Here is a 110,739-nt window from a genome sequence, read left to right as displayed (position 1 = left end):
CCCCTCACCCCCACATACTGCAGTTGTACCGACGAGTTTCCACTCGCCCAAAAGAGGTCCGAGTCGGGAAGAAACTCGGACATCGATGCTGAATACAGAGGTGAATTCATCTCCATTCACCTTGCTATGCACTTGCAATGTCGGCTGTAAAACGAATCGTGAGCGATTAAACGACGAAAGTTTGAAACTACGCGGAAAGTAGTCTCTCCCGACGGCTAAATCGAAAAGATGCGGGGGCGAGCTATTGTTTGAACGGTTCTCCCGTAAATTATTCACATTTCAAATGACACGAAATAATCTGTAATATCGTGTTTGATATGAATATTTCATACCTCGCGGGGTGTACAGTGGGTCGATTTTAATCCGATTTGCTCGTATAATTCCGAGTTCGTTGAATTCGTAAGTAATGAATAGGCGGTTCAGTTCTAACCAAAGTCAGCCGGCTTTCTCTTAATTAAACTATACGGTTTGGTTTTTTTCTAAGCCGATCCTGAATTTTCTTAAAGGTCACTTTTAACTAATGATTACAGCTGAAGCGCCGACTTCAGATAAACTTACTTAAACTTAAAGAATCGTGTTGGCTGATGACAGACTTTTCAGAATATAAAACATGAATGATTTTTTATTTCGATCGAGCAATATTCAAAAAACCCACAGTTGCCTGATAGGTTGCTCTGACATATCGAGTTTAGATAAACCATATACTCTAAAAAACGAAAAGTCCATGGATAAACTCCGAACCTGCATGTTATTATAAGTAACTCAAAAACCTCAGTACGTCGGTAAGATAATACAAGTATTTAGAATCGTGTTAGATTAAGCGCGTTATAATCACTATGGTTTCGGGCTTTGCTTTTAAATTACTTTAATCTCGCATTACTTTATACCCTAGTTAGTCTTGTGCCTACTTTGTTTTCTGGTTTTTGTTGTTTGATAACTTTAATCGTAATCTTTTTCCGATTCTTGTATAAATATTCTGTTATGTCAATTTGTTCTAAGTACGCCTGATGATGGCTAATAGCATTTAGCCGAAACGTTGCTCGAAATATAATCATTTTAATATGGAACTTTCCATTTTTGGCTGAATGTATTGTGGGATTGCTCTCGTTATCTTCATACACGGTTATAGTGTATCTTCTCGTCTCACTAAGCGTGGAAGCACGTCATGTAATGTGTAAAAAAGTATGTTAGACGACGAATTGATAGAATTGACAGTATCACAATGTATGTATATCCAATATTCCTGGCGTAGAGTTTAACACGCTGTGGCACCTGTTGCCGTGGTTGGTCTGATTTTTAAAAAATTACCTTTTTACAAAAAAAGACACGTTAAGCGTGATAAGTCGGCCGTGCGAATACAAGCCCCGGTTGTGCTCGTCATTTTTTTGTTCCTATCTATGTATTCCAAAAACCGCTCTCACGCGCACTAGCAATTCATTCACACAAAGCTGTCGAATACGCGTAAGCGATCCGATTGGTATCTGTTGACAAACGCGGGTCACCGCAGTATTTCGTTTCAGCCAATAAGCGACGACCCGCGTACGATTCATTTGCGTTTATATACGAGCGCCGGCGGGATGCCCGTTTGACAGCACGGCGTCTGAGAACAGAGAGAGAGCGCAGGATACGCGTCTTTCAGCGTTCAGAGATGAATCCCGATCCGTACGTGTATTCGTGTTACAACCACGGGCCGCAGAAGTGGGCGACGGAGACGTTGAACATGTTCGAGCCGCTTCATCCGAACCCGATGTCTGTACTAGATATAGGCTGCGGTACCGGCGAGGTCACACACTTCTTACTGGACAAATTCCGCGATGCCGAAGTGCTAGCGTTGGACAAGGTAAAATTTGATATTCCATGATTTCAAATTCGTGACATTCTTTGTGCGACGCGACTATAAAGATCGTGCACATGACGTCACAGTTGATTTGACTCGCCGTAAACGTGATTAAGATAATGATATGGTCATTTATTCATTTCTTGGATCTCATAAAAATCTCACATTTTATTGACTATCAATATGGCGTCAGTCATGTGAAAAGCACATGGTTGCACGATCTCTATAGACGGGTTCTTTTATTGCGGTATATGTATAGATAAGCATCACCGCGAAACTTCGGACCAATGACGCAATATTTAAAATCATCGGCAAGTTATTTTTCATCACTGTTTTCGTTGCGCGTGGCAGGTCGAAAGAAAATTGCTAAAACGTTTCTCACATTTCTTATTTTCTACTATTTCCTCCAAAATTTCCGAAATTGAAAATCAATATTTTCTTAATCCCATAGAATGCGGCATCGAATGAAATAGTCTGTTGTTTTTTTTTTCTCATAGTACTGTGCATCGCTCTGTACAAGGTGAATACACACATATGTGTATATTCCCCGTATGTGAGCCTAAATATATATTTAGATTAAAATCGGAAGCCTTCACACTGTTGTGACACTCGTACAAATTTGTAGCACTTTTGATATACACGATCATTTTCACGCTTTCAGATTGCTCTTGTCGAAAACGATTTTTTGTTTACTTTCAACTTTAGATTTTTTCATCCTTTCTATTTTGCGCGCATCGACGACACCGTCAAATTATACGAATCGCTCTCGACAATCGTAGTATACACGCGGATATAGATTTGCCGTGGACGGAATGACCCAAAATAGGGTTAAATTTCAATCACACCCAATTGACACAAGCAGATTTTTCGAATTTGCGATATCGGCCTCTAATGTACATACATATATAGTGAGTCGCCTATCCCGGCGGCAGTTCTGCACCTATTTACTAAGAATACTTAAAATTCGCTTTTCTAATTCCGCTGCTATTGTAACATTTCGCTGAAAGACCTCGAATATCCTTGTCTATTCGATTTTCTTCTGAAATTCATGTATATATTTGCACACCCCTGTTGGTATAAAGATTAGTTGAAAAATATAGCTAGCTTTTTTCGGAATTCACGGATTTTCGAATGCAATATGTATAATTTTTGATATAAAATAATTGAAATATGATAAACTTGTATTGTTCCATGAATAATCAGGATGGGTTGTTTTCCTTTGTCAAAAAAAACTGGACGATATTTTTAGATTTTGAGACATCTCATCGAAATCAAAGCGCAAATGATTTAAACCAACGGTGTAATTGGAGAGGCCTTATTAATGTCTAATCGATTTCGAAGTTTTAGCACTAATCAATTCTGTATGTATATGCGGTTTGACGATATTGTATAGCTTGGCCAAACGGGAACGAGATATTCTAGTTTTTTCGATCAAAGGAAAAAACCATTCATCGGTCCATAAGTATTTCTGCACTTAATTCAGCCACTCAGCCGCGGAAGTCATTAACGGCAATATTAAAGATTAAATCTCTGATTCCAAAGCTGGAAACTCGATAGTCCTGAATTATTCAAGTTTGAGGGGGAGGATTGCAAATCACCAAAAAAAACGACGCACACGACGTCGCATCGGTAATTCGCTCTTCTGATGTGAAATGTCATCGGTTTTTGTAATTGCGTACGACTTTATTAGAATCCGTAAATATTTCATGAACGTTACCGACGAAGACGGCGTCGCATGTATGACCTTCGCGTTGTTGAAGAGGGATTTTCGACGAACGAACACGCGGGAAATCTGATTAAGCCGTTGATATTTTCATCGTAAAAATCATCACATCAATATATCATAATTTCTAGTATATGAGAATATCTTAGATATAAGAATATTAATACATAAGAATATTAATAAATTTCCATTGATACGACGTAAATATGTAAACACTGATTGAACATTATATCCGTGCTGCGACGATAATATATAGAGAATTTATCATTATGATTATTATTATTATTCTTTATTTACGAATTAAATTACATTCGATAATTACAGATAATAATATAGTAATGTAATATAAGTCGATGGATACCAGGAGAAGTTAGAAACTTGTAACCATAAAACATGGCCCTGCACCCATGGAAATCGCACCGAAAATGTCTCCTGGAACTAGTGAAGTCTATTCGACGTTTCGACTACATCCTAATTAATAATCATCTTCATAGTAATATTGAGTTATAACGGAAATTACGAAATATTAACAACCCGGAACAAAGAGACTAATCATGTAAACAGAAGTGATACGAACTGAGGGAAAAATTAACTTAGAAACAGTGGAAAGCTAAACTAATTGAAAAGGAGCTTATATTAATCGCCAAGACCCGAAAACGGTCGACAATTTAATGCAAAAATTACTCTTTGATGTGACATGATTCATATGATTTATATATTTCCAAGTAAAATTTTTACAAAATTAATGAATAAGGAAATGTATTAAAGATTTAATAATATTAAATGAGGGATTGCTTTCTCTTCGATTTACAGCGACACTATTGCCATTCATTTTTATATATCATATTTTTGATAATCTCGATTAAGATAATGTTTCTGGCCTTTTTCGTATATACTTCCTTAAAAATGCCAGTCAATTTTTGTCAATTTTTTCATTTTTCATTTTTTTCAAACGATAGCTATATATATATATATATTATACTAGAAAATTGATACTCGTTTCTCATTAACAAGTAAACACCCACAGCTCATTTTCTGAAAGCTTCGGGGTTTATTTAAACCCCATCATCAGTGAAACTAATGATATGAAACTTTTTTTTATGAACTGAGGGTTTTTAATTGTTTACGTATTTTAGGCTAAACAGAAATGATACTTTGTTTCTCCTAATCGGCCGGGTTATTTCGTAAATTGCAATAAAATCTGTATTCAGTATATTTCATGCCGGGAGTGTTATAGTAATATTGATCATGATTTAGAAATGTTTAGTTTATTTGACGAACTTATCGATTGCATGTACAGGGTAGATACGCTACCGATCGGGTCAACTATTAAGCTAAGCAGAAAGGAGAAACAAGGCATCAATTGTTTTTAGCCTTATTACTAATCATCGCCGTCTTTTTGAGATGACGTGTAGACTTATATTCCAAACACGGTGGATGACAGCAGCGGGCATCTTATACAGCGATACCACATGATCTTAGCCAGTTAAAATCCCAACGACTAAAAAGCATAATTCGAACTCTGAATTTTGAAAACCAGCTAAGCTCGTTCTAGTCATGTTGGTCTGCAACACCATCTCGTGCCATGCTTCAATTCTTAAATACACAGAGGTCACGCAGGGCAGTGGATTCATATGCAAATGTTCGTGTATACTCCGGGCTATCGATCTTCACACATTCGAAAAAGAAGTGTTGGTATCTACTGTGACATATCGTTCAGACATAAGTGCCAGAAAGCGCTCTTTAAGTCAGCGAAAGTAGTTATCATGGACCGTTAGGACAAATAATGTTTGCCAAACAAACAACAGTGCAATGCACTTCTCTATACGGGCTGCGTATTATTAAAATACAGAACACGTTTATTACCTGTTACAAATATCTAATGCCTGATTGTTGTACGTTTTCTAGATTGATTTTGTTTTCTTCATCAATTTCGGCGGAAGGTCGTACTATAAAATCTTGAATACCGCGGAAATAAGGTGCCGTGTGCGAACGAACACCAGCGCGATCATTTCCACGATTCTGCGACCGTAACACAGTGGGGCATTATGGGCGCGCTATGGGAACGTATGTGGCCTAGAAAAAATTTCATTCTTTTTCGAGTTTCATAACTTAAATGTACATAAGAGCTCTTTTCAAACACGGAATTATATCAAATTTCCCACTAGTACTAAGGTTGTCCTAATCTAGATGCTCGAATTGATAGTCGATAGAACAATGAATTTTCACGGCGGCGATGCACGACTAGGTGGCCATCCATTATACAAAATGCGTAAATAATTCCTTTTTTTCTGAATGTCGAGAATCTAACATACGTATTTAGCGCACACGAGGAACTATTCGTACCATGGCTGAAGTGAATTTTTATTCTTTTTTTCTTTTTAAAAGCCTATCATAGCGTGAACAACTCGTTTCCCCGGTGGTTAGACATCTCGTCCATATACGTTACGATCTTAGTCGCAGCGAGTGCAAGGCGTCGAAGAGACATTCGGTCATCTTAGAGCAATCTACTCCAAAGTCAACGCTACAATATTTTTGCATAAGTTCCCAATCGACGTTGTTGTACCTACTTACACCCGATAAACTTCCCGCATCACCCGCCGCGTCTTATCTATCCATCTATCGAACTGCGTGAGTTTGATGATCGAGGCGTCGATCGAAAGAGAAAGAGGGAGAGAGGGAGAGAGGGAGCTTTCTATTTCAAATCTATTTCAATGCGTCACTTTCGGAGCAAATTAATTTCGAATTCGACTGTTCGCCGTCGAAGACTATGCCCTGGAAAACTGCACGGAAAAACAACGACAAAAGATCACTTATCAATCGGCAGCTTTTGAATGAAAACGTATATATATATATATATATATAAATGTATATTGCTACCACCCACGCGATTCGTGAGTCTTCATATTATCATCATTAGTGTGTAACATCAAGAAGTACATTTTTATGATGCAACGCTGCGAAAATACATATTATAATGCTGTATGTAAGGAAAGGCGAAGTTATTTAAATTATCATTTTTGAGAAGATAGTGAAATGATACGGAGTTGAGCTATGATTATATATCATCACTAGTAGTCCTACATTTCACACGGAATTCCTCTTTAGTTTGAGATAGACGACGAGAGTTGTCAGTAATCCCATAACTGACAATAATCAGTTACAAAGTACAGCATCAGTACTGAATCATTATTTAACCTCTTCAGTTCCTAGCCGCCAGGCTCCGTGAGAGACCCATCATCACACGTCTTTCCTCGTAATTTCTTACCCAAATAAAATCATTAAGCAACCAAATGGAATATGACGCGCTGTTTCTCTCAGATATCGTCAAACGATCAATATACACGTTGGGCATCGTAAGTCAACTATATATCAGAATGCATTCATTTAGGTTTGCCAAATTAGTTTTCTTCGTTTAGGTTTTCCCGGTTAGTTTTCTTTATTTAGGTTTGTCCAGTTATTCTTCCTCATTTAGGTTTGCCCAGTTATTTTTCTTTATATAGGTTTGCCCAGTTATTCTTCTTCATTAAGGTTTGCCCAGCTTTTTTTCTTCAATAAGGTCTGCCCAGTCATTTTTCTTCATTTAGGTTTGCCCAGTTATTTTTCTTCATTTAGGTTTGCCCAGCTATTTTTCTTAAATTAGGTCTGCCCAATTATTCTTCTTAATTTAGGTTTGCCCAGTTATTCTTCTTCATTAAGGTTTGCCCAGATATTTTTCTCCGTTTTTGTTTGCCAACTTAGTTTTCTTCATTTAGGTTTGAGGTTTTAGGTTTAGGTTAAGTTATTTTTCGCAATATAACTTAACCCCCAGCGGAGTGATACTGTTTACGTCATTCGAATAATCTCAAGCTCGCGTATCGTTACGGTGCAATATGAGACAAAGATTGTATTATTCTATTAGCGACGATTCGATTTCAAAATTTAGGCTAAACGGCGTGTCCTATATCGTTAATGGATGCTAAATGCTTTAACTATGGTGGAGCCTGGTCCGCGAATCGCCCAAGTGCCATCGAAGTGATATCGTTTTTTGTCCAAGTACGTCGCAAGTCACTCGGCGTTAAACGAGCTAATGGTGCTAACTCAGCGCGAACTACTCGTCACTTCGTACGAGCACGACGACGCTTTTGTCGAGTTGTGAATTCGATAAATGTTTTCCTTAGTAAAATAACACTCGATCATCGGTTTGAGTAGCGGTTTGACAAGTCTATAGTAAACACCTACCGCAGTATGGACACGGCGAACCCGGGATCAGGCGTTTATCTTCGTTATTCTAACAATCGATGTTGTGACATAACAAAACTGGAAGCGATGATATTTGATTTCGGAGGTGCGCACACCGAACAGACACGCCACCGGCCGCGACGCGTTTTACATCACAGCGCGTAAGAGCTAGACAAACACTAAAGTGTTGTGTAATGCTGCTAGATTTTGAATTAACCTAAGAAAACGACTCCGCTACTCTCGATAAATGCAATCTACCGCATCGGGGTATCTCGAGTTTTATGTTGACAAAAAACCTCCGTTTCCGCGACAAGTTACGATATGCACGTGTGCATTTGAATTCGATTTCGAATTCATTTGCGATCACATATTTCGACAAAAGCTATTGATAGGTATTTTGCGCAGTGAATCTACCGCATCGGGGGTCCCAAAAAGCTGACCGTAACGGATTCTCAACGATGCTGGTGAAGCTTTCTTGCCGAATAACCACGGAGTATCATCGGCAATAGTGCATCGGTACGAATTCTAATTGGATTCAAAAGCAGCATGAGCCAATCTCTGCTTCTATAGCCAATCTAACGACCTCATACTTATCGGTTTGATTTGATAAATGGAAATAAACCAAGAATGTTGAACTGGGTCATGATACTTGATAGGCTTTAACGAAATCCCATTTTGTTGAAAATGTTTTCTTTTAACATCTAATTTTCCGTTATAACGAAATACAAGTACAACAGTGGTATTACAGATAGTTGAAGACTTATTCACACTTTAAAAATGCAAAATTAACCGACATATTAAATTTTATCATATAAACTTCTTTTTTTCTCGTTCTAGAATAAGGCTATGGTCGATTTTGCAAAAGAGAACAACTCGCATCCACGTATCGAATACATAACAGCTGACATACAACGCAAAACGGACTTCTCCCCCGAAATGAAAAACGGCTACGATTTGGCATTTTCGTTCCTGTGTTTGCAATGGGTCGACGACCAGAGATCGACGTTGGAAAATATCTTCAACTTATTGAAAGATCAGGGAGAATGCCTGTTCGCTCTGGGCACGAAACCGTCGCAGGCATTTTTATCGCTACTCAAAGAAATTCAGGACCATCCCCGATGGAGGCCATACTTGCAGGTAAAATACACTTTCAGAAGAGGAAGGGAACGTTTGAATTTATCCATAAAATGATGATATGATATGATATGATTTTATTTTCATGTAAAATTCTTACAGAATTAATGGATAAACAAATACATTAAAATTGTAATAATATTAGATGAGGGACTGCTTTGAAGCAACAGTTAGCTTATACAAGAAAGCAGCCCTAGAAAAGAAAATATATATAATGAAATGAAATAGAGTAGAAAAACGAGTACATAATACCGATCATAATACAACGCTACAATACAAATCTCTACTGATAGAATCTATAATGGTTGGTTTTTTTTTCGTACAGAAATTTTGCCCGAATCTGTGGAATACGTCAAGTAACGGTTTGATACGATGGCGAGTGCCGGACCCGATTAGCGGCTACAGCGCTCTGCTGCGAGGAGCCGGGTTCACTATCGTTTCGGCGACGTCCCGGGAATTCCAATACGTGCCCGAAACCGACGATAAATGTAAAGGTGAAATTCGAGTTTATTACTGTATGATAGCATATCACGAATCCCCTAGAAAATTAGTAGGCTCCAACATTTCGTGCCAGATGGGACAGGATCGGCCACTCCCCGCTAAATGCGGGTGATTAATGACATCTGAATAAATCTTACTTGATCCAATTCAGAATTCAAATTCAGAACTCGTAAAAATTGGAGCAAATGATATAGTCGATTCCACACTCAGAAACGAAAACAAAGTTTGAAAATGTTTCCTTTCGTAGTTAATGATTCATTTTCGACGTTTCGACTCGCATCCCAGATAGTCACCTTTCTATACGTCTAACAGACTGTTTTTCTTTCTCTCTGAAAAATTAAACGAAATGAGATTCTAGGCGTGTTTTAAAATCTATACGTTTCGATGCATTTTGCAGGAATGTTAGAGATCCTGATGCCGCACGTCAGAGCTATACCCGAAAATATCAGACCAGAATTCATGGACGACGCTCTCGATATCTTCATCACGCATTGCCCGAAAACTTCGAGCGGTCAGACACTGTGGCAACCAAAACTGTTATTGTTCCATTGCGCGAAGGACCGGATCGGGCCAGAAGTTTGTGGCAATTAGCGAGCCCCGATCGGAGCTTTCGGATTGCACGGTTCGACTTTTTCGCTCGACCCTTCTTCAACGATACTTTGATGTTAAAAGCGTGTACATAAATTACAAAAAAACGGTGAAATGTTATATATTAAGATGGATCCAGTTCCCCAGTCCTCACGGGTGACAATTTGACTGGATTGAGTAATCGATAATGAACTGATATGAATTTGAACGCGGAGTCGACTGAACGCGGATATATTATATTATGAAATTACGATGCGGGTAATAACTACTATCAAAACGACACGTGCATTTAATATTGCTGGTCCACAGCGCAGGTAAACTAGAGAAAAGACGTATGTGATATAGATTCTGTAATATAGTTAACTATAACTGATCAATACTGTATAAAAAGTGATACTATTTATTCAGATTCTGTATATATATTTAGATATTAGATTTTAATCGAAATGTACGTAACCAATTATTGATTATACAATAAATAATAACCGACCATAACAACTAACGTAATTGTTTATGAAGGTGCTCTGAAGTAAATTCCCGATTCGACGATTTTGAATATGATTTTCGTATAAACCCATGTTTTGGAAAGATAGGGAAAATAAGTGATTTTCTATGTGCTCATTTCTTCTCTACTACGTTTGTTGCTTTATTCTTACGTTTTGCTCCTCTGACGATGAGTCCATATTTCTAGTGTATTGTATTTTGTTTCATCATTTCGTATATTATTCTCTTCGTTAAGACCGTGGTTTATTGGAACATAAGCAAAATTGTTTCGCGCTGTCAAAATATTCTGAATCATGATACGGATTCAGAGTTAAACAGGTTCTATCCCGATCGCTGATGCCACCGTCTAAATTCCGACCATCCCACACAGTTACTTCCATTCGTTATTGATGACGTCAAATACGCGGACGACATCAATGACGTAATCTGACAACGGCTAGGTTAGGCTTGTTAGGTAAACGAAGTACTGGTGGACTATACTACTAGCGGGAGGGTTCGGGATTGTCTTACGTCTTCATAATAGCGTAATATTACAACAACTAAGTGTTTACTGCGAACTGCAATTAGACCTTGACCCCGATGCAAAGTATGGGAACAAACTAGCGAGTAAGGCACTCGTTATTTTCTTGCGTTTGACGTCATCGGTTATCGCGTATGTACGTCCTGCGAGTCGGGTAGCAAGATATGGGACGGTTGTCCTATAACGGAGTGTTATAATGATGTTAGAAACATAATATCGTACTCGAAAGAAATTATAAACGAAACAGAATATGTATCGAGTATGTACTTCTGTACTTCAATAAATATATTTACATATTGAAAAAACACTTGAAAACACATGATATTATTTATGAGGCCCGCGGCACGTTTTGTACGGCCAAAAATACCGATATGATACTGAACTCTAAATCATCCGCCCGGATTTATCGATTTCTATGAGGACTCCGCAGTCGACTGTGGAGAATCCACCAGACGTTAAAGGTTTCCTCCGATTCAATGCAAATCCATGATATTCAAAGGCGAAGAGAAAAAGAATAAATCATGCCATACATGAACCCTGATCAATCTTATGTTATCTAGAGACGTGATTTTCCCAATTTTTGATATAGGACATAAAAATCTAGCTAGATGAAAGTTCACTGAAAATCTGAACTGAAGTTTGATCGGAGCTGTACTACTGTTGTGCACGACATCTGGTGGGTTAACTGGCCACCTCGATAAACAGCGTCGAAAATGACTCAAGCTACTGCGGTAAAGGGGTTCACTTTCGGGTGCGAATTGTCCCTACTCTTTACGATCACAACTGTGCCGATGATTATAATTACGATGACGGCTGTAACTGACAGGGCTATCGACAGTATCAACACCCAGTCCGATATAGGTTTCACCGGTTCAGACGATGATGCCGGCGGCGGTGGTGGTTGCGTGTTCGGCCCGCTCGTCGTCGCCGTTCGTTCGAGCATCAACCGCGCTATTTCGTACGGCGATAGGAGTTTGATTTTCAGGTCCGGTACGTAGCCCAGACCGGCGGCGACCACGTTCGAATATTCGGCCCGGTTGCCGCTAGCGTCCGCGGTCCGAACGATGAACGCGTGAGTCGTGTTAGTCCCCGGCGCGTGGGCGACTTTGATAACGAAGATCTCTAATTCTCCGGCTGTTTTCGGCGAGGTTAGGTTACCGGTGAGCACTTGACTTTGAGTGACGACATTCGCAGACGATGGGTTGGTGAGTAATTCGACGGATGTCGGCGCTTCACGAATCTCGTATTTCTGAGCTACAATCGAAAAAAGTCTTTTTGTAGAAAATATACGTAGCAAAGTAGAAGCAAACAGCCGATGATCATAATATCAAGAAAAAAGAGATATTATCTTAAAGTTCTTCGTAGAACACATTTATCCACAATAAGAGCATCATTTGAATTACATAACCATCATAGGATAACACACAGTGGAACCTCGTTATATCGACATCGGATATATCGATGTATCAGCTATTACAAACCTATAATTTCATCCCAATGGACAATTTTGACAATTTTGTACTTTGTACAACGAACTATGGGCTAAGACGAATAGATTGTTTGGTTCCGCCGTATTTAGAACTGTCGGTTATAACGAACAGATTTTTTTTCTGATCCCATGAAGTTCGTTGTAACTAGGTTCCACTGTATATACAACTATCGGTTATAACGAACAGATTTTCTGGTGCCTTGAAGTTCGTTGTAGCGACGTTCAGTTTATATCACCATCCGTACGATTACTAAATATCTTGTTTTGTACCTGTTCCAGTGTCGGCGTCTTCGCCGGGCGCCGTCCACGCAAGCGTCACCGTTCCACTTGTCTCTGACGTTTGAATGACGAGCAGATCTTTGATACGCGACGGCGCTGTATCGATCGAGTATCCGACAATATCGGACAATTTCCGCGGAGCATCTTGCCCTGGTATTCTGATCTCGAATGCACCAGGCGTCGCTGTACGGCTTATCAGTCCGTTAATTAGCGTGTACGTGTCCTTAGCGATTAACATTTGTCCTTCAAAAATAATGCGGAAAAGAAAAGATGCTTACTTGCGTATAACATGCACTTCATTCAGAATTGAACCCCAGTCAAGTTGCCCAGCTTCGGTCTAAACCTAGTCGAATAACTTAAGACTTAGGACCTAAACTCCATTTTTGACTGATGTCACAAACCTTCTCACGTCGTAAGTTAGATAAGTCTCAAGTTAAAGCAAGCGATATCAATAAATAGGCTAAGACGATCCCTTAGATCTCAAGAATCGGTAGAACAAGATACTAAGACCAAAGTTAGCTTCGACTGGTCTTGAATCCGAGCTTAACTGTCTTACCATTTTCTTGAAGAATACCAGTTATAGGTGCACCGACGTTCGTCACTTTGGTCTTTTTAAGAACGGCTTTTCCGTTAGCTGGAGGATTTACGACGATTTTCAACGCGTAACGACCTGTACCAGAGGCTTGACCGAACGCCCGGCTGTATATACCATCATTAGCCAACAGGTCGGACCCTGAAACGTGCAGATTCAACAGGTAAGAACAAATTTTCTTAAATTTTTCATTCTAATAGTCACTAAAACACTCGGATATTACAGTCCAACTTTCTGAAGTCATCACGATATGTCTTCATATTAAATGGTTCATGATGTGAGTTTCCAATTAAATTTTCTAAGTGTAAATCGTCATTAGAATGAGTTGTCAACATTGTGATCGCCCACGCTATGACGACTTGATTGAGTTCGATAGTATGTATAGTATGATAGACTTACCGGAGCCATCGTCAAGTAACTGTACGTAGGTGGTTTCACCGAATGGTCGATAAACCACGGCTTTAACATCCATACCCAGTACCGGATAGTCAGCCTTGGTAAGTTCGGCGTATATAGCAGTTTCGGGAGGCAGAGACGACGTCGTCGCTGAGATCTCCGATCGCACGACGATAGGACGATCGGATTTATTAATCCTCTCCGAGGAAATCGTCACGGTAAACTTCTGCGTCGTGTTGTACCCAGTTATTTCCACGATCCATTTACCGACCTGGAATATATGCATAGGTTGATATCAATATCAAGTCTCAAAACGCATTTTCACAGCGTTGCTCGCCCGTTCAGGCGCTGGACGGACCGAAATGTTTGTATCGACACCGTTAAACTAATCATTTAGTACTTCGATTTCCGATTTGAATATCACTTGTTCAGTTCCCGGCAGGTGTAACTGGTGAGTTTGCAGTGCACATAATACGTATCAAACCAATCGAACATACGAGGAATAATCGTCCCTATACCTGGGCAAAAACTAATTCATAGCCTTGTTTTCTGATAGTTTGCGTATAAATGTCATGGATAGATGGCGCTTGTGCGCACATAGACGTCTGGTCTCGCGCCGTAATCATCAGCGGAATAGACTGGTAATAGATTGCCTGCAAAATTGAGCTATATGTCTTCAATGATTATGAAACGGCAGATACGTCATTTTCAAACCGTGTGTAACATCTTGGTACCTAACAATAGAAATCATATTGAGTATATCCTATTGCATAGCAATACAGTTGAAACGAACCTTCGCTGTACCACTGATGGTGCATACTATCATTTTCATTTGCGAAGTCGCCTGACAGCTAGCTGTCGAGCTGTCGGGACCTGAGATTACAACAGCGGATGATTCTACAGGCGTTTCTTTACTGCAACCGATTCGTATTTTCGAATTGACGCCGATCGATTCGTCGATGTAAAACTCGACAGTGCGTTCCATTTCGGGATCCAGCTCGAACGATTCTGTGAAAAGCTGAAAGATCAAGATTTCGTGAGAAAATTTTTGCACCTTATTTATTTGTTATTTTCTGTAAAGTTAGTAAAGTTATCCTAAGATGACCAACTATTAAAATAATGCACACAACGGATTGTGATAACACCGCAGTCAAATACGAATTGTGGCATATTGCTGACCACTTCTTTTGAGGAAGTAACCATGAGTGAATTTCAAGTTTAAGAAATGTTCCATTCTTTGAGACACCTGTATTAGTTAAGCCCAGTCAAGAAGCCTTTTTTACTCCAAGACTCCAGATTGGCATTAGGCTGTTCTTTAAGATGTTATATTAGCTACAGAACCGAAGATGGTCGTGTACTGGTTTTATATCCAATGTTTGTGTTACTGGCCGCGGCAGTTACGACACGAAAACAGATCAGAGCGTTTATGATTCTTACGTAAATCAAACGTTCCGGGTCGGGATCCACTTTTTTCGCCAGTTCTTGAAAAGCTTCCGTCAAACCGGACGACGTGGCATCGTTGTTATCGTAATAAAAACTACCGTCTGCAAATCAAACATAAGACTTCAATTGTCACTTATAGGGAAATTAACATAGATCATGTATAAACCGATACAATCTTAGACATTAGCTGGTATACCTGTTTGTGCAGATAATTCAACCAGACTCGGGTCGGCCAGTTTGCTAAACGCCAGAGTCGTCACCACGACCTTTTCAGTCGTGATATTGGGCCGAATGTCGGCAACCTTTGGACTGCGGTTCTCTTTGCCATCGGTGAGCAGGATGAATAGAGCTCCAGCCAGTTTTAAACTCTCCCCTCTCAACGTCTGGACAAATGAAAACAAGAAATACACGGCTAATGCTGGCATTCCTGGTTAAACACCCCAAAATACGAAGCAAGACTAACAGATGATTTTGACGTTGCGACTAAAATGATTTGAGCCACTTTCAATTTTAACAGATCGATCGAATTGATAGCCTACTGAATGTAATGAGAATGCAATTTTACGATTTCTTTTACAATACCTCTAAAGCTTTTTGCAGGCCAGCACCGATGCTGGTAGTGTCACCGACAGTAGTGGGCAGCGCGTCTATCAATTTCTTTCGATCTTGATCGGTTTTTATCTCGAGTGGTGAAACCAGTAGATCGGCAGTGCTACTGAACGTCAACAGGCCGATGATATTTCCAGCGGTCGCTGTTTCGATGAAGCCGCTTACGGCTTGTCTCATCGCTGTTAATCGACCGTGCTGAAATGATTCAGGTGCGGATTTTTTTTTCAAATGCCTCATTGCGGTTTTTAGCAAAGTTATCTTAGATACGAAGATACAAACTAAACACTCGGGTTCAGCTAACACTTAAACTATGGGGGGGGGGGGGCTAACCTTTAAAATACTGGGGAGGCTTAACCTATAAACCGGTCGGGTAAAAACAAAATTGAACTTTCGTACAGAAATTTCATTGAAATTTTGTCTCATATTGCTAACTAGTTCAATAAAATTACAATTTAGTTTAGGGTCAATTAGCTGGTCTATGAGACCAGGTTATATATAATATAATATATAAATACCTTTTTCATGCTGCCAGATACGTCCAAAATGAGCATGATCGGTCGTGCGGCTAGGTCACGCACAATCTTAAAACTCGGAGCAAGATCCGCCCTGTCAATGGTTCGTTTCGGGTTTCGGCCATCTTTGAAATCCACGGTCTCTCGCATGATTTCCCAGGCGCTTTTACCGGCGCAAACTTCGTTCTGTAACGTCGGTGCTTCCGGGTTGTGTAGGGTACCGCTGGAGTCGGTATCGTTGTCACAGAACTGTCGGATCTATATAGTTCAGAAGATGAATAAAAAAAAGAAAGAGGGTGATTTCGAACATGGAGGCGTATTCGTTTAAGAGTCCGTGTTTGATTTAAATTTGATGGCTTTTAGTGTTTAGCATGGATCCGCGTAGAAATTGAGCAAGCGGTTTTTCTTAGCAGAAAGGAGCAAAAATTGTTGGGAATCTTTTTATACTTAATGAATGAATTGAAAAGACTGGTCACCTTTAAAAAGCAATATGGAAGAATTTGCGGGCGTCTAATTTTGGATAAAAGCGTGCTCAAACCACACACTCTATACACATCCCCTTTCCAAAAACCCCACCCCAAATAATATAGTGTCTTGGCCATAGCCCCGTAAGATCTCGAACCTACACTGTCGCATTACCTACCAGTGGTCCAATAGTATAATACATTAACGATGCTGGTCCAGCGGATGTGGCTGGTCGGAACACGCAGTTGACAAACATTCCCGTGTTCACGTCTTTATCGCAATCGGTTTTAACGAATTTGCCGTCTTCGTCGACGGTGATAAAGTTACCGGTTATTCCCAACGTACACCGCGTGGCGTCGTATTCGTTAGTGTCGGTGCGCAGGTAGAACTTCTTATCGGCCGTCAAGCCGTATTCGTCCAACACGCCCCAGCGTAAATGCGCCCATTCGTGCACCATCACGTACGCTAAAATAACAATCAGAAAAAAATGTCAACAGAGATGCTATTTTCGAATTGAGTAGTTAAATCACGAAGAATGAGGACAAATCTTCAAATTATCGCGATCAAAATATTTCAATCTTGAACTTATCATGAGGCTAGTTTTCAACAGCGATTTCCAGCCAACTTTTCCACCGCTACCGCAGGGAACAGCTCGTCAAAACGCCGAAAAACTGGCCCCTAGCAGGACAGAAAAATGTGCGTTGAAAAATCTCTCAAATTCCTTGCTCAAACCTGCGCCATGAAAACGTTAACTGACGATAAGACGTTTTCGGGTAGTTGGAAAAAGCTAGCCGAAAATCGCTCGTGAAAGCCGCATTATTAGATTCCGTACGTGGTATTCCGATTTTGTTCATGTACGTCATCGAATTGATGACGTAATCACTTGTCAGTCGGATGTATTTTCCCGGTTTGCCGCACGCTTGAAACATCTTCGTGTACGGAATTTGCGGCGTCGATTCTTCAGCCTGAAAGATGGATAAGATCCAAATTTATCATTCATCAAAATTAACAACTCATTAAGAAAGAAAGGCGTCCAATTCAAATTCACAATGGAAATTATTCTAACGGCTCAAATTTTTACGAATGAAATGTTTTATGTAGCGTTTAGGCAGGCTTTTCATGAGCGGTTCACGGCTAGCATTTCACTGGAAACAGCTCGAGATGACATCGAAAAATGGCCCTAAATGCGGAAGCAAGAAAGAACTACTGCAAAACTACGAATCAGTAAAAACGATGGCCCTACACGAAAAATAACATGGTAATGACAATGATAGAAATTATTATAATAATTATCATTATAATCGATAAATCTCTTCGTTTTTTGTCTTTGGTTTATGAAAAAACTATGGATATATTTACCGTTGGCTTATCGATACGGATATTGGCATTGTGATAGACTTCTTGTTCGGCGTCTCCGTCGATCAAACTGTCCGACCACGTGCTCGGTACCAGTATCGTTATTTCACGGAAATACGCCCGGCTATTTGTGGCAGTGTACAGCGAACTGGACGCTTGGGACATAAGTGACTGCGTGTAATAAAGATACAAGAATCTAGAGATTATGCGAATTTTTTTATTTTGTAAAAATCATCGAAATCCATCAATAACCGCCCGGCTAGCTCAGTCGGTAGAGCATGGGACTCTTAATCCCAGGGTCGTGGGTTCGAGCCCCACGTTGGGCGATGATTTGTTTTCTACTTTTATGAAATGAAAATTATATAAGTTGCTCGATGACAAAAAATGTAAATTTGAAGTTGATATTTATCTCAGTCGGCATAAGTCTCAGAGCGTCGCTTGCCATCGCAATCATCTTTTTCTTAATTTTTTTGCGTTTGTAAGTTGAAATAGATAATGTACAACTCCGTTTAGTAACGAAATCCAAATTGACTTAATCAACATATCATCTCGCTACTTACTTTAATTTTATTCAGTAAAGTTTCTGACTCTTCAACGTCTTTGTCAATAGCGATGACCAGACCTTCATAACCGTTATTCACCAAACTGACCCTGTCCACGACCTCACCAAGCCCGCGTGCACCGGTTACGAATAACGCAAATAAACACGTAACTTCTAAAATCCACACCATAACGCGCTGGATATATATACATATACATATATATATATATATATATATATATATATATATATATATATATATATATATATATATATATATATATATATATATATATATATATATATATATATATATATATATATATATATATATATATATATATATATATATATATATATATATATATATATATATATATATATATATATATATACTTCAATCAAACGAAATGAAATCCTCTAATCCCATCGGGATACGATCACATGTACATATTCTGTCGCGATAATCCCTTTTCGATGTATGTATATACCCTCACTTGAACCAGCAAACAGAGAAAACGCGATTTAATTCCACGCGAAGTAAACACCTTATGAACTAATCGTTAGTTTAAAACTACGTCGTTTGAAAAAACACGACATCTAGTATCGCTTTCAAATATGACTTTGAAACGATATTCGAACAAGCGAGCAGTTAAAAGGTTATTCGATTTATTTGAAATGTATGACGCCAGTCGCTCAGCGGGATAATCTGCGGGAAGAAAAATATCCGCGATCGTCTTTTCAAAAAAAAGCTTCTTTGACATCGAACGAACGAGTTATTATTGTACGCGAAGTGAATCGAATTTTTTTTCGAGGGCTGAAAAGGGACAGTTTTTCGAAAAGAATTCGGCTCCGTAATCAAGCTTTCAGATCTAATGAGGGCTAATGGAAATAATTCGAAGTGACGTGAGGCGGCTTTTACTCTAAACGAGATAGAACGTGGTTCGTTATGTCATCGCCTTCGAGGCACAGTATCTAGAAATTAATTTTCATTTTTCGGTATTGACTGTAAGATTATTTCGGTATATTAAACGCTTTCACGGGCACTGTAAAGCACACATAAATACGTCAGAACCTTTGAAGTCGAATTCAATACAATTTCTATAAACGAAGGCCTATAATATATTTTTAAGTATATCACGACATTGCGCTGAAAGCCGGAACGGTAGTTTATGTCGTGCGGTTACAAAAGGCAAAAACCCACACTTTTTAAAATTCAATTCAATACCACATCGTTGTCTGTCATAAATTATGATCACATGAAAATGCGCAGGTGCTCGAAAATAATAATCGGTCTTAATGTCTTGATGTCACGAATTTTGGAGATATTTTATCCAACTGAGTCATTGAAGCCGTTTCGTACTGTGCGGTTAGTGCCAAAAACTGCGGGTAATTTTGCGGTGTGGAAATGTACGAATGATGTTTCGGTTTGCAGAATACTGTTCGTGGTTCCCACGATTTCACGAGCGTTCACACAATCTATCAGCAAAAATCGGACCATAAATAAACGCCTTGATTCAACGTGAAGCTAACACCATTCGAATCATTAAAGCGACCTTAAAATATTAATCTTCCGGGTTGACGGCTCATTAGTTTCAGAGATAAAAATAAGGACGCGTGTTTAGGTGGAGTGGCGACCCGACGTGTGGTTTACTTTCTACGGTAAACGGTATGAATTTATGGCGTTCTAAAAAACACTAAAAAACCAACCATACCGATCTGTTAAAGAATACTGCCAGGCTTTTGGACTAAATTCGGACTTTCACAAAGTATGTAACATGTGTATTCAAAACAAGTGATTCACTGGAAGTTTTTTGAAAAGATCGTATATGACATAAAATCATATAATTCATTTTCTCCTTTGCTCCACTTTGCCCGCATGATATTTTGACTATGATCCACATTCTAGTGAATTCGTCAGTTTTTTTCCTATTTTCTAATACGAAGGTCTGTTTGTTTTCGAGGGTTTTGTTTGTTTAGTCTGATGTTATCTTATCGCGTTTGAAATAACGGGTAATATCGCAAACATTCGTGCCGCTAGGTGTTAATATCACCTGATACGCGTTTCGGTTTGGACAGGGTCGCAGAATACAAGGAAGGATATAGAGTGCGAATCAGTTGGACCAATATCGCTACTATGGCTTGTGTCAATCTATGATGGATAACGAAAATGTAACTAATCAGGCTGCGGCTATTTCTATGGTTGATACGGCGCGCTCAACGCCACGATCTTCACCGTGTCCTCTCGAAACAATGTCCGCAGTTCGGGCCTGCGACTTGAGCACCGATCCGCGTACCGATTCACCCGTACCGTCGATTATCATCATATCGCGGTGTCCGTCGCTCGAGTCCGAGGAACGCGACGATCGCCAGTGCACGTGCTGTACCGTACACACCGACAGACCGCCTCCGCCGATTCCGCGTCCGCGTTTTAGCGCGTTCTTCATCCTAGCGACCGGTATTATGAATACGCTGTTCGCTATTGCGCTGGGGATGTCGATATTCATCAACGTATCGGTTTTCTCATCCGGAATAATCGCCGGGATCTGCTCGAACGTAACCGGTATCGTATCGTTGATATACACGTACGAAGCCTGCCCCCTGGTGGCCGACCATATTTTCATACCGATTACGGCTTCCGTAGTGACGGCACTTGCCGACGTTCCGGCCGTCGTGTTTGCGTTCATCGAACTAGAAAACGAGAAACTCTCGTTGGTTTACTACGAGGAAAACAAAATATTGCATTTGCATCGTAAAGTAACGGCTGAATTGGAACTTTATGGGGTGTACTTGACGTTTCTATTCGTCCAGTTCACCGCTTGTATTGTACTGGTTATAGCGGGTATAAGGCACTATCGATCAAACCACGTGACGCCGTTGACGGGTAAATGAATGAACAAATACAACAATATCTCGTTAATTTCATTTCGGGAATTTCGTTCTTTGCGCTTGGCATTTTCTATTTTGCTCAGTTGTCGCATTTTCTGTGTAGGAATAAACACGTGTACGTTGAGGGCAACGTCGTGGCTGGGAATTCAGAGGAAATTTATTCTTGGAATAAGTTTTTTATATCTATATTTTGATTTGTATTGCATGAACTCTCCACGATCTCTAGTGAATAGTCTCAGAACTACGTACGCTTGATAAGTTTATAAATCCATTTTATAAACAGAATTCTAAAAATCAGAACAAAAATACACTTGACGACGATCTGCAGTGATCTTGATAAATAGAATTCGTTTTTAATTTTCGATATTCTGGTGGGTTTTAAACTTATTCTGTTCTCCACGTCAGCTAGTGTGGCTACCATTGGGTATACGCTTCATTTAACTATATTATTGTGAGACGGTCGTTTATTCCTTGCTCCCTTCCGTCTGTGCCCTGCACTCCTCAGACAATCCGCTGTCTGTATCCTGCACCCCCTCAGACAATCTTCTGTCTGTACCCTGCACCTCTCAGACAATCTGATGTCTGTACCCTGCACCCTCTCAGACAATCTGATGTCTGTACCCCGCACTCCCAGACAATCTGCTGTCTGTACCCTGCACCCTCTCAGACAATCTGCTGTCTGTACCCTGCGCAATAGGACTTCGAATTAACTCCCTAGCGGAAACGTAACGTCGTGTATTTCTGACAATAATCATAATAAATATTTCTTGATGGCGCGAGGATCCTGTAATACAGTTCAAATACGTTCCTCTGGGAAAATCTAATCGTAATAATCACAAAACAAAGTGGTTTTTGGATGTCTTTTAAACTGAGCCAGATTGCGATGACGAAAATCAGAAAGATTTGATTTATTCCGAAGTCTTGGCGCTAGAGACGTGAGAAAGCTCGCTGTCGAAAAGTTGCAGTGTCGAAATTAGGTTCGCATAGTCTGTGTTGAAGTGCCAGTCGAAGACTGCGAAGATTCCTCAGTCAATCTACATCACAATAAGCCTTAATGACGTCTTGGTATAATTTTTTTGCGTGAGAAAAAAAGAATCGTCATGTTATTCTAGGTAAAATGGATACTAATTAATCATCAACATAGTTCACGAAAACCATCGATCGAAGTATCTCCGTCATGTATCTCGACGATAAGCTATTATACGTCTATTCAATAAAGCGAATCAAGAAACAATAATATAGAGCTCCCGCGCGTTTAGGTCTCAAGCTGGTACAGATGGAGTGAACATGACCAGCTGTGACAGGTATAAAGCATATAAATCACTTCATTACCGCAGACACACGTGTAGCAGAAGTGTCGCTATACCTATAACCACTACACCTACACCGTTACCTTACGTCTTATTTAGATTCGTATAACAAAGTGAACAACAACAGCAACAATCACGACAACAACGATGCGCATAAGTCTGTAAGTGATAGATAATCTTGAAATGAAAATTCCTTTTTTGTCCGTATACTAAAAGACAGTTCGCGTGTTTAATCGATAGGATGAAAACTGTTTTGAACGTCTTGCTTTTTCGATTTTAAACACTGCTTAATCAAACCTAGTTAATCTTACAATTTAATTTTCAATTTAAGTCAACTTAAATTTCAAACGACTTGTTTTTTTTCAAACTTTGCGTTCGCGTCTTATCATCCTAAATTAAGTCATTATGGGGTTTGTTACCTAATAAAGAAGTTTCCAGTTTCTAGGCACCATTTCGTGGCGGTCCCTCGAGGTCCCCATTGTTGCGATAATTTGCGCTCATCTTTAAAACATAAGTTTTGATTGAATATCATATAGCTCTCTAGTCCCTTGCTTGATTAACTTAATTCATAGACCGTTTTGAAGGAAATCAAATGCAGATGCCAGTTTCTTGGATATTCTGGAAACTTCTTTATTCATTCGAGGTAGTGGGGAGACAAACACAAAACTCGTGCAATAGACTCCGGTCAGGTCGGATCTTTTGGGACCGTAAAATGTGTCCGACTTGAGCGATATCGGAGTTGGATGTTATGAATTTCATATTCAAGTGACACAAAAAATATTTCAGCAAACATCCGGACCCGGTTTGCATACTGTTTTGAGTTTAGATTCACCGATTGAAAATGAACTAATCTTAACTCAGAGTTAACTCCAACTCACAACTGTGGAACTGGATCCCGAGTTCTGAACGGTTATCCGAGTTGATCGGATCCGACTCTGACGGGGTCACTGTAATTGAAATGTTGTCATGTCTCATCAGTGTATTTTCACATCTATATATAATCGCACAGTGTATATTGTTTAATCGTGTCGAGCGTTGTGGGTCATTAAATGAAAATATTATCATTATCACGATTATTATTATAATTAGTGAGCAAGGAAGTGCTGCGAAGGTCACTGATCAAGTTCCGTCAGCCCGCGCCGTGATCGCTAACAGGCGCTATTGGTTATTGCTACTCGGACTGGTAGCGATCATCATGGTAACGTTACACACCGCCTACGACACTGAACGGTTACTGTTCTCGAAGCGGGCGCCGGATCATTCTCACGACGATTTCGGACTGCCGTCGAATCCGTCCTCGCTGAACGGGAAAATCATCTACGAATACGCGTTCGACTGGGCTCGCACGGCGCAAGGTCGAATCGCCAGGAATTATTTCCTTCACGCGCAGAAATACGGGTTGGAACCTACACCACCGCCGCCGCCGCCGTCGCCGAAACACTCCCGCACAGAGACGTCGAAAAAAACCCGGCGCGTTTCGCGAGACGAGCTGAAAGACTATCACGACTACCTGGTCGAGTACGCCGATTACCTCGTGCGAGTGAGGAATTACGTGAAAAAACAGGTCGAGCTAATGCAAGAAGATACTCCCGAAGCGAGAGCTCAACTGGCGCAAACTTACAAAGCCGACAAGGCCGTCAAAGACTCCGGTTACGCACCGGCGAGGAAGAAAACCAAGAAAGTATCGGCTAGATCGAGGAGTACGACTAATTCGAGTAGGAAAGTAGATTTCAGTCGTTTGAGCGGTCGACTCGGTATCGGGGGCGATAAATTGTTAGCGAGCGGAAAATTACCACGCAAAGAAAAAGGATCCGAACACGGTACAAGAACGCCGACGAATCGTCGCGATATGCCCGAAATATTACGGAATCGGACTGCTACCAGGCACGACGTAGCCGCGATGGTTTATTTGCTCGATCAGTTCAAGCGAGCGGCTAAATTCGCCGGAGCCGACAAACGCTGGTTTATGTATTCCGGTACGCTGCTCGGTTCGTGGCGCCACCACGGGTTCATACCGTGGGACGACGACGTCGACGTGATGGCCGCCGAAAGCGACAAATTAAACCTATTCCGGCAATTATCGAAACTGGCGCCGAAAATCGAAACCTACGACACGGGCAGCCGGCTGAAACTCGTCCAGAACTCGGCTGAGATCCGTCAAAACGGGACATGGAAGTGGCCGTATTTGGACGTCAAGTTTTATCGGAGCGACGACGAACACTTGTGGCAAATCGATCCGACATCGTCGAACGCGACCAAACATTTAAAATCGGATATTTTCCCTCTTCACAAACGGCCGTTCGAAAGAGCCGCGTACAACGCGCCCCGGGACTCGCTGAAGATCGTCGAACAGATCACCGACAATCCGAACTTGTGCCAGACGAAACCCTATAATAACCGCTACGGTACGCAACAGCCGGTGATCGCCGTCGATTGCGAGCAGTTGAAAACGCGAGTTAATTTCGTGCGTCGCGTCGAAGCGAACGGCGCCTTAAAAGAAATTAAACTGCGTCACGGTAAGGAATCCGGCGCCGTGATAGTGAAAGAGCCGGTGAACTCGATTACGGACCCGTACACGCTGCAGAGACTTGTCTTATGAAACAACAGCTGAAACGAAACGTCTTTGTATAAATACCTTTTATTTTATCAAACAACAAACCATTGAAGTTGACATGCGTAACAACATTTTTCATAGTTCGATTGTAGTTTTTCTCTATATTATTGGCTAAACTATGCTGGCTGAATCGGGCCACGCTGAGATTTTTCAAACATGAAAAATCGAAAAAACAAATTCTATAGCAAAAATTTTTTTTTTTGCGTTTATACTTGTTTTGGCGGGGTGATAGATCCCTAACTCAATCGATGTTTATTGTAATTAAAAGTCATTTCAATCAATAACTCGTAATTTGGTAAGCTTTCGTTCGTACAGGGAAGTATAAGCTGGAAGATATAATACGGATAATGTTATACAATGTTGAGTCGTGCATAAACAACGTTAAATCAAACTACGAATTTACATCAGCGCCTAAGAATGGGCTTAATAAAGGGGTTCCGGTCCTAGTTTCACGAAAAAGTTAAAGCTGAAAGCCCGGGCCCGGTTTTAAACACTGGTATTACCTTTTGCCAGGGGGCTAACTCATTTGATAATGAATTGAGTTAGCCCCGGGTTTTAAGGTAAAACCAGTCTATAAAACCGGCCTTGGATTTCTATCCTCATTAAAAAGCCACGATGATAATGGCAACTAAACTAAAAACATATCTGAGTTAATGTTTTTCGTGAAACTGCAGGCCTCAAAACTAATGATAACCATATACCAAACATCTACGACTATATGTATTGAAATAACCGAATTATTTCCGTGCTGTACTTTCTCTTTTTTTATGCTAAACAAATGAAAAATACTTGTTTCGCGTGAAAGATTATTATAATGGTTTCTATCGAGCGGGCAGCGATGATTTCTGCATTCTGCATGATCTGAATTACGCCGATATTTCTAAAACAGCGCGTACGATATGAATCAAGGCTATATCATTGAATTGTCACGTCATCGTGTCATCGCGGTTCTTAAAATATACGCGCATCTTCCTTAGTGAAACCGATAGTATCATTAATGATTATTATCCGCCCGTACACCGATTTACAAACCGTAAATCGCGAAGCACGAAGCCGTATACGAAGCCAAACGAACATCTAAAAATAACTGGTGGTTTTTGCTCCGATTTTGTTGTTGTTGTTATTGAGAAGGCACATTGATACTTAAAATACGGCACACGCATTCTTCATCTTACACATAAGTTTAATCAAAATGCAGTACTCGAATATCTGATCTTATTTCCGATATATTTGATCAGGAAATTCGACAATCAATCACACTATATAGAAAAATCGCCTGCAACCCGATGGCAGTTTCTCCGTCGAGTTTTCCACAAACCGATCGCGCATTTCTAATCCGAAATGGCGAGGATCCGTTGAATCAGGTAAACAGCGATAGAGGTCGCTGCGGCAATAACGGTGTACTGGCCTCGGCTGTAGTTGGCTTCGTTGCAGCCGTCTTCCTGACAACTAATGTAGCATAAAGTCAAAGCGCGATTTTCCGGGCCAGTTCCCGGTAAACAATCTGTACTCATACTGAGCGGGCTACATCCACGACTCACGCTTAGAAGGGTATCTGAAATGAGAAAGTCGTTGATTATTGTTCGGACATCGGGGCTATGCAGAATCAAGTGTCGAAAAGACGAACGAATTATATGAACAAGTCGTAAGGTAAGACTTATTCGTTGAACCAGCGAATCAGGGAAAGGCAGGACCCACAAAGTAACGAATCATAGCTCAGCATTTTCATTTGAGCCTTAACGATAGCGCCAACGCTTGTGTATATGAAAAACATTCGTGGAACTTGATATTTCAATAACGATATAGCAAACAAAAACTTCGTATTGATGATATGAATCCCTTGATATCATATCACCGATTCTTTCGCGCTAAAACGAGGAGTTCGTACGTCAACGTCTTGTTTTTTATTTACATTTCAACGCACGTCTCTTTCAGGCCACGAAATAGACTCCTCGTTTCGTAATTCTCGTGACTTCACCAGCCTCAACGGGACTTTTCTCTTCGAACCGATACCAAAACATGACTTACCGTTCTCGTCTTTTTCCTCGATGACGATGCAGAATTGATTTTCTTCCGTACAGTTGGTCGGCATGGGCGGATTAAGCTGACAGGAAATATCTTTTTTGGAATCACATTGCGAACACAAAATAGCTTCGGCTGAAAAAAAAAAACCCAGAAATAACAATCGTGGAATGATCAGAGAATGATCAGATGCATTACGTATATTCAAAAATGATTAAGACGGATGACAAATAATAATTCATATCCATTTTGCTAGGATGACTAAAGTACAGAGAACACGCGGCGCTATGCCCAGTCCGCAACGAGTTCAAACGGTTTTTGTAATTAATAAGGACTCTACGTTCGACTGTGGTAATCGAGGATTCCACTTGTGGCAAGCGAGAATCCGCCAGGTTCGCTAGTGTGCATTCAGACAACAACTACCGGATTTCTTCTCAGATTCAATTAAAATCTATCCATAATTTTAGAAATAAGAATGAACAAAAAAAAAGAAAATACCCAAAAATTTGCCATTGTCACCAACATGCGGATTATTTGATTATGATGAAAGTATTTGCCGTAACGGGCTTGTTTCTGGAGCTTGCGTCTGTCTACCGTGTTGCTCCTGCGCCTGCTGTAAAGTGCTCGACTCGATTGCAGATTAATCTGATTGATGGTTAGGATTACGGCGATGGACACGAGGAACGTTCGACTTAAAATACGAGCCAACCCGATCTATCTCTCTCCCCCTCTATCTCTCAACCGTTCTATCGCTCTCACTCCCTCTACGGAAATAATGGATTATACTATAATTCAAGACATTAATTGCTATAATAGCTTTTGCTCGTGGGTTTTTTCCGTTTAATGCAGTAGTTGCACCGGTCGATGCACTCATCAAACAATCTCACTAGGAAGAGATGGAGAGAGAATCTCACTAGGAAGAGATGGAGAGAGAGGAGAGAGGGGGAGAGGGGGAGAGGGGGATAGGGAGGGGGGAGAGGGGGAGAGGGGGAGAGGGGGAGAGGGGGAGAGGGGGAGAGGGGGAGAGGGGGAGAGGGGGAGAGAGGGAGAGAGGGAGAGAGGGAGAGAGGGAGAGAGGGATGGAAAGTGGGAGAGAGGAACTGTAGAGCGAATCCCACAATGATAAGGAAAAAGTCCGAAAATGTAACTTTGATATAGTAGATAGATGTATAAAATATATTAAAGGGAAGCAAACTTCTCAAAGTTACATTTTCGGACTTTTTCCTTATCATTGTGGGATTCTCTCTACATCGCGTCAACACGGATATAGTGTTCTATCAATCGTGAGATAGGAACTATTTCTGGATAATTCTTGGTATCAAGGAATATGGGATGATCACCAATGAGAAATGATCGGGTATTTCAGATACGATGTTTGCCGGAGTCTTCCTTCTTTAACATCGGGGCCAAGTTCCACGGTTGTGAGTACAGTTAACTCTGAGTTAAAGTTAGTTCATTTTCAATGAGTTAGCTCAGAGTTAAATCTTACCTCAGAACTGTGGAACTGGTATCACCAGTAAATACCTCATGCATCATCAACCTAATGAAAATTACTCTGTCCACAATATGTCGATGTTTAGCGAGGCGGTCAAATTTTCTCGTTGAAGCGCTTCACCGCAAAATGATGTCAACAAACATCATCAATCGTCTGCTAAAGATGATATACCCCGCATCCATCGCGTGGCCACCGCCGCCGCCGCCGTCGCTGATGATTGGTTTCATACCGCGAGTTAATACCAGAAATAAACTTCGGCAAAACCGTCGCCGTGTACTTCGGCAAAACCGGGCAAACATTTTACGTGAAACAATGCGCGTATGTTTGCTCGGAAATGATGGCGGTATACTACACATCCTGTGCGCGGCGAGAATTCTATCGGGTTTTTGACGAAAGAGGCTCTCCGCACAGCTGCAGACAACACGTTATTCGCGCGAAAAAGGACGACCGAACTCGATGTGAATATAACGAGCGCGATGCTAGTTTCTCTTATGATTGAAGCCAGCCAGACAGACTGCTTTTTCCGCTCGGAAAAACTATAGTATTTCAGCAGGGTATAAACAACAAGGGCAAATTCCTAGTTAAAAACAAGCAGGAAAGCATTGAATATCTTCGAAATGATATAAGATATGATTTTATTTTCATTTCATTATTTCAATTGAATCGGTAATGAATAACAGTAATATTTGCATGGGTGCACTATGAATATACACTCAGTCATTTTCACGACAAGTATATTTCCAAAGATCAGTTCCCAAAAATAGGCTTGTTTGAAAATAGCTCAATAGCATTTTAGTCGAGACGTGATAATCCTCATTTCCGTTGGTTTTTTCTTCGATATAGAATTAGACAGTCAATGGAAAGCAGATTGTTGAGATGTTTGAAAATATTTCCAAAAATCTGTCCTCGGGTTTACACATTCGGGTTGTTCAGTAAACTATTCCATACATCGAACACACGCAAACAGATTTTTCTATAAAGACGTTACAAACTACTGAAAGATCTGAATCTCCGCTGCGGAGAACCGCTTCAATTTCACACACCCCGTGTTCAACACCTGTTTGTCTAAACTCGCTACGGTTTTTGACTTCTACTATCTTAACGAACGATTAATCATCGGTTTCTATTCGCGATTATTCGAGCAGATTTACCACGAGATTTACCGCGGTTCAACGAGGCTATATCAGCAGAGCGGAGTCCGGGTATTCCATCGCAAACCGTCGAACACGTGTTTACGGATTATCGGTGCGAGTTAAGTTTAATCGATGCTATTCAGTATTTTTTTTCGAGTCGTAATTTATCCTTCTGTGATACTTGCGCAACCGCGTAGGCGAGACTGATGAACTATACACAACACCATAGCGTGTCATACGTTTGATAATAGAACGAAATATTACGTGACAGACATTTGTGCGAATGATATTTGTAGATCTTTTAACGATGAAAAGTTTAGAGTTTTTGGATTTTAGCGGTCAAATCGGGTTTCAAGCTATAAATATGATTTGACGTACCACATGTGAACTATATTATGACCTGTAATTCTTAATTCTTTGTAGCCCTTTTTATTTCAATTTCATTGACAATCATGTTGTGACGTTGTATTTTCGAAAATCAATAACCAAATCGAAATTGCAAATTCTATAGCAGCGAAAAACAAGTGAACAGTGAAAAATAACAAGTGAAAAACACCGGACTAAATTGTGTTTGCGTTTATGGACCTTTTTTCGGACATTTTTCGGTGGTATTCGCATTTTGTTTGAATACCGCCAAGCCGGACTCACAATTAGAAAGCACGACATCCTCGATGATAATGAATGTCCATTAAAAGACGTTCAGATGTGGCAGACCTAATGCATCTTAGTAGCCATCATGCCATGTTTCTTTTAGCCGTTTCAACTTGTATAGATCCACGATTTGACGGCTATATCGATCGTTGTCCTTTAGACAGACTTTTACGGGCACAACAGCCACTTCATCGCGAGTCCTTCATTTTGCTTCGAAGAAAACTATTTTTGAACTTGATTTCGGCTCGATATCGCGGCGGTTATTTCGGGATCAGGACAGGAAATATCACTCAGCGACAGCGGTTTTGGCCGTGTATAACGAAGTGCCTAGAAAACGGCTCTAACCTCGGAATATCCCGGCACCGAGTCAAGTATGATGGAAACCGGGAAATATTGATACGTCGATGGCCAATGCTTGTTTTCAGCATGGATTTCAGACTTTTTCATCGAAAAGTAGAATTGAAAAAAATATAAGACGTGACTTTGCGCGAGATGCTACCCGTGTTATAATCTGGCACGCCGTGTATTTTGTATACAAAGGTGGATAAGATACATTACATTACTTCGTTCAAAACAACCAGGAACCAGTTCTAAAGTTCTGAGGTTCCAGTTCCACAGTTCGGAGTTAAAATTTGAACCTGAGTTAACTCATTGAAAATGAACTAATTTTAACTCAGAGTTAACTCTAACTCACAACTGTGGAACTGGGTCCTGAGTTGGGGTTTGACTCAGAGTTAACAAATCGAAATTTAAACGAGCATAACTCTAACTCACAGTGATCTGGATCATAGCGTACACTATATTAATTGACAAGCTACTGCCAGATAATTCCAACGATAGGGTACTAATTGTGATGACGGATTCGTGATTAGCTCGAGGCCATCTTTGTCTCAGCTAAACCAACTAACTTCTAATTATTCACAGATATACAAGTGCGAAAATAACCTCAACCTCGCAAAACTAATTTCGTCTTTTCTAGTGTCTACGTTACATTCTAATGAATCGTCCAGAACGGTTGCTATGGTTTATCAATTCTATTAGTTCGCTGTAATAATCTGATTACTCGACACCGCCGCCGCGGCAAAATCGTCGGCAATACTTATTTGCCCTAACAGTCACGAAGGTGGCCGTATTTCCTTTACAGCAAGAGCAGAAGCGGAATAACTCATGTATTCACTAAAAATTGCTGTGTAATTTGACGTGTATATTGTCAATAAATAATTGTAGATTTATGCGACGGAGTGAGTTTATGAGGAGGAATATAATGGGAAGCTATTCAGGTTTCGGGTGGAACATATTGCGTGTGCAAGAAGAGATATTGGATGGATGGGGATAATAGAGGATATAGGATGAAATAGAGGAGAGGACGGGAATGAAGAGAGGAGATAAGGAGCGAGGGAAACTTAGACGATCTATGCGTTTTTCTTGAGAAAAACACCTAAACCATCCACTTTCTAATCGAGATCCATGCCGTTTAAAATGAATCGCGTTATCTCCGTTCGAGCAGCATATACCGTCGATTTATCTCGGCGTTTGTAAATCGTTCATTATTTCGATAGATCCGAAGGCAAATCCTAAGAACATCGGATATTTTTCGATTTTTTTTCGAACTGTAGTTACTCGAGACGTTGACGGAGAATCTGTTTTACCTCAATGCCACGCATACGCGCGAATGAAATGAAAAAGGTCTGGTGTATAGAGTGGAGAAATTTCTACAGGCATGATTGCTCGTTTTTCGAACGCGAGAGATCAGCGGTCTACGGTTAATGTAGTTAGTAACGTTCTTAGCTCAAGGGTCTGATAAGGAATTTACCTTGAATTACACGCTGCAAGTGACTGGTATGAAAATATAAGTAATAGTTCCAGACAGACTCAGCTCATTACTTACTATAACAACGCTTTTCCTAATATATCCTGGAATGTATGATTAATTTTTCCCGCGCGACCTAAAAAAAACCTGTGTATGCGAGGTTGGTATCTATTTCACTATGATATAATCTTCCGATGCCGTGTTCGCAAAACATTTAATGAACAACGCCGCATAACACCTAATTCTAGAAAATTCAGTGAAATTTGCCTGAATTCTATGAAAAACTTAGGTAAACCTTATTCGTTCTCGTCGGTTTAAGGATTCCAGGTATCCCTACAATATGTAAAAACAGCAACAAATTAAAAAACTTAGCACTCGTCGTCTAAAATCTAAATCACTGAAATCTAAATGGTATCGGTAAATGGCACTGTAACTCAATAAGGTAATTATTTAAGCGTAATTCGTTTTTTACGATTCGACGTTTTTCATTGAAGGCGCTTTTCGAATATACTTTGAGGCGGGAAGAACCGTAGATTTCCCATGTATAACTAGGCTACCATGTCAAAGAGCAGTTCCTTTTATGGTTAGATAAGTGCTTTATAAAGCACACTCACTTTTTATAATGTAAATTTTGGAATGTATAATAAAAAGAAAAGCTAAATTTCATCGGTACTTTGCATCTCCCCTCCATTACCAACTAAAAGCGTCTCCATTTGCTTTAATTTAGATGCTTAATTTGGACCATTCACAATATGATGTAATACCCTCCGTTAATTCTCCAATTCTATCGCTTTCTATTTTAAGACTTGTGAAATGTTTTCGATATACGTTTTTGAAGAACCCAATTTCGCTGCTCGTTAAAAGAGTTAACACGACGAAGTTCAACAGATACTAATTTAGACCATCTCGCTCTTTCGCTATATAGAGACTCCTTAGAGATTCTTTTTCTCAGAAAAACGACATACGCGTTTCAGTTTCTGAGGCACAAAGGATATATATATATATATATATATATATATATATATATATATATAATTAAATGAGCTATCCTATCCGGATATCTAATACGTCAACGCTCGAGATCTTGGAGGGAATTCCGAGAAAGAGTAACCTTTAACCAGAGACAACGACGAAACTGTACGTCCTTTGTCTATTCTTAGGTATGAACCGTTCACGAGAGACAGTGGTGAGACAGGGTAAGATGAGTAGAGAGGGGAGAGGAGATAGGGAGAGAGGGTGAGAAGAGTAGAGGGGAGGGAAGACGAGATGAGGAGAGTGCGAGAAGAGCAGAGGGGTCAAAAAGTGGCCAATCGGAAGAGCGCAATAACCACGTTATAAGAAAGCCGTGACTCCTCGAGTCCAGGAGGTCAGTTCCATCTAGACCTATCGAGATGTTATACATGGTGAAATGCAATCAAAACGTAATTACAACTTGCCACAAACACTGAGCGTCTAGACTCGTCAGACATAACACTGACATTACCTTAACTAACTTAGATTGAATAACCATAAAAGTCATTTCATTTTCAAATGGCTAAGTAAGATTTGATTCATGTTGGTCTCATTGGAATATGAGATTTATTGTGTTGACGCTGCTTTTAAGGTTTCAGTTTTAAACATAATCATCATGTGGCGAAGCAGAATAATTTCCCATCGAGAATGAAGTCTACTTATATAAACCCGTTATAACATTTCTCTTCATTAGATCTTCGACGAACAAAGGAAAGCGATGTACGTGTTGTATTCATCAAATTACAACATGTCTTTCGTCGCTTTTAATCGTGTTCTCTTACACCCATCTCGTGTTCATATATAGCTGAGAACTAGACATAATCGAGTCTTCTAGAAATTTCATCCCAATCTCCTGATAAAATGCTTAGAATATGAAGCGAAGGTGGACATTAAGTAATCCAAAACATGACTTTAGATGATTTTCTTTTGATGCGACGTTTAAAATATGCGGTCCTTGGTGGTTACACGTCGTCACTGTTCTCTAATTAGAATATGCAATAAAAAAAACCCCAAGAATCACCGTCAAATATCTGCATTTCATTTCCTTTAAAATGATGAATAAATCAAGTTTTTCAAGCGTGGGGTTGTAGAGCTAATTGGGATTTAATCTTAATATATGTTTCAAAAATAAGTGGGAATAAACGCAACAATTGGGACCTCGAGGGACCACCACAAAATGGCGCTAGAAACCGGAAACTTCTTTATTAAGTTCGAAGCGAATGTGAGAATTTCTTAAATGATTGTTTGATTGATTAATGGTTTTCTTTTTCGTTGCAAAACCCGGATTGAATTGCAAAATAGGGTCGTTATGTAAGATGGAAACCGATTACTTATTTCCAATCCGTAACTGATTCCGGCGAACAATACTCGACACTTTTGGAGTAAACATTCTCAGCGCAACCAGTCCTGAATTTTAAAACGACAATTTCTATTGATACTTCGTTTTAATCCACTTATAGCCCGTTTCGAAAGCCGGATCGCGAGTCGTACAGATGTCTGTACTGATAGCATTTATTGCAAGATCAATCAATTCATTTCTACGAAAAGTCGACGCCCGGTTTCATGGACTGATGTTAATTTTAACCCTTTAAGTTGATACCAGTCTATGAAACCGGTCTGTGTGCATATCATGTCTTGGAACACACGACACATGCTATAAAACGTAGAACTATGTTTTTACGGACTTTTTTTGCAAAGAAATGTATCGTAAGTCAGGTAACACTTTCAAATATTGTTTTTTGACCACAATCCTCGAAATCTAAAAATGCGTTAGAGGTAAGACTGTGCTTTCTGGATTGACTAAAAAGAACTAGGAACTTGAGCCAACGCCTCGATACTGATGTGGGAACTGTGTATACGCAGCGAAGAAGATCTATCAGAAATCTACAGGTATCTATCAGATTCGACAGAAGATATCGAGCCCTTGATAAAGAAAGTCCGTGGCAACAAATTTAGAATATATATCTGCAAAATTTTGGAAAACTTACATTTCTAATTTTTGTTTTGAATCTCGTATTATTTATCAAGAAATGACTTTCAATAAATGCGAGGACCGCGGAAAAATGTGTTTCGCTACAATGCGATCGAATGTCGCCACTAAACGCTGTAGTCGACTGACTGCACCCGATGTTTCACAAAATTAGATATGACTTTTTCGTTGAAGATTTCGAAATTTACAGAAAATCTACGATATTGAACTTATTAAAATTGAAAACTTACTCGTTACGATCAGAAATACGACTGAAACGACGATAAACAAAATGTAGGTCCAAATTCTATCCATCTTCTTCTGTTAGATTTTTCGCCGAAGTTCCACATGAGCAGTATGCGCCTATATATAATCTATATTGTAGACACGTCGGGGAACGATGATAAAAGCTCACTGCTGCAACCTGGCGTTTCTATGTATCCTCGAAACTATATGTACGAATTAGCCCTGGCAAGTGTATGCCACCGTGCGATTAGACAGACTGGTGTGGAGTCAGAATTAACAGCGTGCTCGCAAATTCATCGCCTTTCCGTAGTGAGTGCGTAGCAACGTTTTGAAAGAGAGAGAGAGTGTTGTGAGTGATTACGGTCGGTACAAATAGTAGATCGGCGTCAACTGCGATATGTATTCGAAAGGAAAAGACGGGTGTTGGTCGTCGGCCTTGAGACCGCCCTATGAGCGTGCGACGCGATTCTCCGCAACCGCTGCAAGAGACGGTCGCGGCGTCGTAAATACCGGTTGAGCTACAAGCTGCCTTGCGACTGCAAGCGACAATTAACAGGGGTAGGGGTGAGGGGGGGGGAGGAGTTGCTTGCGTGGCCAGCAGTTCCTAAGGTCGACCTACGCATACTAGGCGTATTTAGCTTTTCGGAGAAAAGGGGTGCGCTACTTTGGTCACTACTTCTCGGGATGCTCGGAAATAATGCATTTTGGGTGCGTTTAGAGCACTTTCCTAGTTGAAATTACGAATGAAATATTTATTCACAATTTCACCACTTTCCAACAGAAAGTCTCGGAGAAAATTCCAAGGCCACTCGCCCGAAAAAAGGGGGTGCACTCGCCCTCGCGCCCCCGGATCCGCCAGAGAGCAGTGCGCCAGTGCATTTACGACGGATGAAACGTTTACTGATACCCTCTCTAATACCAGCAACTGATGCAGTCTGATGTTCATAAATACGCCACTGATTTCTAATTCGCGTGATATACACTACGTTGTCCGTCGTGTTTTCATTTATTTATTGTCATTTTAACCATTGACCGGGATGTATTTTATCTCCAGAGATACGATAAACAAGCATTACGTCTAGAGAACCTAATCATCTATGTATATATCAAATTAAATGCACCATTATGACGTGTGTCGTGTATCATGGAACAATTAATAAGGCAATTATGCTTATTCATCGCATAATTATCTGTTTTTCGAGGTAACATTTAACTTTGTAGCTTTTTAATGTATCTTTTAAAGTACAAAACATGCATAATCATGTTCCATTTTACGCGTATGTTAAAAATAAAGATAAAATGGATCACTGAGCCTCCATTCGAGTATTAAGGCCCTATATATAGTCCATTTTCCGTTCTCTTCTTCATATAAACAAATATTATAAAAGGACTTGTTCAAAAACAACATCATCCCGGCAGGGATTCGAATCTGATGGCATCGCTACACTCAGCCACGTCACGAACATCCACCACACTGGACCGCGTGCGCGCGTACATGCGCAGGTTTGCGCACGAAAACTATGCGGAACCAATCAGATTGCCCGTTGTATAATCGTTGGGGCAAATTTCACGGAAGCGCTAAATTGAGGCTGAAACAAGTGTGGCAGGGTTTTGTACCGTGCCCGATGCCATCAGGTTCGAATCCCTGCCGGGTGAGGATTAAAGAACAATCTGATATCTGAGATCTGGTATACACGAAGTCGACGGTTTGCCCAGTTATGACGAATCATGAAGCGCTTCATAGTCGAATATTTTGCATCAGAACGATGTCGACGAACGGGATTCGCACACATTATTATTGCTCATGTCCGGTTTGAGGCGTAGCACGTGACCGCGCATACGATCAACGGACACTCGCGTCCAACAGTTGGTTCATTGGTGTCTTCCCTGGTTTCAAGTGCTATCTCACACAGGGTCACTGCGGTACACAGTGCGCGCGCACTCAATCGATCAAAAGGAGCAGCATTATATCGGTTAAAAAGATTATCAGTTTAGGAACCGATATTTTCATTTATAAATTTCGAGTTATAACAGAAGATTCTGTAAACTCGACCATCGATCACGCAACTATATCTGCACTTCGATTTCCGATTTCAAAATCAGACCCCATGTTTCGTTCCGAGAAGGCGTGGTGGGTTTGTATAAGGGACACCAAATCAAAAACAAAAAACAAAACGAACGAACTAATAAAAAATTACAGGGTCAATCCCTATTTAGGATAAAAAAGATCGTCGGTTTTGAGTCGAAAATTCAAAGAAAATGTTCATAAAATTTCCGTCATCACGAGCAGGGCGATGTTCATGTACTGCGTGTCATGTTTTCGTATCCTGACGTCGTTTTTACGACAATATACATGTCCGAACGATCCGCCATGCTGTCAGATGTTCTGCGATCGTCTATATAGCGCTCGTTTTCTCTCTGTCTGTCTCTGCCGAGGTTTATTTATTCTCCGTTGAGATTCGATCTAAATTAGGTTTAAATTACCATTCATCTATCACGAATATGATCCAGATTTCAGCCGAAACGTCAACACACGACACGGAGCAACGTCGTCGCCGACGAGTTCATTAACTTCAAAGATTTACGTTCAATGATCACGTTTTCTAGCGATTCTTAGACGTTTTAGTAAGTTCTTGTATAGCCAGTTATATTTAGTAAATGAATCAGTTGATCAGAATATCCGTGATAAGACAATATGTGTAAAATCCCACAATAGTAGAATGAATGACTAAAACCTTTATTTGGAAATATAGATACATAACGTATTAAAGAACAAAATATAGAACAACATAGAAAATGTACCATTCTAGACTGAAAAAGGCTGGTACAAAACTACCGACATATTTTAAAGAAACGTTTTAGTTATTCATTCTTTTATTGTAGGATTTTACACTTATATTCAGTGGCTTCGTGTTAACGTAAAACCAAACCGTTCTAACAAAAATTCATATAGTCTTTATGAATTTTTGGTGCTACTGAATATGAATTACATCATGGTATGGTGATAATTTGATATGGTGCGCAAATCTTTTATCGGTCCGCGATAAATCCGTCGCTGTCGCATGTCGAGTAGGTTCCCCATAAGAAAATCGTAGACTCGCTTCCTTCGGATCCGCCGATCTGATCAGATCATAGTCGCCCTGAGCTTGGCTGGGTTAAGAAGTAAGATATCGTGTATCAGGCCAATGTTTAGTGAGTCTCCGAATTAAATTCTTTCTTTTGAACCAGATGGCGGGTGAAGCAATTGGCACACGGCATGAATGGATTCGTACTAGCGGGAGCTATTGCAGATTCCAGTGATGGAGGTGCTGAATACCGTATCCACCAGATGGCGAGTTGGTCGTGTATCGCCAAACGTGCCATGTCGACTAAGCCGCTACGAAGCTATCATTGATAAAGAAACTGAAATCGAAAGAAGTGAGGCATATTGGGGACTCTGTACCACCAGCTATCTCACTAGATGGTGCGCGTATCAGTGCAACAACCCTGTCAAAATCTATTTCATTTTCAATGTACTTTCATCTAGATTTTTATCCTCCCTCTGATTAGAAATAGGGCAAATCCCGACTCCTCTTGATAAACTCACATCTTTAGGTTCATATAGAAGGTGGATTTTACAAATCATCATTCAAATAATTTGAGAAATTATGCGGAGATTTTAATTTAATCTGAGAAGAAATCCGGGAGTTGTTGTCTGAATGCACACTAGCGAACCTGGCGGATTCTCACTTGCCACAATTGGAATCCTCGATTGCCACAGTCGAACGTAAGAGTCCCCATAGTGTGCGACGTATTGTACTCACTAAATTACTATGATGATAGATACATAGAATCCTTTGACTGAAAATTTATCGGAAATCAATTTCGTGAGTATATCAAACTGATACCATCGAACAATCTTAACGATCTCATAGAATTATATATATTTCCCGTACATTTTCAATGTTGAACTTTTTTCATGCAGATATCAGCAGTTGACACCGACAAAGTCTCTATTCGACCTTTTCGAAATTCACGTGTGTGTACATCATTTGTTTGTGGCGACAGCGCATGATATCGTATGAATCGCTTCATTTGCATATCTGTCGTGACCTTTCAAATTTTGGCTAGAAATACGTGCAGGTGCACGGGTGGCTGCTTCAGGGTTCGAGTCCCGATTATCGGAGATATTTGTATAGTAGGCATATATATTTTTCTTCACTCGCGGCTTTCATTTTAAAAGGGTTTGCGATGCGCGGCGTTAAATCAGGAAGTCTTCGACTGTCATTTCATGTCGCACGGTCGACGACGGCTACAGTACACACGCGCGCGCGGGCTAATTCTGCCGTAAATCGCCTCGATCTATAAAGCCATTAGTGACTGAACCCCGATAACTCAATTCTCGTCCGCAATCACAGGTTAAATACTTTAAACCCCGCGTCAATTGTATTACGGCGTCAAATCGACTCGGCAAATGACATTAAGGAATAAAAGTTGACGATCCCGAGATATGTTTATCCGCGTATTAGCGCTAACCGGATTCACAGAGATAACGTATCGATCGGTTCTACGTCCAGGCAATAGAACGGATGCGGATACGCTTTTATTTGCTTGAGGACTCGAAGGAACGGTGCGATATTTGGGTATATGTTTACTAAAACGGAAAGTCCAGCCATATCGCGACTTTCACTGCGGCTGAGGAAGAAATGAACCAGCATGTATCTGTACCTACTTTTTGTACTTGAGAAGCCAATGTTCTGATGAGATATGTATTCCTTCGTTGTAAGGGCCTACCACATTTTGTTCACGCTTTCAATTTCAATTAGACAATTTAGACATACTATCCCGAGTTTGTATTATATATACATATAGTTGTGATTTAGAAAAATCGTTTTCCTGAAGATGACTTTAATGGGAGAGTTAAAACGCTAGCCTAAAAGGAACTCCGACTCTTTTCAACATTCGAGCAGTTTAGGCGGGCACCAAAGACCAACTTTTTGGTTTAGGAGCTACATACTTTTTAAAGGATTTCTATCTATGAAATCAGATTAGGTATTGGTAGTCTTGGTTTCCGTTTCCATGGAAATTGTACCAGTTTCCATGGAAACGGATATTGATTCCCCGAAGCCAAGATGCAAGGCTTTCGAATGATACCAAAATTGTCCATATGGTATCTCCGTTGAACGGAACTTAATTTCAAGAGGACTTTTTTGTGCCCGTCTATTTGTACCAAGCGAGGTTCGTCCGAGTTTTGATAATCGAAACGGTACCATTCCCTTCTTTCTTGTCGGAAACTCGTTTTTTGCTATAACGGTAAATACTCCGGCGGGGGATTTCGACACGACCGGTCTTCCGAGATCGACCGAAGATTTAATAGATGAAAATATAGATACTGACTGACAAGAGAGATTGATTCACGCTTCATAAACTGATTGGAAATTTCTTCTTTCGGCGTCGTTGCAAAAACCGCGACAGGCCGCAATTACTTAATGTAGCAGCAGCAGCAGCAGCAGCGCAGCTCGAGCGACTGGTGCGCTACATTCACCGAAAACCGTGCAATTTTCACCAGCAGTTGAGGAACCGTTCAGGGGTGGGATTGTTGTTTGATTCTAAGTTTAAAATGTTTCAAATGTCACAGTAACGGCGAAAAGTCGATGACCTTTACAGATCAATATGACCTTTACAGATCCAGCTGATACAATTTTTTTTTCTTAGAAGTTGTTTGGAAACGGAATCAGAATTTGAAACAAATTTAATATGAAAGTGATAGTATACAACATCTCTTTCTTTGGATTAATAATAATGATAACGATAACGATAACGATAACGATAACGATAACGATAACGATAACGATAACGACAATAACAATAATAATAACAATAATAATAATATATATTAAAAATGATAATCTATTTACTTATATAGCACAACTCTATTTAAACACAATCATTGCACTAAAACATTTAAACATTATAGCAGATAGTAAAACAATTAAGTGTATTGAACAAAAATCATTAACAACATTATGTCCCGTCCTAAGGGCCGTCAATACAAAGATGGTCTCGTATTTTCAATCCATATTTTCTTGCCGGGCTGTTTTCAGACTATCGCCAGCGCCTGACAGAAGGGCGATGTTTTCCTCATACCTTCAAAACGTGTTATGGTCAACAAATAAGATTTAGTCACATCGAATAAACATTTACGCAAGAGGCTGGAAAAATATTACATTAGTCAAAACAAACACTTTCGACGAATAATTCGAAGAATTTTCTTGAGGAATCGGCCATCAGACCACGGCTAGGATCACTTGCACCTTTGACAGGACATTAGTCATAAGTGAAAAGTGCCGTATCTCACAGGGTCGATGCGGTTCGTGGTATTAAACGCTATTATCAGCTATAAATTGAGGATCTTTATTGCTGAGGTATTTGCATACATCTTCGTCGGCGATATGCGCCTAAAAACACATCATAACCGGTCGAATATACAGTCAACGTTCGCGAGCGGTCACCATCCTGTTTACACGATAACGTCAATTTGTCGAATAAATATGTCTGGGGGTAAAAAGGTGCAAGAAAGTTGCGAAATAGTTTCCACGTCGCGCGTCCAACCATTGTAGACTGCGACTCATCCAAATCATCCCGAAGATCTTCCGTTTGTCATCGGACTACAAAACCATTCAATTTTGTTTTAGTTTCTTGACTATCAAAACCATTTTATGTACTTTTACCGCCGTGGGTATTTTGGAATATATACGGCACTAACAACCCGTTCCTTGACTGGTTGAAAATGTGGATTACTTCTTAAATGATGTTCCTGGAATCTTCTGAGATTTTCTTCTTTTAGTCGTAGAGAAGATAAAAAAGAACCATATTTTAGCTAGCTATTCGGGACGGGTAGAGAGTGAGGCCACTACCTTCATCACGTTACAATAACGCGACCGCTCGTCGTACACGACACAAACTGGTTTGTACCAGAACAATCCAAAACCGGCCTATTTGGCCGATCTACAGATTGCGCATGAGCGTTCGCGACAGGTTTGTTTGCCATCTCTTACATACCATGATACCACAAACTTAAGTCACATAACATGATGATTACACAATCATAGAGGTGACACGACCACGATTCTCAAAAATGTTACGTGAAATCAAGTTCCGAATAATCCGCTTACTTTTTATGTAAGCGCAATATCCCCAAATTGTGTATCAGCATCGAAATCAGCAGTTAATGAACACGAGTCCAAAACAAATACACATTCAACATTCGCATCGGAGACGTTAATGCGAAATCCTAGAATTTCTAATGAACCAAACGACTGATTGAAACGTCTTTCAAAATAATTCAGGTTCAGAGTAGAAAATCTTCAAAGCCTTTGCGAGTAGAGTGAATGAACGAGCAGGGAACGGCTGTTTGAATCGGGGTTAAGAGACAATCGGAAACAAGGCGCTGTGGAGACGCATGACGCGTTGGCAGTTTTCAGATCGAGAAGGAGTTTTACTTTCGGTCGCAATTCAACTTACTAAAACTCGCACTCACACCTGAAATCTCGCAAATGCATTTCCTACGACAAGTCGCTCTCAACTTCACCTGCAATTTTCGTCGATTCGTAACTTCGCGTTATCGAATTTCTCGCCCGACCCGTAGCGGGGCTGTCGCTAATGCGCGTTCTTTTAAACACGGGCTCGAAACCCGTTCGCTAAACGGTGAACTATTTCTAAAGGACGCTTGGACATGTTTTACGGCGTATTTAGCCGCCGGTGAAAATTTTCATCCGTGAACGACGTAAGGTTTTCGGGTAATTGTGACATAAAGACACGGAAATCCCGGGATGGTCGTAAAATCCGTTCGCAGTTCGTGGTTACCACTGCGCGCGTCGTAGATTTATAAAATCTAATGTATTTTAACAAATTCGAAGCGATTTTCTAATCGGAAATGAAGTTACAGAACGATGCCAATGACTCGCAGCTCGGCGGCGGCGGCGGCGAGCGGTGCCTGGTTTTATCCTGATTATCAAGAGCAATTTCGCACGTGGCAAATATGCGGTTGTAGTGTTTGCGGCGGTGGTGTAAGCGCGTGATCTTACAAAGGCTCGTAATAAGAACATATTTCACGAGAATAGAAGACAACGCAAAGCCTTTCATGCGGCGGTGAATTCAACTATAAAAAGATACGAATGCGTATGAATTAACCAAACGAACACATCTTCACCCAGCTGGGTCCCTTTGACATTTCCGCTGCTCGGTGCACCATTAGTAATTTTGCATTTTACGCCGGGATCTCCTTATCGGGCACCGAAATGAAACCATAATTAGAAACTTTATATGTCGCATTATTTGTTATTTCATCTTCTTCAATTAGCCTAGCACGTGTATGCTCTATTGACGCAGTGTATAAGACGTACGCATCATCGCGTTTTTCGTCGAAGGTGACCTCTACCGCGTCAATCTCTGACCAGAAGAGGCCGATCTAATTTACGCAAGTCATTAGTATTGTGTACCGATACTGTATACACTGTCATACGTCGAGTACCATCCAGTCAGAGAGGTTTGCACGACGGACGAAAATGATTTCATTATCGCAACAATACAATCGTATACGGCGTGTCTCGTTTTAATGATTTTTGTTCTCATATTCGTTAAACAAGTTAAACAATGGGGTACCCGCAGTGCTTTTGTGGCAATCGAGGATTCCACGTATGGCAGGTGAGGATCCGCTAGGTTTGTTAATAGATAGTTTGTCGTCAATTTCAATCAAAAACCTTTAATGAATCAACTATTCATGAAAACTACACCGATATCTGAGTAGAAGAATGAAAGTATTGTATATTCGGTAGGTGCTGGGAGTGGTGCACCTCCAAAATAGGGCACATCATAATGAAAAGAAAGCTCAACTCAACTCATTTTGTGGAAATACAGAGGACAAGCTTGATGATTTTGAACTTTTATAGGTATCGATTTAATCTTTTTTCATTTTCCCGTGAAATTTTAGTCCAACTTGACATTTTAGGGGAAGGTCTCCACCCCTGCACCCTCCTCTTAGATCCGCCCGTGATGTTACGTAAATACAATAAGCTGTATAACCGAATAAAGGTAAGAATCCCCGGTGAAAATCCCAAAATGGGAAAATCCTGTATAAACACTAGCCTATGACTAACCAGATGGACTAGTTCTACTGGTCAACAGGTTATGCTTGTGTCTGGGCTTTAATACGTACTGGGATTCGATCCCTGAAAAATCCGGCGGCGGAATTCTGATCGGGACTCCCCGCGTATATCACAACGCGAAGGAGAGCGCGTCGGGTACTTCATGAACGATACCGATTGTTCGTTAGTTTATCAAGTAGAGTTAATTCGAGTCGTCACGTTAATTGGTAAATCTTGTTTCGTTCTGTTTGCCGAACTGTATGGAGGACTCTTGGATTCAACCATACACAGATTTTCTTAATCAGCACACTGTTATTTTAGAATATTAACCCTCTGGGATTTCTAAAGCGCCCTTATAAATGGCAGATGTTCAGGCAGGTTCCCATTGGTCTCTACTGAATCTGGAATTCTGTTTTCGCGATCGTTTCGACCTCAATAAGCTCTACGTACCTATTCCGGAATAGCATAGTATGTTAACCTGATATAGAAGCGACTGATGGAGAGTTTGTAATCCGGGATTGGTATTTCTAAACTGGACTACGCCCAATCGAAACCTCCCTTTGTTTGGCAATGGACCGTGTCGTGTTTCTAGTAAACCCACCGGATCTTCGCAAGCGGTAAGGTGCTGCCCTTCAAAAACTAACCATGAACGTCAGATGGTATTCCAGTTGTAGATTGATGTAAATTGATGAAGTATAGACAATTGATGAAGAAAAGGGCCAATACAAAACTCCTAGATATTGTTCAGTCCAGCAAGGGGTCATAGCCCCTTTGAAGTCCATATTGTCGCCTTAAGTTGTATTCGATTGTATCCAAAAAAAAAACGCTGACAGGGGTTTAAAACTCAGCGAAGAATATCACAAAAATGCCGAGAAAAAAACAAACAAATGATGGAATGGAATCACTAATTGTAGAGAAATGACCGGATGCGACTAACGCCATCTAGTCGATTTTCTTTTTCAAAAACGACCAGAAAAACCGTTAAAAGAGTGTGAGATTGTGTGAGAGATAACGTAAACGCTAATAGCCGACCATTAACCGATCACACCTTTGTTTATCGACCGGACGAGTCTGTCACTGTTTATAAAGTATTCAGAGGAATGTCGACAGACAGACGGACACCGGGCGATCAATCAATTTATCACCAACCACTACTAGCAGCGCCAAGCGGGGATTATTATACCGCGACGTCATTACTACGAACACAGATTCGACGCAAACGCAAATAATACAATTTTCTTTGCGTGAAACATGAAATATTCATAATGTCGGCCCCAGAATTCATAATACGGCGTTACAAAGGAGAACACATGGGCAACGATGGGCTTAGAAAACAAGAGAAGGAGGGGTGCATCAGTATAGATTGGTTAAAACAGTCATTGGTTCTCGTCAATCCAGAGATCAAGAGAGGATTCCTTGCTTGCTTGACGGTTCTTTTCTGGCTTTATGCCCCTTAATCCAAGGGTTACCATTTATCGTCCAATTAATACACGATGATTCCAAACTGACTATACGCATACATACAAGACGGTAACGTGTTTTGCTGATTGAAGACTATTGTTTTTCAAATTTTGATAGAAATATAACAGTCACTCCGAAATGAATGCTCCGAGAATATCCCAATCTGGTCTGTACCGGTTCGCTTCTACGGCACTTTTTCACTTTTTCCATTTATATCTGGCTCGAATCCCCAACAATTCATTTTTGTTTCTGAAGGTGCCACATCAAGTTCGAATCCCGCAGATGAAGCATTTTTATTTCCTTTAAATACCTTAATCTAGACAGCATAGCTGGTCGGAAAATCCGATAAAGCTGCTTTGCAGCTATATTATTTTTATAATTGTGAAATTTTCATTATTTGAATTATAGGCAGTCATATATCTATAGAAACCTCATTCATTGCCGTTCATTTTTTGCAAAAAAGACAAACGTTAGGATCGGACGCCGGTTACTCGCTGTCGGGTTGCAGTATGCAGCGCTCTTCCGCCAATTTTTCCACGGATCCCAGGTAAAAGCACGCCGATGGCTACGCGTTATATTCTACGCAGGCCACTTTCCTTATATGATTTACGATTATGGGAATTTTTAATGGACCGATACGGCCGTATACATTAGCCGTCGTATACCTAGGTGACAGACCCTATCTGGGATGGACACGGTCATATGCATAATGTTATATCCATCATAACTGCGGCGAGCAGAGATGAGTCGGGGCGATTTTGTCACATTTGATGTACGCAAGTCACGGAACACATTATAACACACCCAAAATATATAAATCGGATGATGACGTTATTCGGCGGTATTTTTTAGCGTGCAGAAAAAGAGGTAGATAGATTTATCAATTTTTGCTGACTTTCAAAACTTGAAATACCTTTTAATTTGTGCAGCTGCATAGATATCGATGAATTAGAGTTTGGCGTGAAAACTTACCTTTTTAAACAACATTTTATTGAAATGTGATAATGAAGATGTGCATAGTTTATGTAAACCACTCTCAAACGCAGTGGGGAGCGGTATAAAAATAAATTCTATTACAATCATAATTATAATAATAACAATAATAATTATTATAATTGATGAAGATTTACCTCGTTAATTTATTTGATTGGTAGATTTCGTCTGATTTCTTTCGATTCGGCGTCCCTTACAAACCCACCACAGACCTGCCGTAAGCGAAACGCTGATATTGACGTTCATTGCCTCGTCAAAACTGGGCAAACCCGGAACTACTTTAGATTCATCCATGGAATGCATAGCGGGCCCATACTTTTACACGTGTGTTCTTTGACAATGTTTGATAGCGCGCGATACGTTTTTTTCTTCATATCGTTAATTGTTTTGGTTTTGTCGGTAAGATTTAATCAGTATCTGCCGATAAAGGCGCTAAAACGTCTTATTGTCAACGCACGGCGAAATATTAATTTAGCAAACGTATTATTTGCGTTTTATTATCAATTTGTAACGTCAACGGTCGTCGTTGTCGCACAGAGCGACGAGCATTGAACGAACGAACGTTCGGATTTTTATCGTCCGCAATCTGCGCTTTGTCACTAGAAACAAACGCGTCAACGTTGATTACCGTAAACGTTAACTGATTCGATTCTAACGTCGCGATGATTCAGCGTTAGCGCAACGGTGAAACAGCGGTAAGTCACGCGTTAAAGTAGTAGTACCATCTCATTAAGTACGCTGACGCTGCACGCTTCTGTACGCTGCAGCGTTGCCGCTGACGTCGAGTTTTACGTTGTCACGCTGTAAAACGTCGAACGCGGCTTATGTTTTACGGTGAACGCTGTTTCAAACAGTATGACGCCTCTAAAATTCCAATACGCCGATGTTTAGAGCATTAATTGGATTGACTAATAAGACAAAAAAGGTCATTGCAACTACTAGGCTCAGCGGCCGGTGTAGAATCACCCTCAAACTAACCTACAGTTAGATAATTTTCATATATCAGAAACTTGGTGAAATCAGAAGTAATAGCGGCAGATTCAGGGCGTGTTTGCGGTAGGTCCAGATTTTCTAATGTCCTTCAAACACGCAGAGCAATGAACTCCACGAACATGTTCAAATCAGCAATCAGCAATGCTCAAAGCTCTCGTAATGCATCAAATATGAAATGAAACAAATATGATTTACGTTTATTTTGAAGACCATCTAGGCTAGGAACCCGTGAATTCCCATTTTTTGTTTTTAGCCCTGTCTAGTACATATACGTACGACCATGGATCCGAACACGAATCAACTTGTTTGGGTGACGAACCGAGTAACACAATGAATATACGTGTCTTAGAAAATGAATGTTTCCATCAAGAAATTATCATCAGAAATATAACGATAAACGAGCGTGGAATTAACGTACTTCAAAAAGTGTCAGTATGAGACATTAAATCAGTTCCCGTACAGAAATGTGTGTGGGCTGTTTTATACCTTTAGACCGCACTATCGACTGTTCTCCGGCCACGCCCGGATGTTTCTCCTGCGAGTCGAAATTCATTTCCGCCGCACGTTCGAATTAATTGAAGCTCGTTTTACAACAAATTAATAAAAGTCGTTATATCTATATTCCGTGTGTGTGTGGATCTCGCTGTACCGAATATAACCAGGGTGCAAATTCAAGAACAAGTTTATTTTACGGAAACCAAAACGCTCTTTAATTTCAAAACGTCGATAAACTTTTTAAACTCGAATATTTGACTTTTTACACTCGAATGGCTGTAGTTGGCTGCGTTGCTCTTCCGGACAGAAATGAACGAAATGAGATACAAAGAAAAAGTGATGACGACATTTTATCGCAAGCGCAATGATGATTTTAACGATAAATCTTCAATTTTGATTATTGGCCTTGTGCCCCTTTATATCACAGTACGTACATTTCTACCCGTTACTCATACGTACAACTCCGTTTATAAGTTTTTTATTTAACTTTTTGAATGCTTTGTTTCGCTCAGTACCAACCGCGGGTAGATAACTTGTCTAATCGAAGAGGTAACTACAGCATCGAAATCAGCGGGGACGAAGAAAGGAATATGGACACTTGTACCGGGTCCAGTTGCTTTATAGTCGAGGTAATAATACTTATACTACGCGATTGATATCACCGACGACTTTCGGCGTATCGTAAAAAGCTGGCAACAATCCTTTGATCGCAACCGTATCGTCGACGACGAAAATCATAAACCTTTCGACGCTTAAGTGATTAACTCGGATTTTGTGTATCGTATCGAATGAGTATTTTATGAAGCGCAAACGGCGTAGTAAGACAAAGGAATGTTAAATATGGACGGATTGGGAATACAGTTTAATTGCCGATGATAATTGATTGACCTCATCGCTATATTGCAGTGATGGGTTTTTACCACGAGAGTACACGCCATATTGTTGGGCAATCTAGTCACGTACATGACATACCTTCGAAATATCTAAAGTCTTCAATAAACTCCAAAACGAAGTTTCGGAGTTTTAGGGTTCATGATAGTCTCCCGATTATCTTTTGTTGCTATGTATAGCGCAAGTCTCTAACTAGGGATCTGGTTGCACAGTCATGGCTCAAGTGGTCTTAAATCTAAGGACTGGTCTTAAATTGTTTAGATGCAGTAATAAGTTTTCTTTTTAGACTGGGTCCTATGTCTAAGCCGTGACTATGCGCAACCGGTACCAGAACTGGCTGACACACTAACTGACGTCACATACATAACCAATATAGTCTTAGCTTGCCGTACGAAGGATTTGCAAAATCGGCGTCAAAAATCAAGATAGTGCCCATTGATAATAATTAAAGCGGGAATAAAATAGATTTGAAAATGGACCTTTTATTGAATACAATCCTCGTAAACCGCATGATGTTCGCTGTTATGATTATTTATTTCTTATTTAGCGACTGGTCTAACGAGCAGATATGTTTTTCGAATGGAATCCATATTCGTAAATATCAACCGCTGCGGTTATTATGAGACGTTTCTTTCGACTCCGAGATGTCGTCTTGTCGGTAAAATCAGCGGGATGTGTTTATATTGACCAACTCGCGTGAAATTGACGAGTAATTGGTCGTAATAATACAACGCGGTTTGAAAATGACAAGATGGTTTTAGTCGTAGAAGGCTCTTCTGTCGGAAGCAGCAAGGGAAACCTCATTGGTGTAGGCCCGCTGATATCACGAGCAGGACCCAGAAAATTGGAAGACCTAGGTCCAGGGGCCAGTTGTATAGTCATGACTCAAGTCCAAAAGTGGTCCTAAATCTTAAGACTGGTCTTTACTTGTTAGATTGGCTATAGAACAATCTTGGTCTTAGACTGGTCTTAAGTCAAGCCATGACTGCAACCGGCCCCAGGTGTATAATCAATGAGCTACACGCCCAAAATAGTATCAAATCTTAAGAACGGTCGTTGCTGGAGAACTCAGTCTCGTCCTCTTTGCCGGTGTTTTATTCATGCCCTGACTGCCCAACTGGCCCCGAGAGCTCCTGTTTTTCACAGGAATGATAAAGGCACAGTCCTTGAATAGCAACAGAATACAAAGGATAAAATGACTGCAGTCTGGTCGGAGTGATCTCATAACATGTGAACTCAGGGTGGGCTTACTTAGGACGGGTGTATTAGGGTGTCAATTCCAGTCGATTTGCCCTGGATGTTGGAGGCCTCTCACGTGGCAACAAGACGTATTCCGATTTATGGAGCAGGTTTTTATTCAGATAGTAATATCAGACAACTCGACACATTTTTAGATCGGTCGCCCGTGCGCATCGGTTGCCCAGTCTGACGTCGTCCATTGAAATCATTTAGAATTTATACCTAACCTGTTTTTTTTTCGGATAGAATTAGCTCCTCACCGGCGATTAAAGGGAGAAACGCGCTTTTGAAAATCGCATTTTCGTAGTTTCGTGTTTCAGATTTTTCAGGGAGCCTCATATTTGACGGATTACGGGTAAGACGCGATTTCCTAGACTTCGGTTATCTAATGGCTTAGTCAATATATTTGTTTTAAGCCTAATGACATCCTATAATTTCATTCACAAATTGCCCGTTCCATTCATGACCAGCTACATTAGCTTTACCCCATTCACCAATATATCAGCGAATGAAATTTTCGCTGAATTTCTTTTTACATAATTCACCATCAACGCCGAGAAAAACACGTTGAAAGCGCCGTCAGAAACTTCTATAGACGAACAGCTAGAAAATCATCTACTTTTAGATACATACGCTCGGAAATAAAAGAATTCATTGATTTTAAGGGCGATGAATTGGTTCCAGATAAATCTCGAAAAAAACTCATCATTCCCGTTTTCGTGAATGAGATTTCGATTGGTTCGCACTGCGCACGCGCGCATAAATTTGTTTGCGTAATTCGACCAATCGTCGTCGTCGATCGTGCGTCGAAAGCACGCGATCTCACCTAGGTGACGTTGTTACTATTGCGCGGGGCAGTTGAGTCACCCGGATCGAGATCAAGGCAGGTTCTAAGTTGTGCAGCTGCTTGATACCCGGTCTCATAAAGCCAAACGTCTCCGCGCGCGCGTGTGTGACACTGTAACCTTCATAAAACACGCGCACTGCACGAGTTCTCGTTCTGGAGATTGCCGGAAAATTGTCTGCCGGATCACAAATGGATTACGACCAATGTCTAAAAGCTTTGACGCCTCGCTCAGCCTGGATATCAGATAGAAATGGACAGGAGACGTAAAAGCGTCGAAAAAGCGAAAAGATGCGAACGGGAATTATCATAGCGACACTATTCATTTTTTTATCAACCGAAGGTGAGGAGAAATTAAACGTTTACGGGTTGTTTCTTGTTTTACAGTCAGAATGTTATGTTAGTAAGCGAGGACCCACAAAATAATGGCGACCCACTACGCAAATGTCTTATTTAATAATGCAGAATTCAATTTGCTGATGCACAAGCTAAACTTTAGTTCGAAGAGAAATCTTGGTTGATAATTATCTAAAATGGTATTTCGTATTCGGGGTACATAGAAATAATTTACAAAACGTAAGCCGGCCTGGTCCTTTCGCACTAAGACTTGAGCTTTGTTATCAATATTGCAAAGTACAAAAAATGGAAGTTTCATATCATATTTTTATGAATTAGTAATCATAATTCCGAATTTTTGTCTGTATTGTAAGCAGGGTCCTAGAGTAGAAAGGTCATTTCGTTGAGAAAGAGAAGTGGTTTTTAAAGATTTGTGTTTGTGTGTGTGTGTGTTCAGCTTTTAAGATTAATGCGGTTGCAATCTAGATACAACCAAACATCCATCATTCAAGCCACTAGTACTTGGCAGTTATGAGTGTTGATTTTTAGTGATAAGTCCACTCTTTGCTTAACATCAACTGTCGGCCCGGGTAACCATGTTGTTTCCAAATGCTTATCACCTAAGACGGATATAAGTAAGAAAACAAAAAGGTTTTGGATGAAGGGAACGAGCTATAGGATTAAAAAATACCTGGTTTTTTTCTTAAATTCATTTTATGGTTTTGTTTTGATGCTGAACTTTTTACTAAAGAAAAACGAAAAGCAAAAATATCTATCTATATCACCTGCATTTGTTTTGATCATAAATATGTCTCTGTTTGAATAAAAGGGCCCTGCGTACAATGGCCTCGTTAACTGACAGCTGGTCGCGTTACTGCCTGTCCTGGGGCTACGGAAACAATATAGCCTCGACGTTTCGTCCGCTCAAAAACCTGGATGCTCACCCGATGAAAAAACACAATCCCTGGATAATTAAAAATTCAAATCCCACAATAACAATTGCCGAATTAAAATAATTGAGTAACAACATCTCCACTTACTCAATAGCCATATTTTGCATTCATAAGATGTATTATGAAAATTACAAATCCTGCGGTCTTTATTCGACCATTCAAGTATCGAGGAAAACGGCGTATTGACTAAATGGGTCTTGAATGTGTTCTATAGCAATTAGGGTAGATTATTAGGGTAGCCCCCGTTTCAGAAAACGACTTTATATTTAATAAAAAGTATCACCAGTATCGGGCATGAATATTCGTGAAGTTCCGCCCAGCTCATAGGGGAGCGCATCCAAGCATGCTGGAAAATTTGCAGTCTTGCAGTCGGATGTAGCGAGCCCATTTACCTTTCTTATATAGACTGGAGTATCGAGCGGGATGTTCAAGATCGAGAGGAAGTTGCCTCGGGCCGGCGTGTCGTTCGAAATGCCGTAATTATACCGCGACGATTTTAAATGAACTTACAGCCCCTTTAACAATCGTTAATAACGATGCATTGTCAATCAGGCGCGGTGACGTCGATGACGTTAAGGTAGTCGGTGTAATACTATCAGTTGGGTGACAAGCGGGGTTATTATCTACTCAATAACTACACCACTTAAAAAACCCGTGTTTACCAGGCAGCCAACTCGCTGCTGTAATCGTACGCGTAATCGTGACGCCCCGGGTTCGATTTCATTCGAAACAACGAATAAGGCATCGAATTATCGATTCACCAATTAAATTTCTGTCAAACGAATACTTTTCTTTCGTTTCAATTATTTTCGATGAGTTGTTTCTATTTCGCTCTCGAATGTGCCACCGATACTATACGCGGAGAAAACGTCGTATATTTTGCGCTTTGCGATATCTAGAATAAAGAAAAAAATTGAATGAAATATAACATATTAATATGTCTTAGCCGAAGCCGGAAAAGTTTAGCTTCTGAGAATATCATTCTTCACTTTTAAATGTCATTGTTTTTTGTTGTTGAGTGAGGAAAGCAGCGTACACGCGGGAATCAGGCTAACACCTTTTTGAGGTCTTAGAGAACAACACTTTAACCCAAACAACAAGACATAAACATTTTTTGGCATGATCACGATTGGTAGAACACTATATCCGTATTGACGCGATGTAGAGAGAATCCCACAATTATAATAAAAAGTAAAATAATTATCCCTGAAGATGACTGTTAGGATATAGTCGAAACGTTGAAATAAACTACTATTTCGAAGTTTCATTTTCGGACTTTTTATTATAATTGTGGGATTCTCTCTACATTTTTGGCATGTCTCGTGAATGTGCGTATTGCTGGTCCGAAACATGAAACACCGTTTACGCGAAACGCTTGTTTCGATTGCTGTATGCAAAACTAGATACAACGAAACACAACATTCAATCAGTGAAATCCACAATTACTGATATAAATATAGCCGCAAAGCAGCGATAACGGGTTTTCCGCACAGCCTTGTTCGTATTCTTACTCTTGTGTGGATCTGCGTCGACCACGAACGCGTGTACGCTGACGCAGCCGCGCCATGCTATGGAAATGAAGGGAATTTAGAACAGAAAACCCTAATTACTTTAATAAGATAAAAACCCACTATTTACAAATTAAAAGAACTGTAAAATCGAGAATTTATTCCGACGATGATCTCTAGGGTGAGATCGAAACGTTGTTCTTATAATTTAGATTGTTTCGATAAATAAATTCTCGATTTTAGAATTCTTTTAATTTGTAAATTGTGGGTTTTTATCTTATTATCTGTTCACCACGTTTAAGTGTGGTTATCGTTCTACCTAATTACTGTGTTCATCGCTTGGTGGTGCTGCAGGTTTGTCAAGGTGTTAGTTTAGCTTTTCGGGGTTATCTCATGCAGTTTACGTTAGGTTTTCGACGCCCGCGCACAATTTAGGCCGACTTTTAATTAGAGATCTTTCTAAGAGTCTTGCCGACGCGTTTAACGTCGTTCATATTCCGCGGTTTGTCTCGGCGTATTCGTTTCATTGCGCAGTCGTTCGCGATGAACGGATTAAGTTTTACTTAATCTTACTTTTAGCCGGCGCGCATCGACGAACCCGCGCTTAAGAAATATGTTCGCGATCAATAAATGATCCGACGCGCTGGTTGCTATCCTGCAATAGTAGAGATTTAATTATCGCGTAATAAGACGCCGATAGACAAAAGAAGGCTGATGTATGCTTTTACCTTAATCAATCCATACCTCGCGTATAAGTTTGAAAACCCGACGAACACAAGGCGTTGCGGTTGCTTTTAATCCCTGTTTTCTATCGGCCATCTTTTCGCGCACAATCGCTCTGAAAACACCGGCACCCGCGATATCCGATTTGTAACTTTTCAACTGCAAACGCTCTGAGAATTTTCGATGATAAGGGGTTGAATAAGTCCATACGGATTGTAGAAATTTCAATCCATTCTGAAAATTAATATAAAAAAGAAAAATTGTTCATCGAGAACAAAGTAGCACAATCTCGACTTAAAAAATGGTCTTACGGGGCCGGTTTTATAGACTGGCATTACTTTTAACCACTTTTAACCATTTCATTATCAATTGAGTTAGCCCCCGGGTTAAAGGTAATACCAGCCTATAAACCGGGCCCTGGTGAAATTAGATTGACCTTAGCTATTCGGGGTTTTTCACACAATCATTTAGATATTTTGAAATATTTTTAGGGGTCCAGGCCTATTTTTGACCGAGAGGCGGCAGATCCGCCCTTTAAAGATATACAGCACAGCGTACACGTATAGTTGAGTCGAGAAGATACTCAACATCGGTGTTAGGTGAAATGAGAGGGAAACCTGATGATGGTTGATAGTCTTTAGCCGAAACGTTGCTCGAAATATGCTCAAACACACTTCTATTCAAGAATTGAATTTATTTTGGGATTCATCTCACGTATAGTTGCTAAAATTGCCATCACAAGTTATATATATAGTGTGATATGATTTTTTCAAGTGAAATTTTTTTTAGAATCAATCAATAAGCAAATATACGTTAAAAATGTAATGATATCAAAGTGAAGGACTGCTTTGAAAGAACCGTTAGCATACACATGAAAGCAGCCCTAGAAAAGAGAGAAAGAAATATATAAAATGAAAATACTATGAATATCTATTATAAATCCCATAGATTAACTCACTACAGGAAGTCACTACACTAACCTCACTACAGGAGGAGTGCTTCAAAGTTTCAGAGAACCAGAGCCCGGTTTTATAGACTGGTATTATTGAGTTAGCCCCGGGGTAAAAGTAATACCGGCTCCCGGGTACCGGTGTCATAGAATGGAACGCCTCCTCCTTATTCGTGCCCCCATTTACAGTAGATATCAGGATTAAGGGTAAGGGTAGGGTCAACGGCTCCACTATGACTCTCCACTCAATCCGTCAATCTATTGTCGGGGACATCTGATATCGGCTGCGTCTGACTCTAAAAGAAACCGGGACGAAACGTGCATCATTTCGAGATAAATGACGATTTAAACGCGTATTTGGCTGCGAGGTTCGCGTGCGTGCTCTGGAGACGATGTTGTTTAAGTTTGTCATTCACCTGGAAACTGGTCGTCAATTATTTTCCAATTGCTCGCGTAATTGGTTAATTTCATGCCGTATTGAACCGCGCTGATGGCAATAAAGCCATTTTCGTAGTAAAATTCTATCCGGTGCGATCACGTCGTCGGCTAGTAAAAACTATAACGAATAAACCATTTTACAGTTGCTAAAACGCTAACTTTCCTGGAGAAATTTACTGTAGACCACGATAATTGGAGGTCCCTTGTATCTATATATATGTATATATATATATATATATATATATATATATATATATATATATATATATATATATATATATATATATATATATATATATATATATATATATATATATATATATATATATATATATTTTTTTTTTTTATTAACGTGTATCTCGATAAACAAGCCAGCCTATAATAAGGCTTACAAGACACATTGACATTTACAAGTACAATCACATCGTGACGCAACGGCGTTGGTGATGTCATCATAGTAGAAGAACAGTATTGCTAGTCGACATTTTGTTAGGATACTCTTTTGTCCTGTATCGTTTGGTCATTTATTATCTTTCTTTCTTCTATCATATTTCGTTGGTCCACAGATGGATTTTGACAACAATGGAAGCGTTCAAATCGTGTTTCCATCTGGTTTCCATTTACGCAAAATTCATTTGTCAAATTTGCAACGATGCGACACGAAAGCGATATAAGAAAAACGATATCAAACAACATCTTAGACTCGATCAACTTTTCCAAAAAAGTTTTCCTGAGGGTCCAGTTATATAGCGGTCGATACTCGCGTAAGTTGATACGCACAATATAGTGACCCATGCAAAAGCGTACACATTCCGTGGCCTTTCTGTTACTCAATACTAATTCGATTAATCGTAGAGTTTACCGCGTAATGACCGTCACACAATTTTTAGCTTCAAGTCATACCGGTAGTTTCCAGCGTGTTAATAGCTGACCCCGAAGGTTTGTCGAGGTAACACTGATGGCGAAAGCTACTTTCTTTATTGTAGTTAATTCTGCTCTTGAAGCCAATTGATTTTAGCGCTGGGTATATCGATGTTTATCGCGCGGCGATCTCGCAGAAAAACCCACTCGCGATACCACCCGATAAGGGAACTGAAGTACCCGCCAGTCAGTATTCGTCAATTACGTCAATGACAACTCAATTACAAGTCAGGAAGCCGTTTCTAATGTAGAAAATTAGCCGTTCCGTCATTGTTGGCGTCTTTTGTTTCGAGCGATTTATAAACAACCTCTTAACTGCGGTAATACTCAAACCGCGAATGACAAAGAGTTTCGGCGAAAATAAACGATTCGAAGAAAGACGATGACTATAAAATATTCCGCCGTCAGGTAATCTGATTTGATAAGGGATTCATTAATGAAAATGTATCTCAACCGCCTGATTTATCATGTGTACATTTTATTTGCAAAATGGCGCGAAGGCAAAGTTTGCTCATGATTCGAATCGCGACCGGGATTGGTTTTCAATTTTATGTGTGTACCTAATTCGTTCGAAAAGCTAGGATTGGCTTTAACTTGCGTGTAATACGTAGCCAGGGTATATATGTACGGAACATGAGCATTTTAGTTGTTCGGATAACGGCCTCTATTTCCATTGGATTCGTACGTTTTCTACCCCTTGCTTGTAATTACATATTCATATTGCACATACGTGGCGAATAGATATTACTATTGCACTGGAGGATCTGGAGGCAATTCAAATCAATTACAAGTTTATTGCTTTGCTCAACAAACGACATTTGCACAGGGTACAAAAAAGAAAAAAATACAAGAAAATGACAGGCTTAAGTTGAAAATAAATGAACATCATGATTATGCTACAATAAAGTTCAGTGAAAATAACGAAGTATCCTACTCGTGTTTCTCCGAGGGAATGCTTAGCCACGTTGTCAGGAGGGGCGGAGGCAAGGAGTAACTGACAACTGATAAGTAACACGTGACTCCGCGTGATCTCACAAAACATTTTATTCTCTACAAAAATAAAACTCATTTAAAAGGGCAGGCCCCGTGGTTCCTTATACTATATCAATGTGCTGATGAAATAGAAAAGTACTTTTGGAACATTTCGTTGAGACTCAAAATGTATAGGGAAAGGAAAATCATAGGTCGTCCTAAGTTCTTTATTGATAGGCAGAAACAGCGATCAGGATACGACAGTGTGTATAGCCCGAATTCGAACGGCGCTCGAGTAGAATGTGTCTCAATAAGTGTTGGGACGCTGTTGGTGCTTTTCATTTCCGCGACTGCTGTTCGTGGCTCTTCGCGTAATCGTCTACTTCAGGTTAAGACAATTGTTCCCTGAAGAGGCGTCATGACCTAATCCACTCATACGCTTGGTTAATCGTACAAATAGCCACAAATCACGGGAGAATTCGCGAGCGCGAAGCCGTCGCTGTCACTTGGCAGGCATCGCTGCTACTGCTCGAAGAGAAAATTTGCAGTAGCGCTATCGGGAATGAACCAATTTTGTCCTAGAATATCCTCTTCTTCAAAATCCTCGAAAATAATTTCTTAAACCATTTCTAAGGATAAAACCAAAGTGCTAACAATTCTATAAAACTATTGCATTCTACAGACAGCTCCGTAGTCAATGCAGTTTCATACGACGAAGGTCAAAATTCCTCTGATTTTTTCCATACTGTTTTTCTCAATGTCTGACTATTGATAAGATATATCAAAATGTTTCAGAAATCTTCTACGAATACTGTTTGCGTTTCTTTTATTACCCTGCGGTGCAAATATTATGTTTGGACCTTGTACTACTTGCGCAAATGATATTTTCTACGAAACAATAGGCTAATCGTATATTGTTTAACCGTTGATTGAAATGTCACTTCAAAATGTGAAATATACATCACTACAATGGAATAATCATCGCATTCGCGTAAAACGCGAATCTCATCGTCGTACTATTTAAACTCGCAATTTATCCCGCAATGAAGGCGCTATTTATTTCAATCAGCGCTAAGCGATTTTCTAAAATGAAAACAACTTCACTTTTCACGATCGCTTCGTGATTTAAACAGATTTACGTCAATCGCGCCGGATCGAGGCCGATGACAATGAATTCTTCGCGCGCGACTCGCTGAGAGAAAGCAGCTATACGTGGAACGTATATATTCGATTAGTACTAGGGCGAGCTGCAATTTCGAACAAAAACTTTTTTCCCACGAAGACTGATGTGGCCCTTTCACCAGAGGCGCACGTGCCGGGAGTGAAGTAGGGTCTTCGACATTGAAATGGGGAAATTACAGCACAAAATACAGTTGATTAATCCTCTGATGAACCGCTATTTTAAGGAAAAAAAAACATGTTTTCAAAGTCAAACTCCCTTATTTGTTTTCAGTCACACCTGTCTCAGTAGTGAATTTGGGGCTTAGACTTTGAAAGAGGGAAATCGGACTTCTTGATATACGTAGATGAATGGGGCGCGAATTTATACGTACATTTCTATGTTTTTCTAAATCGAAGTACGTACGAACACACCATTGCCGTATTCAATGTATAAGTTTGATTAAAGGTCGGTCTATCGAAAGTGTCGTTTTATTGAGACGATCTATCACGACAACTGGCTATATCACGGATACGGGCTACTGCTGCTGCTGCTGCTGCTGCTGCTGCTGCTGCTGCTGCTACATTCATCTCTCGACGACTACCGACTCTATTAAATCGTTCTTATCAAAAGTTGACTGGAAAATTGTTTGCGGTGACTATTGTCGATGCGAGCGTAGATAATAGCGCCGGCTATATGAGTTGATCTGCTGGTAAATAGAACGGTCAAATTAACCGCGGATAGGGGATCAATCGGTAATGATGTGGCTGGTTAGACACGGGCTACAGTTACAAGCTGTAATACTGATACGGTCGCCATGGCCATTAATAATATGCGATGCGCTGGACCCTTGATGAATAGTTCGCTTGCGGTTGATTATTTTACGCGCTAGCTGCTTTACCATACGTAACACAATGGACGCCTGTGGGCGCGCAATACGGGCGGGCTTCAGACTTCAGACTTCAGACACAAAACGTACAGTTGGGCCACCTACATCCCGTAATATAGCGTTCGTTTTCTAACGCAACTAAAACCGACACTAATTGGATTAGAAATGAAGTTATCAAGATTTGAAATAAAAGATTAAAAGAAACCATCGGAAAAGACGCTATGTCCGTGTTATGACGATAACACGTAGAGAATCACACAATAATAACGAAAATGTTTCCTTGAGCTAGTAGTTTATTCAACCACCCGCAATATGTCTAGCATTTTCAATAAACTTTTTAGCCATACATTCGTTTATTGCGGTACTTTACTATCATCGTCAAGTGATGTGTCTTTTATGCCTTTTTGTTATCTTTTGCATTTTCACTCTAATTCTTGATATGTGCATATCGTTTTCACTGTTTTAGATTAGTTTATAGTGGGCTTTAATCTTATGATCCATTCTCGATGCCTGAGTATTTGGGCCATTCTATCCAACAACCGACGACATTTTTTATTAAGTTTTTAAAAAGTTAAATCACGATGATTTCGCTGATTCGTCGAAGGTCGCCAACGGGTTACTTTAATAGAATCTGGTAAACTAGGTTTCATCGAGTATTCAGAAATATTCTATATGATTAAGATTTCATGTTTCAGGAGGATACGTCGCTTCATTGACGAGAAAGGCATGATTTATACGATGAATGGATTCGATAACAAATCATTAACGATGATGGCTTTTTAGATAAGTCTCTTTTAGCGTGGACTCTCGAGTCATACCTGTGCACGGGCACCCCGTCCAGTTTCTACATCACCTTTTAGGCTAAATTTAATATAACGCGCCAGCGACGGTTTAGCCATCATCATCATCAGTGCTCATCTAATTCAAACTTTCAAAGCGACTGATTCGAACTAACCGTGGCACGCACAGCTGGCGGGCGCGCGTTACCCCTCGGCGCAGCGAGCTCTCTAAATCGAAATCGAAAAGCAAACGCAGCGTGACGCGTTTGTTTAATTGTGAGCGTATCCAATTAATATCGCATATACGGATAATTGAATCAGAGATGGCGTGTGTATTCGATTGGATTGGATTCGACGATGGATTTGTGCGGATGAATCTATTGACTTTATGGCTCGATTATGATGACTTTTGCGCTGATGAAGTAATTTTACGCGATTTCATTTCGGCAAAAGTTACACGACATAAACTTCGATTTTGATGACTCGTAAATATTGTAAAACCAGCTCTCACCAGATGGCGTGACGAGAAGTAGGTCGCCCGTTGCCGAAATTAGTCTATGTTCAATCAACTTTGAACTGGATTTTTAGACTCCCGAATCCATACATTATCACAGCACCACCAAATATACAATTCTACTTTCATTCTTCTACTCGGATATCGGTAACGTCATCTTGAATAATTTATTCGTTTAAGAGAAAAGTTAATTTGGAGATATTTGCTATGTAGAAGAAATCGAACGCGGACGATTACGATTACGATTTTATTCATACTCCAACCATTTCCATGGTACATGGAGGAAAACTATTACATATGTATATACAAATATTTACAAACAACACTTAAGTGATATGAATTTAGAGAATGAAAAAGTAACAAAACATGTATACATTAACTATTTACAATACATATATATAACTATTGGAGGGATCTAAGCCGGTTTTATAGAATTTAGCCAATTGGACCATTGGGTTTTGCATAATATCAAGGGCATTAAAGGTATTCAAATTCAAATAGTTTTTGCGGGGTTCATCAAGTAAGGTACAGTCAAACAGAAAATGGGATTCTACATTACAAGCGGGGCATATTCTATCAGCTCTGTCTAAATGAAGGTTTGAAAATTTGTTCACAGGTAAAATATTGGACCCGACAACTGACTATCTACTAGCGACACCTGGTGGATCCTCGCCCGCTATACGTGGAATCTTCGATTGCCACAGTAGCACTGCGGGTAACTCATTTTTTATGTGCTTCATTATTGTTTTTTTCAGTATGTTTGGCCTTGTATTTTCCGATACCGGTTTACAACGTGAAAATTCCGCCGAATCTACAGAAAAACAGCAACATCCTGAAAGTGTTCGCCGTTCAAGATGGCGACGACGTCGGAAACGTGACGTACAAGTTGGAGTATATACCGCAGATACAACGGCTGTCGACCATGCAGGAAATGACGGGCCAGTTCTCGATCAGACCGAGCACTGGTTGGATCTACCTGGCCCGCGAGACCTACTTTCCCGACGGCCTCAAAGGTAATATATTGTATCCACATACGTTTAAAAAAAACCGTCACATAGCCTTACAAAACAATTCCGAAGACAAAACATTGCAATCCAAGACCCAGCTCCACAGTTCGTGAACATTTTAAACCTTCATAGTCGAAACCTTTGAAACGAACTTATTAAGTAGAACTTATCCAAGTTGAAAGTATCACCTGGAACTCTTTTCGGAAAAAGTTGAAATCTAGGAAATCTCTTTTAGGAAATTTAGGAAACCGATCGTGAAGCTAGTTGTCATTATTTGTCGATTTACCTTGAAGCACGGTCTTTGAGACTGTGACTTGGTTGCCTTTGCCCATACGCTCAATCTCAATCTAAAACCAGCACTCGACCGGTTTCTGGTTGAGTTCAACGTATAGTAAAAAGATACACGTCACACAACGCGCTGGTAATAGTTAGTGTTAAATCATCTCCATCAATATTAGCAGCGTGTCACCGTCAGTTCCTGTGCATGTGTACACTACCGTCAGACGATCGCGTGAATATAAACGTCTTAAAAGCCACCCGTAAATGGTCGCACCGACCGGGTAAATAATTGTAAGGTGCTGACACAATCATTACGAGCAAAGATCACCCCGATGCTGATGTGTGTCGTTTTGTCGCTCTATCATCGGTTTTATCGTTTCCGCGATTCGGTTTTTAGCGTGCACGTTACGCGTGTCACCTTTGAAGGATACTCTAGCCCAAATTCACGAACAACGCCGCCGGCGAAACCTACTGTGGTGATCGAGGATCCGCCTGGTGCGCTTTTGTGCAGCTGTAAATCTCACCTGTACATAGATTTCTAATCTCCATCTACCTAGAAATGAAAGAATGTGCCCAATCTGCAATGTTTTTTTGGGGATGCATTACATTTTCTCTTTGATTTTACCCTTCTTACCGAACTTCGCAATACCATTCCGAATTTAGACACATTTAGAAACTTTAACATATCAAAAACTCCAAATTTTCAATTTAGCACAATTCATTAAAGATGGTTTAGATGCATATAGATCCCTCCTGTAGTCTGTCAACTGTAAATAGTACACTGGATTTGTATATATTGTAAATAACCTTATTACGTTTTCGAAATCTTTTTATTTTTCTCTCGATATGTAAATATTTGTAAACAAAATCACTTTTTTACCCTTCACGTACCATGGAAAAGGTCGGAGAGTAATAGAATTATCGTATCTTAAATTATTGCTAAAATCAAAATATCTAAAAATCTCGCGAAAGGAACACAAATCTGGACTTACGGTCGATGAGAAATGGAATGACAACGAGTTTTTTCCTATAAGTTTATCTTTATATTGTGCATGATCATATTGTTCTCTACGGGATCCGGGATCGAATTTCACAGGCCCTGGTGATCCAGCTCTACGCCCATCCATCATACACTACACCGGCCCTGACTCACGCTTTGAAACATTCGTTGACACAGATCCTTGTCTTATTAATGATTACGATATCGTATATTATTTAGCGGATGTTTTAGATATTATGTATTACAGCTTATATCTATAACTCGTGGTGACTGATCGGAAAAACTTCCCGGCTTTACCCAGTGTGGTTCGAGGAAACTACCATTCTCGTCTGATTCTAAGGATTGGATTAAAATGCAGAAAACATCGTGTAAATTCGAGATTTTTCAGCTGATTATTGTCGAATCGAAAAAGATAGTTGAATAGCCACACTCGGATCTAGACAGCGAATAGATTTTAAAATTTCAAGATTAAAACCCTGCGCTTATTTAAATATCAAGAATTACAATGAAAGCCAAATGACACGAGGTTTCACAGACTCTCTTCAGAGACCATCGTCGTTTGTGAAAAAATACATAGAAGTTTCAAGCCTCGTAAACTGCTTATCACCTATAAGACTCACTCTAAAATTTAACTCAATTAGCTTGTTTTCCTATTCATTTCTTTGATTCTTAGTTTTCTTGTTTGTTACGTTCTTTGTCCCTCTCGTATACATAGTTCAACATTTTGAAAGGAAACTCACACTTGCACTGTGTGTTTAACTGATTGCAGTGTTCTATTACGGACACGTACTCAGATAATTGGGACCGTTTAACAAACTGCTTGTTTTTCATTTTCGGCACCTTCCAAGTTCTTTCAGGCGTCGCGCAAAGACAAATTTCCTCCACGCGCGATGGCGGTTTGTCATCTTCGAACGCGCGTAAACTCGAGTGTTTACTCCGAATCGGTTCGGCTTTCTTCGCGATCACGTTCGATTGACATTGCGAGCCGCGGCAATTCGTTTCAGCCGTCGATTAAACGGTAGTTAAACGATAAAGTGTTCGGTAAATGCAGCGACGAGTCGGAGGTGCGATGAAAGATGCGTCGCGTGTATGTTATTATCGGGGTAAACACGCGAACGGCGAAATCTTTAGTGGAAACCCGTGTATCGTGGCGCACCTTTTTGAAGCAACTCGTCGACGGCGCTCTTGTGCTCTTCTTGAGAAAAATCTGTACGAACGTATCAAAAATGTCTGATCGAAATGATTAACCAATCCCGACTTCTCAATTGACAATTCACAGTTTCAGTTTATGCCTGATATGACTTTATGTTAGATGTAGACTTGATACAGTTCTACAGTAGAAAGTTCAAAATTAAAAAAGGAGGTTAGAATAACTTCGTTTCCAATCACTTTTATCGACTCGTGATGTAGCACAAAAATGTAGCCAATTCTAGGTAAATTCCGAAACAAAGTCAGAAATTCGCTACTGAAAAACAAAACTCGTTTCGTGTCTATACTATGGACAAATTTATATTTCTAGGTACTGCTTTGGTTTTCAACATGAACCTCACCGCTCAATGCATGTCCAGAATGACTGGCCAAAAGATAACGGCCGTAGCCAAGGTTAAAGTGCACCTGGAACTGGACGACATTAAAGTATCGGAAGCGTGTCACAGCACGATCAAACGACTGAAACAACGATTCTGTTTCGACGATGGTCCGTCCCAGTATCACATTCTCGAGAACGGAACGTTCGCCATTTTCACTCGTTTCAGATCGGCTTTTCTGGCGAGAATTTGTCCAAGATGGACGACTACGTATTCGATATTGGCAGGTAAGGAAGGCGGTAACGTAACGCGGTATCAATCCGGCAGGCACTCGCCGACTGGGATTCGAACCCTATGGCTTCGTGAGACCTTCCACTGCACGAACCCCTGCCTGGCCCCAGTGCACACGTCGTAATTGTATCCTATCACCATTGTATCCTATGCCAATATTATTTTAGTGATATCCCATCCTCGTTTGTCAGGGTTTGATTGACGCCAGCCAAAGCTCTCGCCAACACAAACCCTGGCCGCAAACCGTTCATTGGTCTATTACATTGCCCATGATTTCTTGGGCGGACAGATTGCCGCTGATTGGCATGTATATAGACTGGTGGCCGCTTAGCGGCAACCTATCCGCCCAAGAAATCTTGGGCAATGTAGTAGACCGATGAAGGGTTCGTGACCGGAGTTATTGTTGGCGTAAGCTTCGGCGGGCGGCAATCAAACCCTGGCAAACGAGGATGGTCATATCCAAGTGTCGTTGCCCGAATGCATACTAGCGACACCTGTTGGATTATCGCTTACCATGAGTGGATCCTCAATGGCCGCAGTAGCGTTGAAGTTTCCAAATAACCATTAAGGATGATAGTAATCTATGTAATTTCAGATTATCGTAACGTAAAAGCCGCGGCAATATTCAGCATAGCGAACAGCACGTCCGAAATGATGGTCACGCGGGCGCTCGACTGTGAAAAGGAGGAGAACGACGGTGAAGAAGAGGATGACATGCAGTCCGGGAGCGTGCGGTCGTACTATAAATTCACAGTCGTCTGCACGATCCGTTTCAACGGCAGAACTCGCGCGATTACGACTAAACCAATCAGCGTCAACATCGGAGACATAAACGATAACGAACCGTTGTTTTATATCAAGGGAAAACCGCAGAAATTTCAAGAGTCTGACATACCACCATTAAAGGTAATCATAAAAGGGTAAAATTCTCAAAGCAAACCTATTGTTGTGGCGCCTGTAACAGAAAGAATGACCCGGAAGTTGTCTGTGATTGGCAGAACAGTGTAGCCAATGATAGACGCGGTTACAAACAGCAGCGCCCGCTGGCTAAGAGGGCGCTAGCTGACGGCCCGGTTGTCGCGGCGTAAATATTGTTATGCCCCGCTCCGATGCAAAACCCTCTTTTCTGGCAGTGGCCGAGTCGATTAAGATGTTCGATATCTGCTCTTAATTCGTGAAAGCGAATCGATCTCATCGATTTTATTTACTGTTTCATCGCGTTCGCGTTTCAGAATCGTTGGGCAGTAGTTGTGTCGGATAGAGACAGAGTCGGCAACGATAACTACACTTTCAAGATTGAAAACGACAAAGAAAACCTGTTCGAAATCCGGAAAGGATTGCTGATGCAGGGAACGAAAAATCAGTTCATAGTTGCAAGTACGTTCAATTCCACTTTTTTGTAGTTGAAGAAATTATTCAATTTACTGAATCCGGGCAGTTATTTTCAAGACATTTTTTGTAAAAATTTAAGATGTTGTCCTCCGAAACGGCACGCTGAAGAAAAATCTGAAAGACTATTCGATAACGGTCGTTTTTAATGATACGACTCTGCGGGTCAGACCGGGTGAAACGGCTAAACGATTGGTAGGTATACACACACGCATTATAAGGCGCTACTAGATATCTTAGTTACTTTTCAGGAGCGGATCTGGGGTATGATTCGGGAACTTAGCGATGTTAATATTGATAGAAACGCACGTATCATTTTGTACATATTGAAGTCTTCATAAAATCGGCGATGAATTCCTTTTTCTTTTTGGATGTTCCAAATTAAACAATGTACGAAGAACTTTTCTAACGAGAAGATACACAATATCCGTGTATGATGATGACGAGAGAAATCCCCAAAAAACAAAGCCAAAATTGAAAAAAATTCTATATCAGAATGATTGTATTTGAGGAGCGACGTTTCGGCTAACAACTGTTAGCCATCATCAGGCGTACAGTACGCCTGATGATGGCTTTCCTAACACCTTAGACCTAACCGTGTTAAAATTTCACAGTAACTTAAATTGCTGTAGATAACATCATCCTAATTAAACTTGCTAGATTTGTAAATGTTGGCCACAAATTTCTCAAGTAAAATAACATGTTTACGTATTTGTTATCTCCGTTATTATTCTTATATACTATTATTATTCTTGTATATTTGGAATATAATATGAAGTGTCCGGGTACCTGAGCAAATCATTTGAGAATGAATTACTTTCCATTTTCCAAGGAAAACATGAAAATTGTATCCTAACATCGATAAATCTTGACCAAATCTCACACTTTTTGATGGTATTCTATGAAAATCCGGCGGGGGTTCGTCGCTACCCCCGAATCCCCTTCCCCTCGGCACGGGCCTCGAGAGGGGTTAATGAAACTGTCAGAGTATGGTCCGTGCGAATGTGTTCGTGACCTCGACTTATAAAAAAAAAACTTTTGAAATGGCTCTCATGAAAAATGAAACTGCCAGAGTCCGGTCCGCGCGAATGCGTTCGTGACCTCGACTTATGAAAAAAAAAATTTTGAAATAGCTTTCATGAAAAAAACGAAGAAAAACACTTCGTGGGTTTCTACCCAATAGACGTCAGGCTTGACGTCATACTTTGTTCGCCAGTCAGTGTTAGAGACAAATTCCTAACTATAACCAATCAGTAACTTGAAAATAGCTCTCAGAATTGAGACAATGCGTCATTACTTTCTCCGTATTTGCGGGTTTTTTTTCGTATATTGAATTTTGAGAACAACACCTCATGGGTTTCTAACCAATAGAGCGAAATGATAGTATGGTACAAAAATTTGGTTTCAACCATCGTACTTTTACTGTCAATCGATTCTTGATTCGACACCCAACATATACCGTTTGACGCTTATGAAAACCACAACGACGCGATTAAACCAAAAAGCTGGACGTCATGTATTAAAAAGAATTGCCGTCGAGTTCGGACCGAAAAAACGTACGACGAACTTCAGAAAATGAAATGCGTGTCTGGTAACCGGGGTTGAATTCACGAGTTGTGTCAGTATGCGTGGCTGGTGCTGATAACACGGCTCCTCGCAGCTGCTAAGATCGCCCGGCGTCACGCGAACACCGAGCTCGAAAGAAATTGAAATACCCTTTTTATGCGGAGCGGAGGATGATAGTTAAATATACGTGAGATTTAAACGAAAGACAATGAGGTACCGGTACACACCACCAGACGGCGTTACTATGTGTTGCGTTTATGTAAATAGACGTAAAACTGTTAGCAACTGTTAACATTTTACAACAACTTGAAACGCTGTAAATAACATCACCCTAATTAAACTCACTAGATTTGTATTAATGTTGTCCTCAAGTTTCTCAAGTAAATTACATGTCAGTTCTATGTATATTTTGTGGTTTCCTGATTCTCTTCGTTAAGTTTTGAAAATATACATTTCTATTGGTATGAATTCTTGTAACCTCTATTTACCAACGTTTGGTAAGAGAGAAATAAAACTATTCTGTTGTATTCTATTCCAAATCATATTCGGTTATCATAATTCGTGCTTCAAGCGTGCAAGAATGTACCTATCTTCTGTTCGTATTTTTTTCCTTAACAGACGATCATAATGTCACTTTGTGGCTAATTTTACAGGCAAAAGCGCGTTTGAATTTCTCACACCTGAAGAACGTACCCAAGACAAACACGAGAGCGGTCGACCAGAGCACGTTTCCCCGCCAGAGGGCGCCGATTGTTTCCGCCCCGGTCCCGGTCGATCGTCCGATGCCGAAGCCCGGTTCATCCCGAACTATAGTCGATCGCCCGGTCGGAAGACGTGTCGGTGATTTCGATGGCACGTTGGATCCGTACCCGGCACCGGACCCGCAGAAATTCTCAGCACCGAAGATATCCCTGAATAAGGCTGGACCGACGGTTTTTAACTCAGCCGCGAGGTATTCAAGGGTAAGACATCTTCATTCGTATCTCGATTCATTTTAAACGCTGTTTGAATCGTGCCATGTATAGTTTCGGTTCATCGTAGTGCTATCCTAATTTGAAAGCTCCGAAAAAGATTACTGTAATTGTTAGATATTCAAATAATCGGTATGATAGAGTCTGATGGCACCGCAAAATCGAATATACATCTGAAGCAACATCAACCAGTTGGTCGACTGAAGTGACCACATGATCGAATCGTTACAGATTACTCGATCAATTTCCAGGATTATGCTATAAATTTTTCCTGGATATTGCTCGCTGAGATTAAAATCGGCTCAATCAATTCACAACGCACTGTCGAATAATCATAGAAGTCCCAAAATTCGAATCTTTTTACGGTATGATTTCATGGAAACGATACCACACAACGTTTCGGCTGTTGACTAACAGCCACTTGATGATGGCTGTTAGTCAACAGCCGAAACGTTGTGGTTTCGTTTCAATTGATTATATCGCATCAAAATTCGAATTGTGGGACTTCTTCGATTATCTACAGTGTACACGGATTATGGTGTTTCATTCGACTACAATCACTGTCTAATATCCGAGGAAGACTCGATAAACTGAATCGGCTTCGTGCGAGTTTTGAAATCTCTTTAAAATAAACCTGCTTCATATCTAGGTCTACGACGTCGGCAAACTGACGAAGAAAAAGTACGACAAACGGCGTAAGAACTTCCAGATTCTCGGCACGGGAGCCGACATCGACGGCAGTAACCTGATATTCGGTATTACTCCGCGTACGGGAACTATTTACATAAAAAACGACGTTAGTTTACGCAATATGAAAACGCCTACGACGTATTTGTGGGTCAACGTGACGGATGGCACCGTGTCCGAGGATATAATGGTTTCAGTAATGTTTACTGATGATACTGAAGTCTACATTGAAAATTGTGGTAGGAACTTTCAAACGGCTTTCTTTGCTTTGTAAATCTCGCTTATTCATCAGTTATTGGTGGAACTCTTGTATCTTTTTGGACACAAAGGTCTACTAGAGAGGATTACATTTGTTTCATTATCATACCATTAACATATATTTGCTTACGCAACAGATCAATAAAATCCCAGTATTTCATGCATCCCTATTATAACATTAATCTATTCCAGTGATAATTATAATAAACAGAATTCCCATAGCACAAAACATCCTGTAGAAACAGTTCTTATGATAGTCAAAATTAATTTTCTTTCTTCATAACTATCGTCAAACGGTTGACTAACTCTCATAATGATATCGCTTGCTCGATTACAGAAGTGAGTTGTTCGGCGTTTCAAACTCGTGATAGTTGTGAGACTGACTGCGGATACGGTGCTAAACGCGGTCGATGTATGATAAAAGATGGATTGGAATCTGGCTTATCTACGTGTACCCCTAGTGCCACGTACTGTCCTGATGGTGTCTGTGATGAACTCGAGGAATTGTTCCCGAAACTATGTCCTCAAGACTGTGCCAAACCGAGTACGTATCAGTGCGGTTGCCCTTATACTTCTAAGGGTTATGGAAAATTAGTCATTTACATGGTGCAAAACCACGCATTATTTACTTTATCAAAAAAAAAAACTAGATACTAAAAAGGTTGATTGAAAGTGTAATAGTCTGAATGTGCCTACCATGGTTCCGTATTCGAAGATGACTATAAGGATATGAGGAACTGTCGAATGAGTATGTAATATTTTAGACGATACAAACTGCTGGAATTCAGGGGTTGGTTCGGTATCTAAAAAACCTTTCGTGGCTCTTTGTTAGAGATGAGAACGCTCTAAGAAATTTTGTATAGCTATCTGTACTTTATTTCGCAGGTAAAAACGATGACTCGGACGCCCGGCGAAATTCGTCGGACGGATGTAGATGCTACGAGAAGGAGTCGTGCAATTGCGTAACGTGCGAGTGCGGTGATGATCCTATAACGACCACTAGTACGGCCAGTCCGCTCAGCATCCCGCCTGTAGCTGTTCGCTATAACGTGCCTAGTTTCGACGAGAACGGCTCGTTTCCCGCCTCTGGCTCGTCGTTAGATGGCGATACACTGAAAAGTAAGTTTGCCTGTTTTGCCATCTTCCCTCGGCAGGGACTCGAACCTGGTGGTATCGTTAAACTCAGCAACGGTACGAAACCCTGGCCGTAAAAAAAACTTGCCGCACGAATCAGATTGCCCGTTGTATATAATCGCTCGGGCAAATTTCACAGAAAACTTTGAATGGAAAACCCGGGCTAAAATAAAAACGGATTTATTTTAATAATGATACCATCTAAGTTGTGCGTGTAGCTGCGCACTCGGGCAAGTGTGGTAAGGTTTCGTACCGTGGCGAGTCTAGCAATGTCATCAGGTTCGAATCCCTGCCTGGGAAGATGGTTTAGCCTGACTTCTCGTCGCATTGTTTGCCTTCATGCCGCGCATTTACGGGGTGAATATTACCGCGTTATTTCAACTTTCAGATTATGTAAATCATGACAATTGTGATAAAACGTGTAAAACAGTGATTGGATTGTGTATCGGCTCTGTGTTCATGTTGATACTAGTCGGCGTTTTGGCTTATATGATACACATGCACAGAGTCCGTAAAGCCGAAGATATGAAGCACGTGTCCAGCGCCGTGTCTTTGAACGCGATACCGTCTGACTATATCGAGCCCCGTACCGACCACGCCCATCAACACGCGCAGGAACAAACCACCGAGCTGCAACCGTCATCGAACAGCCTGGCCGCCCAGTCGTTAGAATGGACGGCGCAGCTTATAAGCCAAGGCGTACCGGTAAGATACGATAGTTCTATCATCTCTGTTACGGCCTGTGATAAATCCTGTCGCCACCCGGATTCGAATCCTTAAAAACTCAATCCTCAGATAAAACTCTATCTTCAGTGAGAAATTCTAAATTGTATCTTGAAAAATGAAAAAGTTACAGCCGATGACGCAAAATTACCACAGTTTTTGTTAGGCACCATCCTAAAAGTGACGTATTTTTAAAAAACTGTAACTGTGTTCGATTGTTGCAGCCGAGAAAAATGAAATAATAAAACACCACCAGAAAGTAGAAACGGTCACCTTTCTAACGATATACCACTTAAATCTTTGTGACAAAAGAGGGATGAATGACAAATCGCGCTAGAGGTTTTAGTTCAAAAAATGTGAAAATCTTTCCAACAATGCGGGACCCGCGGGACCACCTCAAAATGGCGCCTGGAAACTGGAAACTTCCCTATTATCAAGACCAGTACGCAAAAGATCCTTAGCTTATCTAAAGGAAGGGTAGGGAAGAACCTAGACCACTTATCATTTACGGTACAACCCGCGTCATCGTAGTGCGGTCGTTTCTTTAAAAATGCATTCCACATCATTACAAATCTTGTGTCGACTAGTCGTTTCTATGATCGAAATAATTTCATGATAAGTTTGTTCTTACGAAGCGGTATTTCTCATTTCTAGACTGATCCGAAGTGGGAATTTCCGAGGAAGAATCTCGTGCTCCGTTGCACGTTAGGAGAAGGAGAATTCGGAACGGTAGTTCAGGCGGACGCTTACGGGTTGAACGGTCCTAAATCACACTGTATCGTCGCCGTGAAAATGCTCAAGAGTAAGCGGATTGGTTCTTTTAGAATTCGTCGTAAATCTGTAAGGCAGATCCACGTTCCAATTGTGACTACCACACCAAAAATTAAAAAGCCTTTTTCCAACGTCATACTTCATTTGAAGGACAAGGGCTACCTTCGACCCTCACTCAAAAACCTATCGGGTTTAGTGTTCTTGGAAAATATATTCAGAAAATCTGCCTCACAAAACATCAAAACATTTTCTAACGCCCTTCTAAACCGGTTCTGTCTTTCTACAAGAAGATGAGCAATTAAGATTTTTTCAGTACCTTATGTACGGGCACGTGAGGCACCTGCAAGAGCGATTACGGACTCTTGTTGATGTATTGTCATTGTTGTAGGTTGTGCGACTATGTCCGAATTCCGTGATCTGTTATCAGAATATAATTTACTCAAAGACGTCTCTCATCCCAACGTCATCAAATTGCTGGGAGCTTGCACGAACGACGGTAGGTGGCGTAGAGCTCACTAAACCGGACTTTTTTACTAAGAATTTTTATTTCGATGCCATCTGGTTCGAATCCCTGTCGAGGGAGTATGGATGGACTGTGCTCAAAGTGGCGATTGGGGAACCCAGAATGATAACGGATGGGTTTATTTTTCCAGGTCCATTGTATCTGATAGTAGAACACTGCGAACACGGGTCTCTCAGAAGTTACCTGCGAAAAAATCGAAACGTCGAATTCTTGTACATGGGAAAACGATCTCAACCGCTGCCGCCAGATGCCGCTGCGGCGGTAGCAAACGGACAAATCAGCGACTACATCGTCACGTCACGTGATCTGATCTCATTCGCCTGGCAGATTGCGAAAGGAATGCAGTACCTCAGTGAAATGAAGGTGCTTGATTTAGAAATAAAATCATCAAAAAATTTCTATTTTCAGATAGAAATAATGTACTAAATGTATAACAGCTAAGGATGGCCGGATGTTTGAACGCCGTAATCCGGAAAAAGAAACAGCAAGCCCTTTAATGATACCTAGAGTGACGAACAGTAGAATGATGGCTAACGAAAAGAATGGTGGTCAGTGGGCTGAGGGATTACTAACGTATGATATTCTTTTACAGCTTGTACATAGAGATCTAGCTGCTAGGAACGTTTTGGTGGCGAGTATGAAAAAAGTGAAGATATCAGATTTCGGTTTGACCAGAGATATTTACGAGGCGGATGCGTACACTAAAAAGAGTAAGGTACGATATTACAAAACCCGAACCCGAGCAGCAACTTAATCCCGAGAGAGACCCGACCCAGAACGAACGTTTCTAATCCCATCCTCCCTCGGCAGGGAGTCGAACACGATGGCATCCCAACACTCGGCGACGGCACGAAACCCTGCCACACTAGCCCGAGTGCGTTCTTTTTCCATGAAATTTGCTTGTACCTGCGCACCCGGTCTAATGTGGCAGGGTTTCGTACCGCGGTGAGTCTCGATGCCATCAGGTTCGAATCCCTGCCGGGGAGGATGTTCTAATCCCAGAATGCGTTCGCCTTTTTCGACACCCAGTCACGTGATATTGCTGCATGGACTCAAAAACGAATTCGTTCTTTTTGCATACCCATAGTACAGGATCTTATCCTTGATCGAAACCGTGACTCTTTGTGCCCCTCTGATCTATCACGTAACTTCGACATATCCGAGAACGAATGCGGGCTTTGTATTTTTATTATCGACCCATTGTAAATACTATTATATCACTGTCATTGATGCTTCGTTATCTAATCCCTGTGTACGGCGCAGTGTATCGCCGCTCCCCGAACGAACGTGATTTTGTAAATATTGTCGATACGTGTCAATTCCTGCGTCGCGTATATACCCGTTTTACAATCCGCATATATTAACTATTCGTGATTGTGCCGGGATGCACGATGCGGTCGAGTTTTTGCTGGCGGGTTTAATGGCCGCAATAAATATGCCGTAATTGGCGAGAGCTAGTGCGGCGGAGACGATCCAGCGCGTAGGCAGCACGCAGTATCGCGGCACCACAGTGATGCAAGCATCTTTCCATTAGCGATTCCGAATGTCATGTTTTTTTTCAACGTCCGTTATTTATGCCCTTTTATCGCGTCGTCCTAAGCATAAGCTATAGCGTTCTGGACATAAGGCGCTATGTCCCGTTCGTTCCCGTAACAACTCCCAATGCTTACTGAGCACTTTCTGTTGCGGGGCGATCGTTAACTCGTGGTCGTTGATATAAAAACGACCATGTTATTGCGCTCTTTGTGAAATGGTTCGAGGCACTTGTCGACCCGAATAAACACGCTTGTTTTACACATTCGGACCGATTCCCTTAACTAATTCTAATTCATATACGCGTATCACGAATGATCAATGTATGTATTTGGAAATGATTAACTTTTTTCAGGGTCGAATTCCGGTGAAATGGATGGCACCAGAATCACTGTATGACCAAATATACACCGCTAAAAGTGACGTGTAAGTCTACTTTGTGATCGATTGCCTCTAAAGATGACCGTCTCCAAAAGATAAGCTAACAACCAGGCAATCCCATTGGATCTGCTGACAACTATACTGGTGGCTGCCAAAATTCGAACTCTCTCCCTCTCTCTCTACTCGTTTCCCAACTTAACTACTCTCTCCCTCTACCAAGTTCACCAACCACGTAATCTCTCCCTACCAAATTTAGTATGGTTTCTACAGAATGTGCAACCTCAACCACCACTCTCCGACTAGAAATATATTTCCAACCACCAACACTACATACCAAGTTTCTGAATCATGTTTTCTGAACTATTCCCTTAGACTAAGCTATTTGCATTTCTTGTTTTCTTCGTTAAAACCAACTCTTCACATTAAATCATTATTTTTATTTGTTATTTGTTTCCCCGGACGTTATTAATATTTATATCATTATTTGATTAACCATAGTCAACTATCATTTGGTATATCATATGCATCTCCAGTAGTGGTGTCCCGTTATTTGAACAGACTTGACAATTCAGGCTCGAACTAATGATTCTTTGTAGAATTTAGAGTGAAATCGTTTGAATCGTTGTCTAAAATGTAATTTTTTTTCACAGCTGGTCATACGGCGTCGTTCTTTGGGAAATAGCTACTTTAGGTACGTTCTCTGTCGATATCGATTTTACCGTTCTAAAAAACGTATTAACATCCGACTTCACTTGAATGTACGCTTCGACAATTTACAGGAGCCACCCCATACCCGGGTATTCCTCCCGAACGTCTGTACAACATCTTAAAGACGGGTTATCGCATGGAACGGCCGGCGAATTGCGGAGAAAAATTGTAAGTGAATTTACGAACTAGACAAGTTGTAATTAAGCAAGTAGCGTTCGACGCATCCTGATTTAATGAGCGTCGCACTCTGCCAAAGGGCATCGTACGAGAAATCCAAGAGAGCTAATTCCTCAAGGGAGCTTGGTCTACGCGGTAACCTACGTGCGAGTCGTTCATTAAAACCGCTGTCATACGAAGACTACCGATGTTTTAATTAGTGTTATTCGATTTTCGAAAGGTACTCGATAATGGTGAAATGTTGGAGCACGGCGCCGTCGGAGAGGACGCCGTTTTCGGAACTGGTGAAGATATTCGATAGCCTATTACAAGATAACGTGGTGAGTGGATTGTCGCCGAGCATCGAGACATGCGCGACAGATTAGATACATAACAAACAAACTAATATTAAGCCCCGCAATATCGTACGTAAATCTGATGAAGGTCTTTCATTCATGTGTTTTTTCAATGTGGCTAACCTAAACTAAACTATTTTCACATACAACTGCACAATTTCTGAATATTTCTTATTTTGAAAAAATTTCTAACCTTATTTTGAATTTTAGGATTATTTGGATCTGGTCGGCGCGGCCGAACGCAATCCAATCGTTGACGATAAAGATCAAGAAGTTAGTACCGAACGCGTAACAAACAGCGGTGAGTTATGATGCCTATAAACCAGAGGACACTTATATGAGTCGCTTTAATTACTGTTTGACGACTATTTATCATTGGTTTTTATCAGAGCCGATAGAGGAAACCGAAGAACTCGACTACGGCGAGTATGGCAACATAAGCATCCTTTCTTTAGACGCTAATTCGTATTTGTCGCCGAACGCCAGGAGCCGCGAGGATTACGAGAACGATCTGTCATTGGACGAAATCGGGTCACCTGACGGCGAGATGACGCGCCTATTGGTGCTCGACATGCCGCGCGAGAATCACGTGCCGGTGAAAATACCGAACGGCGACCTTGTTACAGCGGGCGACGAGGACGGAAACGGAGTTGAGGAAGATGACGATGACGACGAAGACGCGGGAGTTGTGAAGGACTTGTTGCGAGATGAAGTCGCGATCGAATGTGTCTGAATCAGAGCAGACGCTTATTAACATTACATTCAGTTTCCTATATAAAAATAAGGAAATCATGGCAATTCTAAGGGACCATTTTACAACATTGAACATTTACGAAAGAGGAATCCTCAAGTCAACAATAGAAATCAAACACAGTACAAATAGAAACGAGTCGGAAAAGATGACGTGAGCTTCATATTCATTCGACGTTTCGACCGTAACCCGAGGTTCATCTCCAAGAATACTAGGAAATAGTCGAAACGTCGAAAACGTCGAAAACTTCTAGCTCAAGGAAACTTTTCGGATTTGTTTTTCTATTTTGCTGTGGGATTCCATCGTGTATCATCGTCACAACACGGATTCAGAGTGTTATTATCGAGATTTTTGATTCCCTAGTCGTTAACGTTTTTTTTCCGGCAGAAACTAGCGTCACAATTCAAAATGCGGTTGTTATTACTCTCACGAGGTGTCTTCTATTTAACCTTGGCATTTAAAGCGTTAGAGAGCCGCTTGAAGTAAGAATATTGATTCGACTTTTTGCCCACGTGGAAAATCTGGAAAATTCATATTTCTTCGACGACTACACAACGCAAAAACAGCAGCTGAATTTTCAAACGTATCAAAATATTGTACTTCAAACTTTCGAAACATTTTCATCCGAGTATTTTTCCCCCCTTTAAAAAACTATTAGAATGCATTAATCATTTTTTTTTACTAATGTCGTCTTGAAAATTCGATCGGGAGACCGTGGTAGACGATAACGACTCTTAAATGTAATCGTGTCAAAGTCTTTTAAGCGGAAAAATTATTCATCCTCTTTCTTAGAGCCCAGGCAGCAAATTGGACCAATATCTAAACACTGATCAAGAGGAGCAAAAATATATAAGTAATTTTCATATGTCTGTTGAGTACGTAAGAATCTGTGTATTATTCTGGTTATTGTGCGTTGATTATCAAATTTGTAAATCTCTAGTCTAGTCTTGTTGATAATTATTATTTGTTGTTGCTTTTATTTCCAAAACTGATAATCGACCTGAAATTCTATATTCATTCCCTCGCCAGGAAACGGAGCGCTTTTGGTAAAAACATCCCGAACGTTGAAACCGTCTACGAGAGTTATAGAGAATCTGTGTTTCCGTCGCTGACCCATCACTGTCAGTAGCAGACGAGCTCAGGTCGCCGCAGTTGACAAAAGACGGTCGCTGACGATCGCAGTTCAGCTCGAATCAGTCGCTTCAAATTGTAGTCGCAGTTGTCTAAGGGCGACCTGGGTGCGTCTTAAAAACGTACGTCGGTCGACTTGCCGACGCGATGCGATCGGTTGCGACTGGTCGCCGTATGGTTGCGTTGGTCGAAACCAGTCTCTTCCAGTCTCAAGAGCAGAGTTTAGGTTAGTTCAGTCAAAAAAAGTTTCTACCTCAAAAGGTTGAGGTTAAACAAAATAGATAATGTCGACTGGTTTTTGAGACACAATCGCCGCCGGCAGTTGCAAGGCCGACCTACGCCCACCTCGGACGAAGCTCTAGCTATGAAACGATATTTTCTCGGATATATCTTTTCCCAAATAGTCCAAGCACATGCTTTATTTCGATGTACAGCTGTAAGAAATATTCACTTTTACGAACCGTAATGTGTTGATTGCTTCCGAACGTCGAGATAAATGAGTTTTTCCGAAGCTAATGATAAAATTGCGTGGTATCCAAGATGAAAACAAACATCGTGTGGTAAAGAATGGCGTTGTGTGGATACGATAAATATTGAAATGCGCGGCGCGTACAAATAATCATCGATCAGATTGTAAAATATTGATATTAAAAGTTGATGTAAAAAAAAAAAATCCTGTATTATTTTGTTATCGAAGACCGACGCCGATTGACGTGTCTTCAGTTTTACATATAATGAAAAATATGAATCGTTGTTGTTGTAAATAAAATATTAACACAATCAAAACACAGTTCTTTACGTGATAATGTTCATTGTTGTTTACACTCACCGACTACAGGCGCAGGGCCCGGTTTCGCTTTATCTTTTTCATGAAACTTGATCGTGGATTTGTGTTAATAAAATCACGAATGCAAATCCCACGACGTGATCAAATGAAAAGTCCGAAATGTTGATAGTACCATTAAATGGAGGCTGATTCGGGTCGTACTATTTTTCTGTTTTTCATTTTCTGTACGGCTAGAGGAAGGATTCGCTTTGGCCTTTTTTTTTGTTTTCTCGTGCGAGAAAACAAATATTTGAAAATTTGTTTATAGTTCATCTAGACGTACGGAAAATCTTATCTTTAGTATGGCCCGAACCAGCCACCATAACTATTGGGTACAACGCGTTCAATTTCGGAATAAAGGATTCGGGATTTTTTTTTTGTAGAATTATTCTCAATCATCATATTTTCAACCTCCGATCGCGGCGACTGATATTACCGTATTTTTACACTTCATAAAAATCTCGGCACTCACGGATGAAGCGCGCCATTATCGACAAACCAGAAATGACAGACAAGCTTTGGAGAATTGCGAAATAAATTTCCGATACGCCGCGTCCTGTACGTATCATCGGCCACCTGACATTGGCAATAAAACGACCTTAGGTTTAATTTTTCACTGGTTTTACTCGTGGAGCGGTTATGGTGTTACTGATCCGTGGCACTTCACGCGAAATTTTGTCAGAACAACGATTGGCACGAGGTAATAGACAGATCCAGTCAATTTAAACAGTCGCTTTTGCTATCGAACGACGCATAGTTTATCGCTAATATATAGATGTGGCTTCGAAGCCTTCGATGTACGCTATTTCCCAACACGTAGAGAACATTTTCTAAACCTTGTTTTCAAAAGTTCCATGGCAGATAGATATTTGATGGTAATTGATATGTGATAAAGATTATTATTATTTATCTATCAATAAAATAAAAACCGGATTCACAAAACGGGAATAAATAACTAATTTGATTTTTGTTTTACGCATACATATATAAACTGATGCAAAATAACAGCAGGTTGACAAGAATCATATGTTATAATATGAATTTACCATTAAACGATCAACATTAGTGCCTCAATCTAACGCCTATTCTATTGAAATTCTAGATTACATATTATGCAAATCACCAAACGGTGTCAACCTCTAAAAATACATTTTTAGCAATATTTGATGAATTCATATTTCGCTGTATCCATGCAAACATACCGTTAATATCGGTTCGGCGTAAACAAACGATAAATCGCAGTCTAAATGTCAACGGGGCTCGTTGCGTTTTAATTATGAATTATTAGTGCGTATAAACTATCAATTATTACGTGCTGGGTTTTTGTGCCGTTCATTATTAAGATATGTATTATGGGGAAATGAAAACTGATTGATGAACGGAATATATGTTATCGTTTGATGATGGTTGTCGGTCAAGTTATGTCCATCGATCGTAGTTTCGCGAAGTCACGCGGAATAGCCCGAAGCGGTTATGGCAGAATAGCCACACTCTGACGTGGAGAACAGACAATAACCTAAAACCCCTCATAATTTAAAAGATTGAAAACGAATTTTATTATTCACCTGACACCTGATGATCTCTTGTGAGTGTTCGAAACGTCATGTATTTCGATAATAAAATTTCGTTTTTAATCTTTTAACTTCCGTGTATAGTGGGTTCTAAACTCATCATCTGAAGTAGTTAGTCTCCAATTCCATGCTATCACAATTTTACGCCTACGACTTTCTTAAGACAAACACTGTGTTCGATTATTCGACATAGATAAATCTATTCTATTTCAATACAAAATGATACAATGAATATATCCTTTGCGAAGCGACATTACGAATATTAATGCGATAGAGCCAGGAGAGGTGCTGTCAGTGGCCGAATGGGTTAAGCCACCGGTCACTGGTCTCGTCAACCCTGGTGGCGACAGAGCATCTTGGTCGAAGGTTCTTCTCTGGTCTCCTCCCCCCCCCCATTGGGAAAAGAGAAAAATAGAACCCGCTAATAATGCCAAGTGTGGCGCTCAGTAGGTTGAGGGAATTTAAAAAACAAAAACGAAAAAAGATAATAGAAAATATTGCCAAGATCTCGGGTCTCCGACAACTGGATAGTCGGCTACATCGGTACATTTTCCGATGACGCGAGGATCATATTCAATCCAGTTTCCGACATCGGGTCGAGATAAGCGAAATCTCTGCCATCGATAAATCGCTCTACGTTAGCACGATTCGTTCGCCTCGACTGGAGCTCGCGAGTAGCGCCACCGGTCGACGCTAGTTCGTTCGAGCATCAGATAAGATCGACATCTCGGCCGACAGTCTCCGTCGGCGGGCACAGATTGGTGAAATATCCAGTTTCGTTCGAGTCGTATTATTTTTCTTAGATAAGTACGCTCGTTTAATAGCGTCGGGCTCGTCGAGTATGGCGTACTGAATTTCTGATGGCGTCAATGGAAATCGTTTGAAAGCGCGTGTGTACATTTACACACGCACCAAGCTGGAATACAGGACTCGATATGTTTGTTACATATACTGACTGAGCGCAGTTCGTGCAAGTCGGATTCGCCCGTAATACAATACGCAAGAAAAAGCGGTCCTCGAAAGCAGTCGTTGCGAAAAAAACTGGGTGAATTAGGCGTTCATTTTTATCCCAATTAGTGGCGATTTACGTATTGTAAGACGCGTGGAACTCCACGAACGGAAAATCATCGGATAGCTGAATTATAGTTGACTCTCAGCACACTCTCAAAAAAATGTTTGGAAAGTGACATCAACTACAAAACACTTCACGGATAGGGAAGTCATTAGCTGGTGCGCTAAAAGTCATCAAGACAACTGCATCGTCGTTGTTATATCGGAAAGGTAGGTGGTGACGCTTATAACTAATAGCTTTCTCGTCCCAGAAATGTCACGACCATTAGCGTCCCATACTACGGACTCCGTTAGTGAGTGCATTCCCCATCGGAAAGCGAAACGAAAAAAGTGTTAACGCAATAGCCATTGATGATCTTCGTACATTGTCATGAATTATTATTATGTGTATTTTTCGTTTCATAAATTCAATTCAAACGATTTATTAAGCCTGTGATAAATATACTGGTTTTTTTTTGTAAAAAAAATCATTTCGACGTTGCGCGCAGAAGAACTCGGAAAATTGTCCAGTTACCCTTTCAGATAAGTGTCATTAGTTTTGTTTTTTTTTGTAAAAAGAATACAAGTTTTTGTTCGAACAAAAAAAGCACCGACAAAGCGTGACATTCATTACCACGATTTACAGGTGTTACTTGTCGATTTTTATGATCTTTTCTCCGGTTGAGTGAATACGTGGTATAAATCATTAAACCCGTTGACAAATACGTCTATATAACCGCGTTGTTTTGATACGATCGACGTATTTTTTTTCACAAACGTATTTTCACTCGATCAATCGATCGCGCGACTGCGATTAAACAGATTCCATACTGTATAGGGCAATACAAGAAACACATACACGACGCGCGCGTACCCGTTTAAGAGTACTCTGAAATGAATAAGTATTAGTAAAAATCGATGAATCGATCGGGTAGTTTAACACCCTAGTGTTCATTAGTTCCGTTGGTTTCTTTTTGCGCAGTCTTTCCATTTGTTTGGGATATCGAATAGTTTTTTTTGTTAGTTCAACAGCCGGTCTCAGTTTTATATACGTATACACTAATGCTATTCTTCCAGAGTAGGCTTTTCTCTTGACGTTTAGCAACAGCTATTGTATTGTATTGAATTTGTCCAGGAATCGTCTTTCGTCGGCGTCAATCCAATAGATAAAAAGATTCTACCGAATAAAGAGAGGCGTCCCCGGAGATCTCAAGCCCAGAGATTTCCAGAGATGAGTCTATTCCATTTACTGGCAATATTCACCTTTTTGGTTCATCATCATCATTCCAGATTGTTGTCAGTATACCAGCTCGTGTCTTCCCTAGGGCGGCGATGATTTTAAAAACGTCTACTATACTTTCTGGGAAGACCTAACGATATAAGCGATTATTCATTTTTTTCATGAAATCTTAATGAGTTCGACTCGACATTTCGAATCTAACTGCGCTGCAGTTGAAAGGTTTCTTCTACGAAGAAAATTGTCTCGTGTCTATTTGAGTCTCAGGTTGCCCCAAGAGATATAAAAGAGTGGAATGAGTTAAGTCAAAACGAAGATGGCTTTCTTCGGAAGCATTCTGGCTGGATGACGATAATGATTGATAATAATTTATTTTCGTAGATGTATATGTGAATGAAAAGAGTAAGGCCTATATATCAAGTTATTCCACGATGCATGATACTAATGAATCGTGTTAGGCCATTTTGTCATAAGTTTTTATCATAAAAATTCGATATACCCTTGTGTGAAAGTACTTGCTTCACGTTCAGGAAACTCATTAAATTCGAATTTCCTAACGCGGAATAAACCTAGGGATATTCCTTACAGATAAGTGCCCAGGTCCCTTCGGCAGCTTAGCCTTCTATAGGTTTATATCAAATCGTATTAAAATGCGTTATACAAATAAACGACAGGTTCTCTTAGGAAGCGAGTCCGGACTGGTGATACTAGAGATAATTGAAATCGGAAAAGAAATGCTGCAGTTTAATCCATACGATTTATCTATCTCAAGTCGCGTGCAACTATTTGTATTATTACGACTCGAGCCGACAACGGAAAACGCTTTTCACAACACGAATCAATGGCGCTGCCGCTTACCGAATAGCCGTAATCCGTGAAATATTAATATTCGACGTGGAATTCATTGAAGAAGTAATAAACGATTTAAATATTTATAGTCGTGTAGTCGGTAGCGATGACTCGGAAGGACCGACTCTGTGTTGGTGTTGTTGTATTGAGCCGCGCTCGATGCGCTAGTTCCGCCGCACAAACGCGATTTGTATAAGTGTCGGTTTGCGCGAGTCATAAGCTATCTCTATTTAGCATCGTGAGGTGTTTGTGTTACGCGCCGGTTATATTTCGAATCTCTTACGAACGAATCAAATCGAATAGACGAAACCTAGATTCCGTTCCACAGTCCCAAATATAAGTATTCGCTCTAAATCTAACTCATTGAAAATGAACTAATCCTAAGAGGTGTTAAAGTCTAACTTTAAACTGTAGAAATGGATCCTCTTTACGTACTAATCGTATCATAGATAGATATCTTCTAAATTACGTAATGTATTTGAATGAATTAAATCTCAAAAATCACTAGATACTCTCAAACAGTTATTTAAAAGCCATAAACTCTTAGAATACTGAAGGTTCAGCCATGTTTTCTATACTATGTGTTTGTGTGTTTGCATGCTAATGTCGAATGAGCATGTGTATGTGATCAGATCTACGAACATTTCTTAGGGTTCCTTCAAATGATATTGGCACATTTACACCCTGGTATTTGTATTAATGTATGAATACTTTGTTATATAAATTGTTTCAATTTCTTCGAAAAATAAAGATTATTTTTATTGAATTCTTGCTAGGAGGCTGACACTATTTCAGAAATACCATATCCATCATTCATCATCAATTGTATTTGAAAAAAAATGTTTGTTATACTCCTGTGGCTGGTTATAAACTGGTTTTATCTTCAAACCGGTGGCAAACTCAAATGCTATAATTCAATTGAGGTTTAACTGCAGGTGGTTTAAGTTGAAATCAGTCTCTAAAACTGGCCCCGGTTACTTTTGACTGAATGTTGATAGAACGCAGTAAATTTGTGTTCCCTGTTTCGCAGTAAAGCGCACAAGTCACGATACAACTGAATACGACCTTCGATGTCGTTAAAGTGTTTTCTACCAATAAACATCAATTTATCCACAGTCCATTCCGATACGTAATCGGACGCACTGGATGCTGGATGGGGATGATCTATCAACGTTTTCCAAGTATTTAAACAATTTCTATTTCCTTCCAATCGATAAACGGCGCGCGTGACGTATTCGTCTAATGTAAATTAGGCGCGCAGTTTATTCAGAATGATTCGATTGTTCTAGGTCATTCACGCGGACAGATCGCGCGTGTATTTTATCTCAGTTCGGCTCGGGCAAAACAAATACGTCGTGAATTGAAACAGTAAAGTCTTTCATCGCTTACAGAAAAATTACCGCTTGTAAAAACGTTTATCGAGAACTGTACGAACGTTTCAATTTGTTTATTAGGTACTCTACCGATTCGAATGGTAACGATTCAAACAAATCAAAGTCATGTTTTCAATCTGCGTTTTTTAAAATGTTGATTCGAGTCTCGAAAACTGCGACGGTTTATACGTGAGTCGGTGAATGGTTATCGTAGCTCATCTAATGGGCGACAATTCCCTTCAAAAAGACTGTACTTTGTTTCGCGTAGCAACACCGCAACAAAGGCAATGAGATACTCGCACCGTACTGTGGCAATCGAGCATTCCATGGCAGGCGAGGATCCGCCAGGTTCACTAGTAGTTAATTGGTCTTTTGCGTTCGATTTCCTCTACATAACAATTAGAACTGATCGAATAAGTTATGAAAACTATTCCGATGTTTGAGTAGATGAATGAAAGTATTGTATACTCGGCGGGTACCGTGATAATATATGGATTCGGGAGTCTAAAAACACGTTCGAATTTCATTGAAAATGAACCAACTTTAACGACGTAAGACCGGGTGTTCGTCATGCCATCTGGTGGAATAGCTGATATTGCAGGATTCCCATTCAGCGCCTTGATGAAACGTCTGTAGCACTAACTGCCCCTGAATTCGGGCTTGTTGTCTCGGAGAAAACTAGTCGGTCCCCAAGATCCGATTGTTTGACAAATTAAGACTAATCTTAAGATTTAAGATCACTTTTGGAATTAAGCCATGACTATGCCGGTACCATAATCGAGACTTACGTACATAAGTGGTCTTAAATCTTAAGACTGGTTTTACGTAGGTGGAGCTTTTAGATAGAGCTAAGGTCGTCTAAGGCCGATCGTAAATCTAAGTCTTGACTATAGAACCATCACCAAAAGTGTAAAATGATTAATTCAGATTCAGCCTATCGCCATTTTATGGAATCGTCTCGCATTTCCAGACCAGGTTGAATTAACCTCGCGTGATAAACATCAAAAATTACCTATACGTAAATGGGCTATTAGAAAAATATTACATCTCGTCGGTTCCGAAACGAAGGCTGTAAATCGGTTTTGCATTATAGAAATTATTCGAGAAAAAAACTTAGATTATCTACTTATTGATCGATCTTTTCTACCTGAACATTCCTTTACATCAATTACAGCAAACGAACTGATGAATTCTTCATCTAATTAGTTCGAAACGTGTGTCTTCGATTATATCTTTCCCAATCCAAGGAATAGTAAGTATATCACGCTTGGCAAAATGACTCAGATACTTTTCGTTGTCAGAATAATAACCGTCGCAATTCCTTTTTTTCTCTTTTACGACGTTTTGTGCCCGGAGGGGGTTCGGGAATTCTGGAAATCATTAGCGCGCGTTAGACCCGGCGTCGTTGAGCAAACCCCTCTAAACGTCGGAAAGATTGTACACTCGCGATGAGAGGCAAATAAAACGGATATAAAGGGCCACCGGGACAGCTGTTTAAATTCACACACAAACGACCCTCCCTTCTCGTTTGCCCTACGGACTCGCGGTATTATTGTCTATCATCGATTGGACATATGTATCGGATTATGATATGTATGAACGAAATTGGCCGTAATGAATGCGATGTGCGTACAGCCTTTAAAATAAAACGTGCCCGCTCCCCAGGCGTGTGTGGTGATCGATAACCGGTATACAATTCCGTTAAAGTTGGCCGCTGCCTCCTAATTCTCCCTATGACGTCATCAGATTGATGGATTGATATACCCTGATAGATCAGCGTTCGAGTCTGGGATGCTAAGTCGTGGAGCGGCGCGGGTGAGGGGTTAGACCATACGATTGCCATTGCCATGTTGAGGGTTCGAATCCCGGACAAATCCGCAGTCTTCCTGGCGAGACTCTCAGACCATTGCCTCACTCCACCCAGGAGTAAATTGATACCGCGTCTGATAGATTGACTTCTGAACGCTTCCAATAGCTCGAGGGTGTTGTACTTCTCTTTTCAACATGGACCGGGGTCGGTACAGCCATTTGCCGCGATCACATATCTGGCCCGAGTCTAATTAGAGAGCGCGTTCAACATAAACCACTCACTCCTTACTTAACAATGCTAAAACAAAGCGAAACGAGTCATTTCCGGAACCAGTTGCGAACGCAATCATTATTCGTCCCATGCTAGAATTTGGCTCGGGCTTGGTCCGACATTCATGGACAAATTTGGCCCGGGCCCATTTGGCGCCCGTGGGAATAGTGGTTCCGAGCCATGAACAAAATTTAGCACAGGCCAAAAACGCTCCGTGTGATCGCGGTCATAGTATCATGTCTTTGATGAATACCGCAGATATCAATAGCTTTTTTATTTTCCCTGCGATGCATTCATCAAATATAGTCATGTGCTGTAAAAGCGCTAAAATATTCCGTGAACCTACGATTGATAAACTTGACGGAAATAGAAAAAAATACAACCGCTTAAATAGCGTCATGTGCGATGACAAAATTTAAATTGAATTCTCCGCGACGTTTTCTCTCCTCTTCCCCGTCTCTCCGACTCTCTCTCTCTCTCTCTCTATCTATCTTCCCTATCGGATATTATTTTGGTGATGATATTTGCGGTGTTTATTCACGACAAACTGCGCTTAAATTCACAAAATTTAATAAAATCGTTTTCATCGCGACGTCGACGACGACGATACGGGATGTCGACATCGCCGCGTCATTATATACGACACACCGTATACCCATCTCTCCGTCTCCCTCTCCCTCTCCCTCTCCCTCTCCCTCTCCCTCTCCCTCTCCCTCTCCCTCTCCCTCTCCCTCTCCCTCTCCCTCTCCCTCTCCCTCTCCCTCTCCCTCTCCCTCTCCCTCTCCCTCTCCGCCACGCGAGCGACGTCGAATCTGTATTTATTTCACGAAGAAGCTTGATACTAATTCGCCGAGGTTTAATTCAAGCCGGCGGAAATGTTCCGTTGATTGGCAGTGGCAGACGCGACTACCCCGGACAGGTTGCCGTGTTCGATCTATACTATATAACGGATAAACCGAGTTTCACATAGACAGGCTAGTCAGTGAAAGACGTGTCAGACTTAAACACGTCTAGTAGACAATCCGAGTGGGATGAACTTGACGTTTTCTAAACGAAGGTCCCAGAAAGTGCATACAGCCTACCCTATAGCTCTGTTCAGGCATGCCGTCCATTTTATTGATAAGTTTATCACTTTTCAGTGAAACCTATACCATACACTGAATAAGAAGGGAAATCTTATGTCTATCCGATCACTCGTTTGATAATGATCGGATTTGGAAGCCTTAGTATCGGGTTCAAATTTTATCGGATGACCCGGCGTTTTGTTGCGTCATCTGGTGAGTGCGGGTATCCCAATTGGGCCGACTCTATTTGGGAACCCATTGGGTGTCAAGTTTATAAGTTTACAGCCTATTAGCTCACATTGTATCCCTCGGAACCAACATCATGTATATAAAAAAGATAAGAATATCAACATATACATCAATGGATTGACATTTTCAATAAAGTGGAAAGGACAAACAAGAGACATGGAGAATAGAAAAAAAAACAAAAATAATACAGTATAATGGAGCAGTTTAGAAGGAAATTTTAACATAATCAATGTAACAGAGAATAGGCTATAAACATATATACAGTATCATGAATGGAGTAGGATAAGAGTATTAGACATTTATTAACTACAGCCTATTAACTATCATCGATATTGTATGTACGGTTTACGAGGAATAAAAATATCGATCTATCTATCTATCTAAGCAAAGTGGCCATTTTGACTGGATCGTGGCTGAATCTCGCGATGCCATCGGGTTCGAATCCCTGCCGATGAAGGATGAACTGTATTCGGTGCTCGACTACAAACGATCACGCGCTAAAAACTAACCATTTCTAACCGGTTTATTATTTGACGAACGTCGCTCGACCTGAAATCGACGATATAAACATGTATCGTCTCGTGCGAACGACATCGGTTTTCACTTTCGGTCGTGAAAAATTCATCACCGTCAACATCGTGATTTATCATCGGCGACAACTCGTTCGGAAAGTCGTTAAATTCGAGCGGACAATTTTCGCGCATTAGTAAAAACGACAAACGTCGAGCCACGTAAATACATCGTCGGCGGGATTCGAACTCGGCGCTTAGCAAATGCGATTCGCGCATAAGGTTTTTTTTGATTGGATACCGAAGTGATTAATCTATAATGTGTACATTTAGAATTCGCGGTAAATTCCCCTCAAACTTTCAAAGTTTGTTTTGTTCCGTCTTTTACAAAAAAATAAATTGAGCCCAGATAATTCTGTCCTTCGATACAACGTATTACCAAAATACAGAATTGACTTACAAGAACTATTTGCCAAAAGTCGAGATTATGGAAGTTTTCCCAAAATTTTCATGTCTAAACCTATAGTTGCGGGGTTATTCTAGTCACCCGTGTAAACTAATGGCTTCTTCGTGGAATATAATCTCGTAAGAGGCGCTATAAATAGGTTCTAAATAGCAGATGGTGTCGGGATTAAAGTGGATTTACAGGGCACTCGCAGTGCGAAGACGCAGTATCGCGACGAGCGAAACGTGTCTATTTTCGGAAAGCCTAATCTTTTAAATAGATTTTAAGTGTCTGGTAGTTGACGTAAGCGGTTGCTAAACGCGGTAAAATGTCACAGCGTTGACGTCGCGTGAACGATACGTGGAGCTCGTGCGCGTGACGTCAACGTTCCGACGTAGACGTCAGAGCACGGAATTCCCTGCCGTCGCAACAATCATTGTGGTTACGTGGGTTGCTCCTGGAAGAAGATATCTGTCTCGCCATCTTTGTTGAGAGCGATGGCCTTGTTCCTCGACTCCGGTGACGAATCGTGATATGACATGAAGCTTGGGCGAACTTCGGGTTGGGCCAGGGTCGGATCTAGTCTACTCGCCTGCCAAGGTCGGATCTAGTCTACTCACCTGCCAGGGTTGGCCTAGTCTACTCGCCTGCCAGGGTCGGATCTAGTCTACTCGCCTGCTAGGATTGGGTCTAGTCTACACGCCAGCCAGGGTTGGGTCTAGTCTACTCGCCTGCCATGGTCAGATCTAGTCTACTCGCCTGCTAGGGTTGGGTCTAGTCTACCCGACTACCGATCTACGCGTAAAACTCGTCTATTCAATTCATATCATGCTTTATTATACATATCATTGATAACACCGAAATTCAGAATTACGAAATATCTCTCTCGAAGTCGGTCGTAATATACTATCTTCTAATTTATAGCTTTATTAATCTCAAAATATTCCCCGCTGTTGAGGTAATGCGTTTTTCGAATTCGCGCGTCATGCTGCTGCAGTTACTACGTACAGTCGTGTTCCGTGTTGAGGCGAGTTTAAAAATGAGAGTCTGTGTGTGTTATTCCGTGTCATTTCGGTGCGAAACAATAATCACAGCGCGTGCGACGGAATTATTAATGTTAGTAATGCGATGTTAATTCTCGCGGGGAAGACGATTATTACCCCGAGCACCGCCGCCGGGACGTCGTTTTTTGTTCGTCGTCGCCGTTGCTAGGGGTGTTTGCCCTTCAGAACCAGTGTCGCAAACCGGGAAAATGCTCATAAATCGGTAACGAAATTTCCATTAAGCCAAGGTCGCGTGCCCTTGCGTTTCGCACAACTTTCGATTTGTCACGAAAGTTTCTTTTAATAATAGCAGAGTCATATTTTCAGAGATATTTCCTGCTACAGATCGATGATTTTTCTTCGAATGATTTTACGATTCGAGAACTCCGAACGTTTATTTCAACAATCGATTCTCTTTTCGGTCAATCCGCCAGGTGGTGATGTTGGTCAATACCAGTGGCCAGTTGCTCAAAGGTTGGTTAGAGGTAACCGGCGGATAATGAACTTTTAAATAGGGAAGTTTCCAGTTCCCAGGCGCCATTTTGAGGCGGTCCCACAGGTACCGCATTGTTGGACAGATTTTAACAATTTTAAAACTAAAACCTCTGGCGCGATTATGTCACCCATCCCTCTTTTGGCACCTTTGGGACCACCTCAAAATGGCGCCTGGTAACTGGAAACTTCCCTATTACCACTATGTCTACTAACCAGGGGCTTGTTCCTTAGTTGAGACTTAAGTCCAAATGGTCATAAATCTTAGGTCTGGTCTAAAGTTGCAAGATTAGTTTGAGAACTAAGATGGCCTTAAATTGATCTTAAGTCTAAGCCATGACTATGGAACTGGCCCTGGAGTCTTTCCATCTGAATGTATTCCACGCCGTAGAAAAGTGAGATCGATTTTAATAGACCGAGCAAATGTGCTGGAATGATGGCGACCACGTGTGACGTACGATCCGAGTGACTGTAACAATTTCAGAGTAAACTAAACTACGTAGAAAAGAGTATTCGGACAGCTGTCCACTTTTAACAGAAATAATACATTTCCCAGAATTTCAACGAGACAGCTTTTTCACATCGACTACAAACTCCAGCTCTACGCTTACAGCAACGGCCTATAGTAAGTTACTAGAACATCTCCAAATCCTCCGTAAACTTTTCCCATGCCGATCTCATATCGTCACAAGACATGCCATAACTCATCCTCGCTTGCCAGGGGTCCGGTATCACTCCCATACTCGCTTCCACCAGCCCCCTGGCCTTACGAAGCGTGATTTCATTACCGGCGCTGTTGCGCATGACGTCATATATCGATTTGCGAAATAGTTCCTTGTTCAGTAAAACGTTCGTTGATTGGTCCATTTAACGGGAAAACCAATAGAAGCATAGAGTCGTTTGTTACAAGCGCTGTGATTGGTACGACCGGATTCCGGTCGGCTAGTAACGACTCCAACGACTCGTGAGGTCAAGGGGTTCGGTGAACAGCTTTAGCGTAGTGCGTTTGAATCCCTTGACGGCTGAAGATGGCCATAACTCTACGAATGATACGCACTTCTTTCCGTTTTGTCGATAGAATTCTCCGATATCGAGCACACGCAATGCACGATATACAATATCCAAACCAGAGAATTAATCAGGATGAGCCACCAGTAACCGACACAAAAGTGCGCATCGAATGTGTGTACAATACTTATCTAGATACAAATATAATTGGATGCGGTTGATTCGTACAATAGCCGGCGGTCTTTTGGTCGTCGTCGACAGAGCATCGGAAACTATCGTTCATTTTCTTGACACATTGAATAGATAGCTATATACATATATGTATGATATGCTCCGGGAGAGATATAATGATTTTTTCATTGAAAATCGAGCCCGCGTATTCGCCGTAACATACAACGGCTTTCGACACTTTTAACGGGATATTTAACGAACAACGCGAACGCCGCGAATTCACCGAGTCTGGATCTACTATCGTTACTTAATATCATCGATATCATTGATACAATATTTGGATCATTATTTATTAAAATACTGCTCTATATATAAAACATTGATACATATTATGAAGGCGTGAGGTTTGAATCCGAAAAAAGGTTATAAGACCTGAATTAAGATGGTTAAAAATTAAGGATCGACTTGCTACATAAACATTTTAACTGCCACTCACCACTCGTCAGTTACATCATTTTAACGCGAAGTTTTTCCGGAAACTCGAATCAAAACTCTTTGGTTTGAGTTTTCATTGGCATTGCGCCAGGCATTGAAATATACTCGAATTTGTCGATTGATACTGATTCGGCTTTTTATCTTTATCTTGGACATAACAAACCGTACCAAATTCTACAGTTTTCAGTTATCACATGGATCGTGATGGTTTCGCAAACGTAGACCTCTTGAATTTCGCAATATACTCAAACTCGTCAGTCGGTTCACAAGGCACCATCAATTCGTATTCGCACAATACCTTTTACTACCGCTATGGATAGCTTTATTGAACTTCGACAATCCGAGCTTTAGAAATATCATTCAATCTTATTTTACGAATTGAGGACATTTTTAATAACATTTCAAGGATTAATTAAGACATTCTATCCATTAAATCGCCATTTAATTCCGCAATGAGGACAGATTTTATGAGATATCTTTGTTGAATGTTGAATATCCAATCGTCGTGGAAATAATAAGATTTTTCGAGTCGAAGTCGGCATAAAAACAATTTCCGCGAATGGAAGCAATAAACTAATTGTAAAAATTGTGCGCTGTTATTCATTCGCATTTCATTATATGCTCCGGGCACGAAGATATTTCAAAAGCTGATCAAATTCGAAACTTTTAAACTTGGGACTCCGCCGCCTAGTACCACGGCCGCCATAGACTCGAATTCTATACACGGGGTTAACGGAGCAATGGTATGTGAACGTCAGGCTCGAATCCTTACCGAGAGTGGAACCACGATTGAGAATAGGGCCTAAATTCATTTTGAATCACCGGATAATTTCTAGATAACCATTCAGATTAAACTACAGCGTCCGGCTCCGCAACTCTGAGTTGAAATCAGTTGATTTTCAATGAGTTAACTCTGAGTTAAAATCAGTTCATTTTCAATGAGTCTAACTCACAACTGTGGAACGGGATCCAGTCAAATTTCGTTATAACGCCTTCCTTTTGAATGCCATTGCTTTCCTACCGCCGACATTTTTTAGAGAACAAATTTGCCCTATTTAACTCAAATTCAATGGATATACCATTCTTTAAAACGTCAAGTTCTTTATAATGCTTTGTTTTTCATTGGCCGCGACAGTGGCATTGGAAATGTTGTTGTAGATAGTTGAGACTATTTTCAGTCTGGATTGTAGTTATTTCACCCACATTGTAAATTCAAAAGTCAGAATAAATAAAAAAACAATTGTCTTTTGAACTTACACTGAGGGTGGAAACAACGAACCAACGCCCAATCAGGTAGACAGGGTGGGAAAGCCGAGCTCTAAAATCACATCAACACCGTGTATATATCTATAAACCAGAGTGCGATGTTGATGTATGGAGACTGCTTATTGATTGTAACACGAATACTAACTTAATTAACTGGATTTAAATCGGTGAAACGCTTTTCAGATGACAGTTCATTTATTGATTGACCGTGACACGGGCGAGTAATCGAAACATTCCAGGCTATCGGCGACATTGCAGATTTTCGGAATTCCGATGTTTATAGATCCGAAGTGTGCAGGTTTGACGTCGGGGCAGGTTTTTCCGTATCGAAGATAAACAACCGAAGAAATCAGTGCGCGAGCAGATTTGATTAGTTTAATGAAAATTCGCGTCGAGTAAAAAGCTCCCGCGGGACTCGAACCCTATTAACGCGATCGTTGACGTCACAAGCGCGCGTACGAAAGTTGAATGAGGAAAAAAATAGGGCAAACAAAATCTCGAGCGAGCGAGCCGATTTAGAATCAAATATTTAAAGAAGTGGAACGTCTTTTGAAATTTTTTTGCAGGGAAGTATTTCTTTTTCGCATGATCGAAGTTACGCCGTTTCCAATTCGTAAAGAGATCTTAATCGCGCTGAAAAACTCTATAGGATCTGCTTTCGCGTACAGAAAAGGACGAAGTTCATTGATCTATACTCGTCGCTGTCCTGGTTTCTTTTCAAATGGAAAACGTCTTTTTTATCGAGCGTACGAAATGCTTGAGAAAACGATAGCCGCCCCCGAATAACAATGGATAGAAAGGTGTCAAAACGTGAACTAACGGTTGATCGATGATACCATCAATCACCGCGGGCAGACAATGGAAATCGAATGAATGAGTTTATTTTTCAAACGACGTTTTCCTTTCACGGAAATATTCCGAACTTTCGTAATCAGACGCATACCGCGAATTGCTCGCCGCAACCGCTAAAAAGAGTGTCAACTCTTTCCGAGCAGAAAATGCGGCCCGCCTTTCAGCGGTCGTCTGCTTAGAATTACGAAACGGCAAAAAATGATAATCTATTATAATGAGGGAAAGTAAATTATCGGCAAAGGGAAAATGAATATCGAATCGAAAAGAGAAAACGAAATAAGTAAGACTCATAATACGTATAGCTGTGTATTTCATCTTTCTGGAATGACATAAGACTGGTTCTTAAGATTCAAGACCATTCATGGCACAATTACACACATGTTTGTTGTACTTGAAAATGTCAATGTGTCTTGTAAGCCTTATTATAGGCTGGCTTGTTTATCGAAATGACATGTATATATATATGAGATGTATATATATATATATATATATATATATATATATATATATATATATATATATATATATATATATATATATATATATATATATATATATATATATATATATATATATATATATATATATATATATATATATATATATATATATATATATATATATATATATATATATATATATATATATATATATATATATATATATATATATATATATATACATACATATATATATATATATATATATATATATATATATATATATATATATATATATATATATATATATATATATATATATATATATATATATATATACATATATATATATACCTTGGGCTCATTGGGGGACACAAAGTACATTACACCATTTTTTTGTCTACGATACGTAATTAGCTGATGTAAATGCATTTCCTTCTTTGTCGCAACCGAGTGCGTGGACCTGAAAAAAACCCGCGCGATTGAGTGTTGGCGTTGTGGACAGCCAGTTCTAGGAAAAAAGTTCTACCTGGCGGTAAACACGGTAAACCGTTCGGACCCGGTCGCTGTTTGTTGACCGTTCGTTAATCATTCGTCGACTTCTCGACAAAACGCACTCCACTCAAACGCGGCAATGTCTGCCATCAATTTAGTGTGGGTACTCGGTTAATGGGGGGCTGGGTGAGAGGAGTGCGCGCTGTGTGTTTGTGTATACTTGGCGCTGGTATCAGTAGGAAGAGTCACGCGTGAAGATCCATTACCGTCAACCTCCCACTCGTCATGCATTTATAGATAGTTTCTTGGAAGCTGACGCTGACCTAATACGGGATTCCGGAGTTGGTTTTTTTCGTTTTCTATACCGTTAGCGAGGTTTTTCCTCCGAGTTCGGTCGCGTCAGTACACTATTCTTTCTTATGCTAATAATGATAATGCTTCTTTGCTATTTTCATCGAGTTCTTTGTAAAAACGGACCTGCAACACTGAGTATTGATATCCTCTACGATCTAATTAAATAGGTAGGTTTAAGCAGAGATTTTTCCGGAGCCAAGCCAGGTGCAAGGTCACGGCTTAAATTTAAGACCAGTCTTTAAGAACATCTTAGCTATTTCTTGGAGTAAATTCGACAAATTGATTACAAAATGATTGAAATTTTTTGAAATGATTGCTCCAAAGTTTTGTAGCAAATCTTACAACAACACTAGTCTTAAGATTAAATAATGGATAAAGCTTTTGGACGACTCAGGCTACAACTGTACAGCTCGTCCCAGGCTAGCTGTAAATGAAATGAAGTTATTTTCTTTAGGAATGTTCAGAAGAAGCCAAACGGACCAAACCCTGCAGATTAATTACGACACTAAATTAATCTATACAGCGCTTCTCGGGCGTGTCGTGCTAATTCCGCATTTCAAATAAACTCTCACAAGCTTTAGCGATTACCGCAACCGCGCGACCTTCAAACCGATCGCGCGATGCCTATTTTCGTGACGTCGCGATTAGCTTCCGTATATTTTGATGTTCTGCGCATTAAATGGCGCCGATTTTATGTTTTTATAAGCCCTTTTCCGATTGAAGGATTCTCAGAGTCGACGAATCTTTTGTCAGTTTTCCGCTTTTGAATTGTAAACTGGTTATTTTGCAGCACATGAATTGTTGCACAGTCCCGCGCGCCGTAACGCAATAAAACCAGCTGTTTCATTCCGCCGTTAAAAATATGCCGCCACGATTTCCATTGTTTGATTTGTTTGTTATTTCGAAATCAGCTTTTGACGACAAATAGGAAAATCGTGTAACACGCAGCCTCTATATTGAAATGCGCAAGATGTTATAGTCAAAGCGAATTTCGATGAATCGAATTCCCTATCTGAGTTTTCCGTGGACATTTTAAGGCTAGCTTATGCCGGGCTGCGACGCGAAGGATACGGTTCGTATCCCGGTCATGCGCTTGGTTTCAAGCACTGACATCACAACCTGTTATTCAGATACACCGCATAAACCAATCATGACTTAATTAAATACACAAGATTTTACCTCAATTTCGATACCTGTCCATACACTCCGTAATGAATTCTACTAAATACTAAAATGTATTTGGAAAACCTGGGTATTATCCTCGCTTGCCAGGGTTAGGTTGATGCCAGCCGAAGCTCACGCCAACACCAACCTGTTAACCCTTCGTTGGTCTATTACATTGCCCAAGATTTCTTAGGTGGACAGATTACCTAGACTGGTCGCCCTCCAATTCTGAACCACCTGCACTCGCAGTCAGAATAGAAGGTAGGGACCGGCAACCAGTCTACGATCACCGAGCGGCCACCAGTCTGTGTATCTATAGATCAATCAGATGCGTAGCAAATCTGATGTTGAAAAACAACGCATCTGATTGGCTTAACACATAGACTGGTGGCGTGAGCTTTGGCAGGAGGCATTCAAACCCTGGCAAGCGAGGATGATCAATTTCATGAAATGTTTACATTCCTAAACTACCGAGTAAGGCATATCATACTTAATACGGGCACCCCGAAAGAAAGTTCGTACGAAAAAATAATCTCTAATTTAGAAATACAGAGAAACGTTTATGAATTTAAACTTGTTTAGGTGTCAGTTTGACATATTTCATTTCACCGCAAAATGTCCGGGCAGCTTGACACATTCAGGGAGTGCGCCTGCACCCTCCTCTAGGGTCGGCCCCTGGGCCCTAAAATTTGAAGTGATAATTTCATCTCGCAAAATTATACATTGTAAACGTAGTTTGATATATCTGCTATTACCACATTGCCGCGGATTGTTTGACTTGGGTCACCTTTAAACACGCTATATCAGACCACACTAACTGAAGCTACCTCACTCGCTTTAAACGGCTTAACGTGTTAGTATTTGCAGCAGGTTTTCTATATACAAACACGTATTAGAGATGCTTAACGAACGATCCATATTTGAAATGTTGCCGCCACTTATTCTACGAGCGTTTCGATAAGTGTATTCCAATCTGGAATTGTGCGCGCAAATTGATAACTGACAGCTGGGTAAAGTCGTTTGGGCCTACGTCGAACCGTAAACAAAAGAACAAAAACCGACTAGCAATTGAAGCAAATATATGCTATAAAATGTACAGCTTCGACTTGAAGAATAGAATTGAATCGATATTATTGAATTTTAATCCCTAGTTCAAGTAGCTATATTCTGGTACGTATCTAGTACGTTAATTTCTACGTATATCCCTCAAAAGCCACGACGAATTTTTGTTTTTTCGATTGCACCACAAGTTATTGTACCATCATAGATAATAGGATGCAAAAAGTGTAATCATATGCAATACAATAAAATGAAGTACCACACAATAATATCTTTTCATAGAATAATATGAATCTACACAGCCAATTAGAGCTCAATAACCCTCTCCTCATCCCCTCCCTCTCTCCCTTCTCCCCTCTGCCCTGAGCCTTCACCCCTCTTCCCTCTGTCCAAAGAGTGGCGTAATCAACACAATCAACTATTCCACTTTCCACCGTATGGCTGCTTCGCATTCGAATCCTGACTCCAACTTCCTTTCAAATTGACGACATCGACACTAGTTGAAATTCAGATCGAATGAAAAAAACTGAGTTCGTATCTCCAGAGAACGTTAGGCAAATTCGAAAATGATGCTCATAAATAAAATTCATTAAGTGGTTATTTATTCAACAAGCTAGATGATGGAGTAGCGTCAGTACGTGAGTCGGATTCCGATCAAACTGTCTTCCACAAACACTGATTGATTTTTATACTGCCCTGATTTTTTATACGAAGCGTCTTTTCCAATATTCGCCCAAACTTCATCCAGTGTTCGCGTGATAAAATTGTGTCGCTGTGTCTGTGCTCAGAAACGCCCCCACAGGTGGTTAAAGGATTTTCGATGACTTTAAGCAGCTACGCAGGGGCGGATCCAGGGCTTGAACGCAGGGTTAGCACCCGATGAAAAGGGCAATAATTATTGCAAAGGGACACTATATCCGCCAGTTCCTTCCAAGGAACATCTTCAAAATAAGACGTAGTTTCCAAGCATTTGGGCTTCTAGAACCAAATACAAAAATAGGGACCGTTGGATCTCCTCAGGTGGTACTGAATGTATGACGTGAGAGATTTTCGGGGGCAAACTGAAAATCTTCAGGTGCTACTGGATCCACGCCTGCTACGATAGAGGAAACCTGGCAGATACCCGCGTGCATTACAACAGGAATCCAAAGTCACCAGCTCGTTGTATATACCCGGACGCACATTGAATCGATTTGATAGCACAGAAACCCAGTTAACGTTTTTTTTTCTAAATGAAAACCAATATCATTCAAATGAACGCCAACAGCTTGTAATATCGTAAAAACGAATAGAAAACCGTCTACGAATGTGAATACATTTTCAATTAGTTCCGGCTCTATACCGAATGAGCGCGTGCCCGGAGTTTTCTAATTGGTTGTTTATGTTAAGAAGCGGTGGTGCAATTCGTCTGTACACGCGACAGATTTAAGCGGACACCTTACACGGAAATCTAGAACCGCGCGTCAGCGCGTGATTATCTAAACCATTCAGATCTACGCGAGAGAGTTTATCACATCTACGACTAATACAGGCTAAAAAGCTCGCAATGCTGGTGTCCTTTCAGTGTTTAACGCGCACTGATAATTGAAGAGGCCCCTTAATCACGAATCAGTACATCTATCGCTCACAATCACCGACGCACAATTCACCCGCTCGCACGCCGACTGTGCATTGCGGTAAAAATTCCGATCGCCCGGATTTTTACGGTTTCGAATCGCATCGGATGAATTCGGGGATTAATTTTGTTCGTCGCTGCGGATGGGTCTCTGTAAGCGCCAGTGACAAGTAAGTGAACGTGTTTCAGCTAAAGCTCATTTAGTTTCCAAGAAGCTTTCGTTGATTTCCTTTTTTTCGTATCGCGTCATTCGTCTGTCGGTAAACGGTAATTCCGATTCTGTGTTCATTCGTTTGAGAAAGTGATGAATCTTTGCCATTCACCGCACGTCATACATCCTTACCCTGACAATTTCCTTACCTTAGGTAGAAATAGCCAAACTCAAACGTGGGGAACAGACAGATAATTAGGTAAAAACCCACTATATAATTATACAGATTTACGTATTAAGAATTTATTCAATTAGAAATTAAAATGAACGAAGTTTTAAACTCTCGCTAAAGATAATTATCAACACCAGGGGCCATTTGATCATGTTAAATTTCATTGTTACCATAGTATCTATCCGCCAGTTAACTTTTAACAAATCTTTGAGCAACTGGCTACAGATGATGGTCTCAAGTAAGAGTACGAAACGTCATTCTAATTTTTGATTGAATAATGTTCCTGATTTTAAACTTTTAAATCTGGATATAGTGGGGTTTTGCGCAAATTCCCTTACCATGCCCGGTCCGTATGCATCGTTTTATCCCCGAGTTTTATCGTTAAACTGGTAAAAAGTTTGATATTACCCTCGTTCAAAAAACTGATGTAACAATTATAGAAACTAAACCAAAATTTAACGTTACGCTCATTTTTGGTCATTTTCAAATTCACCAGTCACACGGGAAAGAAACAGTAGCTTTTATTTTGAAATCAAAGAACGGGATATAAAGAATTGTATATTTCAGCACCTGGATATGATAGTCATAGAAAATTATTCCAGGTCATTTCGCAGGGGTATCAGTAACGCGGCTGATATTTGTGGTGTATAAAAAATGCTCTAGGGGGATCGTTTACGCTGCGTTTGCCCGATTACCCTTGAAAAGAAGATTTGATCCCGTATACCGGACATCTTTTCAACGGTGTAATGAATTCTTGGTCGATTTAAGGTGTTATTAGTGCCTTTGCACGAGATTGATTCGAAACTTTGCAAGAACGCGTTCACGCGGAATGAATATTTTGCCCAGAGAATGGTAGGGGATTTGTTTTATTGCGCTTAAATGTTTAATTCGGTCGCGTAAAGGGTTTATTTATTTTATGCCTGTTAAAGGCTTAATTCGGTCGACAGATTTGAACAACACGACCGCCCAAATCAAACGATGTCATCGTATTGTGTACCGCGGCGCTTATTTCCGACGCGTATAAGATTCAGACTATTGATATGAATTTTACGGGTTTAGTCGACTTTCAGTAATTTACAACGTATTTACGACAAATTGAAATTTATGAAATCTAATGCTATGTACCACACCGATTTGTCTGCAAAAATCAAACAAACAACCAACACGATAGATATTCTTCTAAATGGTTTCGCTATTTATCATCAAGTCCTCTTCAGTTTTCAAAATTACTCATCTTAAAACGATTCTAATATTACATTGTAATATTACAATAGAGCACGGCCAACTCGGGGGGATTTTCGACTCACTCGGGTATAAAAGAAAAATAATTTTCTGACGTATTTTTCGATCCTGGGCTCGAACTTCTTTTTACCTTTTTGCCAGGACAGATTTTGCCGGTAGAATCAGATGTCAGGTGCCTTCCAACGATAGATCGACGGATTATTGAGTAGGCTCATAGCGTGGGCAGTTACAATGGAGCTGCTGACCCTAGCCCTTAATCCTGAGATCTATTGCAAGGGGCATATATATTTTGTAATTTACAAGTGATTGAAGATGAATTTCGTCCCTTTTACAACAGAGAAAGAAGTGAACTACTTCCTGCTAATATATCCACCAACCTCAATCTAAACACAGTTGCAAAGTTTATGAATGAGCCAGATTACTCGAAAAACCTGTTGATGTACCTACATAGAATGAAGTTGAAAAGATAGGCGTCTGGGGCGTTGGTCCGAGATACTCGATTAGTAACTGAATACCCCTTGAACGCCAACTGTTTGTATCTTCAAGCATATGTAGTTATCTACTCTCCTTTTTTGTTTTGTGTTGTAAGTTCTCCAAGTAATTATTCACTTGTAAACGGTTTTCAACCTACATGGTTTCGAGAACCCTGACTGTCTGTCGTCAATTAATTATGATATCGTGTTAATTTTGTCATAAAAGCTGTAATACTTTGACAATAAAGTTTATATATGATATATAAAGGGAGGCATTTCATTCTATGACACCGGTCCCAGTTTGTCCAAGTTAGGCGAAGTATATTCATACTTTACATACAGAAATGGAATCAGCTGCACATTGACTTATCACAAATAAATTGCCAACTTCATAATTCCTATCATTACAATTATTTTTGAAAGTCTTTACCGTATGTATCAATCGTCGAAAAATTAATTTTTTATTGATAAATAACTATATTTTTCATTGATAAATTTAATTTGCATACAATATAATATAAACGGTGTATTTTGTATTACATGATATATGGCTATGAAGAATATAGTGCTAGCAACAGGTTGTATACGCAAAATGAGAGCAATGAACTCTTTGCCTATATATTTGCCCTCGCTCAAGAAAAATCCTAAGGTTACGACTTGAAAAGCGAAAGGTGAACGCGTTCGCCTGCCGCATACGACGATTTCAATTTGATTTAAGAACTCGTAATGTATTTTTTATCGCTTTATCCCGCGGTTTTTGAAATAACGGTTCGATAACGGCTATTCGATCGATATTGCGATACGGAGTTTGAATAGCGCGAGGCTCCGAATGAATTCGCGATTTAGAACTCGATTCAATTAATGCTCAGAAACGGACGCGGGCAAACAAGTTTAACCGCTTTATGCGAGCTACACGCTTAAAACGTAATTAAAAGTGTACGCAGCGAATTTGAATTTCAAATTGAGAGAAAACGTTAACGGAAAGAGCATGCGCCGCGTATATCTCTTGTTTATGATGGGTTATTATGCAAGAGCCACAGCTGTTGTATGTCGTATGAATTAACTAATTATCTCTATGTACCATCGACACGTGTTGTTTCTTAACGGCGACGTCGGGATCATTTAAAAAAAAACCATGTACTGACGTCAGATTAAACGATCATCTTATCAATACAGCGTTTCGATCAAGGCTGAAAGTATGAATGATCGTTGCTCTACTGAAGCGATAAGGAGACTCCAAATGTCGCGTGCCAACTCAAAAAGTCTTCATAACAATGTCGACATATCGTGATTAATCGCGTCAAGTCGACATGATAATATGTCGACATGTCGTGACGTTTTGTCGACTTTTTTCGCGACAAGTCAACATATTCATGACTTCATCTTACATTTCGACGAGTCCGTCAAATGTCGACTCGTCAACTAGAGACCCCTGGCGCTTCCGATACGGGACATGGCCCTTTAACATCATCGCCAAACGTGAATTTTTGCATCTTACTCAAGGGGAAAAACACATAATCAGCATTTGGCATCGGGTTCAGATTAGTTCATGTACAAACATAAGTTTAATCTACCAAATCAGTCAAACTTAAATCCAGATCTGTGGAATTACAGAAAAAAATACACCGTCGGTTTGTTCAAAGAGAAATCCAAATATGCGAAAGACATTTTGTGACAAGCTTATGTCTATACAATCTAGGCGTCAAACGTGATATTTGACATGGCGCGTGTCACAGCGCTGTCGAACTGGCGACAATTTAACGCCAAATACAATACAGATAAAACACATTATTTTCATTGAATGCCAACAGGTGAATGTATTAAATCGTCAAAATGAATAGTCTATATTTCATTACTTCGACAAATTGTATTCGCGCGGTCGTCGTTCACGCCAGAGAAAACGTGGGATATTGAATCTGACGCCATAAATACGATATAATATCTGATAGGATTCAGTTTCTTATCTCGGTTCTCCACGTGACGCCCTCAACGATAGCGATCTCGCGAACATACGTTAGAAATAAGTATTTTGATAAATCTTTTAATTGGCCACTCCTATAAAACCTTGAAGTAAACCTTTTTCTCTTCGCTGCACAACGTGTTAAGTAGCTGCACTACAGTGTCTGGATTAATTTACTATTCTACTCGTTGTTTGGTGAGACTTTCATTGGTAAATGATTGAAACAGTTACAAATTCGATTTTAATTGAAATGTAGAAGGAAATTGAACGCGGAAAACACCGAGTAACTACTAGCGCACCTGGCGGATCCTCGATTGCCACAGTATATAGCTTGCATCTTCTCTGTCGAAAAATTCATCGGTTTGTTTACCGAGAAATCCATCCGAATCAAATCCGGCCGCGACGATTCCGAGAACAGGGAATCACCGAATCCGATAATAAAATCACGGTGATCGTGCTCATTCGCTTTAGCCGCCGAATACTCGGTTTACACCGGTGTTTATGGGGGCGTTCGGTCCCGAGGGGCAACTCGGTGTTTCCCCTCGCGCGAACATCACGAAAATAACATCCGTCATCGAATAACCAGATATCAAAAACGACGACAACGACGTCACCGCTATGTGCCATTTTTCCGGTTATTTTGTGACTAATATACGCAGAAATCTCGACTTGTTTCTCTATATTCATCACTCTCAACGTTGCTTCTATTCTGTCTTACCGCAGCCACCGCGAATACTGATACATCATTCTATCTTACTGCATGTACACGGTTGAGGATTTCGCAAATTCGAAAGGTACGTGTCTCCATGATTCCTTCCTATCAGTTCATTTTTCCACTGACGAAATCCATATTTCAGTACCCGATTACTCTGTATGTATCGGATAGCTTCATTCCTGTATTGTGATTCTATTGTATGCCATTATATCACCTTGTTTCAATCATCTCAAACTACATTGCGGAAATTCGATTCGGCGCGGTTTCATTCTATTCTTTTCTATAGAAACTGTAATGCGAATATCGACCTCGAGTCGGTTTTTGTCGAAATGTACATGACTATTAGTTTACTGTTTTCTTAAAGCATCCTCACTTTTTTCATAAGACTAAAATGGATACCTTCTCCTTTCTGCTGGGTAAACCCGATCGGCCGCCCATCTACCCATCTGTACATAACTTTTTAGAATTGTGATCAAGTTAACCATAACAGAACCGAAAGCTATAGAAATGAACTGATTACAAATTTTGTTGCGGTTCACAAAAATGAAGAGGCCGATTAGGAGAAACAATGTACGATTTTTAGCCTGATACAGAGAGGTATATCGGAACGGTAGCTTAAGTCGTAAAATCGTTATAGATGTGATATGTTCATAAGTATGAATCAAATTAAATATATAAACGATAATGAAGGAGAATCATTCCTTTTCAAGATACACAAATCGGTATAGTTGTGGGCGGGTGTAGTTGGAGCTTGGGTTCGAATCCCGCCCAACAATACTTCATTTCCTCTCCTTAGGGAAGATACTTTATTTCATTGCCTCACTTCACCCGGGTTCGAACCCCCCCCATACTGTATTAGTTTCTTTCCCTGGCGAGTAGACTGGTCGCCTGTCCAATTCTGTGCCACCTGCATTCGCAGTCAGAATAACTGAAGGTGGAGATCGGCAAACAGTCTACCTGGCGAGACACACAATCTTTCCACAGCTATTTCCGAGCTATCATTATCACAAAATCCCCTCTAACTTCAAATCATGTCTCAATTCAAATGTACATTTTTAACACTGCTAAAATAACCTCGTTATAATGTCATCGTTCGTTCGTTTCTTCATAATCGAGTTTATCATAAACGCATCATCCTTCGAAAACTAATCAAATCTCTATTAATGATTTGAGCCCGCATCGCGAGGCGGCACACTCCGTTCCTGATGCCGTCATTCATACGCTATTCATTCGAGCTACAGTCGACCGCCGATTGAATCGATCCCCGAGCTCTTCTAGAGATATTCGATTTCTTGAAAAACTGTCAAACATTTCATTGAAGCGACCTATTGAAGCGTTCTATGCGCACCGCGTATTCCAACTAATTTCGTGTATTTTATTATCTGAAGACGTATCGGCGACGGCGTGTAAAAACCCTCGCGCCACATCATCAAACGACGATTCGGGCGGATATCGATCAATCCGCGAAACGCCACGTGAAGATGATATCGAACACGAAAATCGAACTGAAATTGAAACGAAACGACGACGATCGCTAGCTGGTGCATTTAGGAACTCTTTCAAAGAAATGAAAAGATCGAATCAAACGCTGGCGTAATGTTTGAGAATGTATGACCGCGGGGACACAGGACGGCAAAGGGATTTCTAACTCTTGCCGTAGATATGGTTTTGAATCAACGAAGCGGCCCATCCTTAGATATTGGCAAACATTCCCCTCCCTCGGCAGGGATTCGAACCGATGGTATCGCTACACTCAGCCACGGCACGAACCCCTGTCAAACTAGATCGGGTGCGCAGGTACATACACAGCTTTGCCGCACGAAACCAATCAGATTGCTCATTGTATAATCGCTGAGGCAAATTTCACGGAGGAACTCTTGAATGGGAAAACCCGAGCTAGAAATAAAACGGGATTTCTGATTAGCCAATAATGACATCTTCTAAGCTGCGCGTGTTTCTGCGCACTCGGTCTAGTGTGGCAGGGTTTCGTAATGTGGCAATCTCGATGCCATCAGGTTCGAATCCCTGCCGTGGGAGGATGTCTCGTCTCCTTAACATGGATTAGAATCGAGTGAATAAATACTCAGTTACGTGTTAATGAAGTTTAAGGCATATTATGACCACCGTGAGACAACTGGGCAAGAGGGCATAATTGCTTTTTATGTACTTTACTCGAACCAGCCTCATCTAAATATACGGGGGCTTTTTCCTGCATTGAGGTGGTTTTAGTTGCACCTGATGAATGTCCGCTTGATACTGAACACATCGATAACGCTACATGTTGTTTTCTCCATCTTGTACGGTTTCCAAAAATTGAATCGATGCCCTTCAGTGACAGTAGATCGGATCATTGAGACAACGTAACTTATGCGTTGCTTGCCTCGAAAAATAGTCTCTAAAGCGTCATTTCACCTGCAGATTTCGCCGAGGAAGACACGTAATCGAAATGTTTTCACCCGAAACAAATATCATTCCTTTCAGTATATTCTTTTTACGAAATGGCACTTGAAGGAGATCTACACACGGTGGCTTATACCGGTCGAATGAAAAGAAACATGATTAAGATTTGGGCCCGAATCGGCCACAGATTATGAATAGATTTGTAGAAAGATTCTTCGATTTCCTACATAACACACTATGGCCTAATGGGTTGATGAAAATATCGGATGCCTTTAGGGCTCAGTAACGCAGGGTTTTAAAGACGATGGACCCGGTAGCGGGTTGCTTCATAAACGCTGGTCCAAGAACTGGAAGGTCTCTTACGGAAGTGTCATTGGATTCGCCTTCTTTTTCATAGTGAATTATTTCGCTATATTTTCAGCACGAATCTATACATCATGTATATTGTCTATTAGTCGGAGAGTTTGTATAGATATTATCCATTAGTATCGGTAATATTCTAATAGGTTCAATTTTGTTAATACGACACCAGTGAGGGCCGAGTTATTTGCGCGGGTCGCACTGCGGGCAGGGCAGCCGCAGTACACGCACACGGACGCATACCGTGGTTAGGGTTAAGTAGGTTACGGCGCGGCCATAATTCGATAAGCGCAACTATCCACTCGACAGCCGTCGGCGCACAGATTATCAATAATCAATTCATTAAATCGGATGATGTAATTCAATTAATAAATCAACCAAACGTCGTTCATTTGCGGATGAATTCGCATTTGTCGAAAGGCATTAAAACTCTGTATACATAAGGCGCGCGCGGTTACCATTATGTGGTAAGCAATGTCGTAATGATACATAATTTATGAGTTACAGAACACTGTCTATCTATTACTAGTATGTTACGTACAGCTGAAGTTATCTGACTGTCTTCTACGGAAGCGACGAGGGCCTCTAGCTGTCGCGTGCCAACATTCAGCTCAGCAAGTTTCCATAATTATGTCGACTTATCGCCATATATCGCATCAAGTCGACATGAATACGTCGACATATATTATGACTTTTTGACGACATATTTCGTTTTGCCGACCATTTTTTCTCGTGACCTTATTCCCTTTCCCCTCTTTTTGGTTGCTAGTATAGCGACAGTAGCCCTTAAGGCTTTGCCTTGCTTTCTTTTTTCATAATTGTACTCGTTGAAAAAAATTGTAATAAATTTCATTGTTTTTTTCTCTTCTTTAATCTCTGTATACTATACAGCCTGTTATGATTTCCGTGGAATGAATTCAAACTTGAACTTGAAATCGTTCACATACGTCATTTCGGACGGAAAATGACAGTGAACTACTTCCGATACGACCTCTTGCACATCAATATAACTATGACTAAAAACTCTTCGCCTTCTCATGTGTAACAGCAAAATTCTCCTTAGTGGGTAAAATCTTTCAACGTACACGTATAAACCCAGAGTAGATTAGTAGACACAGTTTATTGCATTTTCATTGTATTGTTTGTTCCTCTGAAGATGAGGTTTAGTTTTAATCTCGAAACTGTTAAGAAATAAACTGTTTCTACAAATTTACTGTGTGGGTTTTTATTCGTCAACTATACTGAGATTCATATCAGTTCACTAGTCTTTCAAGGTACATTTCAAAACAAGTTATTTCTCTTGTTCTGCTCATTGATAGATAGGTAAATGAACTATAGATATGTGATATATTCTAAGTTCATCACGGTTTCATTACGTTGAATACCACGAGGCATTGATGGAAATAGGATTATTTTGTGTGTATCATTTTTTTTCGGGATCTCGCAACTCTAGAAGTGTGGCGTTCTTTTCACGATGTCGCGATATTTCTACTATTCCGTGCGAGGCTATTGTTTAACGGCGCGACGCGTGAAATTGTGTTTCGTTTCTCGTCGAAGTAATCACTAATAATGTAGGCGTAGATTGCCGGAAAGATAAGTGGACGCGGACGAAACTGTCGGTCGGTCACGCGATCCGTTTCGTCGACTTCGTCGGTGTGCAAATATTCCGTTTGAATATCAAGCGCAAATACAGTTTACATATACACTTTACACTCGATATCCATATAGATATAAGGCTGAATTCCGTTGTCGAAAGCAAGTGCTAAACATTTTTGTAAATTTGTTCGTACAATGATATCGGCTTATCGCGAATTCTGCGGACTAAAAAATAATATCGTTATTCGACTATTAACTTTATTTGGATGAACTTAGTATTCAACCAAATGCAGTAAATCTTTACGGGGCACCGAACATTTCTTCATGTATTGTGAGATTTCGCTATCATTTTACGATTATGGGGTTTTTACGTTTAAAATTGAATAATTAAGGTGCTTCACCGGGAGGCGTGCGCTTTGACCACGATTACACCGTAGAATAATACCCGTTTTCAAAAGTATCAAACGTGCATAATCCCTTGACTCTTTCGCTCGGTGAGTCCTGTACAATGAGTTCCTTGCATTTCTTCGCGCGTTCAAGAAAACTAATTATATACTTTCAGGTCAGTCGCGGGGGTCTATTGTAAAGATGATCCCCGAGACGCTATAGTCATTCATAAATGTCTCTACTGTATAAAGTACTTTATATAGATATAGTGAATTAACGCTAGACACTCGATTTCAGGGTATGACTTTATTTAATTCAGCCGCTAAAACGGAC

At 40.4% G+C, this 110,739-nt stretch overlaps 5 protein-coding genes and 1 non-coding gene across 8 annotated transcripts; 4 read left to right on the top strand and 2 right to left on the bottom strand.

Annotated features, from left to right (window-relative positions):
* The first annotated feature begins 1,648 nt into the window (after positions 1 to 1,648).
* On the top strand, positions 1,649 to 10,007 carry LOC141904451 (juvenile hormone acid O-methyltransferase-like). Its single transcript, XM_074793040.1, has 4 exons — positions 1,649 to 1,840; positions 8,619 to 8,918; positions 9,241 to 9,409; positions 9,814 to 10,007. Exons 1-4 carry the CDS (start codon positions 1,649 to 1,651, stop codon positions 10,005 to 10,007), a joined length of 855 nt encoding a protein of 284 aa, XP_074649141.1.
* Positions 10,008 to 11,369: 1,362 nt separating this feature from the next.
* On the bottom strand, positions 11,370 to 19,328 carry LOC141904003 (calcium-activated chloride channel regulator 4-like). Of its 3 annotated transcripts, none has more exons than XM_074792435.1 (14): positions 19,259 to 19,328; positions 18,730 to 18,906; positions 18,173 to 18,340; positions 17,646 to 17,778; positions 16,992 to 17,278; positions 16,352 to 16,606; positions 15,810 to 16,031; positions 15,424 to 15,610; positions 15,222 to 15,328; positions 14,578 to 14,802; positions 13,788 to 14,055; positions 13,353 to 13,529; positions 12,788 to 13,039; positions 11,370 to 12,282 (listed from the first exon to the last, which is right to left on the bottom strand). In XM_074792435.1, the coding sequence occupies exons 2-14, from the start codon at positions 18,898 to 18,900 to the stop codon at positions 11,747 to 11,749; spliced, it is 2,988 nt and encodes a 995-aa protein (XP_074648536.1). In that variant the 5' UTR covers positions 18,901 to 18,906; positions 19,259 to 19,328; the 3' UTR covers positions 11,370 to 11,746. The 3 variants fall into 3 exon arrangements, with proteins under 3 accessions (XP_074648536.1, XP_074648534.1, XP_074648535.1); XM_074792433.1 differs by having other exon boundaries at positions 19,107 to 19,270; XM_074792434.1 differs by having other exon boundaries at positions 19,202 to 19,261.
* Trnak-cuu (transfer RNA lysine (anticodon CUU)) lies at positions 18,423 to 18,495 on the top strand. Its single transcript has one exon. It is a non-coding gene; the product is annotated as a tRNA-Lys (tRNA).
* Positions 19,329 to 23,274: 3,946 nt separating the features above from the next.
* Positions 23,275 to 25,552, top strand: LOC141903645 (uncharacterized). The gene has a single exon (XM_074791855.1). The coding sequence runs from the start codon at positions 23,868 to 23,870 to the stop codon at positions 25,506 to 25,508; it is 1,641 nt and encodes a 546-aa protein (XP_074647956.1). The 5' UTR covers positions 23,275 to 23,867; the 3' UTR covers positions 25,509 to 25,552.
* Positions 25,532 to 36,327, bottom strand: LOC141903646 (U-scoloptoxin(05)-Er3a-like). Its single transcript, XM_074791856.1, has 3 exons — positions 35,866 to 36,327; positions 27,552 to 27,680; positions 25,532 to 27,078 (listed from the first exon to the last, which is right to left on the bottom strand). Exons 1-3 carry the CDS (start codon positions 35,927 to 35,929, stop codon positions 26,855 to 26,857), a joined length of 417 nt encoding a protein of 138 aa, XP_074647957.1. The 5' UTR covers positions 35,930 to 36,327; the 3' UTR covers positions 25,532 to 26,854.
* Positions 36,328 to 52,031: 15,704 nt separating this feature from the next.
* On the top strand, positions 52,032 to 78,035 carry LOC141904450 (proto-oncogene tyrosine-protein kinase receptor Ret-like). The gene is made up of 21 exons (XM_074793039.1): positions 52,032 to 52,244; positions 62,798 to 63,055; positions 65,848 to 66,141; positions 66,741 to 67,051; positions 67,378 to 67,522; positions 67,617 to 67,729; positions 69,754 to 70,062; positions 70,721 to 70,997; positions 71,354 to 71,560; positions 71,902 to 72,135; positions 72,539 to 72,855; positions 73,528 to 73,675; positions 74,033 to 74,140; positions 74,298 to 74,530; positions 74,760 to 74,882; positions 76,056 to 76,126; positions 76,732 to 76,772; positions 76,861 to 76,957; positions 77,187 to 77,286; positions 77,512 to 77,602; positions 77,691 to 78,035. The coding sequence occupies exons 1-21, from the start codon at positions 52,193 to 52,195 to the stop codon at positions 78,032 to 78,034; spliced, it is 3,873 nt and encodes a 1,290-aa protein (XP_074649140.1). The 5' UTR covers positions 52,032 to 52,192; the 3' UTR covers position 78,035.
* The last annotated feature ends 32,704 nt before the right edge of the window (positions 78,036 to 110,739 follow it).

Source organism: Tubulanus polymorphus, chromosome 4, assembly GCF_964204645.1.
Source record: "Tubulanus polymorphus chromosome 4, tnTubPoly1.2, whole genome shotgun sequence".
Taxonomy (NCBI): domain Eukaryota; kingdom Metazoa; phylum Nemertea; class Palaeonemertea; order Tubulaniformes; family Tubulanidae; genus Tubulanus; species Tubulanus polymorphus.
The sequence above is the reverse complement of the archived record's forward strand: the minus strand, read 5'-3'. Positions and strand labels throughout refer to the sequence as shown.

Excerpts from the sequence above, each read along its gene's own strand:
- LOC141904451 (XM_074793040.1), top strand. The coding sequence starts at position 1,649 with ATGAATCCCGATCCGTACGTGTATTCGTGTTACAACCACGGGCCGCAG. Across the intron at positions 8,919-9,240 it reads GATGGAGGCCATACTTGCAG|AAATTTTGCCCGAATCTGTG; the intron begins GTAAAATACACT and ends TTTTTCGTACAG. Across the intron at positions 9,410-9,813 it reads AACCGACGATAAATGTAAAG|GAATGTTAGAGATCCTGATG; the intron begins GTGAAATTCGAG and ends TGCATTTTGCAG.
- LOC141904003 (XM_074792435.1), bottom strand. The coding sequence starts at position 18,900 with ATGGTGTGGATTTTAGAAGTTACGTGTTTATTTGCGTTATTCGTAACC. Across the intron at positions 18,341-18,729 it reads CTTTACTGAATAAAATTAAA|TCACTTATGTCCCAAGCGTC; the intron begins GTAAGTAGCGAG and ends TATTACACGCAG. Across the intron at positions 16,032-16,351 it reads TATCTGGCAGCATGAAAAAG|CACGGTCGATTAACAGCGAT; the intron begins GTATTTATATAT and ends GAATCATTTCAG.
- LOC141903645 (XM_074791855.1), top strand. The coding sequence starts at position 23,868 with ATGTTGTCATGTCTCATCAGTGTATTTTCACATCTATATATAATCGCA.
- LOC141904450 (XM_074793039.1), top strand. The coding sequence starts at position 52,193 with ATGCGAACGGGAATTATCATAGCGACACTATTCATTTTTTTATCAACC. Across the intron at positions 66,142-66,740 it reads TACGTATTCGATATTGGCAG|ATTATCGTAACGTAAAAGCC; the intron begins GTAAGGAAGGCG and ends ATGTAATTTCAG. Across the intron at positions 74,531-74,759 it reads AGTACCTCAGTGAAATGAAG|CTTGTACATAGAGATCTAGC; the intron begins GTGCTTGATTTA and ends ATTCTTTTACAG.
- LOC141903646 (XM_074791856.1), bottom strand. The coding sequence starts at position 35,929 with ATGGATAGAATTTGGACCTACATTTTGTTTATCGTCGTTTCAGTCGTA. Across the intron at positions 27,681-35,865 it reads CGTATTTCTGATCGTAACGA|CCGAAGCTATTTTGTGTTCG; the intron begins GTAAGTTTTCAA and ends TTTTTTTTTCAG. Across the intron at positions 27,079-27,551 it reads CGAGGAAAAAGACGAGAACG|ATACCCTTCTAAGCGTGAGT; the intron begins GTAAGTCATGTT and ends TTCTCATTTCAG.